Raw genomic sequence first — 124535 nt, forward strand, 5'->3', positions numbered from 1 at the left:
CAGATCACCGGGTCTAATGGGCTGTATTGCTGCTGAATTTACATTTTAAGTGATTTGATGATCTGTAATGAAGTTAAAGTCGAGTCTATAAGCACTATGTCCTATATATAACTCCTGCATTCAAACAGAAATATCAGCAACATGTAGGCTTAATTGGGTTTCAAAAGTAATGCAAATTGTCCAACTGTTCACAAGTATGTTATAACATATTAGTTTATTTTTGTTTTTACTGATGTTGAGTAATTGAATACATAGAAAAAGCATATTTTATAAACGTATTCTCAACGAAGAAATACAAATATACCTATCATCATAGAAATCTTACAAGATGTATTTTTTGTTCAATTGGATCTGACACTTTATACAATTCACAAAGGTCAACCTTGTAAATGACCTTTCCCAAAGGCCTGACTTAATCAACATTTGGGTAAAAAAGTATTTGCTATTCACAAATTCATATATAAAATATGCTTTGGGATAAAAACTAAAAGAGGCCAGCTAGATTACATTATAATTTCCATATCTTATTCTCAGCGACTTTTAGTTAACCTTTAGTTTGATCAATGCAAAGAGACATTTTGATTCACGAACACAACTGCAGGTTCATGGGAGAATATATTTATTTAGATAAAAATCAACAAAGGAAGAAACCAGCTGACTCGTGGCGTATCAGACACAACATTGAAGAATGCAACCTGCAAATCAAATCATCAATCATTCGATCAACACATCTGAAAGTAGAGATATCTACATGAATCATAACGTTTGATATACATTCTTTTTTTTGGTGTTTTGAATTAAATAAAGAAAAAAACCAAGTAAACTTAAAACCGCTTTGTTTCCAGTCTATGGCTTGTTTTCTGAAAAACCAGTATTACATTTTGCGGCGCAGTGTGCATAAGGAGAGCAGACAGAGTATGGCACCGACTGCATTATCATCAACAGCAAACACTAAATGGCAAGCAGCACATCCGTTAGGAGACTCCGGCTGCAGTCTTTGGTTCCGTTTTGAAGCGCTCGAGATATATTTAAGATAAGTAACTTAGTGATCAAATTCATATTTTTCATTTGCAAACATTTCTGAGAACTGGTTGAGGTCAGTCGCATCAGAGCGTTGATGCATTTATGAAAGAATGAGGTTTCAAGGAAGTTTGGTATACATTTGGTATAAAGAGCCAACTATGAAATCCAACCTTGATAGATTGCACAACAATAAATTGCATCACAGCATTTCTGATGGAGTGTGTGAAAGATGATGAGATGCTGGTGTGTTAACTGCATAGCTTGTTAATGTTGTAAGCAGCGAGCTCACGTCTGTAGCAGCGTTGCACTTTGCATTGCACTTTTTCAAATAAATCAGCCAGGGGCAAGAAAATCTCACATAAGAGCTTTAAAAACTGGAGGTACGTTGTTCAACCTGATTATCAAACAAATAAAAGATAAAAAGCAACATTACACTGACGACTACAACTTGATTGTTTTTACAAGGACAATTTGTGATTACAAAGTATATGGACCATCAACAATTAGACGCTATAAGGCGACAACACTCACTGAAAAAAGTACTTCTGCTTGAAGCTGCAGGAAGTCAAATAAGCATCGGCAGAACCACAGAATGCCAGGAATGGGAAAACTTAAAAAAAAGGTAACACTGCAAACATTTTCATCCAAAACAGCATGGTTGATGCATCCCCTGCAGTCAGGGCAGCCGGATGCATGAGTGGTCATTAAGGGTAAGAGGCATAAGGAGGTCTATGAACAGCAAGTGGAAACTGACACACTTTTGAAAAAAAGTGCTCTAGTCGCCCACATACTTTATACAACAAAGTGCTAATGGCCGATCAACCCTGCTAGGCTTCATAGGCGGTAGAGATTTCAGGACTGATGAAGAAGTCATGTTGATGTACAGAACATCACCGACACAACACATAGTCCAATAGTGTCTTGAGGTTGTTTTAACAAAAGATTATTCATGATTAATACTTTAAATAGTCTTTTGACCATTAGTAAAGTGCCATTCGTGTCTCGGTGTGAACACAGGACACAAGCTCATGTTTCTCACACACACACCAGAGACTAGTGTGCTCATGTAGAATCAACCTGAGCCACACATACAGGCACCAAGAAAGACATAAAACAAGACAGTGACATGTAACCTAAACACACACTTGCACAGAACTGCAAAATACTGTAAAATTGTAGAAAAAGCTGCTAATAAAGCAACTTCAGCTGGTGTCTCAGAGTGAACAAGTGCATTACTGTCTTCCTCTTCGCCACCCTGGTTCTTTCCATCAATCTGACTAAAAATATTGCAGTAAGTGCTGGGAGTTGACAGATCTAAGCATGGTCTAATCCTGTAGCATGACTTTTCTGCTGAAAATCCTGCTCTTCTTCTACAGGGGGGGGGGGAGGGGGGTTTGCAGTCGGAGCTTCAGCTAAATCCTATTCATCACACAGCATCCTTCTACACAGACCTGGCAGACCTGGCCCTGCTGCCGGAGAAGGACGCAGCCAGCATTGTTGGCATCTATATTTAGTTGGACCTGATCGAGGGACTGACCCTCAGAAGGACATTTTCGTGTGCTTCAAAGTGCTTCGGTGGCAAAAAGCTCAGAGGAGTACCCTCAGCTTAATGAAATCAAAGTTAACCCCAAATGTAATTGTGGGGAGGAAAAGCACCCGGTCCACCAGCCGCTCTCAGTGGGCCAAATACAAGTCTAGTGGCTTTTACACAGCACTCCTGCAATCTGTTTTTCTTCTTATTTTTTTTTATACTTAAGTTTTTCCTGAGAGCCTCCGAATTGTAGAAACCAATTTTCAGGCAGGAAATCCCCCGATTCAAGACAAGTGGTACTTTGACACACTGCATACTGTGCAGAGAAGTAGTGAGCGAAAAACGCCTGGTGAGTAACAGGGACAATCTGAGAGGAAATCAGTGGAGTTTAAAATGTGTGTTGATAGCTGAGGGCTTTTTGCTACCCCTTTCTCTCCTACTCTACTTCTGAAGAACTCTTTCCAGTCTCAAAAGGGAAAACAACGTTTGGGTCTCTTAGACATATCAGAGCCATGATTGTTCTTAACAGACTTGGAATGGGACCCAAATATGTAAGCATTGACTTCAGGAAATCTACACAAATGTCACTGTAGCAATGAATAGAGATGCAGCCATATCAACACTACAAAAAGCACCAGGCAGCATCTAGATAGCTGTTCCACTGTGTAATATTATATAATGACTCCATACTATTATCCTATTAATATGCATTAGAGGAGGATACACGTATAATTGGAAAGGCCAGGGATGTCTGAGCAGCTGTGCCGAAGGAGGAGGGGGTAAATATGGAGCACATTCAAACAATAACAATATAGTGTACAAACCAACAAAAAAACTTGTAATGATTCAAGGATTAAAATACAGCAATACAAAAATATAAATAACAAAAGTAACACTACTGCATAGGGGTAGTAATATGATTACAAATTGCAACAGAATCTCAAGAAAACAAGTAAATCAACGTATCCAGTTTAGCCTTTCAGCGTTGTGATTGTGTTTGGTAGAGAGTCAACAGAGAAACTATCCACGAAGGAGCTGTAGTGACTGCCAAACAGGCGTAATGGAGAACACAATGTGGAGTTATTAAGTGTGATTTAGAGTGGCTCCCTAAAGGACAAGTGGCCATTTTGATTGGGATGACTCTACACAGAAGCATATAGTGTGCCTACCACTATTTGATTAGTGCCTTAAATGACTGCCTTGGCTTGGATGAATCGCCCATTCAGGGCTCGTCTTAAGTATCAGCGCTGCTTTGTGTCCTGGCCGTGCCCGCCGACGGCTCTCTGCTAAGTGTGTGCGCTGCATGTGTGCTGGTCTTTGATCTAAGTAGCTGGTAAATTACCATTTAATTTGAAAACATGACTGTCTTTGGTGGGTGTTTTCATTTCGTCTGCCAGCTTTGCTTTGTGCATAATGCGGCACAGACAAGTGGCAAGAATTGCAAAGCAGAGGAAGTCTTGTTTTAGCGCCCCCCCCTCTTTTTTTTGTCTTTAAGAAACTGGGTAATCACATAGATTGCCCTCCCCTCTGTCCCCCTATCTGTTTTTTTAGGACGCTTTCTCTCTGCCTTTTAGGCATCGCACTGCCTACATTTGTCTGACTTTCATTTACTCTCCCCGTGTCTTCACTCCCCTGCAGTCCTTAATGTAACCTCACTTAAGGCTCGATAACAACAGTGTTGTTCTGGGCTGCCACAGCAACTAAGCCGTCCCCATTGGCAACTTTAGCCCCGACAGCAAGCTCCCCTTCCTCAATGGGGTCGGAAAAGATAGACCCGGCCTCCCCAGAAGAGACGGACACACCCCTATCGGTGCGCTCCAGCTTGCGGTGCTTGCGTGGCTCGGGAGGCGTGTCCTTCTGGGTCAAGACGTAGCGAATCCTCTCCGCGCAGACGTCAGCCGCCTCCTTGGTCTCCCTGCAGAGCTGGGACAGGCTGAGGAAGCCGTGGGGGAGGTCGTCCACCACGCACAGAGTGACGGGCTGACCTATGTTCCTCAAACGCTTGGCAAACATCACAGAGTCATCCAGCATGGGGTCTAACGCACAAGCCTGAGAGGAGAGAGGGGAAAGGGGACAGGGGAGAGAGAGCGGGGGTGAAAAGCAAGTTAGGACATGTCAGGAATCTTAATTAAGTGATGAAGAAAAGGAAGCCAAGAATCCCGGTTTCCTTTGTGCATACTTTCTTTACATTCCCGCAGACTCACTCTAGCCACTTTAAAATCAGTACCAATTTCTTCATTTTTTATTAACATCCTTCAAATGTGAGATCAGGCTTTAAACTTCCCATCTCTCTCTCACTGTGATATAACAATGTAAGTGAACGGTCCTCTCTGATCTCTATCTCTTCACTTTCTAAGGCTTTGGTGCTTTCACCTCTGCAACCTCCCATCTGCTTTTCTCATGTCTTTACTATCATAAACCAACACTCACAATCCTGGTCTGCTCCTGCATGGAACAATATCAAATCTACTTAGTTTAAAAGTGTTTGTAGAAAAACAAACGTAAAACCAAATGTAGATGGTTGCAAAGACTCAAATGCTCTTCAAGGCAAGCTTATACTACACTCAATTCGAGTAAGCGAAATTAGATTTGTGTGTATTTAACTGTATTAATACTCTCCTGCCCAATTTCTTTGTATCAGAATAAAGTAAAGCTTCATTATCCTGTCAAAGACTTCCAGCTGCTGCTTCATCTCACCACTATGTGCACAGGGGGCAGGCCTCTCAGCATGCTGTCAGGAGCCAGCAGAGGAGAGCAGAAGGGATCTTTAACCACAGGCGAAGTGTCCACCGTCATGGTGGCTAGCTGCTCTGAGCGCAGGGGCTCAAAGCCCAGGGGAAACTCCCTGCGGTGCTCCAGCTCTGACCCCTCCTTTCCAGCAGGGGGAGGTATGGCCACTGAAAACAGCTCCCTGGACATGGAGGGATCTGCTTCCTTGGATAAGAAGAAATTCACATCGTCTGGCTGCAGAAAAGGGGAGAGTACAAATAATTTAGTTGTGGATAAACTGCACTGAAGGGGAAAGTAATGTCAAGGACAATAATAAGGCGTAAAATATTAAATAGGCAAACTTCATTGCATATACACACAGAGGACTTTGTCCTTGTGGAAATCATCTGAAAAACCTTGGCTCTGTGCCTGAGAGTCTTGGCTGAACAATCCCCATTTGAAGGAGGAAAAGCATATTTAAAATCTTGCGTCACCCCTGCAATACAATTTTTCCCAAGTAAGGCACTAATCCAACCTGCCTGTGTGAAAAAACATGCGAGGATAATCTGCAATACCTGGCTGGTACCCGCACAACCAAAAAAAGCTTTGATACTCAGTCAGCTTTTCACAGCCAAATCTGTCAATGAGGCATGGGTGACTTCATCTAGGCTGAGATCATCAAGATGAAAAACAAACGTGACTGCAGGGTGTATAACGCAGTATGATAACGGGCCAAAGTATCTCCATGCTGATCAAATGTTCATAGTCTTAAATCCATCTAATGAGGGGAGAGATAGCCTGATCATAGGTGCTATAATTATCATCAAACAGTCCTCAGTAAGAGCCAAGTGTTCTTTAAAGCCCTTAGACATGTAATGCTGTTAACTTCTTCAGGATAAGAGTATCCACTGAGAGCGAGCTAATCTCAATGTAAACATGTTGAAGCGTGACGTACAGTGCTCTCAGGGAGCAGCGCTGCACTGTGAGAAGTGGAGCCGTTGTGGGATCCCAACTCCTTGCAAGTCTGGCTCTTCACAGATAATTTCCGGGAGGGGAAGTCGGAGGCGACAGGGGGGTCAGCGTGAGGAGAGGAGAAGGACGCCTCTGAAATACTCTTCCTCACCGTGTCTAAGAAACAAGACGGAGAGAGGGGAACATGGAGTTAGTCAAAATCGAAATGTTCCAGACAAACATAAAACTTCATTAAAAAGATCCATTAACACAGAAAGTAATTTTTTACGGTGTGTAAAGGACAGACGTGGGGTCAACTGCAGCTGGAGGACCGGAAAGAAATGACACAAAAAGAAACACACTATCACTTTGACTTATTCCGTCTCTACTTATCATATGTCCTCTGGTTGACAGCCAACCGTTAAAAGCCTCAAAATGTCAATTGAAGTGTATCAGCAGGAAGGAGAGAGGCGAAGTGGGTGGAGGGAAATCAAGCAGTGCTGTCATGGTGATATCATCTGCCCGCCCCGAGCCGTCAAAACATAGCTGTAGTCATGGCGGCTATCTCCACAAAAGCGCTACCGATCTCCCATCTCTTCCATAATGAAGCATCTCAGCACCATGATGGCCTTTTAATAATGTACTCCCACCAATGACATTCTCATTAGTTTGGGGCTTTCAGCTGGGGGGGGGAGGGGGGGGTGTCACCTGGCTAAGGGGACATCAGGGAAATTACGATTCGCCATCAGATTTACGGAGGCTACAATTAACAATTACTGTCAAAGCCCTGCTGCTGCGAAGACGTGAACTGATAGGAATGGGTTACAGTGTGGTTACGCAACAAGGTGGGACAAAGTGATAATTGGACAGTTGAAAGCTGAATAAAGGGGATCCATGTCATTAACCCTCATCCATATGGACTGTAAATGAACTTGATATTGTTACACACATAATTGGCTTAAATGATGATGCTGAAAATACGGGTGGGAAACACACACACACACACACTGATGTGGCAGTTAATGTAATGAAAGACCCGGGCAGATTGCATCTATGGCAGAGCTTTTCAAACAGTGGGGCTCCAAACATTTTAGCGAAGGCATGGTATATGGAGGTACAGAATATTACATCAGTTATATAAAACAAAATCACGTAGAATAGCCTCAACGTGTGCGATTTGGTTAAAGAAATACAGTAGATTTAGATAAATGAACTGTTTTCCCTCTTTCCAGAGATAGAGAACTTTTTTTTTTTTTAAAGGAGCCCTATCCTGCTTTTTGGGGTTTTCCCTTTCCTGTATTGTTCTATAGGTTGTTGTGCATGTAAATGGTCTCCAAAGGGAGTTTCTCTCCCACACTCCCTCCCTGAAAATGACCTTAATAGCGCCCCATTTATTTGGTGTTGTCTGATGTTATGTCAAATAACAACATTTGGCTCAATTGTCAGTCTCTATGGAATCAAATAATACAATCATGATCCCATTGATATGAAAAAAATTGTCAAACTAAGCAAGCCAACTAAAGGGGCATCAAGCATGTCTGAGGAGAGGCTCAGAATCCTCCTGTTGTCCAACAGTATAAACGCAGTATCTGGCAAGTCAAAACGTATTTAAGCCACCCACATTTCTTCTAATGTTCCCATGCCTGCACAAACACACAGTCACACACAGACACACACAGTCACGCACAGACACACACAGTCACACACAGTCACACACAGTCACACACAGTCACACACAGTCACAGACACAGTCACACACAGTCACACACGGACACACACAGTCACACAGAGACACACACAGTCACACAGACACACACAGTGAAACACAGTCGGGGGTATACCGGCGGCTCTTGGTGGCGCCTCCTGTGCAGCCGAGCTGGGGGCGGTGGCGGCGGCTCGGTTGGAATCCAGCAGAGAGTGGATCCAGTTGGAGGCTCCCTGTCGGAGATCTCGGAGCATCACAGCCGTATCTCTCCTCACCAGACTCAGCTGGCTCGCCTTCTCCACCTGCGCCTCCGTCTGGGGCTGGTTGCCTGGAGGAAGAGGAGACATAGAGGAAGACTCAGCAGGGGAAAGATGGATGGTAAACAGAGAGAACAGTGTTTCTCTTATTCTTGAATAAGCACAAATGAGAAACAGATAAGCCAAAATAGGAAAGATAAAAAAAAACACAGACAATACAGCCATTTGTGTCACAGAGAGCAATACATAGTGATGACAGAACGAGTGAATAGAACATGATTAGTGTTATAGTTCATTATTGACAGCGACACAGGATCCACAGTATCTCTGTCAGAATGATTTGGCAGACATGTAGTTGGCCATTTACTAGTCCTCCTTAGCCCTCCTTTTCTTGTGAGACTACAATGTATCAAATGACTTGTAAGAGTTTCTCCTGCTTTTTACATTGCATTAATGACAAGGCGTGAAAAACAATCTATATGCTAATAAGTTGAGTTGTGGCTAGGGAGGGTGTTTCAGACATGATACAGCACGGTTAGAATAAAATCCATAAAGATTTATGATTAAAAAATGTATAATATACACATTGTGTGCTGAAAAAGGAATTGAGCAAGTGAACAGGGAGATCCGAGATGAGAACAGAACTTGTTTTATGTTTAATAAGATAATTATAACTGTTCTAAAACTTAAAAGACATGCAGGCAGGCTGAATTGACACAAAATAGAGATTGAAGTTTTCTTATCAATTAGTTGTTTCAGCTGATTGCATATCATAAAACATCGCTTTGAGTTTTTTTTTTATAAATTATATTAGTTAATGCAATTGAAAAGAATGGCTTAACTGATGAAAATGGCAACAAAATAATATATATAAATATACATCAACTTAATAACCTTTGCATTTATGTTACACAGATAGTTTGTCAGCATTATTATTTTTAAAAGGGCCCTATAATGATTACTTAAGGGTTCATATTTGTATTTTGTGCCTCTACAGCGACATGTTTCCATGTTTTAATGTTCTAAAAAGTCTTTATTTTTCTCATACTGCCTGTGCTGCAGCACCTCTTTTCACCCTCTGCTCTGATTGGTTAGCTGGCCGGCTCTGTTGTGATTGGTCAACCCGCTTTGAGATGTCCCGCCCCTTAAAATACAATGCACTATCACGTTGGAGCTAGCCAATAGAAGCACGAATGTTACATAGTGATGTCACTATGTGGTAGGGAATTTCTGGGTTTTATCCTTTGCAGACCATTTACATGCACAAAAACCTATAGAATACACTACAGGAAAAGGCCCCTTTAACAAACCTACAACACTGCAGAGATGCTTAAACTAAAGACTAAGGGGAATAAATCCTAATTAAATTCTAAAATCTACCAGATAAAAGAACACACCTTATTTAGTTTGTTTTCTAAATCACAAACACACTTGCCCTCCTACCTGCGTAGGCGCTCAAACACCTGGAGAGCACGCTGAGCGGCAGCAGGGGATCCATAAGTGTGAGCAGACGGGAGGGCGAGGCGTAGGCGGTCAGCAGCGTGGCTGGGTACACGGCCACCAGGCCATCTGGCATCCGCACGCCAAAGGCAGCCGCGCGCATCGTCGTCGTCACACACAAGTTGCCTCCCGCACTGTCACCAGCCAGACACACTTTCTCCCCGGTCCAGCCTGGAGAGATGAAACAGGACGGTAAATATAAAGGTGAGGACAAAAGAAGAACATCAATCCATGGGGAAATGGTGAAATGGCACACAAAATAAAAGGAGACGAGAAAAATATGTATTTTTCTACAAATCCACTGTGGAGCAAGAAAAGCAGTGCGACCCATAAATTAGCAGAATCTCAATTCAATTCCAATTCAAAACCTTTATTTATCCAGATGAAATCCCATAATCTCTTTTCTCTACCATGAGACGGCTGAATATGGGGCTGCTTGGAGCTGGTATTGTCTTGCTATCCGCCTCATGGCAGTGATAATGTCTTCTTGTACTAAAACACAAACGCAGCACTGCGATCACTGTTAATTTGACACAGCGTGCTTCAGCGGGCGGATGTACCCCAAAACGACCAGATGTCTTTTGTTGTCAGCCTGAATACTTAGCGTCACAATTTGTGTTATATTACAGAACAACGGGTACAGTGCAAAACATGGCGCTGCAGCATGATTACTTTCAAAGTGATGAATGATTCCTCTTGAAAGCTACAGGGAATTGGTAAATGCACTCACAGAAGCAGTCCACTGACTCTGAAAGGAGTGAGCTTTTGTCTGCTCATTAAGTCTAATAAACTAACTTCTACCTGCCTAATGCATTTAGCATTTCAACAGCACATGGCTTCCCATTGCATTAATAAGTAGTCCGAAAAAGTACATGGGAGTAAAAAAGAAAAGCCAGGAGTCTGATATTAACGCTAATGTGTGATGACCCTAGATAACAAACTGTCCTTCATTGCAAACATCGCTGCAACAACCCGCTGCTGCAGATACACTCTTTACAACATCAGGAGGATACGTCCCCTCCTGACCCAGAAAGCCACGCAGCTTCTGGTCCAGGCTCTCGTCATCTCACGCCTTGACTACTGCAACTCCCTCCTGGCTGGTCTCCCTGCGTGTGCCATCCGACCTCTGCAGCTCATCCAGAATGCAGCGGCTCGTCTGGTCTTCAACCTTTCAAAATGTTCTCACACCACGCCGCTCCTCCGCTCCCTTCACTGGCTTCCAGCAACTGCTAGAATCCAATTCAAGACACTGGTACTTGCGTACCATGCTGTGAATGGATCAGGCCCTTCCTACATCCAGGACATGGTTAAACTGTACACCCCAGCACGTGCACTCCGCTCTGCATCAGCCAAACGGCTCGCTGCACCCTCACTGCGAGGGGGACCCAAGTTCCCATCAGCAAAAACACGTAGGTTTGCTAACCTGGCTCCTAAATGGTGGAATGAGCTCCCCATTGACATCAGGACAGCAGAAAGCCTACACATCTTCCGGCGCAGACTGAAAACTCATCTCTTTCGACTCCACTTCGAGCAATAAAATGAAAAAACTAAAAACTAAATAAAAAGCTCTTACATACTAACTAAGCACTCACATACTAACTAAGCACTCACATACTAACTAAGCACTCACATACTAACTAAGCACTTACATACTAACAAAGCACTTGCATACTAACTAAGCACTTACATACTAACAAAGCACTTGCATACTAACTAAGCACTCACATACTAACTAAGCACTTACATACTAACTAAGCACTTACATACTAACTAAGCACTTACATACTAACAAAGGACTTACATACTAACAAAGGACTTACATACTAACAAAGGACTGGCTTATCTAAAGCCAGTTGAGTAGCACTTGAAATGTTTTGGCTCCATGAAACCTGATGTACTTATATGATTCCGTTTTCTTCAAGTTTGCACTTATTGTAAGTCTCTTTGGATAAAAGCGTCAGCTAAATGAAATGTAATGTAATGTGTGTGTACCTAGTAGGTGGTGGTTTTTCAGAGCCCAGCAGTAGGCGTAGAAACACTCCTCCAGGGCCCTTGGGAAGGGGGCCTCGGGGGCCAGAGAGTAGTCGATGGACAAAATGGGGACACCGAGATCCTGGGACCAGCTCTTCAGATAAGGCTGCAGGACACAGAAGACAGAAGTTAGAGGGGTGAAATTATAAAATGGAAAAACACTCGGTTTCAAAGCTGATGTATAATATGATGTTTGTGAGAAACAAGAGCAGCCTTGATAAAACACAGAGGAAATGAGACAGAGAGAGGTATAAATGTAATGGGAGAGAGATACTTCAGAAAGGATAAAAAAGCTATGAAAATTGCCCTGTGATGACATCGGTCGGCTTTGTGGCTTACCGTCTAGACAATGAAAGAATGAAAGAATGAGCACTGCCCTCACTGTCACCTTCATTTGGTTTCTTCAGTTGGTTATACAAAAGATGCCAACATGTCCTCGTTTATTGGGTGTGAAGTAACAAGACAAAGACAAGGTGATGGTGTGGATTTACAGGGAGTGTCTACCAAAACAAACTCACTGTCAGAATACTGAGTGTTCCTTTCTTCCCGTTGCTACACTTTGATTATGTGTTTACTATTCTAAGGCAAGTGCTTTACTCCACAGCTGCAAAGCAATGACCTTGAAATGCAAGCAGGGCAGCAAAACTTGTCACGCCAAAATAGTCCTTCTACAAAAGCATCCATCCTTTCCTCCTCCATCTTTATCTTCTCCCAACACCTTTTCTGACTAGCTGTGACAGGGCTGGCGCTGAAAGTGACAGCCCTCCGTTCACAATGCCAGGAAAAGCACAGTGAGTGTATGTTTTGAATGTTGCCTCACCCGCCAGTGATTCACCCTGAAAAGTAGTCGCTCCAGCATCCAGCCGTGCCGCCTCAAAGCCGCGCTTGTCATAAGACATCTCAGAGTGAGGTCGCTGACAAGGGAGTACACGCTCTGTTCAGGTCAGTGTGGGTGTGTGTGAGAATCAGCAAAAGGTTCTCCAAAGGTGTGTATGTGTGGAAACAAGTCAGTACATGTCAGAGTACTTGGGCAGGCGCAGCAGTCAGACAGTTCATCATCTGCCTGCATAAAAGAAACTCGCAACAAATGTCCCACAAGGAAGAGAAGAGGTGTGTGTGTTTTTTAATGAGCTGGGACCAAGATTGGAAAACTCTTCTCATACACACACATCCTATTCACAAAGAAGAAACACACTCTCACACCAATTTAGAAGGAGCCAGATCTGTTCTCAAAGCAGGAATAATGGGAGCTGCAGTCCAACTCTTTCTAAGACATGCAGAGGAGTTAATCTGCAGGCTAATACCTCTACAGGGGGTGTGTGTGTGTGTGTGTGTGTGTGTGTGTGTGTGTGTGTGTGTGTGTGTGTGTGTGTGGTGTGTGTGTGTGTGTGTGTGTGTGTGTGTGTGTGTGTGTGTGTGTGTGTGTGTGTGTGTGTGTGTGTGTGTGTGTGTGTGTGTGTGTGTGTGTGTGTGTGTGTGTGTGTGTGTGTGTGTGTGTGTGTGTGTGTGTGTGTGTGCTGGTCTGTGCCCAAGTTGCTAAATGCACAGATGCCAGCACATCCATTCCTGTGATGTCAGCATAATTGGGCTCTGAGAGCACCAAAGGCTCCAGCCACTGAAGTCCAACTCTCCATCTCGCCCAGCCGGCAGGAGAGAAAGGGGTCGAGGAAGGATACAGGAGAGGATAAATGAGCAGAGCAAGGCCCCGCCCTCAGAGAAACTTTTCAATTTTTCTATTCTTTCTTCCTTGGCCTTGCCTCAGGGATTAAGAGAGCAGAAAGCACACGGTAATATTAGCAAGGAGCCAAGTTCAAATTGCTTAAATAAGACAGGAAGGGGATGTTAGAAAAGGACACGAGGTGAACAAAAAGGATTTTGTGAGGTATTAGAAAGATTGAGAGGGAGGATGTAATAAAAAGGCGAGCCCCGAAGAAAAAGACAGAATGATAGTCTGACAAGTCTTCCATTAGTGCCCCGGGTAATCTTTCTCTGCGGGGTTCTACAGTTCTCTGTTAATTCAACATGACAGCCCTGTTCACCCCCGTCTGTGATTGCTCCCTCTCTTCCTCTGGTTGCTACGCAGCTGCAGACCAAGAATGCCCGTGTCCTTGGTGATTTCACAGAGTCCTGTCTTACAGAGGCTATAAGAAGCCTGACGCCACACACAGACCACACACAGACACAGATAACCAGATCAGTGAAGGAGAGCTGGGTGCACAAACTGTATTTAAATCATCCTTCTCATCAAGATGAATCACGGAGGTTCCTTTTGCTAGGATTTCATATATTGTTACTTATGTAAAGTTATGATAAAATAAATGTTTTGATTGCTGTTAGAGCATTGCAGAGATTTTTTAAGACAACTTATAAGTGTGTTTGTGTGCTTTTTCCTTTCAGAGTGATCTTTAAAGTGGACCTATCAAGCTATATTGGAAAAATATATTGTAGGGCCATACCTATACAAAACATGTCTGTGAAGTTTTTTGCTTAAAATACCAAACAGTTCACCCATTGTAGCCATGCCTCATACTGCTCAAACCCCTCTTTTGCAGCCCTGTTATGGCGCATTTCCATTGCAGCGCGTAGCTCGCTTTAAGCGTGCCGTGTCGTGCCGTCCCCTTTTTTGGTTGTGCTTCCACTAGGCCTCGTTCCGGCGCGGCACGGCGCGGGGCCACTTTTTCCCCTCTTTTCTGGCCCTAGAAAATTGTGGTTCTATCGGGGCCAACAAACAGGGCTGAGTATGCTAAACTAGAGAGAGGAGCGCTGGCAAGAGGGCTAGAACTACAACAAGATGGACATATTTGACCGTGATTTAATTGTAATACACGTTTCAAAATGATGCCGAAGTAACAACATACTGATACCGGTTAGTAAAAACCATGAATTAATGCTTTGTCAAGTCTGCAGACAGACGGCAGGCGAAAAACCTTTTAAAATTCGTGTTTTTCTAGATGGAGATTGGCTAAGCTAACGCAGTATATGCCCCGACCGTCCACACTCACAACAACGGCCTATACAGACATAAATTAAGCAGCGACTGTATTCACCATGACACAGGCAGTCTGTGGTTTGTACTTGTTTAACTTTTGTCGAGTTTCTGAACATATATAAGGAGCTGTGAGCTCTGAGTGCTCACAGCTAACGGCTGTGTTGTGTTTCTGGATTTCTCATTGAAGATGACGTCACGGCTCCGCCTACACTGCGTTACTACCCAGTTCCTAAACTGTAATGGAAGCGCAGCATGAAGTGAGTCGGCCCTGTTAAGGCCCAACGCGGCCAAGCCGTACCGAGCCGTACCGAGTGTGGCCGAGGCCGACCGTGTAGTGGAAATGCGCCATTAGAGGAACGCGGATTTTGGGTCCTGAGGAGGCGGAGCTAATGCCTGATCAGAATTCTACCGGAGATAAAGTTAAATTCTGCTGTGATAAAACGCCATCCTGTTCTAAACCACATCAAAGATTATTTCTGAAATAGTATGGAGCTCAAATGCTTTTTTTCTTGCGGGTTTATCACAAGGTGAGTTCCTTTTGTTATTTCCTGCTTTTTAAACACATGTGCTCTACACAGTACAGGTTAGCTCTGAGTGTTAGCGAGGCTTGCTAATGTAAACAAAGACGAGATTACGTCCAAAACACGTCAGGCATTGTTTCTGATAGCAACTTTCTGTGGGTCCGCCCGCCGATTTGACGTCAGATCGGCAGCAAATCTGTATCCGCTCGCTGTTTTTAAAAGATTTGGGTACGGAGGAAAAGAGAGAGGGTTTTATTTTCTGACCCTGCGTGAGTTCCCCGACACACATATTTATGTATAAAAGACATCACAAAGTGCATTTTGCATGATAGGTCCCCTTTAAAGTAAATCTAGAGGGGATGATGTGTGTGTGTGTGCACCTTCTGTGTAAACCAAGCATGGAGGGAGGGCTTAGCATCTCCATTTATAAAACTATATTCCTGCGTTTTCAGCGATTATTTACAAATGAATTAGCTTAACGGCTCATTAAATGTCACAATATTGACAAAGGAGGAGATTCAGCCTGCTAACTCCTCTGCTGTCAACTAGTGCTCGTCTCAACACTTTAATTAGATGGGGTTCAATTTCAATTAGTTGGAGAAAACAGAGCGAGACAGTGAAGCGATGAAGGGATGAGAAAGTGAACTGGAGGAGCAATACCGGGTGTTTAAAATGATGGAGGTGAAGTGGTGTCAGCATCTGTATCTGTGGGTGCCACATCACATATTTACCACTGTTTCCTGCATTACTGTTGTATTATAAATATCATAATAGGTCACCTACAGATGTGAGTCATACTACAGCAAAATATAATTATGTGAAACATCTTTTGCATTCAGTTTTCCTTGAAAAATGAAACAAATCATATTGCACTTTAGGTAAGAGGATAGATATACTGTCACCTACTATCCCTTTTCTTTTTTCTTGTCATCAGTGTGTGAACTCTTAACTCTCTTATCCCCTTTTCAATCTTGTTCCTGCCGCTCTAACACCTATTTTCCCCCTACACGGATCGATGAAGGTTTAGAGAGAGTTGCAGAGCAGCATCTCACCTCATGGGATTTGGAGGTCTGGGCCACAAATCCTCCTCCGTGGAAGTGGATCAGGATGCTGGAAGACGGGGGGAGGCGCTTGGTCTTCCCCAGCGACAGAGAGATGGCGCCCCCCTCAGAACGGGCGAGAGACAGCAGAGCCTCGCTGTCCTGGAGAGAGAGGAGGAGGAAGGGATTAACAAAAGGAGAGAAATAAATCACTAAAAACAGTAAAGAACTTCACGTGATGTTGACGGTGGCCTCACTGATAACTGTCCACATTATGTGCATATTGTATACTGGAAACAAAGCCTTGTTTTCATTGTTAATAAAAAGCATTGCTGGTGTGAGCAACAGGGCTCCTTTGAGAGGAGGACTAACTGCTGTGCTGCAGCAGCTTTCTGCCAGCTTCTCCTGTGCCTGCATGAACGCACACTAATTCCCATTCATTAACGGAAACAAGGAGGCAGAGGAAATGTAGCAGGGAGGGAGGGTGGGTTTCCACCGATGCACACTTGTAATTTGAAACTTTAAAAAAGGAAACTTTTGTTTTGTTGTGGCGTGATCAATGCTGGGAATAGAGAGGCGAAGTCCCGCCCATCTACTTCCGACCCATGGGACCTTATTTCGGAAAATTGATGTATTGAAGTCAATGGGGAGAGAAAGATTATCTTTTGATCCCGTTTGAATTGTGCCACGAAATACACATATGATGTTTGTCAATCTTAACAAATCATTTCCATGTCAAAAAGTCACAGTTTGTCGTAAAACTGTTGAAATATAAGACTATGAAAAATACGCAACTAGAAAGACTACAAATCCCAGAGTCCCGGTCCCGCATGCTGGCTCTTAGGAACCAACTAACTCCCCTTGTGTGTATGTACAGCTCTCAACATGCCCAGACTTGTAGTGATTTTCACCTCTTTTAATACTTTTCGCCTCATTCTGAAAGAAAGAAGTGAAATGTGCCAACGTGACGGCCGTCTTGGTGTGTGGTGCGAGACGGGAGATGTAGTTCATTGAGCGGTTTCACACAAAAAAAAGTGTTACTTTACAGTTTTACGACACATTTTATTTTTTTGACTTGTAAAATTATCTTTTAAATTGACAAACATCATAAGTGTAATTCGTGGCAGAATTCAAACGGGATCGAGAAATAATCTTTCTCTCGCCATTGACTTCAATACATACTTTTTCCGAAATAAGGTCCCATGAGGTCCCCCAGAAAGGGAGGGACTTCGCCTCTCTATAGTGTGTTGATAGCATATATAGTTACAAAAAAAGGAGTGCAAGCTTTGAGGGAGAGAGGTAGTCTCCTGAGAGAATAAATAAGGGAGGAAAAGAAGTGAGTACGAATCCTATGACAGAAAAATATATAGAGAGAGAGATAATGAAGGGGATTAAGTTCATGAGGATGAGTCAGGCTGTCGTTTACTCCTGGGCGGAGAAAGAAATACCAGATATGCTTTTACATATCGTCAGAATATTTCTACATTTGCATGACTGGTAAATGCAAAGTGGATTAAAAAGAGCCAGTGGAGGAAAACTGTCACAAACTAGGTCACGCAACAAATACCTAATACTAAGACAGCCAACCAGTAAGTAGTTTAAGTGTACAGCAAATACTGAGATAGTCTGGCTTTGCATAAGATGTGACAATATGAAGCTATTTTTATTGCTTTTTCAACTCGGCCACTAAAGTGTGAGTGGAATAATGAATGACTTACCTGTCCTTCACGCAAGTCATAGGAGATGAGCCTCATCTGAACTGGAGCGCTGCCGATGTGCGCTGACGGAGGAGCTATGGTTACAGAGGCTCCTTGGTTGGCCGCCAGGGGGAGGTCAAAGGGCACGGGGGGCACAGAGAGAGCCCGGTTCACCTTAACTTGAGTGGATGTCAAACTGGCAAGTCTCTGGAAGAAGAGAGAAGATGAAGAAAAAAAAAAAAGAAAGATATCCGTGTTAAAATAGAGACAGAAAGAGTGGAGTGCAAGTTACAGAGCGAGTGGGGTCAATGGAGAGACAGAATAACTGCATGAATAAATCATGAACCCCATTGAATAAATTGAATTCCACTCTATTATTACTAACAGCCTATACGCCAAATGCATAACGATGGAAGGGTACTTCTACTGGAGGAAAGTCAAATATTCCTGAGACAGTTATTAAATAAAAAAACAGGGCAATGCGCTTTTCTGTGTGCATGGGTTAGGGACTCGCATGGGTAGATTACAGATGTCTAAGGAGTGTGTGTGTGTGTGTGTGTGTGTGTGTGTGTGTCCTAGCATTACTATCATTGTGGGGACCTACATATGTTTACACAGTCACGTGTGGGGACTCGCCTCCCTTATGGGGACATATTGGAGGTCCCTATGAGGGGAATCATTCATTTTAGGGTGAAGACTTGGTTAGGCATAGGCATGTGTTGGTTAAGGTTAGGATAAGTCTCCAGGAAGTAAGTGTGTGTGTGTGTGTGTGTGTGTGTGTGTGTGTGTGTGTGTGTGTGTGTGTGTGTGTGTGTGTGTGTGTGTGTGTGTGTGTGTGAAAAGAAGCATTATCAGTCCACTCACCGACAGGACTTCGGTCTCCGTAATGTTCCAGAAGCTCTTCCAGAAATGGACGTCCAGGTTCTGGGTGATGCGTTCAAACTCCGCCCCTCTCAGCTCTGGGTCGATGGCGTACTTCCCTGAGGTGAATAAAGAGCTGGCTGCTACACCTGAGGACGGGAGGAAGAGGACGCACAATGAGGAGGGGATAACAATAACAGAAAGGAGACGGGGTAATGCAAGAGAAGAAAGGGGTTTAGAGTTCAAAGTAAATGGAAATAAAAGAAGGATGTGGATGCCGGACGAGGGAGTGAGAATGGAAGTGTTTGCAGACAAAAGCGCAGAATAATGAGGATGAAACGAATTTAACAAAGACAGAAACAGGAGAAAGTAAGGCAGGAAAGAAGGAACATTAAAGGTGACTGGTGAAAGCACACATCAAACAACTTCACAAAACTAACTTATATGGCATTGCAATCCAATTCTCTGAAGACACTAAGGATGGGCACTAAAGGAAAGGAATAGCACTTTCAAACTGTACCACTCTTTAATTAAACTACAGACACAGGACAGCTACTGCAGAGTAAGAGCTCTAGGATAGAAACAACTTCTTCACATAGTCTTTGTTACTACAGAGGACTATCATGAAGGGGTGGGGTGGGGTGGGGTGGGGTGGGGTGGGGTGGGGGGGGGGGGGGGGGGGGGGGGTTCCAGCAAACTCACCATATGGTGCAATACCTCCTGCCTCCACTGTGGTGCAGCACAAAACACAAAGAGACCTTTTTGAATGTTAAATATTTACGTGTGTTTGCAGTTAAAATATCTCCATGTACTTCTATCTCTGTACATAACTGTGTGCACGTTCAAAACATTCTGAAATATAGAAGAAGCACCCCAGCTCGGCCTCGAGGTTCAAGAGGATGAAAGAGCATCTACAATCCAAGCACACAACATCATAAAGGAAACGCAGTCAGGGGCCATGGAGCAATGTGGAAGAGGCGTGTGGACGAGTACGATGGAGGAATGAGAATATAGTGACTGGGGCGATGGGAGGGGACATCTGCAGACGACTTGATGCTGACCTATTCCTGACTGATGGCGTTTGTAGTTTTCTCCAAAGGCCACGAGGCCGATAGCGATGGTCTGGAGACACGGCCGGATGGCTGGGCTGAACTGGAGGGATGGATAAAAACAGAGACAGATTATTAATTATATGACATGATCTATTTCAGATGTACACTACACTTAAAACTGCTTTCATTTGAGCAGAGATGACGGGATATCAGATGAGTTTTAGACATTATAAATTGATGCAGAGGGAGGTTTCATCATTTTTTTCCACTTTTGTTTGACTTTGACCTCTTTTTGCTGAGGGCTTAGCCTCTGTCTTTAGGATCAACAGAGAACAGAGACTCTTGTGATGAAGAGCCTTCCCTCTGTCCCTCTTAAATGATTCACTCACTTTAGTTTAACTGCAGGTTTAGGCAGTAGGAGTCATTTGTAGATCTGCAATTTTTTTCCCTGGCTTTACAAATTACAGTTCTGACAGCTCTCTTATCAGGGTCAATTCACTTTAGTCTGGATATAATACCGCCCCTGGCATTTTCTTTTAAATAAATCACACATCCACAGGTTTGTTCTTTTTCCAGACAGAATATCATTTTGATTGACAGGCAATGGGAGACTTGGGAGCTTGATTCTCTCATATTATTTAAAAGAAATTGCTAGCTACATAACCTAACAAGGGCAGTAACATAAGAGTATATTTGCCAGAGCTGTAGATGGTGCATTCAGGTGCTTGTCTGTATGTGTTAAAGGTGGGGTAGGTAAGTTTGAGAAACCGGCTCGAGATACACTTTTTGTTATATTCCATGGAATGCTCTTAACATCCCGATAGCAATGAATATCTAAAGTGCTTTGACAAAAAATCCATAAAAAAATATCATCTGTGGAAGCTGTAGTACTGTAAAAAGCACGACCAATCATCTGAGCCGGCCCGGCTAAAATAACTGGATGGCCTACCTGCCTGTCAGCCTTCCATCTGTGCACAAACTTATCTCGTGCCCTCATTGGTCATGTGCGCGTTCGTGTGTGTTGGAGGAGGGGCTCTATAAGGAAGTGGCAGATTTTCTCCGGTTGTGTATTTTCAAATTCTAGCGATCTCGAGCCGGTTTCTCAAACTTACCTACCCCACCTTTAAGCCAGAATTGGTGAGATGGAAGTGTTTTTTCATGACGTTTTACCTCTATTGTTGTCAGCTCCTTTTTTATTGTTGTCTTCATAATATATATCCTTCTAAAAGTGAATTACCTGCAGTTCCTACTTTGTGAACATTAAAGTACTTCCTGCCTCTCTTTCTTCCAGTGTCCTACTTTTCTTCACATAAAAGCCAATTCTAGTTCATCAAGCCTGAGGCACTGCTACTTCTAAGCCTCCCCATTCGTCACTCTTGCCACCAGCTTTGTCCCTGCACCATGCGGCCTTTCTCACCTGGAAGCCAAGGCAACGGCCATAGAAGCAGCCCAAGTGCATGGATGAGTATTCACGGACAAAGGTCTCACTGATGCCGCTCTCATCCTGGAAAAAGAGGTTTCCGTGGCTGTTGTCGTGCAGCATGCGCTGAGCCAGGTAGAGCAGGGCGCGCAGCTGGCACAGAGCGTTGCAGTACGCCTCCATCTCCCCCGCGTTGTGTGCCACTCGAAAGAAGATGCTGCGGCGGTTGGCGGTGATGTAGCGCCCTTTCTGGATGATGTGGAGAAGGCAGCAGCGCACAACCTAGAAAATGATGAGGATTGTCACATTAAAATTAAGGAGAAAGTCTTACCCCAAGATGCTACACTTTCCTTATGCCAAAATAAATCAGCATAGCAATGTCCATTAAGTTAAACCATAAGAAAACTATGTAAATGATGTCATTGATTAATAAAAGGATGGCATTTTTACAGTGAAATGATATATGTAGGCTTCTTTAAAGAGGACCTATCATGCAAAATGCACTTTTGTACGTCTTTTATACATGAATATGTGTCCCCGGTGTTCCAGGGAACTCACCAAGTGTCAGAAAACACAACCCTCTCTATTTTCCTCCATACCCAAATCTCTAAAAAAGGGGCTGCAACGGATCTGATAAAAACGGATCCAGATTTGAACACTGTCCTGACGTCAGGACGGTGGCGCTACGGCTATTGGGCCAACTCCACCAATCAGGAGGAGACAGCCACGGACATTGCCGTTCGAACGCGCTGGAGACGCTGTAGTACATATGCCAGGCCTGTAGGTGGTGCTGTTCTCACAGAATCTGCCCTTGCAAAAACAGAGCTAAAAAATGTAAACTGAGCGAAATGAGGCATGGCTAAAATGCATGATCTGTTTGGTATTTTGAAAAAAAAAAAGTATAAATATGCCTTATATAGGTATGGTCCTACACTATATTATTAAAATATAGCATGATAGGTCCACTTTAAATAAAGAATGATGAAGTCAAGGTTAATATTCCTATACTAAGAAATCGACCCATGTCGTTTTTGCTTTTCAACAAAGCAAATCATAGTTCTTTAAGTTGTGCAATCATTAAAGAGCCATGTCTTCTGGGTTTGCTGAAATTGTAATTAGGTTTCTGGGAGTTAAGCTTGAAGGAAAATAAACTATGTATGGTAGCCTGAAAGCAAACATGTGAAAGGCTTGAAGCTTTAAAAAGGGTCTTGCACATTAGTCTGAGTAGCACTTTGGGAATGAGTAGGATTATATATATATGTGGAAACCAAGAGGTAAGAACACAGAGCAGCATTCATTTGCTGCTCTGGTAGACTCATTCAATGTGGTGGGCTGCAGCCACCGAAGGTCATGATGTTTCGTCGATAAATGTAGAAGATGAAGTACAGTGGGGTACAGTAGGGGGTAGATATTCTGCAGCTGGAGGAATTTATCTAACCTGATTTTCAACATAAAATCAATCTGTAAAACAAATGGGCTCACCTTGAAACAAAGCGATATCAAGCAGTTTCCCACAGTGTGGAGAGAATATTGATAAGGATGTATTGCGGCAGGGGGGCTTATTATTCTCACAGCTGCACTTTGTGGAGATGTAAAAACACAGATCCAAGACTTAAGCACACAAAACATCCCACTGCTTACCTTGACCAGTGAGCGATAGCCATTGGCGGGTATGTGTGGGTCAAAGTCAAAGTGATGGTAAACTTGAGTGAAGCCGGAGATAATGGGCTCCAGACCGCGAGCGTGGTCCTTGATGAGCTTCATGGTGTCCACCAGGCGCCGCGCCGCATCGCCCTGCGACCCTTTGGATCCTCCGGAGAAGAACTCTGCGTTCTCATCGCAGACGCTGTGCAGCGCCGCAAACACTGCTTTGGTGTCCATCACTAAGAACAGGGACAGAGAGAAAAAGTCAAAGGGTGAAAACTAAAATAAATACTTTTTAACATTTGTAAATTGCAGATTATTTTGAATGGTATAACGATTGCCACATGACTCGCGAAGTTGGAGGGAATTATCATTTTTGAAACATTATCAATGAAAAATATATTAAAATGATCATGCTGTGTTTTTTCTAAGATTTTATAATAAGTCTGTATAATATAATTCCTAAAAATATACAAAATTCAGGAATTATATTTTCACATATTTTACCAATTATTGTGTTTACTGTGATTTTGATATTGCACTAATATCCAGTCCCTTTTGCAATTTTGATCAAACTTTGATTAATTGCGGCGCACTAATGTAACGATGGGTGCATATGCATAGTAATCATTTCAAGGACTTTAAAGTGTTTCTTTATGTATTCTGGTGGGAAAGTGTTCACTTAGCAGATTACTGACACAGGGGCTTGTATCCCATAACAATCTCTGATCTCACTATCAAATATTCCACCTTGCTGACCCCTATGCATTTGTTAAATTAAAGATCTTTTTTCCTGTAGTTGTTAAACTCGACTGTCAGCTGGTCTTGCAAGCATACCAAGTAGCACCCTGACGCTTATTCTGCACCACACCCCCGCTCTCCATTATCATGTAGACACTGTAAAAAGGTAGGATATCATTGGATATATCCTAATGTTCTCTTACTTCTATTAACTAATCCCCAATAGCCTGGCGTACAAAAGCTCATTGATTAAAACGTGTTAAGCAAGCCTTGAAATTAAACGATGTAATGCTGGGCTAAGCAGCCAAAATCCACCAAGATCTGTGCAGACATGCATGAAGCAGGAGGAGAGGCCCTCCGCTGACGTCATGCTGATGAGAACAAACACAGATTAGTCATACACTGAATAAAAACACATACACACATAAGAGTCCCAAAGGGAAGTGTGTACAGCTGAAAACACACAGTGGAGTGTGTTCATCAAGTGTGCCAATACCCCTGCCCTATTGCAGCATAACAAGGATCTGGTGCCGTGTCCCTGATGGACTGAGATCTGCTGTCAAGTCACCGGAGACCTCTGTTTCCACAACACATGAGCCAGAGAACAAGCTGGTATTTACTGTATAGGGTGACGGCACGCTGAGAGACAGGGGGAAGACGAGCTGCTGGACACACAGAGATTACAACTCAAAGAGACAGAGACAGCAGTGCTTTCTTAATAGATGAGAAAGTGGGAATTTTAGGGGAGAAGCGAACAAGGGGAAAGAGAATATTCGTTTTTTTAAGAATGGGTGTTACAGTACCTAATTATCTGGCAAGACTGACGCACATGTATCGAGTGATCATAGAAAATAACGATCAGTTCAGTTAAATGATTAAATCAAATGAATGTATAACTCTAATAAACATCCCAAATGACAGCAGGTGTCCTTGATAATAGCAAACACCTCTCTTCAAACTTCTGCTATTAAAACTTTAACTTAGATAAAGCATTACAAAGAAATATAAAATCAAAACAGCACAATGATTTGTACAGATCAACAAAGCAGCATCTTGGGATGTGGAGTGGAAATAGTACAAAGATTCTACGAAAGTGAAATATTGGTTCGAGGGTCAAAGAAATAATGGGAGCCCTTATCGCGCAATTATTCTGCTATTCCATGCCATTCAGAAAGAGTAATGGGAGAGGCAATTTCAGTTTGTTCAGAGGAATCACAACTCCCTGACATCTGGAGAGAAACATTCATCAGCCAGACGACTTCCTGCACACACACGAGCATTGCATGAGAAATCACCGTGACTGACTTTTCTGTGCTTCTCACTCCACACGCCAGACGCCCTTTTTTGGCACGTTTCTCATTGGTTACATTTCAAATGTAAGCAAGGGATAAGTGAATCATATCACAAAGATTTATTCAAAACAAATTTGAAGTTGGAAAACTTGGAACACTGTTCGCTTTTGCATTTAGCACTCAGCTACTGGCTTGGATTATTTTTATACATTTACAAAACCTGAGTGAGAGGAGCGCTGCCTGTTTCTTCCACTCTGCAGGAAAACATGCCTCATCATCTGGACACACCCGACTTTAACCCCACAAGTTACAGAGCTGGGCCTCACATTCCAGAAATGAATGAAAACACAGAAACATGCAGTTCTTTCGCATATTCAAATATCTGTATTCAAGTAACCCGTTTCCATTTATATCACAGGCCAAATAGTTATAATTACCTACAAACAGGAAACCCCCCGTGTGTATTTGTGTGTGTAATGTAGCCATCTAGAGCACGCTTAATGTACCATTGAATGTAGGAGACACTTATTGGCCCTGGGGTATTGAAACAAACTGAAACAAATCAGCAGAACCAAATGAGCGGACTGCACAGAGCAGCACTTTAGCGGGGATACATTTTTCATCAAGTTCTATGTATTCTGGTAAAGCTTAATAAAAGCAGCTCAAGGCCTAATTTCACATCGATTCGATCATGCGAAGAAAACACGTCCAGTAAGCTCATCCCATGACTTAGAGGAAAACTCATCACAGAAACAGAATTGACATTGTGCTAGTTATAAACTTGGACGTATACAGTAGTTAAGATGTTCAATAGTGGTGTATGAAGTAATTATCCATAGTGAGCGCATTACTGCTTCAAAGCCATCCCTTCATTTTAAAAGCTAGAAATATAGCGCCCCAAACTAACTCTAAACATCACAAGACAAGATTTGATTTGTGATGTGTAGTTACATTGTCTTTCTTTGAATCATTGGGGGCTCAGATCATTTTTATTTTGTGTTTATCCAAAGGACATGTAATGGAATCCAGAGCTAATTAGCAAATGTCCTTATGCCAGTAAAAAAAGGTCAAAGCTTTCTTCTTGTTTTATATTGAACTGTCTTCATATGTCTCCACATTATAGAGAGTGTTCCAAACTATTTGGGGTAAGGTATCTTGCCATAGTACATTTCAACAAGTTGACTGCAGGGGGTGGGATTGAACCCCTGACCCTCTGATTGGTAGATAAAGCCCATCAAACCCCTGAGCTATAGGGTGCATTTCACTTCTCTTATTTTTCATTTCCTCGCTCCTCGGGCTCGGTATCACCGGAAGTTGATTTGTCTGCGCCATCTTGAGTAGCGTCCCAGTGGCCTTATTTGTGCCGGAGGACCGAGGATCGAGGATCGAGGAGCGATAACGGAGGAGCGATAATCGAGGAACGATAATCGAGGAACTACCAGACCATCCTCCGGTGAAATCCTCATACACTCGCCCCGCCCCCTTACTGTGTATCGCTCACTGATTGGACGATGCAGCGCATGCACTGATCTGGCTGCTGTCAGACGATCAACTGTGCGGCGTCATCACAAACGGACGTCGCTTCACGTGACGCTCCGAAGGAAACCACGTCCCATTGCTCTTTAAAACTCAGTTCCCTGCTTCTCGTGGTTTCCTTGCGTCTCTCCATGCTTCCCTGGTGGGAGGGACTAGTCCCTGGTGGGAGGGACTAGTCGCAGGGAAACGACGCAAGTGAAATGCACCCATAGAGGCCTGAATAACTATTTGTAACTACATTTATGGGTGGATGTTATCTTTACTAGAGTTTCAAAGGTTACAGAAGTGTTAAGAAAGGAATAGGGAGGAACAAAATATGAGTTTCACAGATATTACGCAATCTTTAACAACACATATGAATCATGGAGGATCGATGAAGGAAGTCTACAGTACTTTTCATGCGTCATTGTCAAAGTAATTCAGAAGCTAACGACAATCACACACTTATACAGTCCTGGGCTTGTTGCTCAATATCAAGATTTCTCTAAGACTCAGTGGATTACGCACTGGCGCTGAATGTTCTCAACACAGGAAACAGTTACTATACGTGCAAAGAAATCTACTAATGTCATCAGAATAAAACACCAAGAGGAACAAAGAACTTCTATAAATACACATTGAGCCGACTGCATGAACAGCATCAGCCTTATGTGGCTTAAAGGGACACAATGAGTGCCTTTGGTCAAGCGGCAGCCACCCAAACACTTTGCTGCAGGACCCGCTATAGCAGTCCATGGGCGAGCAGCCAACATTAAAATTACATTCCTAATTAGAGCAGGGGGTACGACTCTCAGATGGGAAAGCTAATAGGCCTTATGTTGACAGAGTGAGCAAGGAGTGAACTTTATGAACCCCTGGATCAGCATAAGCTCCTCTGAAAGTTGCTTAATGATAATGAAGCCACATTACGATGACCAACTGCAGGGAGTATATCAAAATGATACGAGTTATATGAACCACTACAATTTAATAGAGAGCTTCCTCGGAGAGAGTTCAACAGTGAAGACTTTGACATAAGATTATATTCAAAACAATAAAGCTGCCACGACACAAAAACACATCTCACCTGCTGTCCGTATCGTCTTTTGTGCATCAGCAATTGTTCCAACTACCTACATATAACTGTCAGTATGGAGCACTGTGTTTCAGCACCATCCTTCCTGTGGTACTGACACAAGTGGTCACTGTAATCCCTCTGCAGCCATTAAGCTGCTCCTTGTCCCTCCACATTAAAGATGGATGAGAGCAGGCATTAATAAGTCATGCACTACAACCAACACCAGCGACACGTAAAGATATATAATGAGTCCTGCAGGGCCCGCATGCTGTGCCAAGAAGTACCCACAGGCTGATGCTGGCATTTAAATGATGGTATGGAGCAACTGCCGTAAAAGCTGGAAGAGACAAAAGTGAAAGTGTTTACCAGCTTTGAGTTCAAGGCTCTGTCCTTTGCTGTCTCCTCTCATCCATGAAAGCAATGACAGCATGGTAAGAAGGGAAGAGAGGAAGGTAGTTTTTGTCTGATTGTTCTTCCTCTGTACGCCTGTCACTGCCTCATCTTCACGATCAGATGTGGCTCTTCTCCTGTCAGCCTCCGTTTGTCAGACTGTCATAACCAACTCTACTCAGAGGCAATGAGTTGTCATTTTCTTTCCTGTGTGCTTGTCCCTCACATGGTTCTTTTAAAAGCCACAGACAGCCCCTTCCCAGATAACTCTGTCCTTGTGACAGTGGGCTTTCTTCCTATTGGATGTTCATCTTGCAACGCCCTGTGACCTTTAACCTAGTTGGCAGATCATGTACAGAGAGACAGTGGCAGGAACACAACCTAAGATTATAAAATTGATAACACATTTTTGAATTGTGGCTCTGCTTCATTCCAAACAAATAGCAGTAAAACAAAATGGCAACAGTAAATCGATTTCATTAAAATAATGTTGGACTTTGAAGGTTAGAGGACACAATGTCTATGAATTCCTTCATTTATTCTGTACAAATGACAATAAACAAATAAAGGAGAGATGTCTTTACTTTTGCACTTCTGGTTTAATGCTGCATTTCATTGTCTTACTTTTACTACTACTTTTACTCTGTGCAATGACAATAAACTTGAATATAATCTAATCGTATGGAAAACATAGAGCCTAGCATTAAACAATAACTCAATAAGAACAATTGTGTTCATCAAATGATTGCTCATCATATTACTCGCTATTCACCAAGTTAGACTTTGTCTGTTGAGCAATGTTTATGAAGCACCATACATGTGCAGTACTAGGAGTAAAGAAACACTAATGTTTAACAATGCAGAACAAGGACATCTAGTACACAACGGAAATAGAGGGATACAATGTATTTTAGGGAGTTCAGTCAAGAGGGAAAACATGACCTTTAGTTTGGAATTCTTGGATGAAATCACAGATAAAAGCCCCCTATCTCAGAGAACTGAGACATGACCCCTTACCCATACACAAACACACCCAGGAACACAGGGACACGTCACCGACACCAAAGTCCCACGTGTTGCTCTTACAACCAGCTGTGAACAGAATGTGGCTGCTATTGTTGCTCGTTTGAAGTATGAGGCAGTTATTTATTTTATTATTTATTTAATCGTTTATTTGGTAGGGACAATGCACAGTAATGAACACTTAAAACATTCAAATGTATCAAGCGTAACAGTGCCAGATTTAGCTTTAAGCTAATTTCCATCCGCAGTCCCTCACATGAAACATTTAAGAAAAATTACATTTTACAAACATAGCAAAAACAAAATACATGATATGCAGAAAGAGCAAGAGCAGCATACACAAGTATTTACCACATGGCAGTACAATATAGCAGCTACGACATATAAAGGGCCAGAGGAGATACCCCTGTGTTAAAGTGCATTTAGCGGTGATTACACGTCTGTTTGTTTCTCAACCATTCTTTGAGTTGACCTTTAAAACTATTGAGAGAGGGACAATCCCGTATCTCAGTAGGGAGGCTATTCCACAATGAGCTGCCTTTAATGGAGAGGACATTTTGTCCAAAAGTTGTCCGTCTACGGTGGACTTCACAGTCTCCTCTGGTTTCTGACCTAGTGCAGCGTGTTTTCTTGTGGATGAATTCCCCTAAGGGAGGGGGGGGGGGGGGGCAGTCCATGTAAACATTTATTAACCCTCCTGTTACATTCAGGGTCAAATTGACCCGTTTGAAAGTTTGAAAATCTACGAAAAATACTTTCAAGTATTTTTTTTGTATGAAACTTCTTCTCCTTACCTTAATTAGTGCAATAAACAAGTAAAATTAAAATGGTTCATGTCATGCATTTGGAACCCCCCCCCCACATGTCTATATCACAGAGATGGTATTCGGGTCAATCTGACCCGGCAGTGCAAGTGGAGGCTAAAAGGGGTCAGAAAAACACACTGTGTGTGTGTGTGTGTGTTTTTCTGACCCCTTTTAGCCTCCACTTGCACTGCCAGGTCAGATTGACCCGAATACCATCTCTGTGATATAGACATGTGGGGGGGGTTCCAAATGCATGACATGAACCATTTTAATTTTACTTGTTTATTGCACTAATTAAGGTAAGGAGAAGAAGTTTCATACAAAAAAAATACTTGAAAGTATTTTTCGTAGATTTTCAAACGGGTCAATTTGACCCTGAATGTAACAGGACGGTTAAAAAAGCACATACTTTTAAAAGACTTCAAATTGTCAAAGCTCAAGAAATTGCGTTTTTCAAGGATGGTACAGTGGTGGTAACGTGAAGTTGGTCAAAAGTTAGGCCGTGACCCTCAGAACAACACTGGTCTTGGTGTGGAGGACCATGAAGGAATTTCTTAGGATTCAACTTGGCATTTTGGGCTGTTTTCTCACTTTTATCGTGAAACAATCTGCACATCTGTAAAGAGCTTGTACTCTGTATTAAATGATTGTCTTTATGTATACTTTGATGCAGGTATACAATCGAACTTGTCAAATGGGGTATAATTGTATTTTCACATTTCCCGTCATTGAAATATATAGTTGACAGTTTCACAGTCCTGTCGAGAAAGCTTTTTTAAATGTTAACAATGCTTTGGAACATATTTTCCGATAAATCCTGAAACTTAGATGGTAACACTAATAGCTTTTCATATCATCTCTCTTTAGTTCCTCTTACTACTGTCCAATGCATATATTAGTATACTTCTGTTTTGCAACTGCTGCCAAACGTGGAACTTCAGCAATGAGAAATGCAAACAACCAGTTGTTCTTGTTTGACACGCGAGAGTCCTGACTCAGTGTAGGTGGGGTGATCAGCTGGTTGCCGTCGTGATACAGCTTGAAAACTTCGGTGTAAAAAAGGGAGACTGTATGAATCCTCGGATGGACAACCGAACAGAGGACACTGCATGTACTCAAGGGTAAGTGTTCGGAGTGGTTTGGCCTCCTGCCATTAGGTTAAAATCTCAAATTGGTGCTAGTTTGCTGATGGAAATTGAGCAGGGTGTACCATGACACACAGGGGATCATTCTTTCTGACCAATGGGTGGACTGCAGTGTTTTTATGTCACATTTTGGTATAGGCTCTGCTCGCCCGGATACTACCCCTAGTGGAAAACCAAGAAAAGAGGGAGCCAAGCGGCAGAGACCCGTACCATGAAGTGGAAACACACTACATTTCAGCTACTTCTAAATGTCAGTATGATTTACTGTGTTGATCTCGTCTAGGCCGTTTCTAACTCATGGCCCTCTTGTGTTTCTCTTTATCAAGCCTGAGCAGACACATTCAAGACATGTGGGAAATGTTAGGTTGGGGTCCATGTAAGTGAAAGGATATGAAAACCCAGTGGCTGTAGGGTTGGAAAACACTGTCACAGCACAATGAGCTCATTTATCATTGCAACTCGAAAGAGTCCAAATGGGTTGTAAGTTTACACCGGTCATTGTTAAAGTTAAAACGCAAACTGTTCAACTTTTATGTCAATTTCTTCTAAGAGTAAAGGAAACCTGGTCAGTGTTTTTTCTAACTTGCACAGGTATATGATACTGAAATATTTGGTCTATAGGAAGCAGGCTTTAAAAATAGAACGCTTTGAGCGGTCCACGGGCAAGAGGAAGTGCCAACAGCAGGGGCTCTGTGGTGTCGTGTTTAGGAAGCCATTGACCCTTCTCCCAGACAGAGCACCTTCAAACACACAGGGCCAAAGTGAACAACAGGAAACGAGCAACAATGAGCTTCCACTCCCCCTCCAAACGGGACGCATAGGGCTTCCCTTCAGTACTCTTAACACAATGTATTAAAGTAAAAGAAAGTTACACATCTGATCTTTGAGTCTGATAAAAAAAGTAAGGTTAGGTAAACTCTTTTAATCCCATTATTGAGGCGTGAGGCTAAACGTACCATTCAAAAATAGGCAGGCATAATAATATGTTATTGTGTTAAAGGCAACGACACTTCCAAAGCTAAGGAAGCCTTTTTGAAGTGGTGGTGGTTTGTGAATGGCTGGATTGTTTTAGTTACGTTAAGACAGTGGCCTAGTTAACAGGAGAGCAGGGCAACAGAGGCAGTTTGTTTAGTCATAACAGCAGATCCACAGTGCCTTCGGGCAAGCAGCATCCTGTAAATCAGCCAATCTTTTTCTGTTCGTAACCATGTGTTTCCATTATGTCACACAACCTGAACTGACCCAATCAGAACGCAAAATCGATTCATTACGCAGTACTTCCTTATAACAGGAGGTGAATGTACATACACTCAGTAGTGTAAAGTAACTAAGTACATTAACCCAAGTACTCTACTTAAGCATAATTGTGAGGTACTTCACTGAGTATCTCCATTTCCTGCAACTTTGCACTTTCACACCACTACAATTCAGAGGTAACTAGTGTACTTTTACTACACTACCCTTATTTAATACCTTAAATTACTTTGCAGATATGGATTAATGATATAAACCAAAATCAACGCTTAAATAATACTTTAGTTACTGGATTAAATTCACAAACTACCCAGCAGTAAATAAAATAATAAAAAATAGTTCCACCCTTACAAGCTATGATAAACATCATCAATAATTATAATCAAAACATATAATCCGTATCATTCAGAAATGGGCCAAAATGATGCCAATACTTTTAGTTCAGTAAGATTTTGAATGCAGGAATTATATTTGTACCAGAGTACTTCTACTCTCTGGTACTTCTACTTTTACTTGTGCAAGATCTGAGTACTTCTCCCACCCCTGCATACACTGCACCCCTCACCTCTGTTTATGACTGGTACCTGATCAGGTGGTCAGTGTCAACGGCTCAAACTAAGGGGCACATAACGTGAACATGTGACTATAAAACACAGCCTGGAGCCACATATTTGTACTTCTACAACAGCAATGACGTCACAGTTATTTCTAAGGTACACGTTGCTATGACCGGAGGATGCTTGTCACTATGGGGACGCCAGAGAAGGACGTCAACCGGTGACTTCTTTTAGCAAAGCTTCTGTAAACAAACAGCCAGAATTAATTAGATCTTATCAGTGTCTCCTCGGTTTAAGCTCGTAAAACAATCACAGGACCTAAGCAGCTGACAGACCCAGCGGCTTAAATCCTAGCTGTTCAATTCGGCTATCGGAGGCCAGCTAAATGCTAACAGAAACTAGCGGGGGGTGAGAGTTTCGGAGGGTCAAAAAAGGGAACAGAGGTTAATGAAGCGTCCAGTGTGACGATAAAACTCACCCACTGGACCTTTAAATTTGGACGAGCGTCTTCCATTCACACTTTTCTCCAATCTGCTACTCCCACCACTCTTCTTGCTCGACGCCATCTTCGCCTACTCTGTTTACGCACCGCCTCTCTCATCTCTCCTACATACCTGCCTGCGAGAGCCTAGGTCCCGCCCACTCCAAAAATAGAGCCAATAGAAGGCTGCGTCAGTATGCAGTAGCCAATCACGACACTCAAAAATCAACTAGTGCCCGCCCCTTTTACTTTGCAAAGTAAAAGTAATCCATTCATGTGGAGAACAGATTAGAAACAGATGAAGTATGTATGTATTATGAAGACAATTCAAAGAATACTTTGTATATCAAGAGCATTTGGTTTTATCACAACTTTATTTTCTAAGCACTTAAAGAAATGCAAGAAGCAAATACATTGTCACACATCATAAAGCCATTCAATAAAATGCAAGAAATATGTTATATTGTTTTAAAATGAACGAATATGCAGTCTTGATCAACAAACCCAGTCTCACAAGGAAACATATCACCTTTTTAACTCAGTTCCTTGTATGTCACTCGGGTTGATGTCTTGGCACTTCCTTAACTGTGAAACATTTGATTTATTTGAATCGGTTACTATCAGTTGAAGTAATTAAATCTCTATTTCCTTGTAGTGGCTGAAACCAGAAACCTCCCAGACACTGACAGATACTCTTCCCCCTTTTGCATTTCTTTACAGAAGGTCAACCAGTGATATCATCGGTTTGAACAGTGAAATGTGTCCTGATGATCAATCGGTAGGTTTCACTGTGACCTCTGGGTTGACTGTTAAAAGAATGGTTCGCTGTTTATAAGGTAAAACATAGTGAACTAGGGGTGGTACATTTCCAAATATTAAAGCTTTGATTGTGCTACAGTCATAATAAATCAGATCAGACAGATGTTTAATAAAAAGCTTGTAAATCACTTTTATAAGCGCTTATTTCCACACACTTTTACGCTTGTTATTGACCTATTTTCTGCATTTTAGCTCAACGAGGAGCCTCTAGCGATGAACCAGGAATCCCCCTCTGAGGAGTTGATGCCGCTGACATCTGATCTGGAGTAACCTCTTAAAAAAACTCACAGGCATTGGGATTTTGGACAGCTCTTTGCCGATACAGTTCTTCATGATACTCCACAGATGAAGAGAATAGTTGGGTTTGTCTGAAATGCGTGTCCGCTGCTTCTTCAGCGGCACCAACTCCTCAGAGGAGGATTCCTGGTTCATCGCTAGAGGCTCCTCGTTGAGCTAAAATGCATTAGCTGATATTACTGCTTGACCTTTTGTAAAGAAATGCAAAAGGGTGAAGAGTATCTGTCGGTGTCTGGGAGGTTTCTGGTTTCAGCCACTTCAACATACAAGAAAATAGAGATTTAATTACTTCAACTGATACTAACCGATCCAAATAAATCATCTGTTTCACAGTTAAGGAAGTGCCAAAACATCAACCCGAGTGACATACAAGGAATTGAGTTAAAAAAACAAGTCTTAACAGATGAGACGAGGATTAGGGGAATTTGGAGTCACACAAGGTGATATGTTTCCTTGTGTGAAAGGGGGAGTGTGTAGGGGTAGGGTGTAGGGCGTGGTTTGGGATTGGGCCATACACACGCACTTTTTTGGCCCCCCCACTTTTAAAATGAATCCGGCGCGTCTGATTGGAATACAATGTTTGATAAATGAAGGAGTGGAAGACACATTTATATTGCTATTAGTAGCATTTGTAGAAAATAGATATCTTTACAATCATGTTGAACATCTGACTTTCATATTTCTATAATCCTGGCCAACATTGACTGAGTGGTGCCATTGGTGAGACTGTTAAATCAACTGCTGCTGTTTCCAGTTCAAAAATCTGTTCAATCTCAAATAAACAAGCTGCTTAAAAGATATGTTATCAGATGCTAAAACTGTAACTGCACGCTCTGTACAAAACCAAATGCGTGTGGTAAGGAATGAAGATGATATTAAGATATCACAGAGTTGTACGTCAGCACTTAAAATAGACTCAACACTCTCCCTTTCTTTATCTTTCCAATTTCCTTCAGGGTTTTTCCAGCTGGATCTCCTCCTCCTCCTCCTCCTCTTCCCCCTTTATGTTGCCCACATCCTGGTACTGGCCATGTGTCTGGGGACGTTCAATCTGATCATATGTGGACCAGCATTCGTCCAGATTTAGCCCCTGGCGTATGGGAAAACGGATATTAAGTACAAACGCAAACATAAATGCATCACATTCATGGCAAATTGATTGGGAAAAGAGTACATGTACACTCATGTCTTTGTTGCTGCTTTCAGCAATGTGACTAGCACATGTATTTCTCACAAGCGACTTAACGGTGATCTGATTCACTTACCTGATATATGTTTTCCTCTTCCCTCGTCATTTTATTCTTCTCCCGTTCATTTAGCGTCTTTGACTGTGAGGGGAAACCAGAAGTTGGTAAATGTGTGAAATTGTGCAACGTCCACTGGAGTAAAAAAACTATTAATCCATTTAAGAAATTTATAGGTGTGTAGGAACAGTTTTACAGATTACATTCATTTCCGGTATGTTGAACTGTATGACATACCATTATTGAGACATCTTGGAAATGTATCATTGCTTCAACGTAAACGCTGTGAGTCATGGGTAGTTGAGAGATAAGTGTATGGATATATGCAGTCGGCTATATAAAAGTAACCTTCTGACCTATTTAATGTCATGCACAATATCACTTTTCTTTTCTAGTTTACATATTTGACTGAATGAATCTTACTCCAAATGTTATTCTATAATAGGAATTCGTGTTAGAATGACTTTTTATTTGTAACTTTTTTTAGCAATCTTTGGCACAAGAGTGAGAGTCCTTTTAAAGTTATCTTCTCCTACCTTGAAGAGAAGGGAGATCGAGGGCAAAAGCACACACAGTAGCAGTAAGACTCCCTCGGCTGTCAGGATCTTGTTTTTGGTGCTCTCACTCAGATTTATTGACTTCTCCATCGGCTCTGGGTCAACACACAGGGTTCAAAGGTGAAACAAACAAGTACTTACATGTCTTTATAGCAAGTGGGAGTGCACATTTGAAAGCAAGAGTGTTTCAAATAATCAGATTATCACTTAACACTAAGTAAGGAGATGTATTAGGAGCTGGGTTGCTATAACTGTACTTAAAGAAAACAGTCTTATATATAAAATAAATGCATAAAGAATTGTTGGTTTGTTATGTGAGAGTATTTTTTATTTATAAATGTGCATATTTCAAAGAAGAATATAATGGTTGTGTGTGTTTAATGAGATGTTGAGGGCTTTCAGTGTGACAAATGCCTCTAGTATGCACATTAGCTTGAAAGACAACTTGATCTGATCTGTGTGCTATATAAAGTGAGTCTGTAACGAGACCCTCCTAAAGATGTAAAGATTAACCAAGCTGCGATATGCAAGGATTCCTCCACTCACACTGCTTTTGGATACACTCACGTTAACAGGATGTACAGTTTATGAGGTTGTTAGCAGTGCTTAGAACTTGCTCTACCCACACACATGAACTCACTGTAGATCTGCAGGTAGGTGCCGTGTGACAGGACGGCCCCATCGTTGCCGCTGAGATGACAGGAGTACAGCCCAGAGTCACTCAGATGGAGGGGATCCAAGGTCAGGGTGCCGCAGAATTTGCTATGGCCCGGTGTGTCTCGTTTAGTCACTTGTTCTGATACTCGTTCTGGTGGCACAGTGTGTATGGTTTTGTTGGTGGTTTGCTTGACCCATGTGACATTCACTGACTTCTCCCCGGAGAAGCAGCACTCCAGTACAGCTCTGTGAGAGACTTGCTTCCTCAAATAGGGCTGGTCCGGATCTAAAGTCACCTTACTCTGAGCATTACCCACTGTTGAAGAAGCAAATAGTATTGTGTTGTTTGATGCATTTGTGGGTTTGGTTTAAACCCAACATCTGTTTAATTATTCCATTATGATTGCATATATCAAAAACATATTACATGGTTTTTAAACTTGACAAAAATCAAAAAATGAGCATTAAATGTACAATGTATTTAAGCTAACAGAGCAAACATGCAACAGCCATCTGCTTTGACAGGAGATGTGGTTCAGTGAAGCATGACTCACACAAGCTAAATGTAAAAAAAGGTTTATATATAGTTTTATATCATTATAGTAGCTTTAGTTTACAGGAATGTCTATTTTCCACAAGACCCAAAGGATCATTGCATTTATATAATTATAAATAAAATAAACACTGGTAACAACTTTAAAAAGAGTATTTTAATTAATATTGTATTTTAAAATAACTTTATTCAACTTACCTACAAAACTGCAGAGGAGAAAGAGTGTTATTATCCCCATCGTATTAAGTAATGTGTGATCCAAAGATAACAAAACGTACTGAAATACTTTAGAGAGAGTTCTTTAAACACTGATCCCAGTCTCCGCTGATATTGTCTGCACAGCTTGTGTCTTGTTTTTCTCTCTGTCAGGATTTATGCTTGAATGAATTTGGACTGTCCCACATTTGCATAAAAGTTATCTCTGCATGCTTTCAAAAATAGATTGTATGTTACTTTCTTCATGAAGAACCAAGATTTCCCTTAACCCTCCTATTGTCTTCGTTTCCCCCCACCCCCTTACTTTGGTGTTCACGGTCAAATTTGACCGGTCCTGTTTTAACTGCTATTACCACAAAAAACATTAATCATCACCAAATGTAATTTAACACCCTTTCAAACTGTAAATATTGTATCAGACTACTGGTATACATGAAAAACTGCATTACATATACAAAGAATAGACACTGAACATGTATTGCGTGTGCCAGGTGTGATCCATGTGGGGGGAGGGGCACATAAGAACGGGAAATGTGTCAAATTGTTCTGTGTGTGTGTGTGTGTGTGTTTGTGTGTGCCAGGTGTGATTCACATGGGGTGATTGGGCACATAAGGGGGGGGGGACACATCTAGAGTATGTGTGTGTGGGTGTTTGTGTGTGTGTTTTATCTGATCCGGATGGTTACTAATTCCTTTTCTTTATGGCGGTCATTTTTGACCGGGAACACCATGGTTGTTACAAAGTTGACTAAATCATCCAAAATTCAATGAAAGTGGTGATCAGCAATTGTATATGTTCAAATGTCTACTGTGAAGGATATCATAAAGCCTTAATGCAATCGAATGTAAAACAAAAAAACTTATGATTGATGAAAGTAGTAAATCGGTCAGATTTGACCCGAAAACAACAGGAGAGTTCAAATACAACACACGCTGTATATTATTAAAGATAAATATGGTTTATGAAATCAGCATATTGCTCCTCATGTGTTTATAAAGAGTAAAACCAAACTAATTTCGAACCACATACAAATAGCTAAGTTATTTTAATTGGCTAATAACTATATAAAATGACAAAAACAGGAATTTATTTCCCCAATTTATTAAAAAAGTGGAGAATTTAAAAACAGAACGTACCACAAATGTCTTTAAGAATACATCATTAAAGAGCCTCTTACACAATAAAAAAAAATCAAAACCCAAATACACAGTATAGTTCTTGCATATTCATTGTTTATAGATAGACATGATGGCAGACGCCTGTATGACAAGGAGCAGGGTCTTCACTGAGCTCAGACCCCACTGTGGGATGGAGGCGGACACAAACACAGTCATGGGATTATCAATATTCAATCATTAATGCTCGTTCTGACATCGTCTCTCGCGGGAAAGACGGTGCAAACAGAGCAACAGGGATTGTGTTCAAAGACAACGTGATCATCGGGACAAGGCACCACTCTATAAATACATTTGTCTATACATCTAGGTATTTGTATATAGAATGCATGAGGGAAAGCATCCGAGAGAGCGAGAAGTGCCTGTAGCAGTCGTTCACTGCAGTTTGATAGTAAAAACATCTGCTCGAGATGATCTGTATTACTGCATCGCATTGGTGAGTTTTAACAGCAGAGCGGGTTCACACTTTAACGTGCACCCCTAGAAAAATATATCATGGTTACAAACATTTGCATATTTTTTGAATCCATTCATGCATAGACAAGTTACAGACAAGTCCTGTCTCTCTCACCGTTATGGCCAAATGCATAGTCATTTATTACAAAAAGCTTGTTTGAAAAACAGTAACAAAACCTCCCCGACCCGTTTAAGTAAATCAAGTGAAAGACACAACAACATATGTTAAAACTGTGCGGTAGGAAAAAGGTGATCATGCTATCACAAGTGAGGGTGTGTATGTAGCTAATAAGCTTATTAAACAATAAGAAGGGGGCTAGTTTGCTTTTTCTAAAATGTTCCTTCAAGCTAACATCTATGTACATTTTACAAGAAGACAAGGGGAGAGATGGCAGTGACACAAATGTGTATAATCAGCATCTTGTGACGTTAAAGTGAGTAATGGCCCCGACAGTTTGCTTTGTGGTTTAGCGGGGTCAAAGGGTTTGTTGTTGTGGCAACATATCAGGAAGTGATCATGAACACAGAGTTGGTGAGAGTGTGTTTTCCTTCCTCCAAACCTTCCTTTGTGTCCTCATCTGGCTTCACTGTCTCAATGCATTGTCCTGTTCCTCTGCTGCTGGTCCCAAGTGTTCAATAACCAGGTGAGAATAATGTATTTAATGGTTTTTTGCTGACCAAAAGTCATAGAAGTGTATAATAAAAGTATTTTCGTTTCTGGTCATAAGGCTAGCACAGTCTAACATTCTTCATCTTAGTATCTACTTTAAATAATAGAGAAGGTATTTTAACTGACAACCAAATGCTTTATTCTTCTATATGTTTTTGGAAATTCTTTGCTTAACTTGAGCGATCACTCCTTGGCATTAAGTGACTTACTGCTGCACAATGAAGCATGTCATGAAGAGAATTACAGCTGGTATGAGGATCTAACGTTGCTTTGTTTGACGTCTTTGGTCCTGTGTGCACGGCCCACAGTTATGCCACTACTCAGAAAATATATCATCATAATAATAATTACAATCAACTGCTGAATAAAATACAAAGACAGAGCTCGGGTTCAATAGAAATATTGCTACCAGGAAAGATAGACTCTTTTGCTAATAACATGTGAATCTAACGTCGTATAATACAATTTATAACCCCGTGTTAGGTCTGTGTTTCGGGTCAGGAGCTGTAAAATCTATCTGGGGGAAATCTGCAGAAGTGACGCTGCCACCAAATGACTTCTGTAGCACTGGGCCTTCAGTGTTGGTGTGTGTGCATGACCGTCAAGCTGGATTCAAACAATCCAAAGCAACCTCCAAACTCAGTTCTACATCTCTCTTCATCACTCTCTAATTTAAATCGTATACATTCTAGGTTCTCCTTCTCCGTTTTCAAACATCTCTCCATCTTTTTTATTATTTCGGCCCAGTGCCGTAACACAACTCGCCGACCCAACAGACCCCAGAGGAATAAATAAAAGCGGTAAATACAAAACAAGTCTCCATTATCAACAGCATGATTACCTATAGCGCCACTATTTATAAATGTTTCTATGTGACCTAATGGCAGTAAGAACCCCCCAAACAAGCACATCCTTAATTAAAAAAAACTTTGTAACACACATACACACACGTTCCTGCATGCAATATTTTCAATAATAAGGGCTGCCTACATGAAGCCCAATCTGTACTGAATAGAGAAAATACAGTGCGCAAAAACAGTGTGGCCTTAACTTGGTTTGATTATAAAAAAAGTGCATCTCTGTGGTGCTTTGGCATAGACTAGAAATAACACTATATATCAGCAGTAGTATTTCAATACATCTTCAAACGCTACATTGGCCCCTCAAGGCCTCCACCTGGTCATAGATAACCATGCGGGCAATCATAGGAATATCCTTTGCTGCACATCTGCTATTGGCAATAAAGTAAATTATTTTCTAGCGTGCATGTCTCTGGTGTGCGTATGTGTGTTACAGCAGATCGCAATCACTACAGTTTGTTAGGCAGCATCTCTCATAGCACGATATTGCTTCGTTTTTTTTTTGGCACCTCTCTGCAAAAACAACCTCAAAGTAGGATGTCCCATTTGTCTTTTTTTTTTTCTTTGTTTACCTCTCTACCAAGCATGCATGCAAACAGACACACATACACATGCACACTCTCCCTCCCATGTTTCATCAGTGAGCCCCTGCACTGTGCACAAAGCCCCATGATGCAGCAGGGTCCAGGCATGGCCTACGAGGGTTTAGGAATTGCCAGGGAAGCCTCTGAAAGTCACTCTGCACTCCAAACCAGCACCAGTAAAAATCTAAAGAGAAGAAAAGACCAAGAACATTTCAATGTGAGATACAACATGTCAAGTTAATGAGACTGATGATAAACAAGGGGAATTCCTTTCCTAAGTTGTATAACCCTATTTTGGCTCTTTTACAGTTTCAGTTTGATTTAGTCATTAGATTCGCTAATCGGTCATCCTGAGTTTTTACAGCTGTAGGTCATTTTATCTACGCAGACTACACAAAAGCAACCCTATCTTATTAATTGAGGTTGTTTGGTTCATATGTTTTCTGACACTCGGGGCTAAAAAGAGTCCCATCTTCTGTGTCTTTTGGTTAAAAAAAACCATTTAAAATTAATCTAATCAATAGTTTTACTCAAAACTGAAAAGTTTAGTAATCCAGATAATAATATAATACAGAAATGTACGTGATATTTCAAATATTATAACATTCTCATGCATGTTTTACATGTTTGTATCTTTTGACCTTTTGATATCTTTAGTTGGTTCGTCATATTTGAACAACCTATTTCCAAGAAACGTATGAAACATAAATCAACACATCTTTAGGAAAAATATATTTAAATTTGTACTTTTGAATAATTATTTTGGGGAGGAACTCAGTTTTACGGACATAAATCAACTGATCATAGTAGTCAACATTGTATGAGTCTTTTTTGACTAAGAACTTCTCCAGTCGAGGGCAGCCCTAATTTTTTGTCTTATTTAATTGTTATGCAGATTTATTGTTAAATATGTTTTAACTTAATTCTCCTATTCGCAGAAAATAGCACATCCTGTGTCTGAAAGTATTCTCATGTCTTTGACGATCAAAAATGATTCTTAATCTGACAATTTACATACATGATGTGTTGAGATTGGTAAAGGGAAATAATTCTGATACTAAGCTCAGTGTTCCCACCTAGTGGCCAGCAGGTGGCGTGATGGTGTCTCACTGGAAGTTCCCCCCCCCCAGTGAGAACTTGGAAAGGGCCTCCTGCAGCCGGTGGTGCTCCTCTTCGACAGTCTGCAACACACAAAATCAATATCACCTTAGGAACTGAGGACACACACACACACACACACACACACACACACACACACACACACACACACACACACACACACACACACACACACACACACACACACACACACACACACACACACACACACACACACACACACACACACACACACACACACACACACACACACACACACACACACACACACACACACACACACACACACACACACACACACACACACACACACACACACACACACACACACACACACACACACACACACACACACACACACACACACCACCTCCTCCTCCTCCTCCTCGTCTCCCTCGCCCCTTCTCTGACACATCCCATTGCAAGCGCTGGACATAATAGCCATTTTCTGAAAAGTCCAATTTCACAAGGCAATTTTCAGCCGAGCAATAACAGCAGTGGTTAAACGGTTTTATATTCTCTAGTTTCTCTATTGTGCCATTTTGGCCCCATTTGTCCAAAGTATAGCGCGGCTCGCTCCTTACTTAAGTTATCCTCAGTGAAATCCTCGATGCCCAACTGTGTGTCTCTTTCCAGTCGGCCCCCATCTTTTGTTATGTGTCTCATTTTTATCTGCCCCTGTCATACTCCCAGCGTTTCTCTATATTCTCATCTCTGCCTCCAATCACCTGTAGTCTCGTTAGCTGTTTCTCCAGGCTGTGGAGCCTCCTGCAGACCTCCTCCATCCTCTCCTGGGACAGCACCAGGGGGGCGGTGATGCTCCTCTCATCCTCGCCCTTCGTCCCGGCACCTTTTTTTTCAAAAGAGTCACCGTTCTCCTCCTCCTCCGCTCCCCTGTCTGTGGCCTGGCTTTCTTCTGTGGATTCAAAGACTTAATTAAGATGACTTATAAATGGCATTATTACATGGCTTAGTTGAATACTCAATTCTGATTGGTCAATTCAGAACACGTGACACGTTGTTAATCCAGAAGAGACAGACCGCTGTCAAGGACTTATTGACCGTTGTTAAGGACGCTCAAATCTGCAGAAAGAAGTTTGGTCGATTTAACTGTATACAGTTTGGCCGAAAAGCAAACTGCATGCTACGCGTCGGGCTCCTGATCCGCCTGTCGGGTGTTCTTTTCCCCATAATGACCGCCTCGCTGCACATTATCCCTTACGTACATTCTTTAAAAGAAAACAGAGCATCATAGCGTCTTTCCTAAACTCCTTATATTTATAGAATGTCTGTCTTGTTGTGGCGAAATGGTCTCCTCTTTGATTCTGCCATTATACAAAACAATTATTTGTGCGAATGTCAACGAGCACTATTCATGATCTCTTTGTATGCGGCCAATTCCAGGCAAGTTTGAAAAAAGGTTTGTTTATTTTGTTTGGTTCATAATGAGAAGAGGGGAGGGGGAAGAGAACATTAGAAATCTGAGCAATTATAGAGACAATCAAGGATGAATCATAGCTACACAGCAAAACATTTTACATGCTGTTTGGAATGGACATTTTGGGATGTTTCGTTTGCAAATAACCAATCTCATGTCTCTCATTAAATAGGAAATTGTCAAATAGGAAAGAAAATGTAACAACGAAGCAGTGCATGGTTACTGACAACAAACAGATAACATGTCAAATGAATGAGCTTGATGTTAAACAAGGGCATAATTTACATCGGGGAAATGCAGAGGATTAATTTAGCACACTAATAATGCAGAAATGAACATGGTGTTTCAATTATTATTACATTATCAAGCTTGTTTTACATTTGATTTGTTTATTTCATCCATTTTATAGGGCTGCTCTCTTTTGGTTGATTTTGATGATTGGACAAATCAGTTGTTTTAGTTTATAAGATTTATTTTCTATAAGTAATGTTTTATTGTCTTTTTACATGATTCTTTGTGGAGAAAGTTTTGATTTCATGACGTTGTTGTGACCGACCAACAATAAAACCCTCACTTTTACTAAACTTCTTACTTTGACTTGTTGCCAGAAGTTGAATGACTGTATTTTCCACAATGTTAACCTTCCTTTCAAAACTCCAACCCTACCTGTGGACTGACAGTTCTCCGTTTCCTGCCTCTCTGATTGCTCCTCTCCGTTTTCCTCGTCGGGCTGCGAGTCTTCTGAAAGGCTGATGCTGCCGACCAACAGCCTTTTCAGCGACATGACTAACAGGAGACACATTTAGCGGTTTCATTAGAAAGACAGACACGCTGCTATGGAAGAAAGCACAGACAGTTATATGAAAATCATCTATAGAAGAAGACCCTCATTCACCTTCATCCAAAGCACTGTTGGCCATCTTCTCCTGATCGCTGTTGGAGTGGCCTATCAAGTCGAAGCCTTTGTCTGACAGGAAATCAATCAGCCTGTGCCTCGGGTCCGCAGACTTGTCATCCGTCAAGCTGTCCTTATCTCGATCTGCAGAGAGACACAAGGCTTAACGCCGGCTCCAGATTTCACAAATGTGTAACAATAACACATTTGTGCGTTTTTTTATTAAGTGTTCGGCTGCGCTCTCACCACTGCTGCTTTTTAAACCTCCGTTCTCAGTCGGGCTCATAGGGGGAGCCAGCCTGACGGAGGGAAAATGACAAAAGAAATGAGATATTTTGAGATGGGTGAACTTTGGCAGGCGGTGAATACAACTTGCTCTTTGGACAGACGTTCACACACACACACACACACACACACGGTTACATACGTGGAGGGACTCAAGGGAGGTAATACACATCCAATAGCAGGCGTCAACCTCATTGGCGCTCCACTCTTCTTCAGATCATCCACTGCTGTTTTAATCACATCCGTCCAGCTGTAAACACACATCAAACCAATGTTATGATTTACCCTCTGAAACAAACATGATTAATGTGTGTGTTACAAACTGAACCTTACATTTTCCTCTCTCCTATAGACTGTGCCACCAGTTCATAGATCTGAGCACCGCTTTCCCAGGTAAATATCACATAGAAGGCCTTCCGATCTAAAAAGAAAAGCCAATGAAAGGTTGATCTCACAATGGAAGTGCAGGATTTGAGTGTGAAAGTGCTGTAGTGTGGTGTGTGGCTCACCTGTGGCCACCTCACGCAGGAAGACTGAGTCCAGCTTGATGATGGGGCTCAGCATCTGCTTGCCCTCCTGCACAGCGACGTTGCTCTTGCTCTGACATTTGAGGACCATCTTGTCGTCCTGCCGCTGGAGGAGCACCAGCAGATCCCCGAGCAACACACACTGCACCTCTGAGAGGAGGACGAGGAAGAGGAGGAGGGAAAGGATAGCAAACGACAGGGAGGAAATAATAGTGAAAAAAGGAACGTTTTCTGCTGTCCGATTAAAGGTCACCTATTATTCAAAATCCACTTTTTCATGTATTTTCTACATAAACACGTGTCCCCTCTGTGTAAAGAGATTCTGAAAGTTTCAGGAAAGAAGATTCGCCCAGCAGCAGCATTAGCATGTAAAGCTACAGACAGAGAATCAGCACTTTTGAAACAGGGCTGAAACAGAGGGGATTATGGGATGCTGCAATGATCTGTTTGGTGTTTGGAGCCAAACCACTTCAGAGACCTGTTCTGTGTATATCTGAGACCTGTAATATATGGATGAAAAATAGTATAATAGGGGACCTTTAAGAAATATCTCACAGGTAATTGTTTATGTGTATGCTTCATTACTTTAGATTGTTCTTTTCAGATATTTATATGTATTTATGAATGTATTTAGGACCAATTCCAAATACAGTTTATTAAGCATATTGCCTTTAGTTCTGCTATTAGCAAACGTTTTTCTTTTTACAAGATTTTGTTAATGTTTTATAACTTTTTTTGTACGCGTTTAGTTGCTGGTTGATGGTTATTTTTGTTTTCTGTGTGTATTAAATGTGTGTTCTGCTTTTTATGTGAAAGCAATATGTTGCGACGTACTAATGTGTGAGCATCTGTTGATCCAGGCTGTGTGCATTTGCCAATAAAGGAATAAATAAAGTTGAACTAAATTTGATTGAACTGGGGATAGGTTATTCAACTGAACCTGAACTTAAAAAAAAGGAAGTCAAGGGTAAAATAAGTTCTAAAAAAAATCCCCCACACTGCAGCTGGGTTTCCTTTGATAACAAGCCTTAATCTACACATTGAAAAAAGAGGAATTGAAAACCGAAATATTCAAAAATAAAACCTTGCTCAAAGTGTGTCGCTTAAAAACAGATAAGCGGAAAATCGATGTGGATTTTAAATGAATAAACATCATTATTATTAATTAAGCTTAGTATGACTGGCTTAATAAAGTGTTAAACTTAATCATATTCACATATAAGCGTTTTTAAAGAATGTTTGCCCCTTTTTCTGCAGCAGAACTGATAATCCCAGGAAGGTTTCACGCTTTAAATACGTAAACAAGCACAGTATATTTACCAATTGCCTTCTCCTTTGTGACTTTCCAGGTCACCAGGCCTTCATAAAGCATCTTCTTATGAGTCAGGTCGATGTTCTAGAAGAGCCAGTGGGAGAATAATGAGAATATTTCCTGCAAAAAATGTCAAAATCTGTAAAGTTTAACAGTGTATACACGTTACCTTATATTCTGTATACAGCTCATTACTGGGTTTGAGCCCCGATGTGTCCAGTCTGCGCTGGTAGTCCTTCAAATTCTGGAGACAGAGAGAAAAGGTCAGAAAGAGGACAGACATCACAGAAACAGACAAGCAGAGACATTAAGACGTCTCAAAATGAATTCACTAGACTTCAATTGGTGCTCAATCACTACATAACGGTGTGTTGAGTGATGGAGTGTGTGTTTCTCACAAATAGGTTCTCCATCTCTTTGACCTCGTCGTTGACATGGTTGAGGATCTTTCTGCAGCACTCTGCGCTCTGCTGGATCCTCCCCTTCTCTGTCAGGTCCTCTGGGGAGAGACAGGGAAAAAACAAAGGTGAGGAAAATACAGCTTTCACAGCAGAGCCCAAACTGAAGCCATAAATCACGAGAGGACACAGAGAACCTGGGACGGACAGTAATCGATTGTTTAAATGTTTTGCTGCCGTGCTTAAGTTAGTCCGCATTTATCCCTTGTTCTTCTGATACAGGTCGGCATTACTCTTAATCTACACTTTCACACAAACAGATAGATCATCATATAGCTGTCATAAAATATATAAACCCATGCATTAGTTTGCACGTTCTACATGAACACAAGACATGGAGTTATGAAAGGATCATTATCTGTCAGTTTTATTCACCTTTTCCTTCTTTAGTAAAACAAAAAAAGGAAAATGGCAAATACAGAGCAGCATTAGGATATATTCCATGAAACAATACAACAACATTGATTATACTGTGGTTCAAACACCTTTAATATATATGGATGCTATTTTACATTGTTGATGAGAACTGCTTTATTTTTTATGATTTTTTTTTTTTTTCTCAAGTGTCTTGGTCGGTCTAGTATAAAAAAAAGTCCAGTACAATTTTCAGAAAAATGTATAGTAACAATAGAAAGCATAATATCGTAACAAAACATTTAGTAATGTGTCCACTCCTTTACGCATTTTATTAATAAGCATAATTAAGTTGCATAACCATCATTAGTAAAAATCTAGGGACTCATTAAAGGGCCCATGTCATGGCCATTTCCACTGATCATAATTCCATTGTTGAGGTCTACTAGAATAGATTTATATTGTGCATTTTTCCAAACTCACATTGGTTTCTCATACAGCATCTCTGTAAACTACGTGTATTCACTGAATTTCACTCTCTGCCTTTAACGGCTCGTTGTAGCTCCAATAGCTCCAGCCCCCACCCTCCCTGTGAGCACAGTGTGCTCTGATTGGTCGGGACGTTGTGAATCGCGCTGAGCTCCGTGGAGGTGTGGTTTCCTTGTTTAGCGATGATATTGAGTAAGAAAAAGGTTGATAAATATGGGCTCAGAACAGTCTCATAATACACACATGCACACAGAAGGATTCACACTTGTATTTCATGATCCGCAAAAGGATCCACACTTGTGTTTTTCAATGCACACACAAATGTGTTCCGTTTCATATACATGTAAATAAAATCCAAATCCAGAAAAAAGTTTTACATATGTATTTTTGATCCTCACATATTTGTTTTCCGTTGAAATCCCCTGAACCTGCAAACACAAACCGCTTTCTGTGCATGGATCGCTGTGCATTCGTGTGTGGGTTTTTTGAGACTCCCCTGACGGTCACCCGATTCGTACTTGTAATCTTTTCTATCTATAGCCAATCAGATGTCTCCTTCATTCTAAGCCAATCACATGAGCGCGCCCCCACGAGGGTATGATTTCTTGCGTTCATGACACTTCATATACGCATGTTGCGCAGTCCGGAGCTGGGTTTCCGCGGACAGAATTTATTTTACCGGACAAATTTGAAACTTACCGGTGTTTCAATAATAAGAAGAAGAAGAAGAAGAATTGTGTAGCAGAGTTTCCCTTAACAGGTAATTACCGGACTATGACCGGATATGGCTAATAACACAAGAGTAAGGATAATCTCTTTTCCTCTCTCCCTCCCTCTCTCCTGACAGCCCGTCAGTTTCTCATGCAGCTCGCTAAAACTTCACTCGCGTTTATGTCCATATCGATCAGATCCAGCTCTCCTGATCGGCCTTTATAGAGAGCACCGATCAAACTATTAAGAGTGAATATCGGCCGATAATGACCGGCGGGGCTCCCCCCGTTGACAGTTCACAGTCTAGCACTGGCTTCGTAGTGCACTGATCGATTAGGCTAAGCTAACCTGTAGCTGCTCCCTCCACACTCACAACAACTTCATACAGACATAAATAAAGCAGCTGTATTCGCCATACAGGAAACACACATTTAAAACGGTTTTGCCTGCCGTTTTTGTGTACACAAGCTTTCATTAATGGTTCGGAAAGTGGCGCTGTACCTTAATAATATAAAAGATTGTATTTGCGTGCATTTCCTGTTCGGAAAGTGGCAATGTACTGAGAGTGGAGGTGTCCTGAGATTAGCGCCTGCAGGCAGGCTCCATGGACCTGTCAGCTCCGGACAGCGCAAAATGCGTACATGAAGCGCTACGTCATGAACGCAAGAAATCTACCCTCGTGGGGGCGCGCTCATGTGATTGGCTTCGAATTGAGGAGACATCTGATTGGCTATAGATAGAAAAAATTACAAGTACGAATCGGGTGACCGTCAGGGGAGTCTCAAAAAAACACGAATGCACAGCGATCCATGCACAGAAAGCGGGTTGTGTTTGCAGGTTCAGGGGATTTAAACGGAAAACAAATATGTGTCCATTTGGTTCCGGGTACCGCATGACCGTATCGCGTCATAGCTCTGGGCGTGGCTACTGGGTATCCAGACGTCACGATGCCCAGGAAGAACATGAGAAATCTCCAACGAGGCGTTTTGGGGAGGTCTTTTCTGTGTTAGAGTTTTACTCCCTACAGGGTGTACTTTGAGGGGTTTTGACTCTGCAGACCGTTTACATGCAGAAAAACCTTCATAACACACAAGGGGACGGGTAATAACCAGAAAAGCATGACATGGGACCTTTAAAATGTGTAAACTGAGCACATCTACACAAAAGTGAACGACAACCAGGCATAGGACACACACACACACACACACACACACACACACACACACACACACACACACACACACACACACACACACACACACACACACACACACACACACACACACACACACACACACACACACACACACACACACACACACACACACACACACACACACACACACACACACACACACACACACACACACACACACACACACACACACACACACACACACACACACACACACACACCTGTGTTCTTGGCAATATTCTCCAGCAGCAGCGGGTATTTGGTCAGTCTCTGCATCTCTATGGGAATGATGTCCTTCAGCTGCAGCCTGCGGCACTGGGGCTTACTCTCTGCCTCCTGGGGAAAGAAACACACACATTGATATACTATGTGCAGATATCTGACCCCTAACATGTCCATGCATCTGTGGGAACATCCATGTGTGTTTCTTTCTGTTAATCCTTTAAGAGTCAGTTTGTGTGTGTGTGTGTGTGTGTGTGTGTGTGTGTGTGTGTGTGTGTGTGTGTGTGTGTGTGTGTGTGTGTGTGTGTGTGTGTGTGTGTGTGTGTGTGTGTGTGTGTGTGTGTGTGTGTGTGTGTGTGTGTGTGTGTGTGTGTGTGTGTGTGTGTGTGTGTGTGTGTGTGTTTGTATATGTGTGTGTGTGTGTCTACCAGTATGAAGGAGTTGAAGCGTGGCTCTTTCTTCTGTCTGCTCTTGATCTGTTCCAAGGCCCACGACTGGTGACTGCAGATGCGGGCTGTCAATTTCTGGAACCATTCCCCCTCCGTACCTCCGAACTGAAACATACACACACACACACACACATGAAATTACACTGTTTTGTGAAAGCCAGAAGTAAAAAAAGGAGGGAATGAATAGATGGGCAGATGGAGAAAGAGCTGGAAGGGTACCGAGTACAGATTGTGATAAAGCTGCAGCCAATATTTTGCTTTCATACATAAATAGCATTTTAACATTTAGAAGCATAGAATAGGATCTTGGCAAAGCTAATGTAAAGTTATGTGGAAATTAAATCATTAAATCTGCACATATCCGTTGGAGTTTTCCCTAAAAGCAACAAACACAGACGGAGAAAAGTACTCCTAAAGTACTCTTAAGTACTCACTCTGTTTAGCACTGTGGTGCTGATGTGTGTGACTATGAAGTTATCTTCCTGACATCGCAGTTTGGTCAGGCTCTCCAGGAAGTTATCTGGATTCACAGCAAGAGAAAAACAAATCAATTATTTACATTTAACCAACTGTTTAACATTAATCACCCTATGTTACATTTACTGTATACTAATTACATTAGTCATTCAATATGTATATATTATTGTTTGTTATATCTTGGTCAGCTTTGTTTTACGCTCCATTTCTTTGTCTTTATAAGTCAATTTGAGATCAACCAAATTCAAATTCCTTATATGCACTCATACCTTACCAACAATTCTGAAGGAAACATTTAATAACATTTAATACTGATGTATTCTTCCCTTTCCAACTCTTATATTCTGTAATGCTGTACATCTAGCTGCCTTTATCACTGGCAACAAGTACACAAAACAAGCAGCTTTACACTCGAGGTGCTAATTTAGATTGACTGCATACAGGTTTGCTTTTTGCCTGGGAGAAGAACTCTAGCTTCCCATATGTCTGACTCAGGGAGGATGTAAACACAAATAAGAAAAGGCCTCTTTGTCAGCAGCACTCACAGTGCATTTCAATGATCTCATCCAGATTGGGGAAGATGGCGGAGAGATCGGTGTAGCTCAGGAGCTCCTCTCTCGCCAAAGGCCTGTAGAAGATCATCTGGAGGACACTCAGCATCCGCACATGGGCGTGCTCAGTTACAAACAACTCTGAAGGGGAGAGGGAGTTTGCACAACATAAGAGAAAACATAAAATAGGGATTGCCATAATACTGCAACCATATATCTGTACAGCTGTTTTATTCAATTAAAGGGGACCTATCATGCAAAATGCACTTTTGTACGTCTTTTATACATGAATATGTGTCCCCGTTGTTCCAGGGAACTCACCAAGTGTCAGAAAACACAACCCTCTCTATTTTCCTCCATACCCAAATCTCTAAAAAAAGGGGCTGCAACGGATCTGATAAAAACTGATCCAGATTTGAACACTGTCCTGACGTCAGGACGGTGGCGCTACGGCTATTGGGCCAACTCCACCAATCAGGAGGAGACAGCCACGGCCATTGCCGTTCGAAAGCGCTGGAGACGCTGTAGTACATATGCCAGGCCTGTAGGTGGTGCTGTTCTCACTGAATCTGCCCTTGCAAAAACAGAGCTAAAAAATGTCAAATTGAGCAAAATGAGGCATGGCTAAAATGCATGATCTGTTTGGTATTTTGAAAAAAATAAAGTATAAATGCCTTATATAGGTATGGTCCTATACTATATTATTCAAATATAGCATGATAGGTCCACTTTAAATTAAACTCAAATATATTTATATAGCCCAATATCACAAATCACATTTGTCTCAGAGGGCTTCACAAATCAACAAACATGAATGATAATGTAAAAACAACAAACATATCTGAGAATATAGTAAAATGACAAGATAAATGTGAAAATACCAATGAATGGGTACATGACACAATGACACAAATACAAAGGTCCATGAAGATGTTTAAAAGGGAGTTTAAACCAGTCCTAACTGTACGCTGTACGAAAGAGGAAAGTCTTCAGCCTACTCTTAAATGTGTGGACACTGCCTGCCTCCCAAATCAACACTGGAGGTTGGTTCCATTATTATTGTCATCATGTGCTGCATCATCTCTCCTCTCCTCACCATTAATGACCTCCTGCCGTTTGGTCTCCTTCTTGCTGAGGCTGGACAGAGCTTCAGGAGGGACCAGCTCCCTCCAGTTGGGCGGGTCCTTCTCGAACTCCAGGAGGCGGGGCTCCAACTCCTCCAGCTGGGGGGAGGGGCTGGTGGGGGAGTAGCCGGGCCCCTCAGGGGGGAGAACTGGGCCATCGTAACTAAGGAGGGAAAAGGAGAACGATTAATTGCACTGCTACAATACAATTCAAGTGATTGAACACACACTCTGGTGTCACTAGTGGAGGTTGCTAACCCTAAACAATAGCTGGTTGCATTTCTAAAAAAGGCACACCAGGTATGTGTTACGCTAGATAATATAGGGAAATGACATTACTAGCCAAAATATCTGTCAGATAAACTATGCACCATTGTTGTTATGTTTCCTGTAGCTCAGTTTAGCATAGAGTCTTACATCAATAGCTGCTAGTAGTTGCATGTTAGGATCAATATTACAAAATCGCAAAGCTATTTCACTATAATGACAATATATGAGGATTTAGGCTAAATAAAATGGGAGATTTTAATTACTACTTGTATGCTCAAGTAAAAAATGGAAAAGTGCAAATACCTGTAGGTTATCTGTTGCCCAGCTATGGTCTTATCATTGTATTTATTCATAAACTTTCAATCACACCACTTTAAATTGAAGTGTTTCTGTTTCCGGCATTTCCTCCCCTTGTACACTTCCGGGCATTATTTGCACAAAGACGCTCTGGACCTCCATGATGAAAAAGCAGCTTTCATCGTAAAGGTTGATCAAGAATAGCACAAAGATATATTGAAATCTCTGACTTAACTGGACCCCTGTTTTCTTACTCGATACTGTTTCATGATGTTCCCCTCGGACAAATGACCGTGTTGTGGATCTCCAGTCAATTATCAGGTAGTTAACTAACCCTTAATAAAAGGCTAAGACACTTCCTGCTTACTTAATGATCAACACTGAGCTCACTCAATAATCGTTCCCCTAAAGAGCGACATCACTGACCTTTCACTGTTTAACTGTTACTCACTATCTGTCGGTGCATTCACAGGTCAGCAGTGAATAATGAGTCAAGCCGTCACATTGATTCCTGAACGTTTTGTCGGCAGGAGGCAATGGGTATTTTCCCTTTCAAAATAATTCAGTTTAGATATCCTCATAAAGGGATCTACCTATGAGTTCTGAATGAGTTTGTCCCATAGACTGTATATATAAAGGTTAGTCAACTCTTTATTACCAATGATTCTGGGTTTTTTCTGATTCTTTTAAGAGCATACACATGTATTTATATTTTCTAACAATACCCAGTATCTTATTGCTGTATTTATTTTATATTCAGATTTTTCCTTTATCTTATCCTATATTACATGTTTATTAGGGTGGTCCTTAAAATTGAAAGTGGGAAAGTCTAAGCTCCAACCCCCAGAATTCATTCTATTAGTCAAGGAAACTCTCCTGGTGAATGTTTTCCTCAATCTGACAACATGTACCCCTCCCTCATCGACCTGGAAGTGTAGCCTCAGTAGCAGCTGCTGGTGTGGCAGCCCCAGGTCGATGAGGGAGGGGTACATGTTGTCAGATTGAGGAAAACATTCACCAGGAGAGTTTTTTTGACTAATAGAATGAATTCTGGGGGTTAGAGCTTAGACTTCAATTTTAAGGACCACCCTACGTGAGGCTAAACTTCAAGGTTGATGAGGGAGGGGTAAATGTTGTTGGAATTTGAATAAAATTCACCAGGAGAGTTTTCTTGACTATCATAACGAATTCCGGCGGTTGGAGCTTAAAATAAATGAATTTGAAAATGTACATGGCACGAAGGACCACCCTAATGTTTATACAGTGTATGCGCCAGGAACTCAATATATTGGCACATTTTATTTATCTTTTATCATAAATGTTACACTCTAATTGTGTATGTTCATAGATCTAATTGCACATTAATACTTGTTATGTTTATATAATACATTTTATTTTATTACCTTTTTTTACTCTAAAATCGATCAACTGTCATGAAAAAACTATTTCCCCCTGAAACTATTAAAATGTCTTAGTCTGATTCTAGTTAACTTATTTCTACATTTCCCTTGCACCAGTGGGTGACTTGCAACCTTCTCTTGCACTATTTCTATTTCGTTTTATGTCTTAAAGGGGACCTATCATGCAAAATGCACTTTTGTACGTCTTTTATACATGAATATGTGTCCCCGGTGTTCCAGGGAACTCACCAAGTGTCAGAAAACACAACCCTCTCTATTTTCCTCCATACCCAAATCTCTAAAAAAGGGGCTGCAACGGATCTGATAAAAACTGATCCAGATTTGAACACTGTCCTGACGTCAGGACAGTGGCGCTACGGCTATTGGGCCAACTCCACCAATTAGGAGGAGACAGCCACGGCCATTGCCGTTCGAAAGCGCTGGAGACGCTGTAGTACATATGCCAGGCCAGTAGATGGTGCTGTTCTCACAGAATCAGCCCTTGCAAAAACAGAGCTAAAAAATGTCAAATTAAGCAAAATGAGGCATGGCTAAAATGCATGATCTGTTTGGTATTTTGAAAAAAAAAAAGTATAAATATGCCTTATATAGGTATGGTCCTACACTATATTATTCAAATATAGCATGATAGGTCCACTTTAAGTTTATTGTGTGTGGGAATTCAGATTGAAATTGCTAAAACTACCCTAAAGCTATTTGACAAAAAAGCCTTTCAATTCTGAATATTACAACGGCTGCTATCATTCTGTTTTTGACAGTCTGTCCCTGCTGTGCACCTCTCAATCAGAGAGGCATTAAGAGGGGGGGTTTGTCCATCTTACGGATGGAGGTGGTGGGGGATGAGCATGACAGGTGTAGGCGGCTGCAGGTCCACATCGCTACGGGAACGGGACTGTTTGGCCCGGGAAGAGCCCCGACGACGAGAGGGGTGCCGGTCCACACGGGCACTCTCACTACGAGCCACTTTCCTACTGTAGGGAGGGAGGGAAAGGGGGGGGGGGGGGGGGCATTAAGGGAGAGGGGAGGAGGAATTGGGATAGGAGAAGAAGTCGGTGAGGAATTTAAGAGAGGACAGATGGATACGACGGAAAATGGAGAAGAGGCCACAGGAAGGACAAGGAGACAACAAGAACACAAATATGGAAAGACAAAGAAAATGCCATAGAATGGAAGAAGGAGGTATCAACAGTGAAGAAAATAGAAAATATCAAAGTCATATGCATTCAGTGTGCACAGAGATGTGTGTTAATCATGAGGGTAAAGAGGAGGAAACATTATTTTAGGTACAGCCAAAGAAGATTTACACAAAAAAGAGATATTGATAATGGAGAAAGAAAAAAATCATATCAACAGAAGACAGAAAAGAGTGACAAATGAATATGCATGAAATATGACATGCATATACTGGATAGAGTATGCTTCATATACTGGATAGAGTATGCTTCATATACTGTAGGCATGGTAGGACTGCATTACCAACACTTTCTACATGAGTAACACTGAACTAAGTACAAGAGTATGTTAGGAAGGAAGCCATGCCTTGCTTTGACATAAGAACTGTACTAGGCGTTCCTTTTACTGGTCACTTATATTAACATTTCTCCAACTCCACACACCGTGCATTCACATCCACTGCAAATAATCCAACTGATCTCAACAATCAAGCTTACTCCGATTCCTTCACACGTCGATACTTGCCACTTAGTGTGTTTATGTTGTGTATCAGGAGTGCATGCATGTATGTGTTGTTGTTTTTAGTCTGTAAGTGTGTTCTGTATAAGGCCTGAAGTATGTCCATGTGACTCAGTCAAGGCGCTGACACCCACCTTGTCTTGCGTCTGTAAAAACACGGGACACCACAATCGTTACACAGCCGCCTCTCACAACCTCTTATCACAGCAGCAACCATAACATGCATATGCACACCCCAACATCATGTACTAAACTGGTTGTAACCTCTGTCAGAGGAGCATGCCGAATGAGACGCCGAAGCCCCCCCCGGCAAAACATGTAACCGCACACACTGTGGAGACAAGCAGGACAAAGGACGGGCCCTGGCCACGACAGACGGAGACACCTTGGAAAGCACACGGGCGAGCAATACAAACAAGTTAGTGTCCATGTTGGACTATTAACTGAATGGCAGCAAGGTGTGAAGATTAGCGACCTTGTCTTAAATCTTGCTGTCGACTTATACGTCAATCTTAACTTGTTTTTTTGTTTATTTTTGCAAAGCTTTAGACAAAATACAGTTTGATATCTAAAATGGCAGACCTTTCACTGGATAGAAAGCTGCAACAGAGAAAGCCTCATCTGTAGTCAAGGCTATATCATCCGTTATAAAGTCGAGAAGAAATCACCAGACAAACCTGAAGTCAGATCTGCACAAACAATGCCTTCATATGCAACAATGAAGCTCTGTTGTAAACATGAGGAGATGCACAACAGGACGCACACAGAAACAGGACAGAGGTGTTAGGAAGAGAGCAGACGTGCCATGATGAGGAGAAAAGAGGGGAGAGGGCATGAGGGAGAGGGAAAGGCAGAGGAAGGGAACATGGGGTCCGAGTCCACCTGGCGAGGGTCCTTCTCCCACCTGCAGGCTCTGTTAGCTAGCGGGCAACAGGCAGCACGACAAAAAGCACACGGCAGGGACAGACTGCTGCGGGAGTTTTACCACGCTCCCTCAGCACGAGCACACGGGTCACCCCCCCCCCCTTCCCCTTCGGTATTATATCTCTTTACAGTCTTTACACCTTCCAGACAGTCTCGTTATCTGATCTTTTAACCTGTTGTTTCTTATGTTATGAGACCCTACACTGCCGTTATAACCCCTCTCCCTGGATGCTACTGATGTTATCACCATCTCCACCCTCCTCACCTTTCTTTCTCCACATTATCCTCTGCGGAAGTGTCCATGGGGGAGAGGGGCTCCCCGACTATCAGCCCTCCCCCGAGCCCGACAGGGGACACGTCCCCCCCTTCCGACTGGCATGGAGGCTCTAAGCGATTGCTTGAGAGACCTGGGAGGTTAAAAAAGGAGGCGAGAAAACACAAGAGTTAGAATTATTATAAAAGTTTGTTCTTTCGTCTATTAAGTGAAAATATATATGTCTTCAATATCTGTTTAGTTTATTTTTGTTTGTCTTTTAGTTGTAAAAAGTTTGTATCTAATTAAAGCATTTGTGACCCGCTCTATCGAAATCAGTCGGAAGTCGCAACGGCTCATTTCAAAATAAACGTGGATTTGCGTAAAAAACTAGTTTGGGTGTTTTGTTTGATTTTAAATAAACAAAGTCTTGACTTTCAGAATATGAAACTTTTATTTCCAAAATCACACGATAAATACATGTTTGAAGCTTGTAAAGGGAAGATGACAGCTCTCACTCGCACTCTGCTGTTCCGCAGCGCTGCTTCCCCTCCCTCCCTCCCGCTGAACTAATGAATGTAAGGCGTATAGTAATCATAGATAACACGGCAGGGTCCGTGAGAGTTTGTTTTCATCTGATTTCAACTAAACAAAGTCTTGGCTTTCAGAATATTAAACTTGTGACGGCCTAATTACAAGCGGAGAACGGAGTAACTTGACGTCACAGCAGACATAACAACAGCCGGTGTTTCTCGTGAGTGTTTTCCCCGGGAAACAAACACAATACACACAAACGCAAAAATACACAAACACACACACATTCACACACACACATACACTCGCGAGCTTCCCCCAGACCAGTAATCCAAACTAAAATATCTTCCCTCCGTACTACTTTGATCATTTATTAGCCGCTAATAATCAATCAGATCGATGGATTCCAGAGAGGAGGAAAGCTAGGAATCTCCTCTTTCCAACAGTGTATACAAAAAAAGTTTTTTACATTTCAATTTTTTTACATGAAAAACAAATTCCTATTTTCATACCTCAAAGATGTCATGCATTCCTGACATACTCTTTATGTGCAGAAACATATAATATTCAAATCATAGACATTTTTATGATAAACGGTAAGCGACTAATAAACTAAAACATTTTAAGAAAGCAGGTCTAACCGAATACTCAAAATGAAATGATGCATTAGGTGCATGCTAACAATTCAAGCTAAAATAATGAACATGGTTATTATTATTATACATGTGAGCATTATCGTGAGAATGTTAGCATAGGATTTTTACGCTGCTATGGACAGTCTTGCACTAATGTGAATTTCTCAAAGATATATATATATATTTGTTTTTGTATTCGGGATTGTGGGAAACGGTATTTGGATCTCTCTGTCTGTACAAACAAACTGAACGATTGACATGAAGTTGACTTTGACTTGATAGGATGTGCCATTATACAGCCCTATTATTGACTTCAGTCTTGTTCCTCAAATGATCAGCAAATAATAATAAAATGGCTGTCTGAAATCAACACATACAACACAGTCTAGTCAAAGCAGGCTTACCGTCCCCATGTGAAGACTCAGGGCTGTTGATGATGCCGAGGTTGTTGCCTGACCCATCATTGACCTCCAGCCCAGGCAGGAAGGAGGGGCTTCCAGTGGAAACAGACTTCCTGCTGGGGGCTAAAGGCATTGCAGAGTCAGTCACGGACCCTCTGCCGGGACCCAGACCCTTACGCTCCGGATTCACCTTCTCCTTTTCCGCTGAAGAGAGAGGACAAGTTTAACAGAGTTGTAACAAAAGAGGAATGATGAACCAAAAGCACGTCAGTGAGTGAGAAAGGGTTTTTGTGAGACAGACAAACAAACAGGATGAGTATGGTGCAATCAGGCCTCTGTGGTAAATGAGAGGGTTAGTTCAGAGAAACACCCACAACCCTGGAGACGATGCACCATGCGGGAGGTTTTTCTGGTGATTACAAAAACAACAAGACAGCTAATTCGTCAAACAACCACCCTGAAACACAGACTCATCTACACAGTACCCCACCCAGGACTCCCAGGTTTAATTTGGGACATGCAGACATGCTGATGGGTTGATTAGTAGGGATGTGACCATCCTACAGATACAAACTCTGGACGTTTAGTACCTTCAGCATCCGTTTTAGGTTTGACTTCAGCTGTAACAGGAAAGAAGGTCAGGACAATGTTCTCACATCCAATATCCAAATTCAAAGATAATACATATATTTATTTCAAAGGCCAGTGATACATACTTTTAAATGTCACTCACATATAGTCAGAATTTGAAATATTACACACAAAAAATGTAACCGTATCAGTGGCGAGCCGTGACTTTTATACCTAGGCCCTCTGACTCCCATCCCTTCCCTCGAAAAAAAAGAAGAGTTATTACGTCACAGCGTATACTTCAGCGGAATATCAAAACAACGGCCCGGGGTGCAAAACGCATCAATGACAGCGACCCTCTACCACAACAAACAACACCTGTAAATAACCCAATTTGTGTTCTTTGACATTGAAAAGGATATTGCATTGTGTTAGTTACTTTCGTTGCAGTTGTATGTCTTAAGTGTAATTTGGCACGCTTTTATTTTGAAGGCGAGTTTACGCTGTTGACAGGAAGTTGTTGTTGCTATGGAAACAAGAAAAGCTTCACAGCGGGCGGAACTTGTCATAAAGTCCGCGATAATAAAACCCACCCATTTAGAGGGAAGATATGATTGGTCAATTGTACTGTCATTTGACATTACTCTCTCGTTCAGTTACTATAGCGGGCCCTCTGTGAATTCACAGCTGGACCACCAATCAGCTCCTATCTTCACAGTGACTCGCAGAGACGAGCTTCTTTCATTTAACCCTTCACATTCAAACAGAAACTCAATAGGCAGATTCGAAGGATTTATTTATTTGGTAATGTTATTTTAAATACAATTAAATCAAGTTATTTTGGTAAAATTATTATTTTCTTTTTTTTTATGTTTTTAAATATTATTTTGTAGAATATCTTAGAGGGCCCTGACGGCTCGCCACTGAACAGTATAATATAGCTCATTGTGTGATGTCTCTTCAATAAGACACCAAAAGCAGATACTTACTGTTGCCTGCGATCCAGCTGGGGATGCCCGGAAACACTCCTCTGGGTTTAGCCTTTGAGGATTCATCCCTCTTGTTCTGGAAAGACAACAAGTAAAATGTGAGGGCTGCAGAAACACAAACGCTTCCCCAAACGGGTCGTATGAGGACAGGGGAATGTGTGTATTGTCTGATTAATCAGGTTTCACTGACAGAAAGGGGATGTTATTATTCCACAGAGCTGATTTTATTTTACCTTTACCAGTTTACTCCTGAAGAAACCTCCTCTGGACTTCTTACTGTCCACAGCTCTGGTTTTCACCCCGAGGTGCTTCATGTAGTAGGCCACCGCTGAGAAGATGGATTGGCTATGGGAGGAGATAGAGAAAGGTATTCATTGGTAATTCATGGTTATGCAACTGTCATAGATGATGGGTTCATTCCTTTATACATGGAGAAATAGTAATAGTGTTGTTTTACTTCATGTAAATATATAGTTAAATGGATAAAGTTTGAAAAAGAAACAATAACAGAAATAACACACAATAATAATAATATTAAATAAATACATACATAAAATATATGCCACTATGAGAATATAGAAATTAGAAAAAAAGCAAAAAAACTTAAATTAAATAAGTGGTATAATAAATCTTTGAATTATAAGAAGATAAAGAAAATACAAAAAACGTATTAATTTTTTTTTCAACTACTATATTTCACACTAAAGCTAAAACGTATAATTGCATAGTTTCTGGTGTCACTGATGCAACAAATGGAAAAGTGCAGTTTGTTAGGAAGAAAATGAGATCATCGAAAGGGGGAAGAGGGATGAGGCAAACTGAAGAGCTCCAGACAGGGAGGAGCGGGAGAGAGAAAGAGTGCGGAGGAGAGAGAAATGTGAGGAGTTGGGAGGGAAAAGGACTGAGGGGGGAGCGTCTGGGGATCTGCGCTCAACAAAAGCACAGAGTCTCAGTTTTACAGAGCAGGATGAATACCCTGGGTGTTTCTCAATGTCAAGGAAAGCTGCTCCAGAGCCACTATTTCAAGGATGCTACGTCATCCAGTCCCGCCGAAGGACTGTTCCAATGTACAGGATACTTGGAATTCTACCGAGCCCGGCGTACTTCGTTGCGGGAAATCTCGAGGCTGCACATGTGTAGACCTTTATATATACGGGGTGTTTCTCAATCGCGAGTACGCTTGCTTGGTAGCACATGTCTGCCGAGCATCTTGCTTCAGAAGCGAGGCAAGAATCCTTCCTGGCATTCGGAAAACGAAGAGTGTAACACGCTAGCAAGTGTGCAGGTGTGCGTCATATGAGAGGCCCCGCCTTACATCTTCCGCCACAGATTTGGGGAAATTGGTCCGTGCGCAAAGCATTGTGGGGATTTTAAGACCGCGGAGTCTACACATGTGCAGCCTCGAAATTTCTCGCTACGAAGTACGCCGGGCTCGGTAGATTTCCAAGTATGCTGGAGATTGGAACCGTACTTCGGCGGCACTCGATGACGTAGTATGCTTGAAATAGTGGCTCTGAAGCAGCTTTACTCGCGATTGAGAAACACCCACAGTCTATGGTGTAAACTCCGCGGTGTTAAAATCCCCACAATGCTTTGCGCACGGACCAATTTCCAAATCTTTGGCGGAAATCGCGCTCCATTTAAGGCGGGGCCTCTCATATGACGCACACCTGTTTGCCTGTTCCACAATTCTTCGTTTTCCGAGGCTAGGAAGGATTCTTGCCTCGCTTCTGAAGCAAGTGACTCGGAGGGACATGTCCTACCAAGCAAGCCTCCTCAACATTGAGAAACACCCACTGACTGCAGCATAAAGAACTTGTATCACTAAGGGCTAGACGTGTTAAAAGAAAAGCATAACAAACTAAGAAGTGCATGATATGGTTTAATAATATTACTGTTCATGTGACGCATTGATCAAGAAGTAGAAGAATGCATTGTGCTCTTTTTACCAGATAAAGCTTAACGCAGTCACAACGTATTACACAAAGTACACATATATGTATACAAAGGTCATTTTCTCAACAACAAAAAATCAATTGAAATATGTTATGATTAGTTGTTGGTGCCACAGTATGCATTCTTGTGGTTTGACCACGCCCAGGCAGAAATCAAAGCAGAAAACTCATGCAAATATTTCAAACTTAATAAACAAACTTACCACTTTTCTTCGTCCATGACAATTGTAGGTCTGAAATAAAAGAGACATGCGTGATGTTACTTTTGTGAAAGTGACAAAAGGAGAAACAGAGTCCCTCATGTTGCAGCATCCCGCTCACCTATTCTTTTTAAGTAGCATGTTTCCTTTCTCTCGCTCGACTGATTATTAAGCGTGTTTTTAGCCGATGGAATCTGAAGCGACAAAGCTTTTCCTGATACAACTCAAAACTGATTGTTGTTTTATTGTATTCAGAGAACAAGCTATTGAACATATTCTAAAATGTGCAAAAAAAGGGAGAAAAAAAAATTAACAAACAAAGGATATGCAGGAGCTGCACCTCTGCAAGACAAATCTACAGCACTCTTTAAAATCTGCAACAAGTCAAACTATTTGATCTGCTCTGGTTTCTCTCTCTGGGAATCTGTCTGCAAAGGAAATCCGACCTCAGGAATGATCCAGCACAGCGGAAATGTCTATTTAACCGTGTTTGAGTCTGACGCAACACACAGGCAACACAGTGGAAATCGGATACTCATGTTTTGATACGAACAGAAAGGATGGGAGGGGTTTCCCCGGGATTCCCCAACATAATCCAATCAAATAGCCTGGTTGCCTCAGAAAGACCAATGAGAAACATCCGGGGCGAGGCCGCTGTGTTGTGGTCAGATAAGGGGGGGGGGGGGGGGGGGGGAGATGGACTGGGGGGTCAGCGGGTGTGAAAGAGGGCAATAGGGAGATGATTGTCAGGAGGAATGAATGGAGGGAAAGTGAATGAACCGTTTGTGCATTGGAGATAGAGCTCTGAGTGTGTGAGTGAGTCAAAGCTGAATGATCATGTCTTTGATTCACAGGCTTTCTGCGTCCTCTCCGCTGACAGCATGGTTTGATCCGCTGCTGCTGCTGCACACTGCATCTCCCTGCATGTATGTGGCTTTTTCCCTCTCTGTTCTGACAAGATGAAGTTAGACAGTTATCTGCTCCTCGCTGGCCCTCTCTCTCTCTCTCTCTCTGTGTCTCTCTCTCTGTGTCTCTCTCTCTGTGTCTCTCTCTGTGTCTGTGTCTGTGTCTGTGTCTCTCTCTCTGTGTCTCTCTCTCTGTGTCTCTCTCTGTGTCTCTCTCTCTGTGTCTGTGTCTCTGTGTCTCTCTCTCTGTGTCTGTGTCTCTCTCTCTCTCTCTCTCTGTGTCTCTCTGTGTCTCTCTCTCTCTCTCTCTCTCTGTCTCTCTCTCTGTCTCTCTCTCTCTGACTCTCCTCTTGCGGAGGATAACACATTGTAGTCGGCCACGGGGTCAAGGATGGATTAACTTTCCCCCAGATCTCTTGCTTTCTTTCCTTAACTGCGTCCAGGGCAGCATCGATAACCCTCTGGCCTTTTCTCCCCCCCACCTCCACCCCCCCTCCCCCTCTCCCACCTCCTCCCTCCAGTTGGCAGGGTGCCAGGCGAGGGCCTTCCTGCCAGCGTGGCACTGCTGACTCCATCTTTTCCTCTCTGCCTCATCGCTTCCTCCTTGCTCTTTTCAACTCTCTTCCAATGACTGTTCCCTCTCCAGATGACTAGTTCGGTGAACGATATTGGAGGGACTTCCTTTTTCTAATTATGATTGAAGAATATATTAAAATCGTCATGTTGTGATTTTATTTAAGAGGATACTGTATGTACCAGACAAACATCTTTAAAGTCCAAAAGGGCTGCTTTCCATCTTTTTAATCTGACAGACTAATCATCCTCTCAGCTCTGAGGGGGAGCAGCAGGGAATAGAGAGGACACTGATGTCTTTTTTGTGTGTACAGCTTTTTTATCTGTCATCCGCCTCATTTGCCTGATTTGTACAGGTTTTCAGATAATGTGGTAATGCAAACATGAAAGGGACTGTTTGTTTTCTTCCCTCTGCGTCAGGGTATATGCAGGAATCCTGAAGTCAAATGTAAAACCTGTTAAGACCTTTTTTAAGACCCTTTCCATACATTTTAAGACCTCATCGCCACTTCGAGTTTTAACCGGTTACATTGGCGACACACTTGACCTCACATTGACTATATACAGTATTGATTGTCCTTCCTCCTTATCTTCCAACCATTTGGACGCAGACTTGCATTTCCCCATAACGATGTTGTTTAACAACCGGCGTAAACGGACCTTCGCGCGCTATCAAGCAGTGAGCGTGCGATGTCCTGTTCAGATGACGTCCAATCCAACGGGATGCCATAAATAAACTACACAGAATCACACTACACACCTACGCAATGATTACATTCAGGCAAACTGTAGAATACAACCTCTTTGGACAATTTATATACTTATTGAAAACAAGCTACAAAATGTAATACCTTGGAAAATGCTGTTTAATACTTTGTAATAGCCTTCATTTTCGCTAAATTGATTTATCAACTTTTAATACTTTTTAAGACCCCGCGGACACCCTGTGCATCCACATCTTTACATTTTGTGTTCTAGTTGTACCTCAACCATGACAGAAAATCTTGGATAATAAGACCATACGCTAATTTATGTTATACACATTTATTTGAACACTTAAAGGGGATTTTGAGTTACATTGGTGGGCACTCACTCATTCCTCATTGCCTCCTTTGCAAGTAGACACTAGTACTGTATAGCCACATCTCTAACTCGCATGAATATTGAAATGCTTTGTAGCAGACGCATTGGAAAAAATAAACACTCACTGCGTCTCGGACATCTTGTCCAGCAGGTTCTCGGCCACAGACCTCTCCTTCATCTCTCTGGGGATGCGGTTGGTGGAGTTGTGGCTCTCCACGTCGCTGAGATCAGCCTCGCTGGGCGTCATACCCATCATCCTCTTCTGCCTGTGCACGACACAGAAAACAGGGACAAGAGTTTGGTAGGATTCATATTAAAAACAAAGAATGAATGCAGTATACTAACTCATGTTTTCCCAATTCTGTGAGCAAGGAGCAGACTCAGAATATAGATGACGAGGGCTGCTCAGTGTATTTCTGTGCCTATGGCTATTCATCAATAGAGAACTTTTTTAATTAAGGACAAGATGCTAATTCTCATGTTCCTTTCCGTGATGTTTCCTATGGTGTGCTCCTGCTTTTTGCAAGCTCACTCTGAAAACTCCATATCCGGGTACTTTCATGAACATCTTAATCCAAAGCAGCTCATTTAAAAGTTATATTATGAACACTCAAAATGATCTTATGCACATTTACATTTTGGATGTTTAATTTCATATTGACCAGCAAGAACTGAAGCCAATTGCTATCTTGAAATGAAACTATAATGGTGAGTTGTAGTTAAATGGTCAATCTATGTAAAAAAAACTCATTTAAATTGACTGTGTGTCTGCAAACCGTACATTATTGCTCTATTAACACAGGAAACCACTGTTAAGATGCCAAAATAGGTGTTCAATGCCAAACAAATCAATGCTGAGATCCGAATCAATGCTAAACCTTAATTTACAGAATTGTGTGAATTTATTAGAACATGCACAAACATATAATCTGAATAATCCAGCTATAACTACAAAGTGGTGGTCAAATAACTTGACTCAAATACAGCGACCCTCTCCCCCTCTCTACCACATACAGCAGGTGCACATGTGATTGTATTCACTCTGAGTGCTGCCCATACTCATTAGATGCAACTAATCCATCTGACATGCATGGCTCCTACAGGTGATAAAATGGTTTTGAAATAGGTAAGAAACCAGCTGTAGCTTGCTGTATAAATTGGAAGCAATGGTGAGGCTTTTGTTACGGACATACTGTATGTAGAGAGGGTTATGCAACAGTTATAAGATTACAGCTGACTAGTTATTGGAGTTTGGGATGAGGATTCTCACCTGAAATCTTCCAGCTGCTTGGCCACTTCAGCCGCCTGCAGGCTCTGAACCTCCTGAACGTAACGCCTCTGGGTGTCCTCGTGGAGCAGATCTGCACGGGTCCGTTCTTAGGGAGAAGGGACAGGAGGATTGAATATGAGGTGTGTGTATCGGGGGTTGAGGTGTGTGTGGATATAAATTCATACATCATATTCCAATTACTTGTATATAGACTCTTCTTGCACTATTTTATCTGTTTATTGTGTTGCACCATTGGAGGAGCCTGTGACCTAAGATTTTCAGTGACATATCTACACTGTAGCTATGTTCAAATGACAATAAAAGCCTTGAATCTTGTATTCTGACAAAGAAAATAACTTACCCAATTCATGGGCTACATTTGGTGGTAGTGCCACTCGGAGAATCTATATCGTGGAGGGAAAGACAAAACAGGTGCACAGACATGAATCATTTGTTTATATAATATGGTAAATATGAGATTATATATCACATATTTATAAGAAGACTGAATATTTTGTACAATGTGATTCTTCCTTAGTTTATTAGGTACACCTAGATAACATGTATGCAATCTAATACAGCAGTCCTGCAAAAAAGGTTATAATGTTCAGTTGTTTCAAAAAACGTTATTGTCATTTTGAAGGCTGTACATTACTGCAAGTGCTTCTATTAATTTGTCTATCTCATTCAAAATCAAGCTTGGCTTAATACAAAAAAATTAAAACCTGTATAATGCAATACAGGTGAACAGGGACACATATTAAAGCCTCTAAAACAACCATAAAGTTGAATTAAAACCTCTTTGTACCAAAATCAGTACTAAACTAGGAATACCTAACAAGTGGCACAAGTGCAGGAGTGTACATGTATAATGGGTGCTTTGTTATGTGTTGCCCAAAGCAATGCTGTGTAGTATATTCTGATGTGTGCAGTAGCTACTTAGTGCCACAAGGGGGCATTTCAACACCAGAAATAACCCAACAACTACAGGGAAACAACCGTCCACATTTGAGAGACTGAGCTGTGTCACTGACATGAAAATAACCACACGGGCCAAGTTTAAGTCAAAGGGTTTAACAAAGATGAAGGATCAAAATAAAAAAAGAGAGGCTGATTGCTCCTAAAGGGCTTTCCCACGATCCTGACAGGAAGCTGAGGGGTTTGGATGAAATACAGACAGACAAACAGAAAGGGAGTGAGAGCAGCACAAACCAGCTGGGCTGACAGACATGTGCAGAGCAGGAAATATAACAGAGAAGTGACAGAGGCCAGGTGTGCAGGGCGGAGTAATGGAAAGTGACAGTGAGAGGAAAGACACAGCCGTGCGCTCACAAACACAACATGAGTTTAACGTATAGACTACAGCTGTGTGGTATATCAGATTCCTATCGATACAACACAATGAGAAAAAAAGTCTAATATCTGTGTTGCTGTGTTTATCTGAGTAGATTTTGATATAATACGCTCCAAACACTGAAAGAGAAAGAATTAGCCATTAACTGACACAAATCTTTTAAAGAGTTCAACAGGAGATTTAATCCTAAAAGTCTGCCGGTACAGGACTATGATGGAGGTTTTTTTAAATGATGCAAACATGAGTTTATTTATATAGGTATATACATATTTGTATACATATTTTTATTAGGGCTGTCAGTCGATTAAAATATTTAATCGCGATTAATCGCATGATTGTCCATAGTTAATCGCGATTAATCGCAAATTAATCGCACATTTTTTATCTGTTCTAAATGTACCTTAGAGGGATATCTTTCAAGTTTTTAATACTCTTATCAACATATGAGTGGACAACTATGCTTTATATGTTTGTTTATTATCATTTGAACAAGTGTGTGTGTGTGTGTGTGTGTGTGTGTGTGTGTGTGTGTGTGTGTGTGTGTGTGTGTGTGTGTGTGTGTGTGTGTGTGTGTGTGTGTGTGTGTGTGTGTGTGTGTGTGTGTGTGTGTGTGTGTGTGTATGTGTAGCTCAAGGCATATATGCTCGAATGGGAGCTGCCTGGACGCTGCAATCATGTTGCGCGTACTATCCGTGCTGAGTGTGCTGACTTTTCGTACAATGTCCCACTGTCTGGCTACCTGCATAAAGTCAAGTGCTCGGCGCAGTTGTCGGCGAAATGTCATTGAAACAGCTCCTTATATCCGTTAGCATCTGGTGCTAGCTAGCTGCGCTAACAACAACAACACGTAAGGTGTGCCTCGCTCGCGCGAGTCGCGCCACACATACACACTCCCTCCCGGTCCTCCCGATGGCCAGTCCGGGCCTGCCAGTGAGCGTGGAAGTGGGCACAAGCGGGCGGCAGGAGCGGGGCTGTCAGCATCAGCTTGTCGATGGTATTTTACACTCGATGCGCTCTGAAACTACGGCGGCCGAGGACAAAAAATACACATGCGTTAATCGCGTTAAAATAATTAGTGGCGTTAATTTTTTTTTGCGTTAACGCGTTATTAACGCGTTAACTTGACAGCCCTAATTTTTATATATATTCGTATTTTGTATTCGGGATTGTGGGAAACGGTATTCCGATCTCTCTGTCTGTACACACAAACTGAAAAATTGACAATAAAGTTGACTTTGCATTTCAGAAAAAACTCACTAGTCATTTCTTATTCTGTTGTTATTTTTAACATACATTAGTGCTGCTCAAATGTAAGCTAACATGTTTCAGCTCACCATGAGAAATTCATGCCGTAATGATTCTATTCCTAACTAGTTTTGGCAGATCTCAATAAGTTGCATTTAAACTCCTAAACAAGAGCCGTGACATCCTTAACCCCCCAAAACCCACAAGGGACGTTAAAACTAAAAAAAACGCAGGGCTGAACGTCCAAACACACTTTAGGAAACTGGAGTCAGATCTCATCTCAAGGTCATCAGACGAACTGTGCTTCCTTACAGAAAAACTCATCAATGCATATTGTCAGAGGGGGTTTCTCTCCCCCACACATGTAACACTCGCGCTTCAAATGGCCAGCGCTCCAACACGTTGTGATCTGAGAAGGGGACCAATCACAACAGAGCCGGCCAGCTAACCAATCAGAGCAGACTGGGCTCTGGTTTCAGACAGAGGGTGAAAAGAGGTGCTGCAGCACAGGAAGTATGAGAGGAATAAAGAGCTTTTTGAACATTAAAGCATGGAGACATGACAGTAGAGACACTACATACAAATATGAACCTGAAAATGATCACAATAGGGTCTCTTTAACTCAGTGTTGTGTGCTACTTACTGCCCCTTTGTCCAAGAAGGTGTTGTAGAACTCCACAAACTGCTTCTTGGTTTCTTTGGCACTGAGGTTTTTGAAGAGGTCAGCATGGAGGTAACACAGCTGAGAGGAGACAGGGGAGAGAAGAGCAGTGAGCAGACATTTAAACACATTTTCATATCCTGTATGCTGTGATAACGCACTCCAACGGTTCTGCTTTACATGCACAATTAACCCAGTATTTGATTTGACATCTCATATGGTATGTTTTTAACACATATGATATATACAAATGTATTTCACCTGACCCTAGAGTCAAGCTGCTGACATAAAATGAACATGTGCTGTTCATCAAAACACAGACACTAATTGGGTAATTTAATCATAATGACAATGACTCGTAAAATAAAAGTCACTGTCAGCCATCCATGCACATACCTTCATCTCAATAAGTCATTAGACACTAATAACTGTCTGCTTTAAACACGGCACTTCTTAAGTTTGGGCATATTTCTACTCTCTACGTGGAGCTCCATTAGGTGAAGGAGGGGAGTAAATGAGAGAACATGTCTATATAGCCATTTCAAATCCACTCTTTAGTCAAAATTCAATAATACGTGATGTTTTATACAAACTACGGATGCACAATACATCTTAAAATGTGTCTAGTAAAAGGTGCAAATCTGACGCTCTGAATATCTCTGAATGGCCAGCTGCAGACAAGCGTTGCCGTTAAACAGACCTGCAGTGTAGCATTAACTGGTTTAGTATATACTTTAGTTTTATGGCTAAACTAAGACTTCTCTAGAAGACATCTGCTTGTTGTGTTTACCCCAAAGGACTTTGTTTACCAGTGGAGCTGCCAGACATCTCAGTTTATACGACTCAGTAAATAAAAGTGTATCATGATCGAATCAACAAAAATAAGACACAGGTTGTTGTGCAGTAGTAATAAGAAGAAATGTGTCTCTATGTAGAAAAGAATATAACATGTTCAAAAGCACATCCTGTGTAGTGATGGTGTTGCATTGTGGGTGTTGCAGTCCTCACCAGGGGAGCGGGTTCAAACTGTAGGATGACATGTTGCATGAAGACCAGCAGGTGGGTCGGCCGTGACTTCAACAGATCGATGTTGTTGAAGTGTGTGCACTGGTCCTCCGTCACCTGAGACACAGAAACAGATCAGTCCGAGACGCTAAGAGTCAAACAATGTATAAAAGAAAAATGTTTTGTATTGCAACACAAAACCTTAAATGCAAAGTCATATGTATTGTTATCTGTCCGTTGTAAGGCACTGTGGCGAGCTATCTCAGGACAGTGACGCATGTTAACAAAGTACACACTGTGTGCCTGGCCTTAGTAACAGGCAGAGATAAGAAAAACATGGCGGCAAAACATGGCGACTGTGCTAACTGTGTGGAGGAACTGATAAAGAGACAAGAGCAGCACTTCCTCACAAAGGTTCAACCTAAAAGAACTCCATCGTTTATCAGAACATCTAAATGGTACTGGGGTAAATGAAAGAAAGCTGCATTTTTCTGTTTTCAATGTTTGTATCAGCTTTGTGTTAAAGGCTTTATTTATTCTTGCAGAGAGGTTGAAACATATGTTTTTGGATCTGAACAAATTGACATGTTTATATACATACGAATTATACAACTGTTTGTTTCTGCCTGCCACTAAGTGAGGGAATCAGCCAGACTTGTGTAATGTACACCAGGCCTCACATCTCTTTTCTTTTACTTATGTAATACGTGTTTGAATGATCAGCAATAGCAACAGCAGATTATGACAAAATGACTCTCAGCTCGTCTCAGTCTCGTGCAACTTCTATTTTTACTCACATCATTCAGATCATTCTCGAAATCCTCATCCTCAGCCCCGATGATGCTCATGGCTGGGTTAGAGCACTGAGCCCCAAACTCGCCCTGCTATGCAGAAAGAGGGAGGGAGGGAGAGAGGGAGGGAGGGAGAGAAGAGGGGGAAGAAAACAAGACAATTAGCTAACATTATGGGCCATACTTTGAACCGGTAGGCTTCCTCTTTGACGTCCTGAGCCCCCGCTGAGCTGAGCCAGACATAAAGAAAGATTAAGGTTTTGGACACGGTGAACTTTTCCCAGTGAGAAATCACATCAAGCGGAAAGCAGGAAAACTTCCCAGCATCCGATCACGCCTTCCTCGGCGGAGAGGGAGACATACAGTACAGGCTGATATGTCTACGAGTAGGATGCCTTTTTATATGAGCAAAGTAAGGTAACGAAAATAAAAAGCAGCAGCTACAGGTACAGCTAATCTCTCCTGTAATGAATCATGTGACTACTGGAAAAGAGACACTGATAATGACGAAAGAAAACCTCTTAAAAACAGTTTTTAAGAGAGTTTGTGTTAGATGGTGAATGTTCTATCAAGTCCTGTGACCCACATTCACTCGAGGGGGAATAATTCAGTGTGTAACATTCATTGCAAATAGTATTAAAACATTGAGTTTTCCCTAAAGTTTGGCCAGTTTCTGCCTCTGGAAATCACTTTTCTGACTAGTGTTGTGTTCAAACGCTCCGCTAGCTGCCATGACGTATTCCCTCCCTGTCAAAAGAAATGAAAGGTTATGCCAATCCTTGCTTTTGAAATCCATGAATTGGAAGCAAAATACATCGGAACGGGTGACCGACTTCCCCCCACACCACTTCCCCCCTACACACACACACACACACACCTAAAACACACAAACAACACAAAGCTCTTGTATTGAGTTCTCCGAAGGCCGCAGACCCAGCGCCGCTACCAGGGAACACCCAAACACAAACACACACACATCAAAGAGCGACGGATACACTGTACAACATTTACCATTGTCCACTGCTGAGTGAGTACAGAGGGCAGAGAGAAAGTGAGAGCTACAGAGGTGTGAGAGTGAGTCAAAAGTAATGAGAGGAAAAAGTGAGTCCAATAGTCCCGGTGGGGGAAAAGAAACTTTAAGTTAGGAACACTTTGGGGTTTTCTATTATATAGATTCAGAGTTATGAATATTCCATAGCTGTACACATCCAGGTTTCATTTCCATACTGTATGCATGATGGTATTGAGTGAGAGTACCTGAAGGTCATCAGTGTTGAGCGATAGGACCATAATAACCTTCATGTAACCTGAGATCCTCCAGCAGTCCCTCCAACAGTCGCTATATATCCAGAATCAAGGTTAACGACCCAATAATAATCAGTAATAGCCCACCTGAGAAGAGTCTGTGTTCTCTTTACTATAGTTTATATATAATACCCTGTTTTATAGGTTATTTACTTCTTTTTTAGTATGTACTTTTATTATTAGGCACCCTGTTTAAAGCCCCTGGTTGTCTGTTTTGGTTTTACATTGTAAAGCTCCAATAGTGTTTATGAATAGAGTGCATTATTTGTATTATTCACATACACTAGAACAATAAAAAATGGTCAGCCTTTAATATATCTGGCTGTATGTATGAGGCACATTTTACAAAAATCCGAAGAGCTTATTAGCAAGATTTGATTAATAGCATTGTTGCATGAAAGTGACAAAATAATAATAATAATAACAGACATTACTATACAGTATATACAATGGGTGTCTAGTATAGGGTGGTTTGAGTTGATTTTCTAAAGCCCTTTTATTTGGTTATAGGTATAAATATTATGACATGAAATAACATATGCTGGAATGAAAGCATTATTCATCACTTAGTATCTCTAAAAGACGTTAGTACAATATGTTTTCTGTGTTTGATTCCAACAAATAGTAATGTAAAAAGACTGAAATGTGTTTCATTGCATATGCAGAATTCATGCCGGTTTGTGATATGTTGATAGATTTGATTAAAAACTATGTTTGAGAAAATAAACTGTTGTTTGTATAGAGGTCACATAGCATCTCTAAGTATACATGTGCATGTGTGGTTATGCACGGTTTGTTAAAGTGTTACTGAGTAAGAAGTGAGAATTCGAGGTAATGAAGGAAATGAGAGTGTGTGCATGTTTCGACTGAATACAGCGTTTGTGGCGCTGTGAGGTCAAGGTGAGTTCTGGTAAAGAGACAAAGAGAGAGAGAGAGTGGTTAGTAAAAGAGAGAACATGTGAAACAGAGATAGACAGACGGAGAGAATGTGTTCATTCATGGTCGTACGCAGTGGGCTGCGGTGGAGAAAGGCCGCTGTCGGAGCACCATGCGTGGGAGGGGTTAGCCAAACAGAGTCAGGGCCATGATCACACATCTGCATCACACACACACACACACACACACACACACACACACACACACACACACACACACACACACACACACACACACACACACACACACACACACACACACACACACACACACACACACACACACACACACACACACACACACACACACACACACACACACACACACACACACACACACACACACACACACACACACACACACACACACACACACACACACACACACACACACACACACACACACACACACACACACAACACACACACACACACACACACACACACACACACACACACACACACACACACACACACACACACCACACACACACACACACACACACACACACACACACACACACACACACACACACACACACACACACACACACACACACACACACACACACACACACACACACACACCAAAAGTGACACCGCCAACACCACCTTACCAACACAAAGTTATGTCCCCATGACAACAACAGCAATAACAAACTACGTTTCCTGGTAGGAAGATGACATGCTTTCACTTTTACCATATGATTATTAACTTGTTTTACAGACAGGTTTTTTTTTTAACTCGAAGGAGGAAAAGGAAATGCTGTATAATGTCGGTTACTTGTAAACCCTTTGTTTGTTGCACATAGTTAATCTGAAGTCTAAAATCTAAAAAGTATTTCAAATGTTAGTCTGCGCGACTTCAATGTTTGTGTTCATACAGAGATCAAATTGTGGGTTGCTCGGTGGTGATTGGCTAAGCTGCAGTATATCATTCCATTCACTTTAGGGTTGAAATATTTTCATTAACAAATCATCTATTGAATATTTTTCCGACAGCAAAGTATGGCATGTTTGCCTAAAATAAGATAGAAAAACAATTTCTCGGTTGACCAAATAATCATTGCCTCGTATGGTTTGGAATATGCATCTAGTATTTTCTCTAAATCATTTATTCAGGTAGATTATTTGGTCACCAAATGTCCGAAATAATTGTTGAAATGTCAGTGTGATGTCAAGTGAATACGGCCGCAAATCAAAACGTTCGATTTAGCAGATTATTTTCTCGATTCATTGGTTTATTCTCTTTGAAATATCATAGCGCTATGGCAGATGAATTTAAATGTATTGTGTCGTCTGACCAAGCTTCTAAAACCCCAAAATTATTCAATAAACAACCAAGAAATTCTCTCATTTCCATACTTGGAGCCAAAAGGTATGGGGCAATTTTTGCTTGAAAAATTCCTAAATTGATTTATTGAACATAGATATATTTTACTTTTTTCAATTGACTTATCATTGCAGCTCTACAAGTGGGTAATCTGACATCTTATGCTTTTAATTCCTTGTTGGGTATTGTAAAATGTAGATGCTTGTACAACAAAAGAGAAAGCTGAAATATTCCTTCTATGTTGCACAAATGAAATCATGCTTTCATCCTCATTACAGGAGATGCGGAAGCCAATCCCTTGTTAACGTTACGTCTCTTTTGATATCAGAGCTACTGTAATACGCGGTTCTGCTCTGACAGACAAATTGAAGTAGTCAGGGGGAAGCTAATTGCGGTTACTCCGAGGGAAGTAGGGAAGGTCAACCCTGCTCTGCGTTTAAAGAGCAGGAGAGGAAAGAGGGCCAGCAGTCGGAGCCTCCTCTGCAGAGACACCGGAGCCAAGTGGTACATTCCAGCATATGGCACAGTTCAGACAACAGATGGAGACAGTCTGTGAGCTCCAACCGTAACCAGACCCTCTTCCCATCACCTCGACTATATCATGGGAGCTGTCATAGAGTGGTGCACTGAGGACACATTTTCATAGGCTGACCCGGAAGATAACATCCCAAGGGGTCCCTCGACAAAAAGCCAAGGGATTTGCCCACTAGGTTTTGGGATATTACAGAAAATAAGATCTGTGTCAAACACACGTTTATGACACTATAGAGTTTTGTTTGGCAGGATAATCTCCACGTATTTACACCGCCTTTATGGCTTTTTTGAAGCTAAATGGAAATCGAAAGACGTACTGTAAGGCTAGCGTTAGGCTTTAAGCGAACTACATAACGGTCACATGACATCAGTCACCACCGTCTGTTTGCAACATCGGTCTTTAGGACACATAGATGTTTTGGATATTTACAAATGGGGTATATACTGAGGTAAAAACAATAACATCTCTAAATATTGTGTTAACCACAGACCTTATTTCAGACATCTAAATAAAAACACGATCAATCGGAAAATGCTGACTCAGATCAGGGTTTAGGGACTCATTCCTGCACCACTTCAGAAGCTCCAAACCAGCTTCAGACTTGGTGGAGTTGGTTTTTATGACACATAAAAGCCTCAGACATTTACGAATGGGGTATTTACTGACGTATGTCGTAGAACAAAATCGAAAATGAAAATAAATCTCTTGGTATTGTGTTAACCAAAGACCTACTTCCAGGCCGCTAAACAAGAATACGTTCAACAAAACTAAACGGAAGTGCTAACTCTTTTTGGGTTTAAGGACTCATTCCTGCACCACTCTTTCATCTCCCAACCGTGAGAGTCCTACAAACGCGGCCGATTCAGAAATAAAAAAGACCACGAGTGTGCAGCATTTGAACAGAGCGTCCCAGAGGTGCCCAGATCAGCGCCGGTGCTCCGGAGATTCGGCAGCTGCCCCCCCCCACTTGGTCCCCCCCCTCCCCTCCCCTCCCATCACATTCCAGTACTAACTAAGTGTCAGGTGGCATCAATCCAATGATAGCCATCAAGCGTACGTGCCTTTGTGTGTGTGTGTGTGTGTGTGTTAAGACTGAGCACGTATGTAGGAGGGGGCTCATTCCTATGTGATTGTGGGGAGCTGCCTGTGTGTGTGTGTGTGTGTGTGTGTGTGTGTGTGTGTGTGTGTGTGTGTGTGTGTGTGTGTGTGTGTGTTTTATGACAACTGGTCTTTGCATTCCTGACCATCTCTGACCAGGCTGAGCTCTAATACTGTACATAAGCTGAGGAAAAATCCAACACCTGTTTCTTGAATATGTAGCGGCACAGTTCGGCATGTCATAATTCCACCAGGTTGCTATGAAGTTACCCTGCAGCCTAACAGTTACTGAGTCACTGTAACATCAGCTCTTACGCAAAACCCACTTCCATTGTGAAACCGTTTTTAGTTAAACCCCCTCATGCCGAGAAGAGTGGTCGAGTTGTGGCCTCACCCAGAAGTGGGCATCTTCACGGTCCATACTGCAACCACGAGGGGGGGTCACACTTGTCAATCAAACTCCTTTAATAACATGACGGCAGCTGTCAGAGGGTGAAAAGTTCAGTGGAGTAGGTCAAATGATACAGAGCTTAAATATGCATTTACGCCACTAAGTGTTATGAGCAACAGCGTGCCGGAATCATGTTTTCCAGAAACAACTAAAGGACAAAAGTTCATCATAAAGTGGTTTTGCCAGAAGCGATCTAAATAGTTATTGCACCAGCTTTGTTTTTTTTGTATCTTCAGTGAAGAGACTGTCCAGATGTCTAACCCCACAGTTGAAGATATCATTAACAGAGGTATGTAAGATCACCTGGTACTAAAACTCAGACCTTACCTCAGCGGCACGGGTAAAAACATTCAACCCGTGGCGCTTTGCTCCAGCTGTGCTATTCAAAAAAGCCTCAAAATAATAATCTTTAAAATGAAGAAGTGGTATTTTTAAAACAGACAAATCATTAAAGAGAAGTATCAACACCAATGCTTGTTCAGAAGCATAGTACAGTGACTTAAAAAAACAATGCCAAGTGTGTTTCCCTCACAATTATGCTGTTAAAACGATCACATGGTCTGAGCAGCACTCATCACTGGATGTAGCAAAGTGTACATTATTACTTATATATATATTATAAACACATTCTTCAGCTACAGGTGGATTATAAACAAGTGAGTAAAAGTTGAAGGAAAGCCAATATGCTGCACACTTTATTGAAGAGTAAGATAAACCCTGCCTATGTTATTTAGATATATATGTAAAGCACTCTGCTTTGTATAATAATGTGTGTCTGATGTGCTTTTTCCCACATAAAAGTTAAATTATGGAGTAAAAGATTATATGTATGCGCTTAAACTCATAGAAAAGTCCAGAATCTGTTCATGACAAATATATTTGTATAGAACTAATGGACGCAAGATGTCTCCAACCTAGAGCCCACTTCTGACCACACACACAGCCACACCCATGGGTGGCGCTGGGTGTGGTTAGAGGTCAAACAGACTTCACCCAGGGATGGTTGTGAAACTCTGATTCTCACGCTGGTGTTTTAACCTATTCTGTATCTCTTCTATGCAAGGTTTGTATGAATCTGTTATTCCATTATGTGTATTTATTGTATTCCTTTCTGTTGTCTTCTTATTAAGTGTTAATGATGATGTGACGCACTTTGAATCGCCTCTGTGTCTGAATATGTGCTATGTAAATAAACGTACCTTACCTCTTTCAGCTAAATATATGTGAAGTATAAATGAACACACTGTGACAAAGAGCAATGAATTCACATCACACCTGTCCTTCTCTATCCAGACTGGAAACAACACAATCCTTCAATCAACACTGTATGTACAGTACGATATGATATCATTGAGTAGACAAGCATCATCTAAGATCCTATATCCATTGCTAGTGGCTTCATATTGGACTCAATTGTCAAAGGTAGGAGGATTTCTTAGTCAGTTGTAAGCAGATTAGATGTGTTTTAAAAAAAGACAGCAACATAGAGCATAAAATTCACAAATGTACAATTGGTGTACAATTCAAAATGATGGCTGCACCATTTGGACAAAAAATCCATGATTTTGACTAATATTGCATTCTGATTCACAATAATGGAGGGATTGATCAGTTTTGCATCATTACTCACATTATCTTTGAAACACATTCAAATGATCAACATCTCTTTAGCTCCATCATTTTTGCACTAGTCCATATTGCGTGATTAATTGAGCTATTTAAAAGCTTCACTGAGGAACACTGGGCACCTATCTTCCTGTACTAAAACACTCAAACGAGAGCGTCACTCATTCACACTTCCTACAAGCACCTGGCAGCAGAAGTATAAACACAGGTCACTGTTCTCCCCTTACGCTCGGTCACAATGAGCCGCGTCCTGTCCTCTGCTTGCTATGAGGCCAGAGGACAGAAATAGAGCGGCAGCTAATGGCTGGAGCTCGCTGTGTTTGTGTTGCTGTTTATCTGGATCTCTCATCAGGCCACAGCCTCATTAGCACACACCGGGGAGATTCCTACCAGCACGAGGAGGAGGAGGAGAAGAAGAAGAAGAAAAACTGGGGGAAGGTGGCACATGGGGAGGGACACAGACAGGAAGTGGGTGTAATTTCCTCAGGAAGCTATCAGAGGCATTTCTTGTATGACCTATCAGATTAAAAAGGAGAGAGGGAAACAGAAAGCGAGACAGTATAGAAAAGGCAGAAAGTGATAAAGGTTGAAAGGGTTAAAAGCCCACGAGTGTTTCTGTTGGAAATATTACAGACAAAAGTGCATAAAGCACATCTTCTAAGCCGCTGGTATCTTAGTTCACACGGGAACCAGAAGAGGAAGTTAGAGCCCGGCATGAATTAAACCCAGAGATAAGAGAATGAGGAACATGAGAAAAAGTGAACAGGAAAGGAAGCATTTTAAACACTTGTATTCTCCATCATGTTATTTTGGTAGTATGTTGGCTTTAAGACTAAAACACCACAAATACAATTAAAAGAAATGTGTGATCCTCACAACCATAAAAGTTTGGTGACTTTTATCTCTACATTTGTTTTTCAAGTGACTCTATTATGCTCTCATGTTCAGATTTATATTTAGTGTCTCTACTGTGACATGCCCAGTCTGCTCTGATTGGTTAGCTGGCCGGCTCTGTACAACAAGGATCACCAACTACATTTGTCCAAGGGCCCAAATTATTCCTAGAGACACTTTCGGGGGCCAGCGATTTTTATATAGCCCTGAATTTTGAAGTTGTTGACCGGGGGGGGGGGGGCACGCTCATGTACGCAAGTAGCGGGGGCTAACTAAGGATCACTTCTTCTTCAGGGCAGGGAAGGCTACGCAGCACGCAGGCTAGTGTCCCGCCACAGCGCGTGCCGGATGAGAATGTCTGGCGTGCCAGATTTGGCCCGCGGGCCGCCAGTTGATGGTCACTGACGTACAATGTGTTGGAGCGCTAGCCAATAGAAGCTCGAGTGTTACATAGTTTTGTCACTATGCTACAGACGTAAACAAAGGAGTCCAATGGAGGCATTTCAGGCAGGGGGAGTAAACTCAGCAGAGCAATTACATGCACTAAAACCTATGTAACACACTATAGGAAAGGACGAATCCCAATAAGCATAAAAGGGTCTCTTGAATCTGAAACACAAGCTTACACACTTATGGATTAACCCTGACTTATTATCACTCACTCAAAAGGCCTGTGCTGCATGCATTAACTTCTACGAGGTGACATGACTCTGGCTGTAAGTACTAGCCTATATGAACCCTATAGACTAAACAGAGAGGAAAAGAAGCAAGGGGCCTAGTGAGGAGGGAGGAGCGTGGAGAAGAAATTAAAAGAGGGGACACACTGCAGCAGGAAATGAAGAACAAGGCAGTAACAGTGGAAAGAACGAAAGAAAAAAGATTACAGGCGTAGGAAACATAAGCGTGAGAAAGTCTGGAAAATGTACCAAGCATAAAAGGCATCCAGAGTCTGTGTTTGAGCACAGACCTTCACCTGAGAGCTCACAACCTTTGCATCTGCTCCCAGAATGCAACGCTCATAAAGGAGCACACACACACACACACACACACACACACACACACACACACACACACACACACACACACACACACACACACACACACACACACACACACACACACACACACACACACACACACACACACACACCACACACACACACACACACACACACACACACACACACACACACACACACACACACACACACACACACACACACACACACACACACACACACACACACACACACACACACACACACACACACACACACACACACACACACACACACACACACACGGTTTTGGCTGCAGCTGGCAGAGTTAACAGAGAGCTAGCACCTCGGTGAAAACAGACCCAGAGGCATCTCGTGTGTGTGTGTGTGTGTGAGTGAGTGGCGTGTTTTATAGTTAATATGCATGTTGTCACACAGTTATTTTTATAGAACTGGAAGGTGTACATAGCCCTGAATGTACAAGCACAGAATGTGTTTGTATGTTAATGGTGGGAGGCTACATCCACACTTATACGTTTTTGTTTAAAAAGGTCATGGTTCTTAAATATGAATAATATGTGTTCCTGGTGTGTGTGAAGACCCTAAAGTTTCAGATAGAGGCCATGCTCTCTTTTACGACTTATTCTATCTGAAAGTGTGTGTGATCAACTCAGATTTGTTCTTCTGTCTTAGGTTACAAGGGGATTTGTGTGACATATTTAGGATCAGTGAAACCAGCCCCGCCCAAAGAGAAACTGCTGAATCTGCCTCCATCCGCCATCGACGTTTCCTCTGTATCTCAGACCTGCTAACACAGCAGGAGTTCTCACAATCATCAGAGGATTTCAAGACGCATACATTTTGCTTTGTTTACACCTAGCATCCACTCTGTGTTCAAACCCCAGATAGGCAGAGACTTATTGAAACGCGAATGAAACGGTTTTAGTTTGTAAACTCCGGGATTGCAATACAGTCCAAATGGGCAGAAAGGGATACTTTTGAAGACATACACACTGCCTACATGAGCAGGAAGCGAGCTATTTGCTGTTCTTCCTCCTTAGTCATCTAGAGCTTTACATTCATAAGAATAAGAATTGTTCAAAAATAAACCAGAAAAAGATCGCAACCTTCACGAAATACATACAATTAGAAAGACTACACAGCAGGAGGTAACTAACTCCAGAGCAGTGCATCTGGCACCTATTCACACCTGCGTAGTGCGTACGCATGCCTCACCAATGGTCATGTGATTGTCATATGAGTATGGACAGAGATTCTTTTTGAAAAGGTGCAAAAACACTCATGTGCATGTAGTGTAGTGTGTACTGCTGGTAGAGTCTGAGACCTGAGGAGTAATATAAGTATATAATATACAAGTTAACTCAGTGAAATAAAGCAAAAGATAGGCCAGAGCCATGTGCCTCCGCATGACTGGAAATTAATAAGAACATAAAAAGATTCAAGAACAAGGCTTAACTTGTACTTGTGACAAATATGTGTTGAAATGCAGAAAGACATAACCTTAAGGGTGTGCTTAAAGACGTGTTTAATAAATAATAGTAATAATAGTGTATTTAGCATTTTTTTTGGGATGTTTAACCTATAAATGTACACAACATATATTACATATTGCATGTCATTTGTTAGACGCTTTTATCCAAAGCGACTTACATACATTCAGTACTGTGGACAATCCCCACAGGAGCCATTTGGGGTGAAGTGTCTTGCCCAGGGACACAACGACATGCTGACTGCAGTTGGACTCGGACTTGCTACCCCCTGATACGAAGTCCAGCACTCCACCCACTGAGCCGCCAAATATGACGTAACTTGTTTTGTGAACATCACATTAGGTTGCTTTAAATGATAAAACCATAATCTGACATTTTGTTGGGGTTACAAGTATTTTGTGACCTAAAAAACGAATTACAAGCGAGTAAAAGCAGACAAATGCTGGCTTATAAAAGTACACTCAACTTATTTACACGTGATGTTCAGTTAACACATCACTGGGAGTGCTAAGAAGTTGTCAAATTAGTCTTGGGGGGTTGCTGAGAAGAAATCAGAAGACAAACCCCAATGAAGTGTTCTGGGTTATTGTGGATTTGGCTAAAGACTTTAAAATCATAAAACAACAATCCCTAAAACTAAAAGGTCTGTGTAACAGTGAGAGTGGAATGGTGGAGCTTAGCGTTGGCATTATGGAGGGTATTTGACCAACAGTGATTAAAAGTTGGGACATTTCAACCTCTGATTATAATCATTATCTTTTAAGTCCTATGCAAGTCCCCCAACTTAGTGAAAGTGCGAAAAGAGGTGACTACTCCTGACCAGATTAACCGAACAGACAGCACATGAATCTTCAATGATTCTACAAACACCGGCGCGATTAAAGATAAGGCTCTTATCAACTCACGGAGATAAGACGTATCAAGATAACAAGGCCTTGTGTGACTGCGTGTCTGCATGTGAGCTGAGGCAGGTAAAAGGGCAGCAGAACCGTGGTCTGAACATCACAGAGGGCAAAGATATCCCGGAGATCTCGTCACCGCGAGGAGAGGGTACACTGCAGATAGTGTGCGTACACGGGGAAGTGGCATCAGAGGGAGCGGCTCATCTGCGGTGAAGGTGCAAAAACGGCTTTCTCAAACGTTTTCTACTCTACTTTGTGTCAACCACATCCTTTTTTTCGTCTCAATCCCTCTACATGTCTCTACATCTTGTTTCATTTCCCCATTTCTCTCTCTTTTAACCTCCCTCCTCCGTCTCCTCCACCTTTAGCTTGAAATAAAGCGGCCCCTTGTACGATTCGCTGCAAGACAGCCGGTGCATTCATGGCCGGCAGACAAGGGCCAATTATGTAATTGAACAACCATTACGTAGTGGCTGAAAAAAGATTATGGCCAACAGCGCAGACAAAACACAGGCAGGCTCTTTCAGTGCCTTGTTGTTCAGCGAGAAGTCCAAACAAATCAGAATGTTGGATCCCGCTGGGTTTCCTCATTTTTGCATCAATGACATGTCTCTTGTTTTTTTTACAACGACCTTTCCTTGATGTGATTTGATTTTTGATACTAACGCTGCGGAGAATGTTTGACCTTTTTATTTTAATGATGCTGAACAATCCCAACCCCCACCCCCCAAATCTGAGCACAATACTTCCAAGCCTTGTAAGCATGATGTTTAACACGGTTTTTGAGCTATTCATCCATTTATAACACAAAATCGTTTTGTCAGTTTTAATTTATAGTAATTTGATAATCTGTTAGTATCAAGGTCATTTGGGGAGTTGTTAAGGCTTTTATTTTGAAGGCTTGTTGGTGAATAGTGCTTAAAGCTGCCTTCAAAATAAAAGATGCACTTGGTATTTAATAGGGTTAGGGTTAGGGTTAGGGAATCAAAGGTTAAGGAGTGGTTAGTCACCAGAAAGGCGCATGTTTTTACAAGGGTATTGCAGCTCATTTGCAGATACTAATTGATATATAATACTAGTGTTTTGTTGTTTTTGTATATAGTAATCGATTCATCATTAAATGTCATTGTTTTAGTTAATTCAGGTAGATGTTTATATTTTATTTTGAAGGCAGCTTTGGGCACTGGGTGAATAGTTATTCAATGATAGACAGGTGGAGGTGGAATTGTCCATATGTGTTTTAACCAGGGCAAGACAGGAGGTAAAAGCCGTGTTCATGGTGCTTTTGGATCATTCAAAAGAGAGTAAACTGCATAAATGATATTCTTACCTGCATTGGATTCATCCCGACATAAGACTGGCTGTCTGGTGCCTCAGCGAGAGTTTGATTTTTGGTGTGATTTGGTTGTTTTTCTGTACACAAGGTATCCTGAATAACAAGCTGAGCCTCTTCCCTTCTACGTCGTGCACACAGAAATATAAATTCACAGAGTCCTAACACACTCCTTTTTAATCTGATGTCGTCCTTCAGAGCCAAAGTACACTCTTGCTCCAACAAACTGCACCACCCCCCCCCCCCCCCCAAACCAAACCCTCCCTCCCACTACTTTCCCCCCTGTCCCCATGTAGAGGTCATTGGCTTCATGGAAACAGTTGATAGGCCGGGGCCAATCGACTGGCATGGATTGGCAGCTCACAGTAAACCTCCAGCTTTGCCTAAATGCTTCCATGTGTGTGTGTGTGTGTGTGTGTGTGTGTGTGGAGGGGGGGGGGGTCAGTAATTGATGAGGAAAGAAACATCTGATTGACATTTTGTGACAAAAAACGGCTTTTCCCTCACCCCCAGGTCTGTTTATTGTTGAGGTACGTTCAGTGTTCATTCGCTGCAGATTTTTAAACACGAAACCAAACGAACCTGCATCAACAACAAGCCGATACTGAATATTTTTGGAAAGGAATTTAGCCTGCCCAGAATCAAAGTCTCGGAGGCCAAAAATGCCTCTGTACTCGCACACATGCACACCTTGGTTCCTGATGGTAACCTCATGCCAATGGTTTGCAATCCAGCATTCTTCCCTATCCCTCAAAATAGACCTTTTAATAAAAGGCACAAAGTCATAATTCAATCTTTTCTTCCCCCAAGACAGTTCTCTGTACTGATCTCTGTTCTGATAATAGTCAATCTTTTATCGTAAACCTTGAAATGATGACTCAAACTAAGATGAGCGATCAAGCTAACACAAACAATAGAGCTCATAACTTCCCTATTTGAGAGTCTGCTGCCAAAGAATACAAAATCAAAGTAAAGGGATACTCAAATGATAGCATTGTACTTCTATAACACTGTTCAAAAGTAAAGTCAATGTAACAAAACACATGCTTCTTCTTTCTCAAAATCTGAAACCTACACAACCGGCAATGCAGGAGATTCTGGTTTGTTATGCTAATGGTGGCTAACGTAGCCTCGAGGCGCTAGCCTACAGCAGAGATGAGGAAAGGGTTAAAGAAGTTAGGTAATCACTTGACCTGAATCCACCTTAGGCTTAATACAACTTTCTTCATGTGTACCAGCAAACGTGTCAAACATGTCATTATCATATATTGTTAGTGTTACGATATTTATTACAACATGACAAAAACAAGAAGTATATTTGTCTTTAACGGCCTGAGCGCTAACACACAGTCGCCCACTGTCTGCAGGAGCACTCGCTCCGACTGGGGGACCTTTCACCCCCCGGACCCCCCATCTTTCACTCCTGGAGAGTAAACATCATCTATGGAGTCGAGTCAAGCTTTTTCCACCGTGAACCCTCAAATGAAAGAGCTCATTCTGTTTCCTCTCGCCCTCACACACACACACACACACACACACACACACACACACACACACACACACACACACACACACACACTCTCTCTCTCTCGGTAACATCAGGTTTCCAGCCAGCCCTCTCTCTGACTCACACTTGGACAGATGTAAGTAACTCTTTCCATTTTCTACCTCTTTTTTCAAATGTAGTACAAGGGCTGGCCGTATGTTGAAAAGACAAAACCAACTCACACAAAAAACAAACAAATAAATAAAAAAACTAATAATAATTAAAGAATTTAGTTAATAGAATCCATTTAACAAAGTTGACTGTCCCATACACCCAACAATGAGAAAACACATGTATTCTTCTATATAATCCAATATAATAAGATAATTCTCCCAATTCATGTTGTGTTGTGCCACCTCTTAATGGTTTGTGGCAATACATTTAACACATTTCAACAACTTGGCTTTGAAATGTATTTTTTAATACCTTTAATTCAACTTTAAAAATAAGTATTTTACCTAACAGAATAATTGTATTTATTATCTGTGGAGCATTGTCATCCAGATACCCGATCAAACTGTTAAAATGCGTGAATATAAAATGAATATTGTGAGGAACAAGCTGCTGCAGCCAGATAATACTCGTCCAAGATCACACACACACACACACACACACACACACACACACACACACACACACACACACACACACACACACACACACACACACACACACACACACACACACACACACACACACACACACACACACACACACACACACACACACACACACACACACACACACACACACACACACACACACACACACACACACACACACACACACACACACACACACACACACACACACACACACACACACACACACACACACACACACACACACACACACACACACACACACACACACACACACACACACACACACACACACACACACTTTGACTGCTGTGTGAAGCAGTCCTGGATGACAGCAGAGAGAGGACTACAGAGAGCTGCCTGTGTAAGCTAATGTCACTTAAAAATCATTGTGCTGAGAATGAGTGCATACCATATGACTCCTGAACAGTGGGAGCTATGTGTTATCTGCACAGGGCATGGTGTTACATGAACACATGAAAACAATGTTTGACTTATTATTACAATGTGTCAGCTCAGATAAAGGGACAAGTCAGTACAGCTGTGTGTAATGGGAATCTGTTCTATAATAACACACTATGTTACATTTTTAAAAGGGTTACCCACCAGACGTACACATGTAAGTCAGGGTATTTCTAATGTGTGGTACTACTTAATGTTGTAAAGAGAGCTGTAACATTTGTTTTTTTAAAAGTGGCGCTGCTATTACGCTCTTTTTCAGGTTCATATTTGTATTGTGTGCTTCATCTGTAACATGTTTCCATGCTTTAAGGAGAAAAACTCAAGCCTTTGTAGACCAACTTTGGGGCTCAAACCTTTGCAGACCATTTACAAAATATATGTAATCTTACATTTGAAGAGCAATATAGCTTCTTGTGTAATATTCTATGATCAGTAATTGATAATACTTTGCCTGTGTCTTATAATCACTTCCTATCAGCTATGAAGTGTATGGAGAATATGAGCTGAATGGTATCGTCCAACAATACAATTACTACATTTTCAATCCCATATTAGTCACTGCATTTTATATTAATACCCGTCAGTCATGAGTCAACATTATTGTAATGAGTGTAGTAATAATTTAGAATGTGCTACAGGCTAAACTATTAGTGTCTGTTATAAAATGGAGTAGTGAGTGAATCAGAGAGTGATTTCAGACGCCATCTCAGCTTGTTTTAGCGTCTGGTCTGTTCCACAGCAGAGAGGTTGACTCATCACAGTAGAAAGAGCACAGGTGTTACTAATAACATTAAAGATGGCTCCGCTCCATTCACAGTGTGACAGTGGACAACAACAGGACCTGAGACAGAAGAAGCTACATGGAACACAGATATCATACATTTCATTTTGTACACCTGTGTAAGGACTATTGTTTTCTGTTTAAGTACGCCTTTGAATGCTGCTCTATTTTCTCAATTACAAAAGAAGTTTCCAAACTCAATGTGACAAAATAGGTAGATAAAGATGACTCAATTAACTCAAACCTCTCTGCCATTAATAAACTGATATACTGCTTAATGATTCACAACACACAGAAAAATGTCTCTCTGCTGACACATCTCTATTGCAGGGCTGGGCAATATATTGATATTGATACAAGACTCGATAATGTCTTAAATGTGTGTGTTGTTTTGTCTTTTCCTGGTTTTAAAGGCTGCATTACAGTAAGGTGATGTCATTTTCCAAATATAGCACACTGTTTCATCTGTTCTTTTATTTGCCTTTACCCATTTAGTCATTAAATCCACATTACTGATGTTTTTTTATCAACATGTCTCAATATTCTCTCTCAATACTCTACCTTACATCAATGTTCTGTGAAAGCAAATAACGTCACAAAATATAGATATTGAGGCGTTAGGTCAGAAATATTGTGAGACATTTCTTCATATAGCCCAGCCCTACTCCATTATCTATATATGATATGTTTCCATGGGAGATGAATGCAAACTTTGCAGAAACACATGAGGACACCTCACAGTGTGTCACGTTGCTGAATGCTGAGATTAGCTGCGGTTTCAGGTAGAATTATGTCAAAGGCACAGCACCGCATAACCACGTTCCTATACACACACACCATGTATACATCAGTTCAGGGGACATTACATTGACTTACATGCATTTCCTGGAGACTTATCCTAACCTTAACCATAACCAACACATGCCTAACCATAACCAACACATGCCTAACCAAGTCTTCACCCTAAAATTAATGATTCCATTATGTCCCCATAAGGGGGGCGAGTCCCCACACGTGACTATGTAAACAGATGTAGGTCCCCACAAGGATTGTAATACACACACACACACACACACACACACACACACACACACACACACACACACACACACACACACACACACACACACACACACACACACACACACACACACACACCACACACACACACACACACACACACACACACACACACACACACACCACACACACACACACACACACACACACACACACACACACACACACACACACACACACACACACACACACACACACACACACTCCACCTCACCTCCTGAGCCCCTTCAGGAGGAATCAGTAGATGTCAGTGCTTTCCTGCAGAGAGAAGAAGAGCAGCTCAGTGCGCTCTGTCTCTCATTATCTGCTGCCTGTGCGTCAATCTAACTGCAGCCAGAGGAGAATACCTGTGTTCCCTTTGAAGTGCGAGCCTGGCTACAGTAAATTATTAGCTTGCCTGCAACACAGCTCCAGGCCCTCAGGACACCCTCTGGCTGTTCCACACCGGGTGCCATTACCTGTCATTTCAGTTGTTAGGTATCTCTCATAGAGGCTAACAACGACGCCTCGCTCAAGCCTTATCCCAGCTTATCTCCCTACCCTCTGAGAGGCAGTGGATGTGGGTGAGTTTACGTTGGCTTATAACAATAGAGCGAGAGTGAGAGAGACAGGGAGGGAGAGAGCGGCACAGAGACTCTGATTAAATAGCCAACATTCCTTTAAAAGGAAGAGAAGTTAGCCTTTGGGCTCCAGACAAGCCTGCACTTGTAAAACGTGGGGAGAGAGGGAGAAAGAGACGACAAGTGCAGGGCTCCTCTAGTCTAGCAGAGCGTAACAGGAAGTGGCAGGGCCCTGCTTCACATGGGGCCTCTGGGGTGCAACGTCTGGCTGGGAACGCGTCACAGTCTCCGAAAAAAACGCCTGCTGCAACACCCTTAACACACACACACGCAGCAACGTCTAATAATTCGAAAGTCAACTCGTTATCAAAATCCACTGGAAGTATGAGATGTAATGCTTGACAACAATGCAAAGTGAACGTCTCAGAGGCACAGATAAGTCAAACTGGCCTGGCAACCTGGTAAAAGGGTGTTTTATGAGGAGTGATTAATGAAAACTTGATGGGTTACTGGCAGGCTCAGCCCACACTGTTCCTGCCTCATATCTTTAGTTAATGACTGCAGTGAGATAATGGTGCCGCTCTACACAGTAATTGCAGTTTCCTCTGGGCGCAGGAAACTTTTGCCTTTTAAGCACTGGCAATGTCCTCTGTTCCACACGGCAAAATCATCATGGGTAATCAATTCTATGCAGACACTAATTACTGAACTCTGTCTGGACTCTGTATATAGGCTGATCAGATGAGTGGTATAGGAAAAGAGGAGGGGGGGCAGAACAAAAAGGGAGGGACTCTTGTCCTACATGGCCTCCTTTCAGGTTGTGCAAATCACAATGTTGACAAATAAATAAGAGGATATGGCACTGGTTATCCAAATAAGCATCTGTAATCACAGTGGTGCGTTTCACAAATGGGAAAAGTAGAAGAAATAACTTAACAAGAAAAAAACTTGCATTATCGTATTATTTCGCTGTATTTTTCTTATGAGAAACAGTACTTCTATGATAAATGTCAGCAGGATACTCTTGCAAAGAAGATAACATGTCACAAGGCCACTAGCTATAAACTCAAATGACACACTAGAACCAACTTTGGGAATATTAAAGTGATTTGTAGTTTGATATAATAAGACCAAAACTAGTCAAGTAGTAAAATCCTACATGGCTATAGCAGAAAACACAGAACTCTGCTACCTGAAGTTACACAACTGCGTCCATGTACACAATAAGAGTGATTTTTGTCCCAATGCTGCATTAATTTCACCACTATGATGAAATAAAAGCGGTTTCAAACCGTGTTTTTACCCGCAGAGCAGATATGTGCACAGCCAGCCGAGCACAACATTCCTCCCGTCTGCAGCCCGTCTGTGAGCGGAGGAATAAACCCGTTTCTCTCGGTTAAAACAAACACCACTTTAAAATTCACCAAACACAGCCTTTAAAAAAGTCCAAACTCTTCCTAATGTTCGTCGGTTTTAGTGATATAATTAATATACTCACTGGTGAATGCAGAGAAAGAGACAGTCGACGCGTCTAATAGGTTTCCTGTTCGAAAGTTGCCGTGTGTCAGTGGGAAAAAAACATTGTACGCGGAAGTACACATCAAAAAAAAAAAAAAAAAAAGCTCAGGGTGGTCAACAGACGGCGGAAACGAAGTAACTATTTAACATTTATAATTATTATTGAACACAACGTGTAAGATGACACATAAAAACGGATGTATAGTAAGTATTTGTGCTCTTAACTCTTGACTGTCAAAGTTTTTTAAAAAGTAGAACCTAACACCGCTTGTTTCCGCACTGTGTTACACAGTAACTCGTCCCCATTGAGTCCCCACTCTATGCAAAACTGAGTATACATATTTTATAAGCGTGATATTTAGGTGTTTACAAGGTTTGTATTTTGTAAAAACGACATGTTAGTCTTTATTAGATATGTGGTTAAGTGTTGTTAATGTTTTTTGCACATTACAACACTTTTTATTTAATACTTTGCAACACTTTACAGATTATTTGATCATTATTAGCCAATTTCTTACTTAATCTTAGACAAAACCTATTGCATAAAGCAGACTTATCTGTTATCAGCATTATTGATGACTAAGAGGATTGCAGCGAACAGAAAAACATGTTTTCTCTCTATATACTATCTTATTTCTCTCCTAAACCTGCATTAAGCATACATGTTTCCTTTTTTTACTGTTGATCTACTTTAATGTCTAGCCTTCATTTACCTAAAAAAAAAATGCAACAAACCACTGTGAAACCATGGATACATTACAGACAATAAAGGACATGTGTGTCGTTAAATTAGAGAAATGATTTAACCTACAAAGTAAACCAAACTTCACTACCTGCTCACAAGTTACCTTTATTTTATTCTAGCCTCACTGCGCCACCTTGTGGAGAAACAGTCACATAACCCTAACCCTTTCACATCTGTATATTCACTTAATTAAAGCTGCATACATTGTTCTACCAAGTACTCAGTTATTGCACATAAGTAAAAGTAGCATTACTATTATGTATACAGTGCTACAAGTAAGACATCGTGCATTTAAAATCTTATTTAAGTACAAAAGTGTCACCATTTAAATGTACTCAAAGTACTCATTTCAGAATTGTAATATAATATTATTAAATTATAAATAGTGATGCATTAATGTGTTCACTCAATTAATGTTGCCGATAGTAAACGTGGAACTGATTTGAATAATTATGTACACTGCTGGGTAGCTTAGCCTATAATAATATATCATGATGTATTGGTTGATTTATATTTTGTATTAATAATATCTGAATCTGCAAAGTACCTAGCGATTAAAGCCATCTATGTAGTGCAGTAAAAAGTCAAATATTTCCCTCTGAGAAGTAGTGCGTTAAAATGAAGATGCATAAAACGGACCTACAAATTGTAATTAAGTACAGAACTTGAGTAAATGCACTCATATAAATTATAATACTGACTGCATGTTTATTTAGTAATTCGTTGAGTTTTATAGGTCACAACAACATTTTAAAAAAGTACTCTTGACCCTGGAATTTTGAAAACAATCTAACCCCAAGCTTCATATAACTTGATCAGTTTTGTAGATATTCCATTTTTTGCTTTGAAATAAATTGTATTAATGGTTTACGTCTATTTTCTTGGATAGTGCATTACAGGTTGACACAGTACTGTAGAATTAATTATGTGATTTCCCTCTACTCGGGCGTGTAGTAAGGACTCGAACCTTTGATGATTTTGTGGCGAAGGGTTAACAGAAGACAGGAATGGCCGTTGGGCTGAGAATGAGCCGCAGTATAATGAGGACCCTGTCACTTCCTGTTAGACTCATCCTCGTTGATTGTATCATGGTCATAACCTTATTTTATTCACACATTTTGAGTGGCTTCCATTCCGTGATTTAAGATTGTAGGTATGAGATATTGTAGATAGTTGAGGTCATAAGGTTATATCATTAACTGGGAGGTTGTACACACATTTCTCGAATTTGCCCTTTATGTTAAAACTGCAAATGTAAGAGTTAATGTCGGATATCGTTCATCATGTCATTAATCCTCACACCTCCAGAGTTTTGATAGGAAAGGTTTGTTCATCACTCATTTTTAGAAGCTGTTTCACAACTTGGACATAGTAATTTCCAGATTAGTGGTGAGAGGTCAAGAAAAAGGAAAGATATATTACTATTTGTCGTGTTTATCAGGACGTATTGAATCAACCCCAATTTCAATGTTATTTGTAACTCAGTCAAATCAATGAATTACTTAATGGCGATGACAGGTGTCTTTGTAATGTAGACACATGTTCTACAAGATGGTGGAGACTGTATTTCTATTTTTATTATTGTGTAAAATATAGTGTGTGTGTATTTTCACCAATTAGTTGTTTGAGTGAAAGTAAAACAGTAAAAACAAATGACTTTAATATACAAAATATGTTTAAAAAAAACCTTATTGACATTAAAATCATATTTCTTTAACGTGATGCTCTGATTATTTCAAGGTTGTATTAAGTACCTTGTTTTTGTCATCAAAACTAAGTACGATTAGAAAACTCATATCTGGTCACGTTGTGAATTAGAATTATTTATACTATACTTTATTAAAGGTGGGGTATGTAATTTATTTCAGAAACACCTTTTGTTATATTCCATGGAATGCTCTTAACATCCCGATAGCAATGAATATATTAAGTGCTTTGACAATAAATACATAAAAAAAATGTCATCTGTGGAAGCCGTAGTACTGTAAAAAGCACGACCAATCATCTGAGCCGGCCCGGCTAAAATAACTGGATGGCCTACCTGCCTGTCAGCCTTCCATCTGTGCACAAACTTATCTCGTGCCCTCATTGGTCATGTGCACGTTCGTGTGTGTTGGAGGAGGGGCTCTGTAAGGAAGTCTGAAGGAAGAGGCAGATTTGTTCCGGTTGTGTACTTTCAAATTCTAGCGCACTCGAGCTGGTTTCTCCAAAATGACATACCCCACCTTTAAGTACAGGAGTTACTAAGTGATCACATAGAAAAATGAAGTTTCATTCCACATAGGGTTGTTACAAAATCACACCTCAGTACAGGAATATCAAAGTCAAAATAATTTATGATTGAGATATCTTAGGATAATAAGATTTTAAATTGAACAGAGTCTTTTTATGTTATGTTTTAAATAATAATGATCAGTCAAATGTACCTTACATGCATTTTATCTCTTCTGCAAATGAATTAGCCTCAGAATACAAGTGCGGGAGGTGAAGGGACAGTCTGTTACCTAAACACGTGTAAAGAGAAATGATTCAAGAGACCTCGGATTATTGTCTTCATTAGTATTCATCTGTATCAATATATCATTTTTTTTTTATCACGGTTATCGCCATCACCGGTATATCGCAACACCCCTTATTCTAAATATTTAAATACACTGTGGTGTCAAAAGGAAGATATGTTCACTGGCATAAATACAATTGGTGGGAAAAGCGGCAATGTAATTCACACCTTGATGATAGCAATTGAGATTAGAGCCACCTCACATCACTGGTCGACGTCACACAATGAAACATTTCAACAAACTCACAGTCACAACATCTCACTATTCAGAATAATGTTTATTGCTTTTGAAGATATTAATCTTTTTCTTCTTTTTTTGCACTTTCCATTTTTCCTCTTTACAGTAAAACAAAGAGAGGTGACAGGTAAAACCACTGCATTGTCATTTGTGGATGTGTACACACACATACACACACAAAGGAAACAGTATGTACAGCTGTTAGTCAGTGTCCTGGGACTGGAGGCCTTGTTCCTGTAGCAACTCAACAAACATAGAGCTTTACATTGACTTTACAATAGAGCTTTCACAACTAACTGTTTGACAAACCATAGGCTATAAAGGCTATGGAGCTGTACAATATGGTTTAGCGTTCGCTCTGTGCGGAGAAACGGGGCCGGAGGAAGCATGTTGGTCATTAGATCTGCAAAACATAAACAGTATTTTTTATTTTTCATATGTCCTCGAGCTAAACCAATTGCCCTGCTGCTGGCATTGACAAAAAGCACTGATTGAAAAATAATCAAAACAGATTTTCGGGGTGGGGGGGGTTTAAAAAAGAAGACCAATATTATTCACTTTTGACTAATTACAGTACAGTTACACTGGGTGAATGCTAACTATAAAAATAAGTCTACCGGCATGTTTTTGCACCCAAAGGGTTCGTACGCTGGGCAAAAATGACCAAAGGGCACAATTAATCGAGAAAATGTGAGACCATTCCCAGTGTGATCTCTGTCCTCATCATAGAAAAACATCTTCAGAGTGCAGATCTTCTGCCGTTAATAATTTAAACTTTGATACACCTAAGCTTATAATTTTTCCAACATGTTTAAATACTGAATTAAATCACAACAATACAGCTAAATCTTATCATAGTGAATCATAATTAAATGTAATGTACACCATAATAAAATATATACAGTGAAATATTCATACAAATTTCTAGGTTGGTCCAGCTACCCCTAAATGCTCTCTTTTTCTGTCCTTTTTTTTTAGAAAAATGTGCAGGAAATACTTGAACCACAGGACAAAATAAATAATCACAGACTATCACAGTTAACACTATAAGAAATATGGATCTTAACATTTAAATTAACCCGTAGGAAACAATATATCATAAAAAGTAAGTGCAAAATAAATGTCGGGGCATGTTTTACTCACAGGGTTACGGGGTAAAATGATTTTGGAGACATTGATGGAAATGAGCACTAGGTGGCAGTATTTGACCATGTCTCAAAGTGTATTCCAAATCTCAAGAATTATAGGATAAATCTGTAAAATTGGATCGATCTGAGCATCATTTGTTGTTCTGTTCTGTTAGGGATGTTGTTTGTTAATGTTTGTCAAGGCAGGTGCTGCTGCGCTGTAATTTACCACCTCACTGCCTCCTATCATAGCTCGCCTGCAAATTGTTGAGTACTGCAAGCAACGCGTAAAGCAAGTCTACAAAGAACAGGGCGGTCATTTGGTGTGAGAGATCAAAACAGAAAGGACTAGAGGGGGATACAGACAGCTGATACCCTAAAAACTGCACGCTCCATATACTCTGAGATGGACGAGGCGGTGGTGTAATGGACTTAAAAACATACACAGCAAACAGGGAAACAGTCATTTCAGAAGTGAATAACACAACTGCCTTTTCTTGGAGAAAGTATCTATCCAGAGTGATTGGGGTGGGGGGTGGGGAGTGGGGAGCGGGGAGCGGGGAGCGGGGGGTTGACAATTTAAAGCAGAAGAGTGTCTCTGAGAAAGAAAGGAGAGAAAAAGAGAGTTATCAGAGCACAGACTGGCAAGATGGCGGGAGAAGAAGAAGAAGAAGAAGTATTAGCTGTGGATCATTTTGAGAGTCTCTGTCTCCCTGTGTTTTTCATGCGGAGGCAGGGGGGGGGAGAGCGACAGAGGACGGGAGGGGGGCCGGGGGGAGACGGGCTTCAGGCTCTTCAGAGGATGCGGGGACACTGTGGGGGGGAGAGAGGAGACGGGTGGCAGCACGCTCCCTTTCTTCCCGTCCAGCACTATCTGTGATCGGCTCGTCAGGCTGGGTCCCTTCCTGAAGTCGTGGTCGTTGTCGTTGTCCGAGCTGCAGTCGCTCAGGTCAGTGATCTCCAGGTCTGAGTCTGACTCGGGGTCCTGCTTCAGCCCCCCCTCTCCTCTCCGAGGGGCTCTGCAGGCCGGCTCCCAGGCCCAGACTCACCCCCCCTGTGCCCGGAGGATTGGCCTCCGCCCTCTCCCTCTCCCTCTCCCTCTCCCTCTCCCTCTCCGCCAACAACGACGCCCCAATGTCCATGCGACCCAGAGACAGGCTCCCGGGGTACGGAGGGAGGCAGAGTCTGATCGGCTGACCACCCGCCGTGCCGTTCGTCCCCCCGGTTGTCCCCCTCTCACCTGCCTCTGCCGTGGGGAGCAGGGAGGAGAAAGGGTGAGGCAGCTGGGAGAGGCTGCTCTGCAAAGGGTTGGGGTAAAACTGGGAGGGGTAGAGGGAGCCAGGGGGCAGTTTGGGGCAGTTGTTGAGGGAGAAGGCCCCTGGGAGGTAAGGGTTGAAGCCCCAGGGGTAGTCGAAGGGTGGGTTGCGAGCATAGGGGCCCAGCAGGGACGGGGGCTTGGTGTAGCACGGAGCACCTACAGGACAGAGAGGAGAACCAGTTAGCTCTCTGAAGGGCCAAAGGTTCCTTGACATACAACATCCAAGAATGTTCACTAATTATGCTCATCGGTATTAGCAAGTCTAATCAGGAGCCACAGGGGCCAATTCTGCCACGGCTGCTTTCAACACACACACAACAACACAAAGAAACCTGATGGTTCATTTATGCATGCCAGTACTGAGCAGCACACACACTTCACCGAAAAGCAGATGTGAAGACAAAGATTGTGAAAAATAAACATTGAATTAAGAGTTTAAACCTTCCCAATGTTGAGACTGAAGCACTCCTTTGTGCGCCAGTCGATCCTCAAATAAATACGGAGATCTAATGTTCGATAGAGGGTCTTTTAGCATGTTTCTCTTCAGTTATCGTTATATGTTATCTTAATATTTGTCCTTGTTTGATGTTGCAAATGGAGCTGCTGTGATGCAAGTCAAATGTTATACTTGATCTGACAATAAATGATTATCTTATCCTTTTTTTTGGTATTTCTCTTAGGTTAAACAAGGAGATGGGTTGCCCCCAAAAATCTCAGTGGTGACAGTCACCTTTTAAAAAATAATTAAGCCAAGAAATAAGAAAGAATACATGTACGTCCAGGATTAAGGAAACTCGCAAACAGTCGATCTCCTGTCCCCCCAATTGTTCTCACCGCAATCGTTTATATTACGTAAAAACCTTAGGATGAAGTACATTTCATACAACACCATGTTTGAATTCCTTGTGAGTGAAACCGAAACAGGGGGTGAATTCGAGGTGATGCTGGAATTCAATTTTAATGCGCAAACAAAAGCATTGCCTCTCCACATACTGTACTTCCTTCCAACTGACAACCAACTCAAAGCTGCCTCTCTGCTGCACCCTCGCTCTCCTCCTCGCTCTCCGTTTCACTCCGTTATTTACTATGCAGGGCTAATTTGACAGTGGTGAAGTCTCTGCGTGCTGGGCCAGGAGTAGCTGGCAGACACATGAATATTGAATCAGTCAGGCAGGCCTCACTTGCTTATGAAAACACAGTAATGGGCGCCCACAGGCCACAAACTGAAGCCTGCACCCTCAATTAGGGCCTTCCTGCCTGGGAAGGGATTAGGACAGCAGGGACACATGGGAGGGAGAGGAGGGTGAGAAGGGAAGAAGGGGGGGGGGGGGGGGGGGGGGGAAAGGACCTGAGGACAAACAGAGTGGGGAGGAAGGAGGGGGTGTGTGTGATGTGTGTGTGTGTGTGTGTGTGTGTGAGAGTACATCTGTTTACACTCTGTGGCGCAGCACGTTCGTACACATTCTGATGCACGTATAAGAAACAAAGGCAGATGCACATACATAACGACAATTAGGCCAATTGATGAAAAGTGGAGAAATAGCAGGATAAATGTTTGCCTAAAACCGGGTAGAGTGTTTCTCCAGCTTGTTGTTTTGACCGCGGCTGAAATGCATAATTCACCAGCTAACCTGGCCCCTCACCTGCAGCACAGCCTCACCGCGGGCTGCCATGGGACAGCCATCTCTCTTATTTCCTTTAACAATAAATGTTCATGCCTCCCCATATCCTCATTGCTCTCCTCTTTCCCTCTACCGTCTCCTCCTTCCTTTGTTTAAGAAGCTCCGTTTGCTGCCTTATTATACCGCCTCGGCTGTCTTTCTCCTCATAACAAATGTTTTGGTCTCTGGGATACAGAAAGATTCCTATTTGTTTTTTTACACTTTTCACAAACTTTTATTTGCTCACCTGTACTGAGGAAGGGGAATGAATCCAGCCTCAGTTTGTCTCCTTCGGGCCCCGGTGCTGCGGTGGTCCGATCAAACAGGGACGTCCCCCTGCCCGAGTCTGGCAGACGAGGAAACAGGGACTGTATGGCCTGAGAAACAAAGGAGAGGAGAGGGGGGAAAAGAGAGTGGAAGAATATTAAAATGAGTTTCCTTTACTTCCGTAAGCGGTGGTAGAATGCAACAAAGTACATCCACTCAAGTACTGAACCTAAACAGAGGGGTACTGGTCATTTCACTCATTTCCACGTTATGATAAGATAAGATAAAAGGTACTTTATTGATCCCACATTTGGAAATGTTTGTGTTGCAGCAAAGCATTGCACATAAGAAGTAGAAAAAATACTAGAATTTTAACATCTCAAAAGATACTTGTACTTTTAATTGCACTTCATTTATTTTCCAGTTTTAGTAACTAGCTAATTTGCAGATTTATGTTATAAATAAAACATATGATTCAACTGATTGTGGATGGATGATGGTGAATTATTAAAGTAAGTAATTAAAAGAAACCAGATGCAACATTGAAGTGATGAATACCTTAATGCACCAATACATAAAATGCAATTGTTTAATATGTATGACTCTGAAATTAGCCATACTACACAATTGGTACTTCATGGATAATGATGCCAACTGTTTTTACACTGTAGTAGTACTTCTTCCAACACTGCCTTTTAATATAGAAACTTTGCAATACGACTGCTTATGTGCAATGTACTCTTTATTTCTACAATTTAATCATATTATTATTGACTTCTTCACTTTTGAATGTTGCTACGTATTTGTAAGCATGGAAGTGTACTCATTGGATTTGATTTACTTGCCTCTTAAATTGACATGTAAGTGTACTATTTTACGTTTGTCTTTTATCTGCACTTTACTGTTACACTGAATATGTAAATAATAACGGATTTCTGATTCTGTTTCCCAAACAAATCACACGTTCTGCTTCCAATCTGCCCTCATGGCGCTGTTGTGTTTCCACGGTGTAAAGTCACATGTTGACAGCAGCACCCCCGCAGAGTGTGATGCAAACAGTGACAGAGTCGCAGCAAGGACACCATAAAAAAAGGGGGTGTCGGGGGACTAAAAAAGAAAAAAGGGAGGTAGGAGGACGCAGAGGCTCAGAGAGTCAAAGGCAAGGAAGAGTACAGAGTCAAATGTAGAACAGCGATTAAGATGGTGTGCACAAAGGATGGATGAGGAGGAGAGAGAGAGAGGGATGGTGGGTCTTCGTCCCGTGTGAAGGGTACAAACAGATCTGAGAGTGACACCCGTTCAGGATGTAGGGCAGCCGTGTGTGTGTGTGTCTGTGTGTGTGTGTGTGTGTGTGTGTGTGTGGTGTGTGTGTGTGTGTGTGTGTGTGGTGTGTGTGTGTGTGTGTGTGTGTGTGTGTGTGTGTGTGTGTGTGTGTGTGTGTGTGTGTGTTAAAATACGTAAAGGAGAAGGAGGCGAGGTAAAATAAATGGCACAGTTGAATCTCACGAATCAAGGGGACAAAGGGGGGGATTTTTTTTCTCCCCCCCTAGCAGGACTTTTGGATCAATAGTATCTGTCACCCCGCAGCCCATAGTTTGAAAGGCGAGACTGTACTCCCAAGCTGGAGATCTGCGTTGCTTAACAAACCGCATTAATGACCCGCCATTGATCTGATCTGACGCGACCCCTTTGCTTTCTATTTCTTTCATTTTCAATCGATGACAGATGGATGCGCCATAGGAGACGGGATGAGAGCAGGAGGGGATAACGTCTTCTTTTGTTTTAAGGACAAGTTTAAACCGTCCTCCTCCTCTGTCTCCTTCAGTCTCCTTATCCCGTCTTAAGGATGGCACGACAAATGATGGATGGTGCTCTCCTACTGTACTTTCAAGTTACGTGCACTTTCTAGGACATTTGCTGTTTCAAATGTAATTAAGTGCACTCTGACACTCGCATCTAAGTTCAAAAAGACCTGTGTGCAAGGTGTATAGTATACAGCTATATTTGAACTCATTTCTATTGATTTCCGTATTTATTTATAAATATAACTTCTAAAAAAGACATGTATTCTTTAACTAAATTAAGATTTGTCTTTCTTTCCATTTTATAACAGCATTTATCTACGTAGGAAGTCTCTCTGAGCACGTATTAGGAATTGTATCACAATTAGTGACGGTGAAAGAAGAGGCAGACGTGATGATCACCACCCATTCTCTTGTAAAGATCGAACACGCAGCAGGGGCCTGGGAAACACAAAAGGCAAACCACTAGAGTGCAATGGATTTCAGTTACCTGAATTAAATCACTATTAATAGCGAATTAGGGAGCAGATCTCACTATTCCTGCTTTTTGGTTCATGATTTCACTTATTTGACTCCCTGTGTCTTACCTGCTACATCCCATTGTGTGCACACATTGTACCTACGACCTCACCTCACATACATTTGAATTCAAAACGAATACTTTTATAATGTTAATAGTATCCAAATGTTAACATTTGTTCGGAGTACTCTCACTTATTCTGTATATTTTACATTGTGTCTTATTGAGATAAGTTGTGGATATGTATATATTCACTGTTTTGTTGTTTTTATTTTGTGATTTTATTATATTTGTATTGTATTTTTAACTCTGCTGTGTCAAAAAGCACAATCCAATTTTCATAATTCATAAAGTATATGTACTCATAATGATACACTTCTGAATCAAGGACTTAGACGAAATGTGGTCATCATTTAGATGTAGGTGTCATTTTTGTTCTTGTTTCTTTTTGATTATCATTATATGCATATGTATCTAACAATAAGAAGCCCCTCTACCAGCCCCCCCCCCCGTCCCCCCGTCCCGTCATCTCTTCCTCTTTACCTCTGGGCTGCAGTCTGGAGTGCTGGTGCTCCCGTTGAAGTGGTTCTGTGCCAGAAAGAAGGGAGAGTTGGCCATGTCCAGGATGGGGTAGTTGACCAACACCACCTTACTGAAGTTGAATTTGTAGGTGAAGCGCTTCCCTTTGGTTTTGTGCAAAATGCGCTTGTTGTAGTAATACCTGCAGAGGAGGAGGAGGAGGAGGAGGAGGAGGAGGAGGAGGAGGAGGAGGAGGAGAGGATATTGAAATAGGGATGATAGAGTGAGGGGGGGGATAAAGAATAAAGGAAAAAGGAAGAGGAAAAGGAAAAGAGGAGGGAAGGATTAATATAGCGCTCGCATCAAGGTTTTTTGTCTCATCGCTAACAGACACGAATAAGTAAACAAGTTCAGCGCTGTAGGACAAGAGCTATGCTGATTTCCCACTGTTTCTTATTCATCTCCTCCTTACTCAAATCTATTCGTGTCTGCCTTGATTCAATACAATAAGGTTGTTTAAAAGGGAAATTTTATTCAGCTGTTAGAAATCAGAACGCCTCAGAGGCCCTTCACCGACAGGCAAGACGGCAAAACACCGCTTTATCGTGCAGGATCGTATTAACAGACACAAAATAATGTGATATAATTATGACATTAATATAAATGATACTCTTATGATGCTAAAAAATATTTAAAAAAGAGTAACAAAATGGTGTTTGAGTAAGTAAAAAATATGATTTAATTCAGAAAATACTACATTTGTCAGTGAAGGTGAAAAGAGTTCTCTGAATGTGTGCATGGATGTGCTTTCATTTGAACCATCACAAGCAAATTGGGCTCTGAGACATGAAATGCAACCCATGTGATTAGTCAATATAAATATAACGGAGAGGCTGCAACTGTCTTTTTTTAACGGCAAAGCACGTTTACTAAGACAACAAGAGGGGTCTCCACGGTAACGACCTCAGGTGTCTCCCGCTGGGCATGTAGCGCCGTCGTCATGCCGTTTCCTGTGCCACCCACAGAGGTGTCAAAACGTACAGTCTGCCAGGAAGCAGGCTTGATCAACAGTAAAGGCAAAACATGGCGCCATCTGGCTCAGGTGAAGGAGCTGAGAGGGGGGAGGAGGTGAGTGGGGGGGAGGGGGGGGGACGTCGCAAATTGAAAAACCTACCGAGACGACGTCCTATCGCGAGGGTAGAAGATGTGATCTCGGACGCCATTTCTTTAGGGTTTCTTAGTTTTGAAGTGACCACCGAATACAGAATGCATTAGGGCAACCTCAGCGTTAAACACTACGGCTCATTACGTAGACGCACAATTTAAACGAACAGTGAGTACCAGCGTCTCCACAGTGCAATGAAGTGTACGTGTTTTGCTTTGCGTGGCAATTGTGCCGTGGCCCTTAATTGAGCAATTAAGTGAGGCTAATTAAGAAGGCTAATTGTGGCCCCAGCCAATTCATAACAATTAGACTCTGACGACAGCCCCCATTAACGAGAGGCCAAAGGAAAGCAGAGGGAGGGGGGGGGGGGGAAATAAGTCGGGGCAGTGTGTGTATTTGCATAAGAATACTGTGTGTGTGGTTGGGGGTGTAAACTGCTGAAGGTATGGAGTGTGAGCGGTATTATTTTAATCATATTCGCCAAGTTTTGGAGCCGAGCCGTTCCCCCCCACGTTCCTCATTCTCGCAGAAGAAGTCCAAGCAATTTCAGACTGCGGCTTAATTTTGAAATCCCTATTGAATTTTTTATTTGGCAGCTCAATGGTGAACTTTCCATTAGGATGTCCACAGATAAGGAGAAATTGAGGGTATTGACGTTCCCCAGGAGAAGTCCCACCTTTATCTTTCCATTAAACCGACATGAAAAAGCGAGACGTTAAGTGAGGATTCAGCCAAACAAGAGTAAACAATTTATGTAAACCGGCGTGTGATAAACATCTTGATTTATCCGATTCCAAAATGTGCTCGACAGTCAACAAACACGTACCTCCGCATCAGGTTGTAAAACCACCTGACTAAGGGACAGTTTCATCCCACAGGCCATAAGACTGTTAAACACCTGAACTTTTGAAAGGACATCCAGAACATTCATCTGTTTGCAACTCATATCAATATTCCAATTACTTGTATATAAACTATTCTGCACTATTTCTATTATATTCCATTTTATTGTATTTACTTGCACTATTATCTGTTTTATTGTGTTGCACTGTTGGAGGCGCCTGTGACCTAAGATTTTCATTGACATAACTACACTGTAGCTTATGCACACATGACAATAAAAGCCTTGAATCTTGAATCTACCTCAGAGCCCTGCTCAGCTTGTCATAGTTCATGTGGGGTTTACACTTCCTGGCCCCCCACATCCGGGCCACTTCATCGGGATCCTTGATGACAAACTCCCCGTATTCCCCCTGCCAGGAAATGATCCCATTGTACTCCTCCTTCTGCAGCAGCTCCAGGATGAAGTGCCACAGCTGGATCTGTCGGGACCCGGGGCTCGACTCCGGCTTGTAGGCCCAGTCTGGAAAGGCGATCCCTGGACGGAGGGAGCAGGAAAGAGGGGAGGATGAGGTTAGGGCCTGTCATTTGTCCCGCTGTTTGCCGCGGGGGATCGCTGTCTGAATGACTGATGAGTGATGGAGGTGAGGGATGATGTGTTTAATATCACAGCACGTGCCTTGAGCAGTGTTAGTCTGCGCTAATGCCCTCTAGCCTCAACAGATTGGTCAGCGGGACGACGACAGCTCGCCGGGAGAGGTCTGATTGATGCTGCCCGGCACCGAATGTATGCACATCATAGACGGACTTAAGCTGCTTTTTTGACCGGTCCCAAAGTGAATCTGGCACTAACTAGCCTCGTAAAAACATTAGATATACAACCAATTACTACCAGAGAGTGCATTTGTTTACCAGTGTGTGTGGGTATGGTTATTTTTCGTTGTTAAATGGCTTAAAGTTTGAGATCAATTTCAACATGTCTTCATGATTCTGTTCTATCATAACTGGATTGGCTTTTTTTGGTTACCCCCAGTTTAAACACCTGACCTGGGTCTAAATTCAGAGGTATGTTTGAAGGTGTGTATGCAGATGCGTGAGTAGATTTATTGAACAAAAGAAACACTTCTTAGGTAAACTGAGTGAATGAAAGAATTGTACCCCTTGCACGAGCTTGATGGTGGGACTGACCTGGCGTCCAAAGAGCGGGCACCGGGGGGATCAGCAGGTCACTGACGCAGTTACAGTCCATACCTCCACTACACCTGCAACACAGAGACAAGACAAAAAGGGAAAAAGTCAGTAAATGATAACTTGTCTTCTGCATCTGAATTGGTGCATCCTGAAAACCCCAGCAGGTTTATTTCAGAGAGTTAAAGTTGCAGAGTGTAAACTTTGTTGAAAATGGAGGTATTGCATAATGGTCTAAGGGCGCAATATCAGTTCATAAACATACCTTAAATCGATGTGAAATATGGAAAGGTTAGGTTTCATATGTCTTTGGTAGAGATCAGGTGTTTGATGGATGTGATCTTGTGTGGCCACCTGAGGCTGCGTCTGATGCAACATGGTGGACATCCCTATAGTGCATTTACTGTATGAACAGGAATTACATAGTCTTTTGAAAACCAAGGTAAAGTCGGGCCATATTAAACATTAAAATAAGAGCTTTTAATATATAATATGGCTTGGCTATTCCTTGGTGGGGTTGTTCAAAATTAAAAAAACTTTACATTAGGTGGAAGATCTTCATGTGTTATGTTTAGGTGCACTACCACAAGGAAGGCTTTGTTTGTAATGGGCATGAGAAACACTTCTCGGTATCACGCAATAAAAAAAAGCCAGCAGCGCCACGACTACAGCCATTGAGTTGAATCAACACCTATACAAATAATATTATCATCTTCATGGTGTCATTTATTTATGGTTCTTGCATTAGTTTTAAGTAGCTGCTCCAAAAAGATCAGCAACAAAGTGTATAAAGTAGCAGAACATGGAAAAATACCTTACAATTTTCAACAGTCTCAGTTCATTTCAGCACTGGTAATGAAATAGTAGTTTCTGATGAATACATCTTTAGACGAGCCCAGGTTATATTAAGTGACCACATCAACAAATATACTGTAGTTTGATGTAATACATGAGCAAAATATGCAAAAAATACAAAACAGCTGCCTGAGATAAGGGTGAACAAAAAATGAATCTATTCTTATATTACATTTAACTGAAGTGACTTACAACAAGTGCAATGAACCATGAAGATAAAACAACAAACATGCAGTTACATTCGCTTCAAATGAACCCAACTATTATAAGCGCTAGTGCATTATTTAAAAATATACAAAAAACATATTTGTAATGTTAATTTAATAGTTTAGTACATTTTAGTGTCTTTTTCTTCACACCTATGGGAGCACCACAGGTGTGCATCAAAGCTTTGACACAAACTGTTCATCTTAAATCTGTCACAGTACCTCGCACTTCATCTCATATGCGAGCTGTGATCCAAACCCATCCCAAACAATAATGTGTGCATTAAATGCCAGCTAATGACGACATTGTCATGGAAATAAATGCATGAAGACGTCTGCTGACAGGAGGACGTGAGGAGGTTTCATTGTTTCCACAGAGAGACGGGATGGAGTTTGGATATCACAGTTTGATCAGGGTTGTTTTACAAAGCTCAGATGGAAGAGATGCCCTGCTGCTACACTCATATCTGTAATGCTGGCCTCTCTATCTCTGCCTCCACTCTCTGCCTCTATTTAATTATGCTCTGTGAATTTTGGATTTTCCCTCCAGCATTGAAATGGAACGTGAATTATTAAGGTGTGTTTGTATAAATTATTATTGCTAACTCCAGGCACTTCTCTCTCTCTCTCTCTCTCTCTCTCTGACCGACTCTCTCCTTCCATCTTTCTCCCGCTCGCTCTCACCCTGCTTCTAGCCTTTGGATTGTGGCCCCTCTCTTCATCTTTCTTGTTTTCAAGCTTCTGTCTTCAAATATAGAGTTGGCATTCACCCTCATCTCACTCACATATTATTTCTTTTCCCACATCATTCATGTTATCATTTCTTATTATTTTTCATCTTCTTCCATCAGCCTTGTGTTTTCTGCCTGCGCTCATTCTCCCATAATGAGTCAAAGTTATCACCAGGGTTCAGATAACAACGTCTTCACAAAAAGCTCCGGGAATATTTCCTCCAAACTACACTAACCTGTTAGATCATTTTGTATTCAGCGTACCGGCAGGATATCCAAAACACACGTTGGCCTTCACACCATTACAAACGTCTCTTTCACAGCGTATGTCCTTCTATTAAAACTCGATACAAGCCGTACGCCGGCCCCAGTGGAGAGTGGTACGGGTCTTTAAAAAATAAGATATTCTTTGTGTTCGAGGTAGTAATCTATAAGTTTTCTTTTCCCTGTGGGCTACAGGTCATCAATACTGCATCATATGTTTCATTTGCCATATTCTGGCGGCACACAGCATGTATAAACTGGTCTCCTCCGAGGATCGTGTATACGTGAGCTCCTCTGACAGGGTCTCTGCGGCCCCTCTCGCACCACCTACACACCGCCTACATCTATATCCATTTTCCCTCTTCGACAGCGGAACCACACAGGTGAATCCTCCCTTCCTCTTTCCCACCTCCTCTCTATTCACACACACCTATCCTCTGTCTGCTCCCCCCCCCGCCCCACCCATCTCTCCCTCTCTCCTGCTCTGTGTGTTTTGCTTCGGCGCAGTAATTTTCCGTTTGATTTCGGAGGTAATGCATTTTTTACAAATCAAAGAGGAAGCCAGGCAGCCCCCCCCCCCCCCCTCTCCTCCTCCTCTTCCTCCTACCTCCTCTCCTCCCTCCCCAGTCTCTCGTTCTCGCCCCCCCCTCGGCCCCCCAGGCCAGAGAGGAGATAAAGGAGCCCCCATCATTTCCTTGTTAGTTTTGATTTGGGCAGCGCAGGGCTTTCAAGTTCCCCCCATCACCCCCAGAAACATTATAACTAGCAGCCCAGGGAATACTGTTCCTGGTGCGCACACACTCTTACACACACTCTTACACACACTCTTACACACACATGCATGCACTGACTGTCAGATACAGACGCTGCTTACAGATTGTAATGGATTGCACGGTAAACACACACCAGATATGCCACAAATACACAGGTAGCTCAGGTAGCACACACACACACACACAGTGAGAAACAGCACACAGAATAAGACATGGAGCCCATAGATATTGACTGAATCGATATAGACACACATCTCAGTGAGCTGAAAGAGAGAATGCACTTTGTTTAGTAAAAGATGGTACTGATTGAGACAAAAAAATTGCAACACAAGAGCGACAGTGGACACAAACAAAAGGACTCCTTTCGCACAAAAGGCCACGGATAAGAACTCCGTCTGGATGATGGATCACACAGTTACCGGTGACAATAGTGAAAACACACAAAAGGGGCATGGAGTTACTGTACAGTCACATGTTGACAAAAGCACCTTCGACGCTCAAAGGAAACCTCAGTGTTGTGAGTCTAGTTTTAGCTAACCCTCTGGTGTGTTGTGAGTCAGAGGCTTTTGATCATTCAGGCAGTGGAAACAGTCGGCTGTTTTTAGGGACAGTGTTTCCTCTGCTGTCTTTAGGACATCACGAAGACGCAAGGGCTCACAGTCAAGGCTGGTCGAGGCTCAAAGGGTATTAGAGGAAGTCAAAAAGAAAGATCCTGATATTTTCCTTGTAATAAGAATAGCAATTATTAAACAAATAACAAGGATCTGGTAAGAAATGAAGATGGCAAAGACAAAAAAGGGTATTGAGTGCGATGCTCAACTTCCAATTAGCACACAAAGACTCAACCTTTTAAACAACCTTTAAAGAAGATTATATCTGGACTTTGTGGGAAATAAGCTGTAAACACAACCTCAACATATTATCACACTAAGGTTGATATTGTGACTTCTTCCACACTTGAAAAACAGCATTCATCAGGTTGTGCTTTTTGGCCACATAGTCAATGTAAGTCCAATATTCACTTCCTTTTGGTTCTGCTTCCTCTAAACCAACTCCTGAACAATGTAAATGTGTCGCTTACACTATTTGTATTTCTACAAAACACACTTTGTTAGACTGAGGAGAACTGCATAATCAAGTGGTCATTCTCTAGTCATTTCATCCTTTCTAAATATGAATATATTGTTAATGGCTGATTCAATCTTGATTTGATAACTTATGTGGTTTGCACTCATTGTCCCTGTTATCATCTTGTCTGATTTCTCTTATCTTTTGCCTGTAAAGCACTTCTTTAGTTTTATTGCACACAATTATTATGAGTTTAACAGTCATACTGTATAATGTCCTTTATGCTGATTCAAATACACAATATAACACGATGAAAGCCTTATTAGATATGCTCATAATTGGGAGTATAAGGTCTTCTATAAACACGTGGAAAGTCATCACAACTACTTTGAGTTAAAACTGGTGTTCTGTGATGTGCCACTTATTACTGTCCAAGAAAATCTGAGTGTGTTTCATTAGAGTCCACGAGTTTCAGGTTTGAAGAGAAACATATTTGGAACATCTTCTTCCCGAGCAGGACAGACGGATACACACTGATGCAAGTTTGCAGCCAGGCGGGTAATCTATAGCACCAGCCCGTCAGCAGAAGCGTTGCTGCGGAGGTTAGTAGGCCACTGACGGGAGTGAAAAGGAAACAGTGAAGTACCAACTATGTTTTTGAAATTCTGCAGAGTGACTGGGGTAGAGGGAGGAAAGGGGGGGGCACGCTGACATTCAGGCAACATTATATCTCCAGTGCTGTCTAAAGAAGGAAAGAGTGATGGGTCACGATATAAAAGATAGAAAAATATGAGAGGCACGAAGAGTCTGGCCTCTCCCGCTTTCTTTTTCCACAAGATGAAACGGGCTCTGAACATCTGTCTCATCTTCCCTTTTTTTTCGGTTGCCCCTGAAAAAGGCCCAACTGAACCCACTTTCTATCTCCCTTTCTCTTCACTTGCCTCTCTCCCGCTATCTCTGTCTCTCCCTCTCTCTCTCTGTTCCTCTCCCTGGTTAGCTCTGACACACTGGTCAGCCTCAGGGTGGAAGAACAGAGGGACTCTGCTATGGGTTTGTTAGAGGAGATGGAAAGAAGGAGAGAGGAGAAATGAGGAGGGGAGAGAGAGAGGAGAGAGGGAGGGGGAGGGTTGGTCAGGAGGAAGACGGAAAAAGAACCTGTCCATCCAAATAATTATCACTACATAGTGGCCTAATCGTCTTCTGGTTTATCTTAATCTATTGTCAAAAATGTAAAATGTTGATGTTTTTTTTTCTCTATTTTGTAATTTAAAACAAATATTTACCGACCTCACAACGTTATACAGAAAGTAATACGCTGGCCAATACCTATCTAGCCAAAATCCAGCAGATAATTTGTAGCTATTTTGTTTTTGCACAACTGAATGAGAATGGTTCTCCCATGATATAAGAGAATGAGATATAAGATATTAGATATGTCTGAATGAAAATGTTTAGACTTTTAATACATTATCTTACTCTAAGTTAACCCAAAACTAAATTATTTGCCCTCCTAGTTCACTAGTAAACAATTTTAAAAAATAAAAACGAAACCAGACTTTCCCTTCTCTTTTGAATATGATACAAATCTTTAAGCCTTTTGTTGGATATTAAACAAACTATGGAATTGGGACACTTAATTGAAGAGTGAGAATGTTCTTTTGGGTTAAATATTTTATATTTCATTTTACATTACTTGTCTGTCTTAACATCTTTTGACTAAAGGAATAAGTGGTTCTTTGTCATCCATTGAAAGTGTTATATTTGTAGACACATCATTTAATTTAATTAAACAGTGATTGCTTGAAAAAAAACCCGATGTTATCAGTGTTAAGAGTCGAAGATGTGCATCCACTAACACATACTGGCAACATGGGGACTTTCATTGTAGCTGAATTTCCACTTTTCTTCCTTTGTACCTTGAGCCCAGCAGTATATCATACTGTCATATGAAAGAGTGAGAATTCAGTGCTACACTGTAATAGGGACAGACAGCAGTGCAGTACTGTCAGATATTTAACCATGATGTATAGATACAGGAAAACTGAGGCTCTGTGACCATTCTCCCACAGAGCAGCCATTACTCCACACTGCAGGGGCAGAGATACTGAGCCCTTTCCACAGAGAGAGCCTCTCAGACGGCAGAACCACCAACATAGAACAATATTTAGAGAAATACAGCTTGAAAAATACATGTACCAGCAGGTATATAGCGACTGTGTGACCAATGTGAGGTTTAAAGGACAAACATTAAAAACCCCAGCTATGACAACAGAGAAATGTCCAACATTGCAATTTTTGTAATCAATAAACAAAATTGGTCTAATAACAGACCTCCGCTTCAACGCCTAGAACAGGGTTATTATATAGCTCTCTTCTTGAAAAAAAATCCAATGAATTAGTCTGTCTTTTAATACTTTCAGACTAACCCATTAGGTCAGTCCATTTGTCGCTATACTAAATATATTCACCTTTAAAGTTTGGTCACAAATGTTATGTTTAGTTAATTTAGGCAATTCTTTAAAACAAGTAAGTACTCTTTTTTAACTGTTGCCCAAACAGGTGGATTTAATGGGGACTATTTTCAGCTGCGGATTGATACACATTTGATGACCCAGTGTATGTTTAAGTCAACAGAATTGTGAGGGATAGATTCATAATACACTACCATGTTCATTATAGTTTATGAAAATGTCACTAGTGGGGCTCATTTATGTGTTGTTAGTACTTTTTTGGACCACAATGGAGGTCTGTGGCACAGAGGGTAAGCATCCACACTTGAGAGGTTGTTGGATTTGTTGACAAAAATACAAATAATTGAAATCAAAATTCATATTCTTTGAAGACCATGTTCAACAATGTAGAAGTTTGAGAGCTCTGGTGAGTCTTGGGTAAAGTTTAGACTGCACGTGTCATAAATGGGAAACTGTATCTTCTCATAAATAAGGATTTTTTAAGGGTTTCACGAAAGGTGGAGAACTCCAACAAGTTTAAGAGGAGGTGAGTGGAGATGAGGATGTGAGCTCGTGAAACGGTATTAGTGTGCCGGCCTTAAGAAAATAAGGAAAAGAAGGGGGAAAAGGATGAAGAAAAAGTATCAATCGATAGGGTTAAATTATTCATCGTCATTAATTATCGATCGCTCTCCGCTGCCGGCTCGTCCGCCTCGCGCCAGAGTTGAAAGGAGGGAAAGCGCGCTTTATTAAAACCGGCTCGAGCCTCATTGTTTCATGTCCCGCGGCAAAGAAAAAGCTCGAGTTTGGCTCTAGAAAACACACACACACACGCACTGACACACGCACGAACACACACACACATTCACACACACACGTTACTCTACTCCCTCTCTTACGTTCTCCTTCTCGCACGGGAGGAGCTTTGGGGAGCCTCGCGCGGTGTTCACGGGGCGGCTGTGTCTCGCGTGGATCGATGAGGGATCAATGGCTCGCGCTGACTAATAGCCAGAGAGCGCCTTTGATCTCGCGGCTGAGAGATCAAAACCTGCGCGAGAGGGAAGAGAAATAGGAAAAGAAACTGCGCCGGCGAGCTGACCTTCACTCACACACACTCATGCAACACACACGTATTTACGCAAAACCCACGTAGCCTACGCTTTTAGGGAATTGGACTGCAGGATATCCTATCAGCAAACAAACTGTGAGAGATGCATTACTAACGAAACTGCGAGCAATATGCACTGGACACATTTAGAATAATAACCAATCTATCTATAGGCTGTAATAGAGATCCTTCACACACTCCCTCACACCAGAGCTGCACACACACACAGACGCAGGTGCTGCACACGTCACCTTGCTTCCTAGTCCAAGTTGTTGCTTTTGATTTTGACTTCCTCTGACAAGGTGATGCAGTGAGAACAAGGAAACCATCTGTTGTTTCCAGTGAACAGATGAGGGTACTATAGGGCTCAACTTCACGCCTATAGAGACCAAAGAAGTGTGTGTGTGTGTGTGTGTGTGTGTGTGTGTGTGTGTGTGTGTGTGTGTGTGTGTGTGTGTGTGTGTGTGTGTGTGTGTGTGTGTGTGTGTGTGTGTGTGTGTGTGTGTGTGTGTGTGTGTGTGTGCCTGTTTATGGGTAAGATGGGGGGAGAGAGAAAGAGAAGAGCAGTTTGTAAAAGGCAACAGAAGTGGCCTTATATGGAGACAAATCCTTTAGGATTTTAAAAGCAGCTGCTTAGATACTTCTAAAGGGAAACCGTAAATGTCAACAAAAAAATGTCTTTGGAAAAATGTATTAAGAAAAAATACATTTTAAATACAAAAAAAAGCGGTAAAGAATTTTTCTGCTCACTGAAATTGACATTTACACACTGTATGAACTTCATAACAATGTTTTTGAAGTTTAATCTTCTATTTACAGTCATGGAGAAACTGGGCCCCTTAAAACAGACCAAAAAGCATACCTAATAAAGTCATATACCTCAATACCTTATAGACTTAATTTAATGAAAAGTGCTTGTTAATGTAATTTGGAATTGGTGTTAGCTGTAAAACACATGTAAACATAAATGGATTTTCATGCGCACCATGTGATTGTCAGTAAAGGAGCTTTATTCATAAGAGGTCCATCAATGACCAAGGTCAAGGGTTTGACCTCTCTGGGGTCTAATTGACCCCAAACATAAGTAACTATGATGACGTGTTTACAATTTTTCTGTTTCTGAACTACTTTTCCAAACAAAAACAATACATTTCGGTTCACGGATAGCCCATAGCAAACCCACTACATTTTAATAATATGACTTATATTTTCTACTTTGGATTCTTATTAGATTTTTTGTATTAATGTCCGCTTGCAACTTTCTTTATACTATTTAAATGTTGTCTTTATTTGTACCGTCTCTTTGTTGTATCAATGTAACTCTCCCCTCTGTGGGACAAATAAAGGAACAGGAAATGTACATGCTTAATTGTCATTTCTGTATTTAGTCACCTTTACGTGTAATTGTAGCAATCAGAAGTGGTATAATCCATCTTTACTTGAATAAGGGAACAAAAAGGTGTATTATTTGTTCAACACATACAGCAATGGGTTCTGTGGGACCCAAAACAACAAGTGAAAAGCGAATTTCCACAAAGCCTCAAGGGTTAAAAGCAACCTTATTAGTCACTAAGAACCACTACATAATCCGTTACAAACAGTGTGTTGTTTTCCACTCTTTTACCCGAGGAAATGCTCTCCTCTTTCTCTCTACTCATCCTCATCATGCTCTCTCCCCCCCCCCTCCCTCTGGTCAGTGAGTTACTCTCTCTATCGCTCTCACTTCCCGAATTAACCACTCAAGAAGTCACCACCGACTCAATCAATAGCTCATACATAAACCCCGCTATAATCGCTCCCCCAGCCTGTCTGTCTGCGCCCCTCCCTCCCTCTCCTCACCCTTTACCCCCTTCCTCAGCTTAAAACTGACACTACTCTTCCTCCCCTCCTGTGTCCCACTGTTTGTCTTTTTTATGACTTTATCGTGTCCTTGTCTCATTATCGTGGACCCTCTCTCCTCTCACAAAAACATCACATATCTGTCATAAACACAACAGGAGTTAATCAAGATAATTCTAAAGAAAGTCCTTTCACTGCTGAAAATTTCAAAATAGACTCACCTCAAATGTATTTTCTTTAATTGACAAAAGTTGCAGACCATGTCAGCGCAAGACTTACCCTAAAACTTCAGCAAATGGTATCAAAACTTTTCAAAAGCCTTTGCATTTCTCCAGAAAAAGTCACGATTTGTTTTAACTCATCAATATGAAACCTCACTCAACTTTTGTCCACTACTATGTACTTTTTTCTGCTTTCAGATTGCCTCTTGTTGGGTTAGTTTTGTAATCATTTCTATAAAAATACTACATATAAGACGTGAGAATGACAATGTCCAGCAGTTGTTTCTGTTCGAATTCCTGATTTTTACACAGTCCATCAACTTTGATCAATACTGGGGGTCAATTTGATGCATTAGGAAATATTTAAAATGAATTCACAAGGTAGAAAATTAATCATATGCGCGAAAATCTGATTAACCTTAAGAGTACAATCTCTGACTCTGCGTTGGTTTGAGGACACAAAGGACTCACGACGGCAATATTGTAATTGGGTCAACCTGCAGCATCTTCAATTATCTTTTTTCAGATATCCAAAGCGGCACAAATGATAAATAATGACGTCCTATCTAGACTTGTTGTGCGTCTCCTGCTGAATACTTGTTTGAAATGTGACCTGATGCTACTCCGGGAGTATTTTCAACTCCTCTGGTTTCACTAACCCTACTATATTCCTTTAGGGACTTGGTATTGTGTAGCATTCCCTCTAAATGTATTACAGGATCACAGTAATTCTTTTAAGTGCGAGGGCACTATCGGCCCATGTTAGTGTGTCCAGGCAGAATGGACCCAGTATTGCGTTATAGCAAAGACAAGGAGACATCAATATTGCATTATCTCATGTTTAACTGTGAGACACAGATAGTTGTTTTGGGGGCCTTAAAGATATTGTATTACCAAAGGAGATACAGGCAGACATCAACACACACACACTAACACAAGGAGAAAAAAAAGAGAATAACACACAGAGAATTTTAAAATTATGAGGCCTCTACACACCCTCTGCTCGTTCCCCTTCTCTATCTCTTTCTGCCTCTCTCTCTCTTCTTCTCTGCCTCTCTCTCCTCTCTCCAAAGTCTTTGATTCGTCCGTACGGTTTGATCTGCGAGAGAGCGAGTTTTGTAAACACATTTTTCACGATCATATAGCCACGGGCAAGGGGAGCGTGAGGCGCGGAGGAAGAAGAAGGAGGAGAGGGAGAGAGACTGAGAGAAAGAGATGGAGTGTGTGTGTACATATGTGTGTGTGTGTGTCAGAGGGACGTTTAATGAGCGTGCAAGATGGAAAGACAGACTGACATAAAATGCAAGGATAGAGCCTCAAATATGACTTACTGCTATACTGCACAGAGCAACAAAGACACACACACACAAGTGCAAAACCACACACACACACACACACACACACACACACACACACACACACACACACACACACACACACACACACACACACACACACACACACACACACACCACACAACCACACACACACAACACACAACAAAACAGGGAGCCCAGACTGATGGTTTTGGCACAAGTATGGGGAAGCATCACAGGGGTTGATGAAATGTGAAGCAACAAGGAGAAAAGGCAAGTTATTCAGTTTTCCTCATCATGCAGAGGGGGGGTGACACTCCAACACTGTATTTCCCGATACGACACTTCCTGACTGGTTGCAGCCATGAAGTCACACACACACACACACACACACACACACACACACCCACACACACACACCATTCACACACACACACAACACACACACACACACACACACACACACACACACACACGGAAAGTGATGCATCTCGTTTGCGATGATGAACACAGCGAACACAGAGAGAAACAGCGTCTGAGAAAAACAGATTATGTTTGGAGCCAATAAGCGCAGAGCGACAGACGGGTAACACCCCGTGGGTGTAAAGGCTGAACTAATAAAAGTGCGAGGCTCTCATTCCTTACATTTTTTTTTTTCACTTGGTTGCTACACTTTCTTTTTTCATTTGGCAGCTGCTAATCCGGTTAGCTTCGATCGGCTCCGGTAATGGTGCTAACCCGTCGCTTCTACACCGACTCGTCTCCACGGGACGCGGCGGAGAGGAGGCGACTCTACCTCGGTGTGAGCATCAGACAAGACGCCGGAGAGGAAGAGGAGGAGAGGGAGGAAGAGGAAGGAAATATGTGCCACAGATCACTCTAAGTGTGGCAAGTTATGTCCCCATTAATGTTTAAACGTCCCCACGTGTGCAGGTATTTTAAGAGGCAAAATGTAAAGGAAAGATCGCGAAATCACTAACAAAACTTCATCAGGAAAGTTATCTTTGGAAAAACTGCTACAAAAATAATTCAAGTGGTTTTTACTTAATATTAATGCAATACACTTAAAAAAATAGACGAATAGATTGAGAAATGTGGACTAATGTGCAAATGATTCGCGCGATGTTGCATATGGAGGCCTAAAGGCTCCTGATAATAACGTGCATGCATTATTATCGCATCATATTTATAATAATAAAACGTAGGCCTATTACTTAGGCTATTATAAAATATGAATTCGCACTTATATTGAGTGCATGTTCTTAACTTCCTGGGAATTGGCTGCTTGACTTTTGGCACAGCGGGGTGAGATGCAGGCCATCACATCTGAAGGGCTTTTCCACTCAGAGATGTGTTTGTTTTCCTAAAAGACGAGGAAACACTCCTCAACAATTCTGCAAAAATCCCATCGCGTCAGTCGTTAAAAAAATGATTTTTCTTTTCATTTTTCTCTTTCCTTCCATTCTTCCTTTCTCTCTCTCTGTTTTTACTTAGCCTACTGCTTTTTAGCAAGAAGAATAGCTGCGAGCAGTAAAGCCGGTTGTCAGAATATGTGTGTGTGTGTGTGAGTGTGTGTGTGTGTGTGTGTGTGTGTGGTGTGTGTGTGGGTGTGTGTGTGTGTGTGTGTGTGTGTGTGTGTGTGTGTGTGTGTGTGTGTGTGTGTTGTGTGTGTGTGTTGTGTGTTGTGTGTATTGTGCAGTGCAGTGTAGCGTTTCCTCTTCCTCTCTTTTTCCTTTCTTCTCTCAGTCTTTTCTGTCCGGGGAATTGTTCTCAACGTCCACAAACACATTGCAAATACCCGCCGGCCCAGCCGCATCGATTTCTAATTAGACGCCAGGATAATCGTTGGAGAGAGATGAAAAAAAAGGAGAGAGTGATAGCGAGACCGAGTAAATAAATATATAAACAAATTAGAGCCCAGATTAATTGAATGAATATGAGCATTACAAAAAGAAACAAAGGTGATCTTGGCGGATAAATGTAGCGTGGACCGAACGGGAAACCAGGCAGAGACGTGAATGTGTGCAGAGAAATGCGATTGGGAAATTAGGCTCTTTGTCAAACGTGTGTTTTCTAATTATACTGATAGGTGATAATGTAAAATGTGCATATAAAGTTCCTATAAGTTGTAAACGTCACTGCAACAGAGCTCAATGGATAGCTAATGGTGAACATCTAAAATCTATTACAACAAATGCACATTTCCATCAGAAGTGGAGGAATATGCTCATAAGAGCCACTGTTTGGGTAATTACACCAAAGTGCAATCATGTAAAAAAAACTCAAACAAATACTGCAACACCACTGTTGTGCAATAACACCTGTGTGCAATATGTACATTGGAATAGCTTTTATTTATAATTTAATATGATGTGCATGCCCTTTATCTAAAAGTGTTTTTTATTCTTCACATATGCTGTAACAATGTACATTTCCCCTGGGACACATACGACTAAAACTTGATAATGTAAAGCTACTTAACTTAAAATTATTGACACATTGCTTAACTAACACATGTCAGTATTATATGCTTACATTTGGCAGTCAGCAAGTAGTATATGCTTACATTTGGTAGTCAGCAAGTAGTATATGCTTACATTTGATAGTAATGCAATCAAACTTAAATAATGTCAGTAATTTGTAATTCATTATTTAATTAGATATGAACTCCGGGCTAACAGTGCAGGTACCTTGGTAATGAGTCTCACCTCAAATACATTGTGTATAATATAGCGTAATAAAACCCAGTGATAACTATTGGTCCACCTGCTTGAACTGTGGCAGAAATCAACCTTGAACTAAAGCCACAGCTGGATTACCCAACTTCTCCTCTGTTCAGTCAAATTTCCCCCTCCTCCTCCCCCCCCCCCCCCCCCCCCTCTCTCCCCTCTCTGTCTCCTGACAGAGTGTGACAGGGGGTGAGCCGGGGAGCTCAGGTAGCTCGTTTACTTTAATTAACGTTTCATCATCCTCGGAGCGGGACCGCGCACCGTATCTACACTCTTTCATGCTGCTCCGTCTCTCATCCCTGTTCTCCATCCATTCATCATCAGCCCTCCCCTCTCCATCTTTATCTCCCCCTCTCTTTCCTCCCCTCCTTCAGGCTCAACTCTCATATTTTCTTCAACTACTCGCCATATCGCCCCCTGCTCTCTGTCTCATGTCCACTCAGGCATATACAGGATAATAATTCAAACACTTTCCTTCCTTACTTCCCTCCTCCTCTTCCCTCTATTATTTTTTGTACAACTTTGCTACTTCTTTCCCTCCTTAAACTCATTGTCTCCCCTCCTTTGCAGTCTGTTATTTACCACATCATTCCAGGCTGGTTTATCATCATTTCTGGATGCTATTGCACAAATATCATAATTATGAATGGATTTAAATATCTATTCAGGAAGAACACTTTATGGCACTGAAGCAGGGAGAAGATGAGTGGAGGGTTATTGAGCGTATTGACTGCCTCTGATCATATAATGGAAAATAAACCTCCAGTCGGTGATCATCATCAGGCATCCAACCGCGATAAATAAAATCCATTTCAGGTCTCTAGCAGTCGGCTTGAGAATCAATTATAGAGCTAATGTTTCTATAAGCAGAACATCTTCATATTATTATTTATTTGTAATGCAGTTATGTCTGTATGCCAACAGAATGAGGTCATTGTGTGACTCACCCATTTTCTGTTTGTCCTTGAGTGTAAGGAGGGGAGATTCAGCAGCGGGAAAAGTGGACTACAACAAGGATGAGACTAAGAGAATGAAACATCTGCATTTCCCACTATTTTGATGGTCAGTAAACATTGAAATGAGCAGCAACTATAGCGTTGTTTTCTATAGCTTCGGTTCACTTTGACGCATGTTCTGCTATCAGTTGATGAGCGGTAATACTTCTGTAACGCCTCACAGATAACGTTTCTCTGCGCAACATTTTCCAAAGTCCAAAATAACCAACTTATTACATGTCGTTTTTGTTTAAATTTCAGGCAAACCCCATTAATATAAACCAACAAACTCAGTTTACCCATCAGCCCTGTGTGTCTCTACTTCCCTGACGAGAATTGACATGTTAATGAAGACAAGACAAGTTATCGCAAGGTTTAAGAAAATGTGCTTTTGAAAAAGTGAAAAAATTGCATTAATAACTATTATCTTGAACTATGTAAACAATTAGCAACGACTTATATTTTGAGTAAACTGACCTTTTATGGTCTTTATTCTTGCAATAATTGGCCCTCACTCTTGAACTTTAAAACACTTGGACTACATTTCAATGTAATTTGTATTCAACAATGAGCCATATTTCAATGTTTGGACAATCAGGCTATAATCATCTTAAACTTAGACCTTAAAAAGGTTCACTATGCTACATGCAACTATGTAATTACTTGAATGCCTAAGTATAGGAGTGTTGGTGCTGATTACCATGAATATTAGTCAACACAAATCCACTACATTCAGGAGCTTCTCTGCTGATACAAAAGGGGTTTCTATTACAAGAATCCAAAGATAAAAAGTTGGGGGATAGTCAAATCACATAAAAGCGTCTTATATTTAGCTAAATTGTTGTTAATGAAAAAAGGAATGATGAAAATGAATCGATAAAACCTGCAGTTAAAACTTGAGACAAACCAATAGCACTGAATCCCCTCGGATTGGGCTTAGAGCTGCAGTTTGATGAACCGGTGGAAATGGCAGGTGTTATATGAAGCAAAAATAACAGAAAAGGAAAAAAGTCAAGTAAATGCAGTTAGACCCGTACGGTTCGGTGTGGTCTGGGCGTGACTCAGACGCAGCCTGGGATTCAACATGGAGCTTTTTGATAGTTTAAACAGTTTAAAACACTAACAGTGGTAACAGGATTTGTAGCCTTGTGGGGTTAAGACCTTGATGAAATCCACCGTGCCCACTGGGAACCCAGAGGTGAGCGCTCACATACAAATTGCCGTTGATAAAGAGAGAAGGGGAAGCCCTCACATCACAAACCTAAAACCCCATCTCTCTCTGGATCAGTTAAAAAAACTCTCCTACCCAGAGTGCAGTGCAGCTGGCACCATAGTACCCCGAGGGAGGCGATATTGACACTATTCCTTAAAAAATGTTTCTGCTTTCTAATCGTTTTCAATTGAACCATTTGTTTTTGACTGGGGATCACCCTACCGCAATGTATGCAATCAATACAGTGTGACATGTGGGGAAAATGCAGCTTTGTTGAACAGCAAGCGCACCAAGTGTTGACCTTTGAGAGTGCAGTGCAGCCGGTGACTCTGCTGTGAAAAGGTGTCATCAATAACTGCAAGCCGCTTTGTCTGAATTTCCAGGGAAGCACTATGATTAATTGGTGTCGTACAGCAGCCAGGCAGAAAGCATTTGCACAACAAAATGTCTGCAAATTGTGGGGGACAGGAATGACTCAATACAAACTAAACATTAGGTATGAATGATAGGCCTAAATACACCTCACAATAGTTGAATTAAGAGGAAAATGAATTGATTGCTTGGTTATAGGTCCTGTTATGGGACTAAAGTGTCATAAGAGTGCGTAGATTGGATGTAAAATCATACCAACAATTGTGCACAGCAAGTAATGTGCCTGAATCTTGTTTGAGTAATGTGATCCAGTCAACCAGATATATATGGTAGAGCGATACGAATCAATTGGGCAATATTAGCTTATATTACGCATGAACTGGCCTGTCTTGTCACAATATTTGTTCATATACAAACCCATACAATATAAGACCACGAGAAGAAGATTTAATAAGCATCTGCTTCAGGGATGTAACATATTGTTTTGTATCCAAAGCTTCCACATTGTCATCAAAGCCAAAGCAACATCTTACCTCACCAACACCAATACAAAGCTATTTGTAATGCTCTTAAAGGGTTTCCTCCTTTTTAATCACGCCTTTTCCCATACTTTGGGTTTGATGGGCCAACATGTTGCAAGAGGACCATCACAAAAGGCTCTGAGATGTAGTGTTGGAATCGTGTTCGAACCACTGTGGGATGAATTCGATAAACACTGGTATGGCTTTAAGTTGTTGTTGTTGTTGTACAGAGAGAAACCTTGGCTAACACCTGGCCAGTTAACCTGCTCTTCCATACCTTAAGGGTGTGTAATATTACTGTTCCAGTGTCTTTCCTTTTAGTCCATTGTTATCAGTGTCTCCCTATGATCTAATAATAAAATGTGGGGGCGTCGAGGTGGCTTAAGGGTTTAAAATGCTGACCACATAAACACAATGTCGTTTTTGTTGCATGTCATCGGTTCTATCTCTTCACTGACAACTCTCTAGCTTTCAAATAAAAGGCAGGAATAAAGTGTTGGTGCATGCCTAAAGTTAACACATTTCCAATGAAAAATGTAATATTGGTACGGAAAGACCCGCAGTCCAGAGAACACAAATGTTGAGAATCAAAACAACTCGAAACCACATTAAAAACAGCCTTGTTTTTGTACTGTAGATCATATTCGTATCTACAGTAACGTAAACACCCTACTGGATGTTGAATGGGTTGCTCGGACCTTAGGGTCATGAAACATACTCAGCACATGGATGAACACACACTTTGAAGTAGAGAAAAATATTTCACACATAAACAAGACACAACAAACTCGAATTTCAACGAGGCACACCAAAAAAAATTCAGTCTTTCCATCTTTTCAATCCGTGTTTCCATCTCCCAGTCGCGCACACACACAACACACACACACACACACACACACACACACACACACACACACACACAACACACACACACACACACACACACCACACACACACACACACACACACACCACACACACACACAACACACCACACACACACACACACACACACACACACACACACACACACACACACACACACACACACACACACACACACACACACACAGCGCCCGTCTGCCCCGGCCCCCGTTGGCCCTCTCGCCTGTGTGTGCGTGTCAAATCGAATCTCCACCTCAGTGCGTAGTACACCTGCTGTGCCGGCATATAATGCGCTGCATACAGTGAGTGCACGATGACGGATTACTGAATTAGGCCAATAATGACAAGTGACACTTCTGTTACCGCTCCCTGAGCCACTGCAGAGAGACGGGAGAGGTGTAAATAAAGAACAGACACACAGAGAGAGAGAGAGAGTGGGAAGCCAATAGATCAGAGACAAAGGAAGTCATGGAGATAGATTGGGAATTTTCAGCTTGTTCTGTAGAAATAAATAAGTTCTGTTTCACTCAACTTCTATGTCCTTTCTTTTTTTTCCTCGGTGACACTCAGATGTCATGGACTAGCAGCTCCAAATAGATCCACAGAACAATCACTGGTGGCAGTTTTCTCTTATACTTTATAAGGCCAAAGCTATTGTTTTTCTACAATCCAAGATGAGGTCCCACCTGGACTCGAACTGGGCTCAAAAAGTATGTGTGGTCAAGGTATCGGCTAAACTCAAATTCAGTGGTGGAATGTTACAGAGTACATTTACTCACATACCGTACATTAGTTTACATTTGATGTACTTTCCTTGAGTATTTCCATATCCTGCCACTTTATACTTTTACTCCACAACATCTCAGAATGAAACCCCTAACCCTACTTTTTACTGCACCACATGTATTCAACACTTCTTACATTAATACCATGATGTGTTTATAGTACGATATATGTTCCTACAATCCAAGTATTGAGTAGATAGTAAGAGTTGTAAAGTTTGTGTAATACTGAGTCATTAGGATCCCAAATTTGCTTTACATTGACGATTTGCAAAACAAAAAAAATGAATTCTACAAATTGGTTAGTCATGAAATCTGAATAATCTCATATTCTGTAATACAACACTTTTGAGTAATTCTGCATAATTAGTTGTTTTACTTTTGATGAAAGAAGGACATTTTGCTTTACCTTACAGTAAGTAACATTTACATGTTGTAACAGAGACTTACTTTTACTTAAAGGGGACCTATCATGCAAAATGCACTTTTGTACGTCTTTTATACATGAATATGTGTCCCCGGTGTTCCAGGGAACTCACCAAGTGTCAGAAAACACAACCCTCTCTATTTTCCTCCATACCCAAATCTCTAAAAAAGGGGCTGCAACGGATCTGATAAAAACTGATCCAGATTTGAACACTGTCCTGACGTCAGGACGGTGGCGCTACGGCTATTGGGCCAACTCCACCAATCAGGAGGAGACAGCCACGGCCATTGCCTTTCGAAAGCGCTGGAGACGCTGTAGTACATATGCCAGGCCTGTAGGGGGTGCTGTTCTCACAGAATCAGCCCTTGCAAAAACAGAGCTAAAAAAAGTCAAATTGAGCGAAATGAGGCATGGCTAAAATGCAT

General features: G+C 41.6%; 4 protein-coding genes and 1 long non-coding RNA gene across 10 annotated transcripts; 1 reads left to right on the forward strand and 4 right to left on the reverse strand.

Annotated features, from left to right (window-relative positions):
* Positions 1-602: 602 nt before the first annotated feature.
* On the reverse strand, positions 603-33337 carry lipeb (lipase, hormone-sensitive b). 2 transcript variants are annotated; one of them, XM_034123931.1, is made up of 13 exons: positions 33211-33337; positions 22929-23170; positions 21285-21569; positions 19877-19967; positions 18819-18964; positions 17976-18161; positions 16270-16419; positions 11669-11813; positions 9620-9847; positions 8056-8247; positions 6219-6391; positions 5252-5518; positions 603-4603 (listed from the first exon to the last, which is right to left on the reverse strand). In XM_034123931.1, exons 1-13 carry the CDS (start codon positions 33296-33298, stop codon positions 4211-4213), a joined length of 2586 nt encoding a protein of 861 aa, XP_033979822.1. In that variant the 5' UTR covers positions 33299-33337; the 3' UTR covers positions 603-4210. The 2 variants fall into 2 exon arrangements, with proteins under 2 accessions (XP_033979822.1, XP_033979823.1); XM_034123932.1 differs by lacking the exon at positions 33211-33337 and adding an exon at positions 27924-28219.
* On the forward strand, positions 30000-35373 carry LOC117477264. The gene is made up of 3 exons (XR_004555326.1): positions 30000-30897; positions 31060-31171; positions 35286-35373. It is a non-coding gene; the product is annotated as an uncharacterized LOC117477264 (long non-coding RNA).
* cd79a (CD79a molecule, immunoglobulin-associated alpha) lies at positions 33569-37690 on the reverse strand. The gene is made up of 5 exons (XM_034123933.1): positions 37539-37690; positions 36771-37103; positions 36110-36225; positions 35595-35657; positions 33569-35419 (listed from the first exon to the last, which is right to left on the reverse strand). The coding sequence occupies exons 1-5, from the start codon at positions 37576-37578 to the stop codon at positions 35282-35284; spliced, it is 690 nt and encodes a 229-aa protein (XP_033979824.1). The 5' UTR covers positions 37579-37690; the 3' UTR covers positions 33569-35281.
* A 952-nt stretch (positions 37691-38642) lies between these two features.
* Positions 38643-91486, reverse strand: arhgef1b (Rho guanine nucleotide exchange factor (GEF) 1b). 5 transcript variants are annotated; one of them, XM_034123974.1, is made up of 32 exons: positions 91387-91486; positions 71943-72029; positions 71149-71262; positions 70123-70221; positions 67242-67284; positions 66881-66986; positions 65736-65876; positions 63053-63082; positions 61128-61239; positions 60895-60970; positions 59926-59955; positions 59339-59539; positions 57778-57919; positions 56723-56734; positions 55718-55867; positions 52881-53071; positions 51779-51925; positions 51191-51276; positions 50736-50861; positions 50307-50421; positions 47277-47377; positions 47048-47122; positions 46887-46962; positions 45549-45716; positions 45373-45460; positions 45182-45289; positions 45001-45053; positions 44755-44898; positions 44526-44645; positions 43150-43337; positions 42379-42483; positions 38643-41486 (listed from the first exon to the last, which is right to left on the reverse strand). In XM_034123974.1, the coding sequence occupies exons 2-31, from the start codon at positions 71991-71993 to the stop codon at positions 42409-42411; spliced, it is 3168 nt and encodes a 1055-aa protein (XP_033979865.1). In that variant the 5' UTR covers positions 71994-72029; positions 91387-91486; the 3' UTR covers positions 38643-41486; positions 42379-42408. The 5 variants fall into 5 exon arrangements, with proteins under 5 accessions (XP_033979865.1, XP_033979866.1, XP_033979868.1 ...); XM_034123975.1 differs by having other exon boundaries at positions 71943-72026; positions 91387-91485; XM_034123977.1 differs by lacking the exon at positions 59926-59955.
* A 5269-nt stretch (positions 91487-96755) lies between these two features.
* erfl1 (Ets2 repressor factor like 1) lies at positions 96756-105417 on the reverse strand. Its single transcript, XM_034123905.1, is given in 6 exon segments — positions 96756-97076; positions 97078-97550; positions 99303-99432; positions 102188-102365; positions 104472-104706; positions 105357-105417. Coding segments are annotated over 6 exon segments (1398 nt in total).
* Between the last annotated feature and the right edge of the window lie 19118 nt (positions 105418-124535).

The sequence above is a fragment of the Trematomus bernacchii genome, unplaced genomic scaffold, assembly GCF_902827165.1.
Source record: "Trematomus bernacchii unplaced genomic scaffold, fTreBer1.1, whole genome shotgun sequence".
Lineage (NCBI taxonomy): Eukaryota > Metazoa > Chordata > Actinopteri > Perciformes > Nototheniidae > Trematomus > Trematomus bernacchii.

Coding starts and splice junctions, on each gene's coding strand:
- lipeb (XM_034123931.1), bottom strand. CDS start 33,298: ATGGCGTCGAGCAAGAAGAGTGGTGGGAGTAGCAGATTGGAGAAAAGT. Junction 16,420..17,975: donor ATGACTTGCGTGAAGGACAG/GTAAGTCATTCA, acceptor CTCTCTCTCCAG/GACAGCGAGGCTCTGCTGTC. Junction 4,604..5,251: donor TGCCCCCTGTGCACATAGTG/GTGAGATGAAGC, acceptor CTCTCCTCTCAG/GCTTGTGCGTTAGACCCCAT.
- arhgef1b (XM_034123974.1), bottom strand. CDS start 71,993: ATGAGCATCATCGGGGCTGAGGATGAGGATTTCGAGAATGATCTGAAT. Junction 60,971..61,127: donor TCAGGAGTAAACTGGTAAAG/GTAAAATAAAAT, acceptor TTGTCTTTCCAG/AACAAGAGGGATGAATCCTC. Junction 44,646..44,754: donor CAACAGTGCTTTGGATGAAG/GTGAATGAGGGT, acceptor GTCTCCTGTTAG/TCATGTCGCTGAAAAGGCTG.
- cd79a (XM_034123933.1), bottom strand. CDS start 37,578: ATGGGGATAATAACACTCTTTCTCCTCTGCAGTTTTGTAG. Junction 37,104..37,538: donor TCTCCTCTGCAGTTTTGTAG/GTAAGTTGAATA, acceptor CTTCTTCAACAG/TGGGTAATGCTCAGAGTAAG. Junction 36,226..36,770: donor CACCTACCTGCAGATCTACA/GTGAGTTCATGT, acceptor GTGTTGACCCAG/AGCCGATGGAGAAGTCAATA.